The 102,512-nt window shown below is 40.5% G+C and overlaps 6 protein-coding genes across 7 annotated transcripts; 1 reads left to right on the top strand and 5 right to left on the bottom strand.

Annotated features, from left to right (window-relative positions):
* Positions 1–6,585: 6,585 nt before the first annotated feature.
* On the bottom strand, positions 6,586–8,375 carry LOC134877292 (uncharacterized). The gene is made up of 2 exons (XM_063902753.1): positions 8,275–8,375; positions 6,586–7,761 (listed from the first exon to the last, which is right to left on the bottom strand). Exon 2 carries the CDS (start codon positions 7,750–7,752, stop codon positions 6,994–6,996), a length of 759 nt encoding a protein of 252 aa, XP_063758823.1. The 5' UTR covers positions 7,753–7,761; positions 8,275–8,375; the 3' UTR covers positions 6,586–6,993.
* Positions 8,376–19,777: 11,402 nt separating this feature from the next.
* On the bottom strand, positions 19,778–28,725 carry LOC134877326 (saccharopine dehydrogenase-like oxidoreductase). The gene is made up of 12 exons (XM_063902794.1): positions 28,471–28,725; positions 27,844–27,956; positions 27,040–27,120; positions 26,721–26,850; positions 26,448–26,497; positions 25,891–26,021; positions 24,455–24,572; positions 23,279–23,398; positions 22,574–22,630; positions 21,596–21,707; positions 20,765–20,846; positions 19,778–20,646 (listed from the first exon to the last, which is right to left on the bottom strand). Exons 1-12 carry the CDS (start codon positions 28,700–28,702, stop codon positions 20,547–20,549), a joined length of 1,326 nt encoding a protein of 441 aa, XP_063758864.1. The 5' UTR covers positions 28,703–28,725; the 3' UTR covers positions 19,778–20,546.
* A 619-nt stretch (positions 28,726–29,344) lies between these two features.
* On the bottom strand, positions 29,345–49,330 carry cnstb (consortin, connexin sorting protein b). 2 transcript variants are annotated; one of them, XM_063902239.1, is made up of 12 exons: positions 49,100–49,330; positions 45,726–45,744; positions 45,240–45,422; positions 42,753–42,862; positions 40,965–40,995; positions 39,106–39,192; positions 38,857–38,968; positions 37,664–37,685; positions 37,505–37,574; positions 36,267–36,565; positions 31,069–31,213; positions 29,345–30,985 (listed from the first exon to the last, which is right to left on the bottom strand). In XM_063902239.1, exons 3-12 carry the CDS (start codon positions 45,325–45,327, stop codon positions 30,777–30,779), a joined length of 1,173 nt encoding a protein of 390 aa, XP_063758309.1. In that variant the 5' UTR covers positions 45,328–45,422; positions 45,726–45,744; positions 49,100–49,330; the 3' UTR covers positions 29,345–30,776. The 2 variants fall into 2 exon arrangements, with proteins under 2 accessions (XP_063758309.1, XP_063758310.1); XM_063902240.1 differs by lacking the exon at positions 45,726–45,744 and having other exon boundaries at positions 49,100–49,274.
* Positions 49,331–50,366: 1,036 nt separating this feature from the next.
* On the bottom strand, positions 50,367–82,104 carry LOC134877042 (kinesin-like protein KIF26B). Its single transcript, XM_063902394.1, has 15 exons — positions 81,897–82,104; positions 81,345–81,692; positions 78,164–78,634; positions 75,228–75,337; positions 74,960–75,131; positions 70,196–70,405; positions 69,707–69,800; positions 67,338–67,609; positions 66,426–66,603; positions 66,114–66,252; positions 65,705–65,864; positions 62,383–65,524; positions 60,758–60,927; positions 53,596–53,746; positions 50,367–52,582 (listed from the first exon to the last, which is right to left on the bottom strand). The coding sequence occupies exons 1-15, from the start codon at positions 81,942–81,944 to the stop codon at positions 52,368–52,370; spliced, it is 5,880 nt and encodes a 1,959-aa protein (XP_063758464.1). The 5' UTR covers positions 81,945–82,104; the 3' UTR covers positions 50,367–52,367.
* Positions 82,105–83,738: 1,634 nt separating this feature from the next.
* hnrnpub (heterogeneous nuclear ribonucleoprotein Ub) lies at positions 83,739–93,175 on the top strand. Its single transcript, XM_063901753.1, has 14 exons — positions 83,739–84,389; positions 85,777–85,891; positions 87,612–87,691; positions 87,834–87,973; positions 88,129–88,228; positions 88,742–88,854; positions 88,971–89,234; positions 89,347–89,466; positions 89,571–89,699; positions 89,786–89,954; positions 90,060–90,341; positions 90,434–90,702; positions 90,832–90,984; positions 91,278–93,175. The coding sequence occupies exons 1-14, from the start codon at positions 83,924–83,926 to the stop codon at positions 91,326–91,328; spliced, it is 2,451 nt and encodes an 816-aa protein (XP_063757823.1). The 5' UTR covers positions 83,739–83,923; the 3' UTR covers positions 91,329–93,175.
* A 4,499-nt stretch (positions 93,176–97,674) lies between these two features.
* On the bottom strand, positions 97,675–99,633 carry lft1 (lefty1). The gene is made up of 4 exons (XM_063902742.1): positions 99,369–99,633; positions 98,928–99,174; positions 98,573–98,812; positions 97,675–97,999 (listed from the first exon to the last, which is right to left on the bottom strand). The coding sequence occupies exons 1-4, from the start codon at positions 99,631–99,633 to the stop codon at positions 97,675–97,677; spliced, it is 1,077 nt and encodes a 358-aa protein (XP_063758812.1).
* Between the last annotated feature and the right edge of the window lie 2,879 nt (positions 99,634–102,512).

The raw sequence follows: 102,512 nt of genomic DNA, 5'->3' as shown, positions 1-102,512 counted from the left end.
AAGCCTTATAGCTTGATGAGTTTGGAAAATATACTGTAGATGATGATTCCTGGTCATTGCAAGTGATAATATATCTTAACACAGCTTATACAAATCATATAATGTGTTGTCTGTCATTGTAATGATCATGTCTTTTATTAACATGGAACACTGGACACTTCTCACCCCCCACGCCATCTTGGCTACGCAACGATCCACAATGTGCAGTAAACACTATATAAATAAAAGCATGTGGGTTTTTTCTTTTACTTTTTAAACATACCACTAAACTGCTGTCCTAAAGAAGACTCATTTGAATTAGTTAATTGTGCAATCTGCACAGATTTGCAAACCAAAAACGTTGCCTGCTAGCTAGCTAAGAAAAGCAATTGTCCTTTCCGTTGAAGGCACAGCAGCCGTCTTTATTTTTAGACAATGCTAATCTGGATAAAACTCATAAACTGAGCAAGTGTTCACAGTGTGCAACATTGCAGTGTACTGAAGGAAGTATCTAAATTGAGCCTGTGTTCCTCAAATCTTATATTCTGTTGACTGTCATTGCATTAATCATGTTTTTGGAAAAAATACCTGTGTTCCGCCTAGAAATGATGCCAGTTTTAGAGCGGTTAGGACAAAAACAACTAATATAAATGCACAAAAGAATAGCCTGAGTGGTGTTTTTCTTTAAGTGTTACCCTGGACCTTAGAGAAAGAGACTGTCAACTCACAGGAGCAATAAAGACAGACACAGCTAGGGTTTATTACTTTTAATCAATAACTACAAAATGTCCACCACTTCACACACTGACAGGACACAGAGAGGGAGTCTTTGATATTACATGCGTTGAGGACATCAATCTCACGGTCTAACCTATTGTGTCATTCAGGATTAGGTATTTAATCACCTTACTCTAACTACTCAACATTGGGGCGATTTGGTGTGCATAGCTCTAAAGTACAGAAGCAACAAAAAACCCTTATTATGTAACTTTTAGTTTCAGAGTATAGTTATTGTTGTTCAATATTGTCATTATTTTTACCATTAACAAACGACACAGGGAGAATAAACTTACAGATACAGTCTTCTTATAAAAGTAAGGTCTCTCAGAAATATGCGTCTTTGCTTTACGTTGCAAACGTTTATTTTTTTTCAGAGCATCCAAAACCTATGTTACAGTACACAACCAGTCCTCATCTTTCAGCACATAATCAACATCTTCATCACCTAACTGCATAATCATTTAGAAAACAGGTCATTTTTTGCAATACAACCCCAAATCCTCATTTGTTTTCATCTTTAACTCACTGTTTTGATCCCTTTTGCATTATTTTACAACGAGATGGTCACAGTTTGTAAATATATCGAGACAAAAAGAGTGGCAATATTGCAAACTGCCCCTCCTTAATTAAGATAACAGCACCTGCAAGGCCGTTAGCCTATGCCAGAGGAGGACAAAGAGGAAGGACACAACTGGCTAACTTGAAAACAAGCAGTACAAAAGCAGCTGTAAAGAGACCGATGGTCACGTGTGTGAAGAGGTCACAGGCCTGAGCGAAAGGTTACAAGCGTACACAAAATATTCTCTAACAGTTACGATAGGGCGTGTGTGTTAGCTGCCCACTGCTCCTAGTACTAGGATGGGTTAAATGCAGGGGACCAATTTCACTGTGTGTGCTCTGCTGTGTGCATGTATGTGACAAATAAAGAGGGTTTCATCCTCCGATTCTATTTTATCTATCTCACAAAGGTCATAACAGTTGCAAACCAAGTGTTAAACGTGTCATCAAAACAACACATTTAATTTATGAATCAATAGTGTTTATTCCTTTTTTGAGCATGGCTAGATTGCTAGAGGACACCTTCAAATTAAAAGTTTGGTGCGTTTACATATAAACTATAAAATCAGTACGTTCTTATTCTGGCAACATAAATGTGTGCAAATTTGGGTCAGATATTATCCGGGATATATTGGACACAGGCAAACAAAGAGAATACAACATGGAAGACAGAAGGACTGGAAGGAGAAAAGGATGGTGATCACACTTTTATGCAACCTATATAGTAAGTTCATACATCTCAAACTCTTATATCTCAAAGTTTATTTTATTCAAGACATTTTTGTTATATTCTGGAATTGTGAAAATAGAAGCATTGCAGTGTTTGGCAGGATTCTGAGGAATAAATGTGCCTTTTTTCTGTTAACTAAATTAACCAAGACAAAGCTCCCTCAGAGCCACAGTGGGCATTATAACACTGTTTGTTTAAGTTAAAGAGCACTAACCCTGACCAGTAAAATGAACGGGGTTCATGAAGTCGGTTGCACATCCCTTTAGGGCTGGGGGTCAGGAGCAACCTATCGGCCAGTCCTTCTGTCATCCATGTTTTATGGTCTTGTCTGTGCCCAACATATCTCAAAACAATACCTGAGTGAAATTTGGTGCACACATTTATGTTGCCAGAAGCACGTATTGATCATGATTCTGGCAATCTAGCCATGCCCACCAGAGGAATAAACACTGTTGAATGGCAGGAAAAAAGAATGATCTCTGACCCCACTGGAGGAAGTCAGATTGATGTATCACATGGAAGGCATCTAAAAATCAGAGTTTGACATTTATCTGCTCATATGCAAAGAACACTGGGCCAGTCCTAACTGTTTTCAGCTGCTAGGTGATATATTTGACCTAGAATGCTCTGACACGAGGAGAGAGACGCATGAATGTGCACATTGAGGATATGATATAATATAGATGTACATCATGGCTTGGGTCGCCCGTCCAAGTCCCGGTCAGATCAAAATACAGAATATGGAGTGGAGAGGTGCCAGCTCACCTCTTGGGCCCTGCTGAGGGCCACACAAACATAATTTAGCCTCTTTGGGATCAATAAAGGGGCCTCTTCATACAGAGGTACAGTTGAAAGAAGCTGGATCAGCACATTGATCTGCTGTCTAATGGCCTTCTAGAATAATCTGAAGTGATTCTACTTCCAGGTCAAGTATTGCTGCTTACTGACTTTGAAAACACTTGACTAAACACACCGCCTCTACCTCTCACTCATTAATGCTGCAATAATACTATTGCGTGTTTAATAACTGACAAACCTCAGAAGGATTGCATAATAGAATATTGTAGGTGAGAGCTTCAAGACTTCGCTAACAAGATGGCGACGTCATAGGAGGACCCGCCCCCGACATCGTCAGCCAATAGAAGAGTCCGGAGAACCCCATGTGACGACAAGCGGCCAACAGGATCCAGCCCACCGCTACCAACCAATGAGAGGACGAGAATGGAGCTCGTCTTATTTTGAAGTTGTTTATTGTATCACTGGAAAGGGATGGTTCTATAAAACATGTTGGTATTGTGAAATCGAGCTCTCTTGTGCCGGACCGCCAGAAAGTAACTACTGATGAGCGCCACTCATTCAGCGGTCTGTGGACGCGTGTACCGGGCCATTGAGCCACAGCTGTGAAACTTTTGTAAAACATACTGCTGCATCCTTTCATTAAATACACCTTTTAAAACTTATATGAGGGCTTCACTTGGTTTTCTTTTAAATCTATTCCTGGACTTCGAATAAAAGAACATTTCTTACATTACCTTGGAGGCGACGTTATCAGCCGCTAAGATCAGGACTTCGGTTTTGAAGGCATTGAGCTGTAAGAAGTTGCTAGACAGACATGCAGTTAGGGTGTTTATATTTTCAGGTTTGGCGGGTTTGAAAGAGAAATAAATCTGTATATCATCCGCATAGCAGTGATACGAGACACCCTCAAATTGGCTAATTAAGGGGCCTAAGGGGAGCATGTAAAGAGAAAAAAGAATGGGGGCTAAAACTGTACCTATCCATTGTCTATTGGCCCCTCCTTGCCGCAACCATTGCTATTCCTTCATGTGGGCCCTTCACATCTGGAAATGTTGCTGATTTGAATCATTTTGGAGAAGACAGAAAGGAACAGAGGTTGGACATACATGCTAGTGGGACACCAAACAAACAGCAGGTCAAACTAATGCTGTGGTTTCCAGAAAGTTACGAGCTGTAGTGGAAGATCATTTGTCTTACATACGTAGTTGATACCTGACACATCACAATACCAATAGACAATACCACACCAATAGATATTGCTATGGAGATATGCTTATAATTAATCAGCAAGATTAATAAACTGATGCTCTCGTGCCTCCTACTTTTTAAAAATCTTTGCCACCCCCCTACCAATTCAGGTCCCTTTCGTCAGTCGACTCCGAACTCTACTGTAGGAAAGGTGGGTTTGCACAGTGCACTTATTGATATCGGTGAATATGTTGGCCTCTCCTGTCCGACTCAACCAGTGTGTTGTTGAATGATTTGATGCATTTGTTCTAAGTATAATCATGTTGAATGGGGTCTTGTCTTCCATTAAAGTAATAATTCAGCTAAACTCAATGCTTTGCAAATATCTGAATCAAACATCCTTAGTAGAAACATAAAACCACATTAGCATGTTCTAATGCTATTTATCATTTTCACCATTTTTACTTGGTGCAGGTGAGTTATTTAGGGACTTGTTCGTTAAGTATGTATTTCCATGTTCTGCTACTCTATGCTGTTAAGATGTTGTAATATTGTATATTCTCATCCATTACAATCACTTTTAAGTTGTTGGATAAATATGGGTTTTAAATTGTCAGCATGACAGGAGGAGGGATAAATAATACAACTAAAAAATACATCACACTTTACATGAGGAGTTGTCTTTATTGAAAAGCAGGAACTATGCAGAATAAAATCATACAGAGCATTCACTTTTTATAATTTAGTAAACATGTTACAAAACCATGTTCATTTAATTGTCAGAGAGATAAACACTATAGCCTATATAGCATTTATACTTTTTTATATTAACAGTAATATTACTGTAAAGATTAATGACATTGACAGAACCAAAAATGTAAAGAAGTAAAGCCATCACCAAAATGATTTAACAACATTATTGGACGTTGCGTTCCATTTCAGTGAGATTTGAGAACTCCCACCCTTCACTGACAGACACACACAGGTACTCAGTGTGGCCACCGCCACAGTAAAACACATTATAGAACACTGTACATTTCTCATCAAGTGTTGATAACAAGATGTTCAAATCATTGTCTCATAGTTCATGAACTAGTTCTTTTTTTCTGATTCATTTCATTATTTTATTTCTAAGTATTCATTGTCACTACTTTCCTCTTCTTTGTTTATCAAAGATCCACTGGCAAACCAAAGCTGCTGTTACTGTGACAAGCACCATATTAGGTACATGTAAATTATATCATATCCTCAATGTCCACATTTATATGCACCTTCTTTTTCAGCACTTTCAACACTTTGTTTTTATTATACATAAATCAAAATGTTATGGTTTTTTGAAAAAATATTGAATGAGGAGAATGTAGTACCATGATGGCAATAACAACTGTAAAGATGCATAGTCTTTGTATTATGCTGCATGCATAGGGAACAGAGATGCTATGGCCTAATGCTGCAATCATTACCTCGTGAGCCATATTCCATAGAAAGTTAATGGTACTGAGTTCATGCTAAAATAACCACCAAAACCATGATGGTCCACGCCTCGTGTGTGTTAATGGGTGTGAATTACGGTAATCTGCCTAACACATAATATCTTGATGTTTTAAAGTGTTGGAAAAATGACTCTTTAAGTTAAAGTTTCAGTATTAAACTAAAATGTTTTGTTGTTGAAACGATGAATGACAGAAGTAAGGTAAATCAAGCATGACTCTTTTTCTTCTGGTTTTTATTTGAAAGTTTATCTTTATTCTCTGGCAGCTTTTCATCTACAGAAATATGAAATGGTTTTAAATGGAACGTTTTCAAATGAGTCTACAGGGCTGGATAATTCTCACTAAACTTTTCTGAAGTGACCCGAGATTTACATGTGAGCGTCAGACACGCATTTCCCAAAAAGCACGCTCAAATGATCTTTGGTAAAGGCAAAAAAGATTTATTAGACAAGAAAAGGGGGTTGATTTTCCCAAAAATAATATAAAGTCCTCAATCCAAATATGACTTCATCTGCTTCAGTTTAGAAAGAATTCATTCGACAATAATGTGACGTATGATGTGATTAGAAAACTGTAGGCTTTCTGCTATCTAACCTGAGACCAAACACTCTTTAGGACAGGAAAAAGATTTAGAGTGTGTGTGTGTGTGTGTGTGTGTGTGTGTGTGTGTGTGTGTGTGTGTGTGTCTGTGTGTGTCTGTGTGTGTGTGTGTGTGTGTGTGCGTGTGTGTGTGTTCAAGTTGTGCTGTTTTTTAACCACACCTAAAAGTCCTGCTAAGGAAGCTGTTATTTATTGTGTTTTCCTTAGATTTTTGCATGCGTGACTTTTACTTGTAGTGTTTTAACAATTTATTAACTGTACTTTTACTCAAAAGCTATGAATACCTCCTTTTTGTAACAGAGTATTTTAACACATCATTGCTACTTTTACCTAAATTATAGTGTTCTTATTTCAACTCTGTAAAATGTCTTTTTAAGCAGTCTGATCAATAAGGGCTCTGATTTGTCAGCACAACAACAAGAAATGGGATAACATGATGAAAAAACATGAAAATAGCACTTTCACATGCAGAGTTGTCTTTATTGAAAAGCAGTAAATATGCAGAAAGAAGTGATACTGAGCCTTAATATTCAATCATTCATTAACATTGTTCGTGACAAACAACCATTTGAAATTTGATTTATTTGAGAGTTTAACGTACATAGCATTGATACTTTCTAAAAGTATTAGAAACTCAGAGAGTAAAAGTAAAAGAGACAAAAAGCAGAAGGCATTACCAAAATGATTTAACAACATTGCTGAGCTTCCCATTTCAGCCGTGTACCATGATGAAGGCTTTCTCAGACTTTCACTGATGAACAGTCAGGTACTCAATGCCTGCTGTAGTGCCCTCGTTGAGATTTCTCTTGATAACGGTGACACCAGCCTTCTCATAATGTCCCAAAGCCTCTTTGTTGAGAAGCAGGGTCATGGCCTTAACAGGATTGGTGGATCCCTCTTTCTTGTACCACAGGTACACCTGGTTCCCTCGGCTGACTCGTTCAGGTTGACACTCACTTGCACAAAATTCTGCTGAAGGAGGGAAGTATACTGGCTGTCATTGATTGAGATTTGCAGATAATTGATTGCATCATCGGGGGAGTCGGTCTGACGGTACCAGATGAAGACAGGGGCTCCTCCTGAACCTTTGTTGGTATCTTCATCCACACGGATGTAGCCATCGTTAAAGAGCTGCATGTCTGATTCATAGGAATCAGTGGCAGTGACATCACAGATGTAGGTTTGCTTCTCTCTCTTCACAAAGGCATAGATCCAGTTCCCTCCTATCCCGCGGTTCAGATCACAGGCCAGTCTCTCCCAGTCTTGGCTGAACTTCTGGGCCTCACAGGGTGCTTGTTTAGTGACATTGATCTCCATTATGGGAGTATCATATGCCGTGGTCCCTTGGAGGTACCAAAGGTAGATGGGATCACCTGTTGTTCCAGTGTTGAGATCTTTAGGGATCTTTGTATACCCTGCCTTCTTCAACCCAACACTCATTTCGAAGTTGAATGTAACTTGAACTCTGGTGATGGATACTGGTCCATGTTTGTACCAAAGAAAGATGATGTTTCCTCCTGCTCCTTCGTTCAGACTGACATTGATTTTGTTGAAGCCTTTTGATTTGAGCCTTTGCTCCTCCGCTGCATCCAGGGACACATCAAGCTCTGAGATGTAGGTGGGCATTGTGGGTAGCTGCATTAAAGAAAGACACATCATGAGTAAACACAATTAGAGTAGCTGCACGTCTCTTCGTTTGTCAGGATTGTATTCTAGCTCAGTTGAAAAGCCAAACATCAAAATGCTGTTAAATGTGGATCGCCATTATGAAATACAAAATAAGGTAAAACAAAATGTGCATTCATGCTGCACAGAATTCTGAATATGGTTGATTCAAATGTTTCTGAAATGATAAATGTACCACAGCAAGAAAAGTTGTTTGATGCATTTGGTCATTGTGGTAAATTGCATTTAGAGAAGAAAATGATGCGCAAACAAATTAGGGCAAAAGGTTAGCTGCATGCCTCTGCCTTGTTAGATGAGCTCCAAATAATCAGAGATGAGATTTTAAATACACGTTAGCATATTCCCATCTAAAATCATTTGAAATGTAAACGTGAATGCATACTGCACACAATGATAACGATCAATTCATTTTTTTCTTAAATAGGTCCCCACCAAGAAAATAAGACCCTGTTGAACACTTACGTGTCTGCTGACAGTGAATGATAGGCAGGAAGAAGTCAACTGGTCTGCTGAAGTCTGCTGTACTCACCACAGGCCAGCGGCCCTTATATAGAGAGCAGATATGCTATGGATCATTGTGCAATCACTTCATAGGAGGAGTCATTTTCCAATGAAAATAATAAAACTAAAATGAGTGGCTTACTTGATGGACATGCCTACCTGAAAACGAGCCAAGAGGTGTTGTCACCTGAAAATTAGAACACAAACACACACACACACACACACACACACACACACACACACACACACACACACACACACACACACACACACACACACACACACACACACACACATCGTTGTTTCTAAAGAAACTCATTAAAGATGTTTCACAACTCCAGTGTACAATTTCATCATGTTCTTGTTTATATAGAATAATCAGTATAAGGCCTCTTTTAAAAGCCAAAAATACTGAAACCCACTCTTTATAATCGCTATAATATTTAAAGGAGAGATCTTTCTTTTTTTAAATGTGCAATTCAATTGAAAAGGTTTGGAAAGTTAACCTTAAACTGTCCTTATAATGTTGGGAGTCGTTTCAGTGGGCCTCAGGTAACATATCAACATGAGTTGTCTCTCTCCTCGTGTCAGAGCATTCTAGGTCAAATATAAACAGCTGAAAACAGTTAGGACTGGCCCAGTGTTCTTTGCATGTGAGCAGATAAATGTCAACCTCTGATTTTTAGATGCCATTCATGTGATACATCAATCTGACTTCCTCCAGTGGGGTCAGAGATCATTCTTTTTTCCTGCCATTCAACAGTGTTTATTCCTCTTGGGAGCATGGCTAGATTGCCAGAATCATGATCAATACGTGCTTCTGGCAACATAAATATGTGCACCAAATTTCACTCAGGTATTGTTTTGAGATATGTTGGGCACAGACAAGACCATAAAACATAGATGACAGAAGGACTGGAAGGAGAAATGAACTCTGAGACTCTGTCAGTTCATGAACTGCTCTTCTTTCTGGACTCATTTATGAACTTATTTTTAGTTGTTATAGTGTATGTTAGGGAATATTTTGTGTAAGCTTGTAAACCTTTAGCTCATTTGCATCTCTTCTCTCTGTCCTTTTCTGACCTGGCTCTATGGCCTTGCAGGTGCTGTTATCTTCATTAAGGAGGAGCAGCCTGGGATTTCAAAGCCTTGTTGTTCCCACAGTGGGTACAAGCTCAAGCTGACCTAAGATTGGCTTTATTGTTTAGGGACAGCTAGCGCCAGTTTATTTGGACACAGCTATGCTCTGGTGAACACCTTATTTGTGACCTAGATGACAGTTTAAGTCAAAGGTATTGTCTGAGCTTGTTGAGTTTGGCGTTTGAAGAATGGTGATTATACATTTGGAACTAGTTAAAACCTCTTCCTATCCCTGAGATCTTCAGAGTTAGTTTGGCAACCGCTGTGGCAACTCGTGTCTACAGTAAATGTCTTGTTAATTCTCCGGCCGTAACTCTGAATAAACCCAACAGTGTTTTGCAATCAAGTTCCTGCTCTCCAGTGTCTCTCTGAGTTTTGTCTCCATTGCTTCAGAAGTTTCCACCACAGTGTATATGATATATTATATCACATGCCTAATGTAATCATAAATGGATTTTTCTATTCAACACTTTGCTTGCACACAGTCTGCACAGTTTTTGTATTTTCAGGTTCTCAAAAGGTCTCGGGAAAGCCTAAAGTGAATTTTGCTCGATTTGGCACGAACATCAACTAAGTGTCTTTGATATCTTTGATAACATTTCCTTGGCATTTCTGTGGAAGTCAACAAAGCTGAACGAGTAAATACAAAGAAAATTAAACTGAATTCCTGCCAAAACAACCCCCTGAATGATGTGGCGGTTACACACACACACACACACACACACACACACACACACACACACACACACACACACACACACACACACACACACACACACACACACACACACACACACACATCGTAGTTTCTAAAGAAACTCATTAAAGATGTTTCACAACTCCAGTGTACAATTTCATCATGTTCTTGTTTATATAGAATAATCAGTATAGGGCCTCTTTTAAAAGCCCAAAATACTGAAACCCACTCTTTATAATCGCTATAATATTTAAGGGAGAGATCTTTCTTTTTTTAAATGTGAAATTCAATTGAAAATGTTTAGGAAAGTTAACCTTAAACTGTCCTTATAATGTTGGGAGTCGTTTCAGTGGGCCTCAGGTAACATATCAACATGAGTTGTCTCTCTCCTCGTGTCAGAGCATTCTAGGTCAAATATATCACCTAGCAGCTGAAAACAGTTAGGACTGGCCCAGTGTTCTTTGCATGTGAGCAGATAAATGTCAAACTCTGATTTTTAGATGCCAACCATGTGATACATCAATCTGACTTCCTCCAGTGGGGTCAGAGGTCATTCTTTTTTCCTGCCATTCAACAGTGTTTATTCCTCTTGGGAGCATGGCTAGATTGCCAGAATCATGATCAATACGTGCTTCTGGTAACATAAATATGTGCACCAAATTTCACTCAGGTATTGTTTTGAGATATGTTGGTCACAGACAAGACCATAAAACATAGATGACAGAAGGACTGGAAGGAGAAATGAACTCTGAGACTCTGTCAGTTCATGAACTGCTCTTCTTTCTGGACTCATTTATGAACTTATTTTTAGTTGTTATAGTGTATGTTAGGGAATATTTTGTGTAAGCTTGTAAACCTTTAGCTCATTTGCATCTCTTCTCTCTGTCCTTTTCTGACCTGGCTCTATGGCCTTTTGCAGGTGCTGTTATCTTCATTAAGGAGGAGCAGCCTGGGCTTTCGAAGCCTTGTTGTTCCCACAGTGGGTTCAAGCTCAAGCTGACCTAAGATTGGTTTTATTGTTTAGGGACAGCTAGCGCCAGTTTATTTGGACACAGATGCTCTGGTGAACACCTTATTTGTGACCTAGATGACAGTTTAAGTCAAACGTATTGTCTGAGCTTGTTTAGTCTGGCGTTTGAAGAATGGTGATTATCCATTTGGAACTAGTTAAAACCTCTTCCTATCCCTGAGATCTTCAGAGTTGGTCTTGCAACCGCTGTGGGAACTCGTGTTTACAGTAAATGTCTTGTCAATTCTCCGGCCGTAACTCTGAATAAACCCAACAGTGTTTTGCAATCAAGTTCCTGCTCTCCAGTGTCTCTCTGAGTTTCGTCTCCATTGCTTCAGAAGTTTCCACCACAGTGTATATGATATATTATATCACATGCCTAATGTAATCATAAATGGATTTTTCTTTTCAACACTTTGCTTGCACACAGTCTGCACAGTTTTTGTATTTTCAGGTTCTCAAAAGGTCACGGGAAAGCCTCAAGTGAATTTTGCTCGATTTGGCACGAACATCAACTAAGTGTCTTTGATATCTTTGATAACATCTCCTTGGCATTTCTGTGGAAGACAACAAAGCTGAACGAGTAAATACAAAGAAAATTAAACTGAATTCCTGCCAAAACACACACACACACACACACACACACACACACACACACACACACACACACACACACACACACACACACACACACACACACACACACACACACACCTCGTAGTTTCTAAAGAAACTCATTAAAGATGTTTCACAACTCCAGTGTACAATTTCATCATGTTCTTGTTTATATAGAATAATCAGTATAGGGCCTCTTTTAAAAGCCCAAAATACTGAAACCCACTCTTTATAATCGCTATAATATTTAAAGGAGAGATCTTTCTTTTTTTAAATGTGCAATTCAATTGAAAATGTTTAGGAAAGTTAACCTTAAACTGTCCTTATAATGTTGGGAGTCGTTTCAGTGGGCCTCAGGTAACATATCAACATGAGTTGTCTCTCTCCTCGTGTCAGAGCATTCTAGGTCAAATATATCACCTAGCAGCTGAAAACAGTTAGGACTGGCCCAGTGTTCTTTGCATGTGAGCAGATAAATGTCAAACTCAGATTTTTAGATGCCATCCATGTGATACATCAATCTGACTTCCTCCAGTGGGGTCAGAGATCATTCTTTTTTCCTGCCATTCAACAGTGTTTATTCCTCTTGTGAGCATGGCTAGATTGCCAGAATCATGATCAATACGTGCTTCTGGCAACATAAATGTGTGCACCAAATTTCACTCAGGTATTGTTTTGAGACATGTTGGGCACAGACAAGACCATAAAACATGGATGACAGAAGGACTGGAAGGAGAAAAGGATGGTGATCACAGAGCCTCTGCTTACTGCTGAAGGTACCAATAGTTTCTTTGACTATAAAAGAAAACCACTCTAATTTGTGAGAGAATACAGAGTCTGGAGTGACGTCTTTACACTAAAGGTACATTTCACCAATAGAAATCCTACAAAATGACCTTTTTAATAAACCACATCCTCCACCTTAAAATGACCATTTAAGTATGTTTTTCTGCAACCTATAAAGTTAGTTCATTAATCTCATCCTCTTATATCTCAGAGTTTATTTTATTCATACTCCGATTTGAAACAAGTAGATTACAAAGTGTTATGCTGCAATTGTGAAAATCTTAATCTTAACTTTGAGATATAAGAGTTTGAGATGTATGAACTTACTATATAGGTTGCATAAAAGTGTGATCACCATCCTTTTCTCCTTCCAGTCCTTCTGTCTTCCATGTTGTATTCTCTTTGTTTGTATTCAACATATCTCAGAACAAAACCTGTCTGAAATTTGGTGCACACATTTATGTTGGCAGAATAAGAACGTACTGATTTTATAGTTTATATAAAAACGCATCAAACTTTTAAATTGAATGTGTCCTCTAGCAATCTAGATGCTCAAAAAAGGAATAAACACTATTGATTCATAAATTAAATATGTTGTTTTGATGACAGTGTCATCATGACACGTTTCACACTTTACTTTGATAACTTCAAAAACTGAGATTCACTCCACTCAGTATAGTAGAGGTAGCGGCCCATGTACTGGGGCGAGGACCCGGGTTTGATTCTGGTTGATTTGCCACATGTTATTCCCTGTGTCTCCCAGTTTCACGTCTGCCTCTTCAATAAAGGCACTGGATGCCCAAGAAAATGTAGATCCTGGATGGCTGGAGTGCAGGAACACAGTCGAGGAAACACATTTTTAGACATGTTTGTACAACATCATCGTTGCCATGGAGATTGATTTGCTGAAGCAACACTAGAATTCAGCACATGGAACAGATCAGAAGATTTTACTCCACATTCATTCTATTTATCAGGACTATAAACAACAACAAGGCTGATACTGAATTAGGTTGTGATCATATGTCCATGGTGTTCACTCTTTGCACTTTATTATATTTCTCTGATGTAGCTTGTCCACCAGCAGAAGAATTCCTTCCCTGATCCACTTGAACCTTTTTTTTGTCTAGACCCAAGGTGATTTTATGTGATTCAAATAATGATGCAAACACACGATGCAATTGACCACGCTTCATCTCTCTTTGTCTCACAGCTATTTTTCAGGGTCGAGAAGAGAAATATACCACTGAATGCTGACAAATGGGAATACAGCACACCCTGAGCTTGAGACTGTCAAAGGCAAGCTCATGGCTCCTTACAGAGCCTCAGTAAATACCCCACTCTGATTCCCATGTTTCATTCTGACAGCGGTTGCTAACAAGAGTCTAAATGAGGCTAATGTCATCACACCAAAAAGTAGCCGCCTTTAGCTTAGCGGTGTGATGTGCAGCCATGTGAACGTGATGTAGTTTGTTTTTGTTGTTTTCCTTTAATGTTTTCTTTTGTTTGTTCCTCCTCCATCCTTTTGAAACACTTACAGCAACAGTTGATTAAGTCAAAAGCTTTTCTTGATTTCCAAAATAGATTTGGTAGATATGTCTGTTATCAATTGTATAATGTTCAAGGGAGTTATTTCAGTGTAAAACCAACATTCTTCATTTCTTTTAAGTTGAATTGTAAACCAAACACCATGAACATGAGTACTACGGTCATGTTAATGAAGCTAAATGGAATGTAAGAGTGCAGGCAGATCATTAGGTAGATCCAAAGGTAGAAGGGTTGAGAGTTGGGGAGGGGGGAGGGACATGACATGAATATCTGCACAGCCATAATGGATAGGAGGCGCAAAGAAGACGGATGGGACTGCTCTCCAAATGGAAACAGCAAAACTCTCTGAGTGAAAAACCAAACAGCCCAACAGCCTTTCATCACAAAGTGCTTAAGAGCCTTTTAATATGGACTTTTTTTAACACCCACTGTCTGAGTAAATATGTTACTTTGAGAGGGTGTATTTTTATAGGACTCCTGCCGAATAGCTGCCAGCTCTTGTTAAACTCAACATCCCGTTCACAGATCTGAGATGTCTGCGCTCTAACCCTCATGTGATCCTGACTTCAGAGTTGTATGCTGTACACCAGCGGTTCCCAAACTTTTTTTGCGGCGCACCCCCTTCTACGTCCCAACCGGGTTGATGCACCCCCCAAAAAAACTCAACAAAAGAAACCCCGCAACAAAGCTTTGTTTTATCGCCATATAAAGACTCATTTTTAATCATGCGCAAATAACCAGAACACGCATGACGATAACAACATCAACAAAGTTACCTTCCACTTTTAAGAGGATGAGTGACAGACACAGGCTCAGTAACAGAAAGCAATTTTGACATAAATGTTAATATTTTCAGCTGCGTAAAAGAAAAATTGCAGCAATATTAAATGACCGTGGAGCTAACATCAACATCATCATAACACAACGGTTATGGAAATTACAACGACAGTACATTGAATTAAATTGCAATTAAGTTACAAACGATCCACAACATTAAAGAGCATGGGCTCAGAAACAGATAAAATAAATGAAAAGGAGGATCAATTTGAAACTTTTCAAGTGCTACAATAAAATTACACACGATCCACAACATAAGTAACAAAGAGCATAGGCTCAGAAACATAAAATAGTCCTAAATTAAAAGAGGATAAAAGAGGATCCATCTGGAACTTTTCAAGCGCAGCGCAAAAGTCGCTCAGCGAGAGAGAGAGATAGAGAGAGGGAGGGGGGTGGGGGACGGGGAGGAGGATGTGTGAGTATTTCCAGTAGGCCTATATTTGTAGCAATAATATCAATACCGACAAATACTTACCCATATTAATGCGACGGGTGGGCTTGCATCTTGGCACAAAGCTCTCCGAAGTTTGGCACAATGGAAGACAGTTTAAGCCTCAAATCCTTCTCAACAGCATCCAGTCTTTGCCGATGTTTAGTTTAACTGCTGCCATAGCAGAGAAACCAGCCTCGCCGAGATAAGTTGTGGCGAAGGGCATCAAAACTCTCAAGGCTTGCTTTGCCAGGACTGTGTATGATGTCAGTGACTCTGTCCAAAAATCCACAAGTGGCTTTCGTTTGAACTGTAACTGCAGTGCTCCATCATATGACAGCTCGATCAGCTGCTCCTGCTCATGAAATGACAGCTGTGGGACGGGCCGGGAAACTTCAAATGGATTGCGAATCCAAGCGTGAGATGTGCCCATAGGTGGGAAGTGTTTCCGTAGCTGCTCGGCGAGTTGGTTGAAGTGTTCAATTATGAGACTTTTCACATGCTCACCCAGGTCCACGTCATTTTCCCCCAAGAACTCGCGAAGCGTAGGGAAACACAGGCGTGTGTTCCCACTCACACAACTCGCCCAGAACCGTAGCTTCTTTATCATGGCCTCAATCCTGTCTTGTGTGTTGAACACAGTTACACTGACTCCCTGCAGACTTAGATTGAGTTCATTCAGAGCCAGTGGCGGCTGGTGGAGTTTTCTCCAGGGGGGGCTATAACTCCAAAATGTATACATAAAAAAAAAAAAAAGCACGCATACATGTACTAAGGTATCAAACGAACTGGTATTTTCATAAATGAAAACAACAAAAACAACATTATAGATAGATAGATAGAAGTGCAAAGAGAAACAAGTGCGATATATAGAGTATGTACAGTATATGCAATTAAGAGTGATTATGTAAAGATAAGGGCAGTATAAAGAGGTGGGAATAATTGGCATAGTATAAGCAGATGTAGTATGAACAAATATACAGATGTGCTATATTACTATACAGAGGGCCAATATACATATATAATAAATATCTATATATCTATCTCTATATATCTCTATCTATCTCTAGATATATCTCTATATCTATATATTTAAATAATATATATCATATATAACATGGACAATACACATACTTTATGACAGAAGGCTGTGACGTCAGCCCCGCCGCCAAATCCAGCTGCATTCAGCTCGGGGCGCAGGAGAGGTGCGCCCCAACATCGTCCTATCTCTTGTATTGAAGAGGAGCTACTGCGCATGTACAACTTTTAACGAGAGTCTATTCGCCTTATTCACCTGGCGGCCATTTTGAAACTCGAACGAGGCTGAGGGGTACACAAACCCGGAAGTTTGACTCCGACGCATACGATCTATGGAAGATTCAGCAGCACCAGCAATGGAAACTCCAGTGTGGACCACCAACCTTTCTTGTTTGCCAGAATTAACAATTCAAAATGTGGAGCAGTGGGCCAGTACCGACTGCAACATCCCCCGGGCGGTGTTAATTAAAGGATACAGTAACTGGATCGAAGGTTTTATACACGACATTGAAGGTAAGAATGGACGCTAATTTACCTCAGTTTCTGCTAGCGTGTAGCAGCTAGGGGTAGTAAGCTTAGCTGTGATATGGAGTTGTTGACTGTACTATGTTTGATTTTATTTAAAACTTAACATGTATTTAATCGACACACCATGACTATCATCGAGATCCGTGGAAACATTACTGAAAATCATCAACAGAGAAATACTGTCACTACACAGTTAATACATGCATTACAAACTTGTAACTTAATTCATCTAAATACTACCTTGCAGTTCTAACAACACTCCTCCTCTCTGGTCTGGCAGAACTCCATGCAAACACAGTTGGCACAGCTCCCGGTTTTAACTTGGTGATGCCAGTCTTGCTTTTCACAAGGCAGTCTTGGAGGAAATGCTCCGAACACACTTTTGTGTATGTGTTTATCTGCATCAGTTAATAAAATGTAATCATACAAACATTTTAACATGTATAATTTCATTGATCAGACTCAATGTGACTCCTACATCCTCATCCTAGTTAGGAAAACTGATGTGATGTGTTTCCTAGGTTAGCTTGTGACTAGAAGCTAATACAAACAATACACTCAGAATATGCTTATACTAGTGAATTTGTGGTGGTAGATTTTAATAACATACTACTAATGTACTAGACTGTATATTTCAACAACCTGGCTCTCCGCCTTAATCTATCTACTAAAACTTGCGAGTTCAAGCTAGCAGTAGCCTGGCTAGCTGCTAGCGATACAAGCTAGTTATGGAGACGGCTCAGCCTCACAGCAGCAGACATATAAAACTCAATAAAACTTACCTTAAAATTACGACCAGGATCCCTTCTGATTTTTACTATCCATTGCCGACGTAGTCCATGATCGATGGGGAAACGGTGAAAAGTTTGTCCTCGGTTAGATTTTTTCCTTTTGATGATGTGCATTGGGGAACACAGCAGTGAGGCGCCATTGAAATCGCGTTGTGAGAACTCCCGGAAGTGGTAAGTGTACCCCTCAGGCTCGGTGGAACGTTCGAGGTGAATAAGGCGAATGGGCAAAGATTCCTGCGCCCCAGGGCGGAAATACGTCACCAATCAGACAATGTCAACGAACGAAACAACTTTACTCATCATTAACTATAAAATATTTATCTTGCACATCTAAAAAAATATATACATATATTTTGAAATATTTTTATTTTATTATTTCATTTTTATTTAATTTTTTTAATGTCTTATTCAAGGAAATGTGGTGAGAGGTGAGTGGTGGGGCGGCGCCCTATTGGCCAGCCGCCACTGTTCAGAGCTGAGAAGATGTCCGCTAGATAGGCGAGCCTCTTCAGAAAGTCTTCGTCATGCAGACTGGAGGCCAAATGAAACGGATTCTCCTCAAAAAACTACTGCAGTTCGTGCCGGAGTTCAAAGAGCCTTGTCAGCACTTTGCCGCGGGACAGCCAACGCACATCTGTGTGCAGCAGCAGTGATTTGTGTTCGCTGCCCATCTCATTACATAACACTGAATATTCTGGAATTTAGCGGGCGAGCTTTGATGAAGTTCACCAGTTTGACTGCGTCGTTCAGCACTGCAAGTAGATCAGCTGGCATGTTTTTGGCTGCGAGGGCCTCTCTGTGAACACTGCAGTGTAACCAGCTGATGGATGGACAGACTCTCCTAATATGAGCTATAAGCCCCGTGTGTTTCCCCGTCATTGATTTTGCCCCGTCTGTGCAAATTCCCACACAGCGCTCCCAGTCGATCCCATTGGTCCTCATAAAAACGTCAATTAAATTGAAGATTTCCTTTCCTGTTGTTCTGGTAGCAAGGGGCCGACAGAACAAAAAATCTTCTTGTAGGCCTACCTACCGTTCCCTCAAAAAGGTAACGGCTGTCTTCTTCTACGTTTCTATCAAAAACTAATAAATTATAGTTTTTTGATTTAAAATAAAAGGGATTACAAAGGAAATGTTTATTGTTCCTGTTTTTTTATTGTAGTCTATGGAAAAATCCCACTTAAAAAACAACACTGTGTGATATTTTTACACCAGACCACCATTACATTTTTCATCTCGCGCGACCTCCCCACACTTTGGGAATCCCTGCTGTACACAATTCTTTCCACTAAGGCAGCGCACTGTGTCTCCAATCTCAAAGGCACCAGATGACCTCTACTGTCATGTCCTGTAAATATCAGTCAGCAGTGGTAACACTGACACCTGGTGGCAGAAAGAGTGGCTGCAGTTTTCACAAACACAAAACATTAGAGAAGTTTGTTATTAACCAGACTAGGCATTCTATAACATGCAGGCCCAAAGCCATATTCAGATAATGTAAATGTAATTGATTTACATTTTGAATCCTATACCTGTAGTTGATCATTCACATCAGCAGGGCAAGAAGTCCTTCAAAAACCTTAATACTTTGTTTAGTTAAATCCATTCAAACTTTATGACAAATAAGTATTTGAACAATCAATGTTATATTTTGAAACCATTTTTTTTACGTAGCCCCTTATTAAGGTCATGTTGTCTTGATGTTGTTGAATTGACACCAACTTTTTTTCAAATGAAACTGATTTGTGAATGAGATTGATTTTACTTTTTTTGAGGTGATTACGGCTCAGTGGGTTAGTGCACTCATCTTCAGATCAGGGGAGCACCGATTCAATCCCACCGTGACACCCTCGCAGTCAGCGTGCCGCTGTGTCCTTGGACAAATAATTGCCAGTTGTCTGGTGATCAAAACATTAACCACTTTCAGCTGTGGATTTGGTGCCCTGGTAAGTATTTTCGCAGCAAGCCAATTACTGTTCGATTGAGTTAAAGAAGAGTGTGTGCTCTGATGGAATTGTAGGAATATAGAACTCTGAAACAGTGTGGCTCATTGATATGTTTTTAATTGGACAATAATGCAGCCGTGTCACAGAGGAATGAGACACATTGGGCTGTGAATACACAGAAAGTGCTTGTTAGCAGATACATGTATTGTTGGTACAGTATCACAATACAGCAGGCTCATCCTTAAACATCATATCCAGAGTGTTTAATACAGTTGACACACAACCGTAAGCTTGAAACACTTGGGAGTGCTAGCCAATAGAAGCATGACTCTTACATAGTGATGTTGTTATGATACAGGAGGAGTCCAATGGGAGAATTTTGGACTTTGCAGACCATTTACATCCACAAAGTTCAATTTCAGACTTGATCCGATCATTAAAGTAATATCATATCGTACACAGGAGAAGGGAAACCCCAAAAAGCCTAATATATCCTATTTAATCATATTTCTATAGTTTCTGCTCTGTTTTAAATTAGTGTTGAAAGTTAAGAATATTATTGATTGAATCAATACAGATTATTTTCATGAATGCATAGTCAACACGTTTGCCGTTTTAAGAGATGTTAGTGAGAGTTGAATGTTGGTAGAAGTTTGTCTTTGAACAAGACAATGATTCTCTTCCTGATGTTATTGCTCCGTTCCCAGCTTGGATCAACTCTCACTGTTTGCCAGTAGATGCAGGGTTCAGTGACACACATGGTTGAAAGTGGTTAAGTTGACACGTTGGAAAAGGGGCAACATCCCCAGTGGACATCAGTTAAAATATGATATAATGGAACTGGTAAGTGGCGTGAGCTGAACAGTTTTTACTCGTAGCTTTTGACTGAGAACTTGATGCTGTGATTTTGGAGGCGCTCGATCAGACTGGTTTTGTGGAAGGCAGCTCCTGGAGTGTACACCCCTCCTCTGTGAGAGAGAATGTGTGATTAAGTTAGAATGTAGGCAGGTTTACATAGATGATACAGGGTGTCACAAAATCTCTACTTTTTTTGACAGAGGGGACAAAAAAAGAGCACAGACTGACCTCCTGGGAAGAGAGTGCAATTCATTCAGCAGCGTTAGGGCTGCTTGCACAATAGCAGAAACTGTAGCGACATAACCAGGCTCTGTGAACAGAACAAACAGGTGGAGGTCAGAAAGTTTCATGAATCCCATTAAAGACCAAATCCAACAATGACTTAACGGCCAAGATTTGTATCTGAACTAAAGTCTGATATCTGTGAAATGATACGCTGTGAAATGAAAAGGATTATTTCAGAATTTTAAAACAGTTTCTCAGTCCATGTTAACTTGAAATCTTGGCTGAAATCTTTGCTTTATAGTTTGGCTGTTGTTTAACTCCAATTCTTCAAGACTTTTCACCCTTTTTTAAATTATTTGGAGGAATCCAAGAGAAACAAAGATTTCTTAAAGAACGTAAGGTAAGGATTTAAAATACAAACGGTAATTTTGTGGGTATAGTTTTCCTTTAATCAGACTGAATTGTAAGAATTGTTTCAGACAGAGGGTGAAAAGTAGTATGAGAAATGTTGTTTAATACAAACACGTCACAGTAGAGGCATAACATACAAATAAGAACCTGAAAAATGAGCATTAACAAACAAAAGTCATGTGATGATTCAGAGGTCTGGTACCCAAAATATGTACTAGATGTATTACAAGCCACAATCAAACATTGGTTTACATCACTTTAAATACATTATTTTTCACGTTGATTTGGCTTATTTTACAGCAACAATTGACAGTCATAGTATGAAAAGCACACGTCAGATTCATAAGGACTGGTATAACATCTGTGGCTCTATATTAAACAGAACAAGAGGTGTACTAAACATCAGCTGAGTGTACTTCTTACCTGCTCCTATAACCTGAGTGCAGATCTTTGTGTTTGGCCGGCCCTGCGTGGGATCTGTCCCCTCTGAGTACCCCTCCCCGAAGAAAGTCAAACTGAAACAGGTGTCTTCTATCTGAGAGAAGAGAATGAGGGAGGAACTGATCTTTAATGAAAGTCAAACACAATCCAAAATACTATGCTATTAAACAATAGATAATAAAAACTGTACGATAAACATCACTAGAGATGTAATGGTTGTTCGAAGTACAAAAAAAAGTGAGTCAACTTTAAATATATTATATTTAATAGCTGCTTCAACAAAGGAACAAAACAGTAACAAAGTAGTACACAGAAAGCTAGTGTATTTATTATATTAGAGTGCTTGTGTCATTTAAAGTGGCTCATCATAGTTCATCCAATTTATTTAATCTGCCCCAACTCTAAAATGAAATACCTTGAAAATGTGGTTTGATTCAAGCTTTTCTCTGTAATTTATTCTTAACTGGCATATTCAATAGCTTAGAAATGCAAAGTGATATGCCTTGAAAGTATTAACAATTGTGCAGTTCATATTGATTTAACCCAGAGATTATAATCCCATACAAAAGGAAATAGATAGAAATTAGTGTAAGGAGGTGGACTTTAGTTTGTTGTTTATTTTGTGTGTTTTACTAGTATTTGATTTAGTTTTTTAATTTGCTCCTATGTCTAGGATATAACAAGTAACAAGTTAAAATGTACAATACTGTTTGCTGAATGTACAAAAGAAAATATCTATCAAAAACTAAAATAACTGTTCATCTATTGGACCTCATAGTACAAACTAGCTGAAAGAAAATAGGTCTTTAGGGTGTCTAAATTACACACACTTCATCAAGCAAACTACGTAGGTTCCTTTTAAAAGGTTCGACAGCCATGTTGTACACTGTCCAAAGAAGTCGTTTATTATATCAGGCTACACAAAGCATACAAATATATTTAACTCATCGGGAGTGTTACCTGCTTCATGGTTGGACCAGACTTGGTGAACAAGCCAAAGGAGAAGAACGATGGAAACTTTAGGGAAAGACAAAAAAACAAAGTTGGTAAGGAACTAATACTATAAACATAACATCCCACAAACTGCCGCTATTTTCTACGTTGATCAGTTGCTGTTACGCAGTGCTGACACGATTGAAAGTGTATAATCCATGTTGATTTGAGACATTTCTACACTGCAAAGCATGAAGTAGTACCACAGCTGTTGTCTCACTCTGCTGATGCATTTAAAGGGGCCATTGTATGCTCATGTTCAGGTTTAATGATTGTATTTTGTGTCTTTCCATGCTTTAATGTTCCAAAAGCTCTTCATTTTTCTCATACTGCCTGTGCTGCAGCACCTCTTTTCACCCTCTGTCGGAAACCAGAGCCCAGTCTGCTCTGATCGGTTAGCTGGCCATCATGTACAATGAGCCAGAGCACTAGTCAATAGGAGCGCAAGTATTACTTATTGATGTTGATTGTGGAGTGTGTTGGAGCGAAACTCCCTCTGGAGGGAACACAGGGACTTAAGCTTTGGCAGACCGTTGACATGCACCAAAACCTATAGAACACACTTGTAGAGTTAAATGAACTCCCGTACTAAGGGACTGAAATCATCTGCTCTGAACAGCCAAGTTACAGAAAACAAACAAGCGTTTCTTGATTTAAAAAATGGTTAGCTACCGTGGTGAGGAGTTTCCTGCCCAGGCTGAATTTCACCATGAACCAGAACAGAAGGCCGCCGCAGAAGAGCTTGATCACTGAGAAGAGGCCACCGACCCCGACGTAGGCAGTGTACTGGACCTGAGGATGGAGAGAAGAGAGGGTGGTAAAAACAGGTAAAGGGTGACATTTTTTAATAAATTATAAGGAAGGGGAAGATGGAGTGGGGGAGGGTAAAATGAGAGATGGGGGGGGGGGGGGGAGTGGTATGTTTGACAGAAGGGGGAGGAATGGAGGATCATGTAAAAGCTGAGGGGCACAAGTGGAAGTTAAGGAGGGGGAGTTAAAAAACAAAACAATTGGTGCGAGGAAAAGGAAGATTAGATTTTTACGGAAAGGAAGAAGTGATTGATCAGATGATGGGCTAGGACACACGGAAGGGGTGGGACTGAAGGCTCTTTGTCTTCAGCATGGAACGGGGAATCGTTACAGTCTTTGACCCCATGTCACACTGACACTGTTTTTGTTTGTTTCATTTTATGGAAGACGTGAATAAATAAGCCAAAGAAGGGAAATCAATGCCTGAGTTTTATTTAGGATGGTTTGAACGTGTGAGTCAAGAAGCGGAGCCCTGGTTATGTGGCCCAGTATCAAAGACACCACAAAGAATGAGCCACGACCTCGTCAAAGACTCGGGACCGCTGGAATAACTGATGTTAAAAGAAGCACCGCTGACTGGAATCTCGGCTTGATATTTGTGAATGAAAGGAGGAAACTCGGCCGACGTGTACAACTTGTCATGTGAACGAGAATAGACTAATGAAATAGGCAACGTCTGAATAACCACTTCTGGACAGCAACCACTGAAAAGTGACAGCTACCTGAAAATGATACATTTCGGTTTGCTTACATTGGCTAACATTAGCTACCCGTGGCAACCCCAGGGTCTGAAAAGTGAAGCCAATGCAGGAGTGTGTGGTATGCATTCCTCTCTACCACTGAGAGAAATAATTATTGTGGCATTTAATGTGAAGGAAGATCAGCAGTGTACCAGAAAAAAAAAAAACGAGGAGGATTAAGATGTATGTACAAATAATATGCTTGGAATTCAAGACAAAACTCAACAAGTTAGCTTGAGCTACAAACATTACACTGATGTGAGACACCGTGTCAATTCCCATGTCAATAGAATCTTACTGGTGACTGGTGATCCTCCTCATAAAGGTGGCGCTGGGTTCTCCTGACGACTGAGGGGTCAGAACCCATAAATGGGATGGCATATTGCTCCATCTCCTTGCTGAAAAACACTAAACCCCTAGACACACACAAACAGACAAACCAAATGACAAAAAGAGAAAGCACAGTTGTCAACATTCACCATCTTCCTCTGCTTGCAGTATGAGCACAAGTGTATTCAAGCTCAATACATCTATTGATGGTCTACTCTATGCCTGCCGGGCCTTTCCTTCCAATACAATATACCCACGCTGAATGTGTCTGTCAGGCATGCAGAAAAATACAGTTGCTTAAAAGGGTCAGATCACTCATTTAACACACCTGCTCCCCATTCACACCTGAGACCTTGTAACACTAACAAGTCACCTGACACCAGGGAGGGAAAATGGCAAATTGGGTCAAATATGGCCATTTTCACTTAGGGGTATACTCACTTTTGTTGCCAGCAGTTTCGACATTAATGGCTGTGTGTTGAGTTATTTTGAGGGCACAGCAAATTTACACTGTTATTCAAGCTGTACACTGACTACTTTACATTGTATCAAAGTGTCATATCTTCAGCGTTGTCCCATGAAAAGATATAATAACATATTTACAAAAATATGAGGGGTGCACTCACTTTTGTGAGATACTGTATATCTAGAAGGCAGACATTTCTACCAACATCTCCAAAACTCGGCAACAAATATATACAATTTAAAGTAATAATGAATCCCATAACAGCTATGAGGACAAAAAGTTGACCTTTCACTTCATTGGTAGAGTATGTTTAATTGCCTTGAAATAACTTCTACGTATAGCATATGTTTTTTAAATTACATTTATGAAGTGATGACTGCATTTGCTCCAATGGTACTGTATTGTAAATATATTTTTAATACAATAATCTTGCACTTCAGAAAGAAGCTCGAAATGTAGGTCAAGGGTAAAAATGCTTTTATGCTAATTTTCAGGTTGATATCTATATGTAGTGCCCCTACTGTGACATGTCTCCATGCTTTAATGTTAAAAACGCTCTTTATTTTTCTCATACTGCCTGTGCTGCAGCACCTCTTTTCACCCTCTGTCTGAAACCAGAGCCCAGTCTGCTCTGATTGACTAACTGGGCCAGGCTTTGTCGTGATCAACTGTGAAGAGATGTCCCGCCCCTCAGACAATCACATACAAAGTGTTTGAGTGCTAGCCAATAGAAGTCATATAGACAGTCAAATGGAGATTCAGGCAGGGGGAGACGACAGGAACTCACAGGGATTTTAGCCTTTGCAGACCATTGAGACCACTAAACACACAAAACTTAGAGCTTCCCTGACTATTTGCTGCCAAGCTCTACATTCCAATAGCAATCATTTAAAGCAAAGTGTTTTAGCCAGACAGTCATTACTTAATAATAGCTTCACCTCTTTTTGACTTTGGCTCCCACCACAGGCAGTGGCTTTTGGCCAAACTTCTTCCTCAGCTGGCGGAGGGATCCGCTGTCTGCGAAACCGTGCACAGCCGACTGCCAAGTGGCATCGTGACCAGAGGAGCCCTGCAAGGGTCAAAAGGGAACAATAACTTATCTCACAGTGCAGAAAAAACAGGAATATTCCCCTCAATTACACCACAATGAACTCCATGTGTGTTGAATTACTTTAGTTAAACTCTGAATCTGCAGTAGATGTGCAAAAATGGCCAGGGTTTTGTTTTGGTTGTGCATATTTAGTCAGAGAAATAAAAAATGGCAGTAGAAAAACAGGTTACACTGCTGCTGTACAGTTATTACAGTTATTATGCTGTTTGTATTTTTATTGTCCTTTCAATTTCCCAAGAGCATCTGTTAAATGATCTTCCTGTTTCAAAGGGATAATAATTAGTCAATATTAGTGTTTGCTGGGAGTGAGGTCCTCTTCCACTGTTCACTCAGTACAGCTAAAGTAAAATGCAATGTTTTATATAACAAGTATTACTTTATTACCTCGGGCCCACTGGTTATATTCAGGAAGCCCTCCACAGCTGTCAATGTTCCTGAAATCAGCAACCAAAAAAAACAGCACATTGTTGAAGACCAACTTCTGTGTAAAGTATATTTTATTTGACCATATTCGGAAATGTTGAGAATGTAATCAAAGATTTATAAATCACAGCAGTGTAGGGTATAGTGTTTAGCACCCTGCACCTTGATATGTTAAAGGCTCTTAAAGATGTTTTATCTCCTTCACTGGGTATCTATTTTTCTTGTGTTGCCTACCTTTGAACTGTTTCTGTGTGTAGAGAATACCCAGGTCCGCAGGTATGGAGTCAAAGCCACAGCTGCCGATCACATACACTCCCTTGTCCAACGCTTTAGTGTGGTACTCTAGCTGCATACGCTCTAGGAACTGTAGAGGATGGACACCCACACATTCACATATAGACTTTTTAATTTATATAATAGTATACACGCAGGCACAGTGTAATCTAAACGTGATCTAGTCAGTCAACTTTAGAATCAATGAGCTAAAAAAATATATATACATCAAGGTCAATAAATAGGTAGAAAACATAGAACCAGATCATTATTTTCCTACCTGAGGCTCCCCACAGATGTCTATGTAGTGAGCTCCATTCTCTACGCAAGCTTTGACCACTGGTTCGCCAAAGAATCTGTACTGAAAACACAGAGAAAGAGAAATGATCAACATAACATTTTAGTTTCGCGGGTTTGAATCTAATTCCTGTCAAATGTCATCCAAAAGTAATGCCATTAAATAATCGGCAGCGATGAATGCCTGAAATAACAAAGCTGATTATGGGTTTTTCATTGATCCGACAGCAGGAACACTCACATTTTGCATTTGCTTTTATTTATGTAGGATTACAGGATTTTTGTTGTTTACCGAAAACAAGGAGATTCAATTATTTCACTTAACATGGTTTTTGGCTGACACCTTTATCCAAAATGAGTTACATACAGTAGATTTCAATACCGTAGATATGCCCACGGGGAAATTAGGGCTTAAATAAGTGCAGGGAGTGGGATTAAACCCATAAACCTCTGATTTGCAGATCAGCACACTAACCCTCTGTGCAAATAAATGTGTAATTGAGTGAACTAGAATTGTGTGTGTGAATATATATATGTAACTTGTTTTGTTTTTTATTTAAAATAAGTGCACTGTAGACAGAGTGAAGCAAACACACAAGGCAGAAAATAACAGTAATTTCAGTTCAATATTTTGGGTTTAGACAGTTAGTATTATTAAATTGTAGTATTTCATCAGATACAAAACATTTTCATATATTTATATATTTATATATAATTTCATCATTATATATCTGCCATCACCCTTCCTGCTTTTTAAATACTCTAAATCCCATATGAGTCTACTTACAGGTCCCACACAGTTGAGAATCACCTGGCCTTGTTGGCACATGATGGCCAGAGACTCCTCTATAGACACATCAGCGACAATGATTTCAATGTCTGTCCTCAGCTCGGGCATAGCTGTCAGAGGAAAAGAGAAGAGATCATCTTTCAGTAACTTGTACAGAGAAAACATGTTACACATAATCATTACCCAATTTATGGTACTGTATCTCTTCATGTCAGAATCGAACTCGCATTTTTGAATCGGGGTTAAGCAAAGCTGAACATATGATGTATCAATATAAAATACAATTGTTTCTAAATGCTTATTGCTGCACATTATCACATGAGGACAGGACGTGTCGTCAGATGCTTGTGACCTCTGAGCCACACTGCTCAATAACCTGATAAAAAGCCCGTGTCTGGAGCTAGAAAGCTGTTTTTGATGCTAAACAATAACTTCAATTTAGGAGTCAAGTTTAAAAGTGTTCATTTGTATATGCATGACGACAACAACTACGACTGCTGTCTCTGTCAGTGGAGTGAGTAAAGTGTCTTGCGGCAGAGAAACAGCCTGACATGCGATCGTTAAGAGCCTTGACAGCAAACACTTAGTGTCTCAAGTAGCTAAAGCACAGCCCGTCAAACATACCCAGCCTCCCCGCGGCTTGTGTCAACACTTCACCCAGTCGCTGTCTGCTTCTCCCGGCCACAGCCCACTTCAGACAGCTTCCATCGGGACTCTCTGCAGCACAACGGGCAACCTCCTCCACAACAAACTGTCCGGTGAACCCTGTGGCGCCGAAAATGATAATATGGTACGGTCTACTAGAAGTTACAGCAGCCGCCATTGTTGCGTTGTTTAATTTGAGAAGGTCCCGCATTGTCACGCGTGAACTCCGTCTGGACGCTGATTGGCTGAAGTTCTGATTTATCCTGACCGCAGTGCTTTATTTCGATTAATCCGCAAATGAATCCGCAGCATCAACAACGCTTTTAACTCTTCAACCTCTAGTGACAGTGGTATATGAACATTTCCTTTGTATTTGATACAACAGATTTAAAAAATATTATTTATTTGTGTTTACCCACTGGTATCTTGTTCCAAATGTATTTAATTTTTTACCATGGAGGCGACCATATCCAAAATCTAAGGCACTGTAATTCGACATGTCAAGCAGTAGCCTGTGAATTTGCATAAATATATTCCTAAATATAAGTATTGTGAATGTAAAATGTAATATGTAAAATGCACAGGTGACTCAGGATTAGCTAATTATTCCACAAGACACTTAAAGGAGGTTTCTGCCCCATACTGTCATCGCCATGTAGACTGCAGCCTGCAGTATGTTTTCTAGAACAATTGGTTGAGGATTCTGTGGTGTACATTGACATCTGGTGGTAAAGTTGAAGTATTACACTTAATAACCATCTATTAAAAGTGACACATTTCATTTCATATTTTCACCAACGAAGCCACAGCTTAAATTAGTGACAGGCATTGAAAACGAAGACACAACGGCAAATTAATTAGTGATTTTTTGTATTCCCTTGTTGAACACAACTGAGCATAAATATTGAAACATATATAGGTGGGCTGAATAATTCAACACCCACTGGGACAATAGGAAAGAAAGATACAACAAATTGGGAGTTGAGAAGAAGAGATAGAAATGTGTTGACACATCACTAGCCAACATGGCAGAAACATGCTGTGAAATTTTCTTTTTCCATTTCAATTAAATGTAGTCTTAACAGGCATATTTTTGTTGTTGTGAGGAAACACAACTTTGGTCCATAAAGCTCTGCTTTTAGACAAAATGATACAAAGACAGCATAACCATTATTGGGAGGATATTTCCCTCCCAATAAGGGCTGCAACCAATAATTGTATTCAATTGCAATTCATTTGTAGATTTTTTTTCCTCAATTAATCCATGAGATGTTTTGTCTGAAGACATTAGAAAATGAAAACAAAAAAAATAAAATAATAATACCTTTTTCCCAAATCCCACATTGACGTCCTCAATTAACATAAAACATATGCTGTTTTCTGTCATAGAGAGAAGTAAAGCAACCAGACAGAATTCATATTTAAAAAGCCAGAATCAAAGACATTTTGAACATTTCTCAAACATTTTAATAGACTATTAAAACTTGTTGGCTATTAATTTAATAGACAACAAATAATAGATCAATCTTTGTAGCGCCATTCCCAATGCAGATATATGAGAAGATTTAAACATTTGAAAAAGTAATAAGAGTTATAAACTTGAATTAAATAAATGTTTGCTTGTTTCTGACTGTGACCTGGTGTCTCACACACAATCCAATGTATCTTCTCGCCACATTGGGTTTACAAGATAAATATGTAGCCTTTATGCCAAGTGCAGGAGGACACTAGATATAATCATAAATCCACATTAAAACCAGGATTAGGGATATACACTAAAGGGTGAAAACATTGGGCTGTTCTCTGTGTATGTCAAAACATAAAAACCAGAACAAGAAATCTTCTTGAACAAAAGACAATGCTACATCAGCTACAAATGCAAAGGGGAACGCTTGAACAGACATAAAGAAGTTCTTATGTTAGAATATAAACATTTTTGTGATCCCCCTTGTATCTGTAAGGTTCAGTTTAGGATGACAGTTCCACACAAACAGCAGTAAGTAGGAGTTTTTGAACCCCCAAACAACATGCACGCCAGTGAACTGTTTAGTTGCTTTGAGCACCCGTTCGTTATATATAAATCTTAGGCTGATAGCTCAAATTCACAAGTCTTAGAGAGCCAAGAGACCCAAGCTCCAGTCACTGCAAGAGAGCCACTCTGGATGGCAGCATCAGATCAATGTCTGTAGATCCACGTTGAGGATTACAATTGCGTTCAGGAACTCCAACTTTGTATTTTGAACTTCATAGTACACATGTCTGAAACAGCAATTGTCTAAAGGAGTCTAAGTCCGGAGCGGCAGCCAGCGTCCGAGCCCTTCAAAGAACCTCCGCATGTTCATGATGTAGAAGTCCACGTTGTGAGTGAAGTCGGTGCAAATGTTGGAGTAAGTGTCTACTAGTGTGCAGTAAAGGGCGGTCCCACCTATGCTAATCACCACGGTGACCAGACACAATAGGAGCAGGATCAGGCAGGAATCTCCGCCTACCTCATCTGCAAGAAAGACGTGTAAAAATGTTGGACCTGCATCACGCACTTTATTAGAAATGTTTCATTACAGGTGAGTGAAGCTGTACCTTGCTCAATGCCGTCCTCTGGCTCACTGAAGCGGACTTTGCGTTTGGAGTTCTGTTTAGTAACTATTTCACTTTCGGGAGGTAATCCATCCAGTGATGCTCTCCTCCTCTTCAAGATGGACACTAGACCGTCTGGAGAGGAACTCTGAAGGAGACAGAAACAACAGAAATTACCATATTTTTTTGGTTTGTTTTTCTGTAGGATAACGTTAAAATTCCTGGCCAGATTTTCAACAAATTTGGCAGCATGGGCAGAGAAAGAATCCATAAAATGTTGTTGGATTGGTTTTGAGTAGGTCTGCGCCTCTTGTGATTTTCTGGTTTTAGGTTTGTTTCAGATGGATGGAATAACATTGTACTGGATAAGGTCATACTCATTGAAAATAAGCTGTTTAGCCAGATTAGTTGTTTTTTTTGTTGAGGAGGACAACCCAAAATGCGCACAGCCATAATGTCTCTAACAGACTATGGCAAGTGTGATGGATCAAGTGGAAAACGGATATTTTGGCATATTATTTAATCAGTTGTGTTAATTGTAGCTTATAAACCTCTACTTTTGCTGGGGAATTATACTGTCAACTTTCTGCTCATATCACTGACCCTGTTAGACCTAATTTATGTATTGCCCTTAATTGCATAAACTGTCTTTTACTGTACATGATTAGAAAACAAGCATGCAGGATTGTAAGAGTTTTCTGTTTAGAAACCATAACTGGTATTGCTTTACATATGTTGTAGTACAATGTCCACATTTATACAATAACTTGTCAGTATAAAAATAACACATTGCAATAATATGCAAACAATGTAGTCACTAAAGGTAGAATCTACTTTGAAAACATCAATTGAGTTGAGTAAAAAACTAAAAAAGTAGTTGCAAAAAACTTTCAAACTGCATTTTATGGATATGAACACAAAACATGCCTAGTGTTGTCTGGGAGTCATGTGACCTATGACAAATGGTCATGGAAAAAAATCAAATATGGCAATATATTTGACTAAATACCTCTTTAAAGACATTTTTTAAACAGTTGGCCATGGGTCACAAAATGTTTCCACAATGAGATTCTTGATAAATAAACATCAGTAATTTGAATATGATGATGAAATGATTAAAAATAATAGACAAAGACATAGAACAGTCTGGTAAGCTAAGCCATATAAAACACGGAAAGGAAATAAAATTTAAAAAAGCAGAATTTAAATGTAAAGTCTGACAACTTTTCTTGTATTTTCTTGGACCTGTTTTATCAGCTATTATTGAAAAGGGAACCTCCTGAAGTGGATACATTTCAATGCATGTCTAAAAAGCTAAGATATTTTTGAGTGTTTTTTTAAAGTTTGTATTTGTTTATTAAAGAAAAGCAAATCAATATTGTAAAAACAAAATCTTTGGCTGATATTTAAACTGCCCTTACACTGCACAGCCAACAGAGGTCAGTAACAAAAGTACTCATACCCACCCTAATGAGAACCTTTTGACCTGATCATAATCTCTGAACAAACCACCAAGCAGAATACACAGCCCGGTCTTATGCTGACTACTGGAGTGGAGTCATTTATCAAGCTGTCTGCCTCATCTGCTGCCATAATTTATAGGTCAATTACTTACTGAAGGTAGTGGGTCAATAATAACATGCCGGAAATGCCGTGGTCACCACTTTCAGTGAAGGAAGGCTGGAGATGTACATTGGAATATCATGTGGGACTTTTAAGAATGTGGTTTTCAAATGAGGTCTTTGTATGGTTGACATTGATATGATTTTATTTATAAAACATTCTGTAAGTCTGCAAGATTTCACATTCAGCTTGTAAGGACTTCTTGATTTTAAGGGGTGAACTTTATTTAAATATACAGCTGGCGTGTATCTCAGCATTGTACTCATTTCTGTGTAGAAAACTAAATTAAATTGTAACTTTTTGGTGAATATCCTTGAAATAAAATGTGTATGTTCTTACAGCATTCCCTCTATGTTAACAGCCTCGTCCTTTATTTTAAAAGTATGCAGTTAAAACAATCAAGGAGCTAAAAGAAAAAAGTGAATTAGTCAACAAAAAAAGTAGATTAAGTATGAATGATTGCTTAAAAAAACACTTAAGAGAATTAAATTAAAGGCTCCATGTTTGGTGTTTTACACAAAACGTCCTGCAGTTAATGTACAGTTCAACATTTGTCCTGCATTTTTGTTATCCTGCATTGAATTTAACATGAAATATCCATAAAATACATCACCTAACGTTAGACAAGGGGTTGTCAGTTTACTCAATGATCCTTTAAATAAAAGATCGGCAAACTGCTGCAACTGATGATCTCTCAGCTAGATGGTGTTCGACAGCAGCAAACAGAAGTAAAGTACCTGAAAGCTGCAAAGCACTATAAAACATGACTCATTCACATGTTTTGAAAATATTTCTAATGGTTTATGCTCTGGGCCTTCATTCTGTGCTGTTTAAGAGGATGGGCTGTCACATTATGGATGTAATACTGTATATGGAAGCTGCTGCCTGCTGCTCAGTTGTGTTCAGCAGCTCACTGTTGTGCCTGGCTGAGGACTGAATGAGCCAAAACACTGAATGACTTGTTTTTTAAGCTCAGCCCAATTGGCTAGTCGTTCATTTTAGTCAGAAAAGCCACCAGCTTTCTCAAGGTACAGGAGTAATAATATACCAGACTAATTGCTGTGATCTGGAGATAGTGGATTTTTGAGGAGATGTGGATATTTGAAGGTTGAAATTCATAAATGAACTGACATAGACCATATAAAAACACAGTATATTGTTGTTCGTTTTTATTCTGACCAAAGAATACCTTGTTAAAAAATGTAGCCATGATATGGACCAAGCCGAACACTTCATAGTTAAACTAATGAACGGGGGACAAACTATGCATCACTGTATACTGTACTGTATATCTGCAATAAACCACCATTGCCTTATTTGATGTCCTAATCAAACCTGTAGGGATGCCAAATTCTGTCAAAAAATAAATGCTATCCTTTTCAAGAAACTTAGTTATGCTATAATAACTTGCTCTGTGTTGCTATTAAGGCTAATTGGCATTCATTTATTCTAACACTGGGCACTGTTGTTAATTAATTTCTGAATTGGCTAACTCTGCTTTGGATAAAGTGACTGCAAAATGTTAACTTGTTTGCTAAAAAGCTAACTCCCAAACGATTGGGATGTGGGTCAACTATTTTAATTGTAAAATAGTCCCACCCATGCCCCACCCAATCTATCCCCTGCTGAATTACATAACAGCCTGCTCCAATCAATGGAAAGCCTTCAGCCAGCACTGCTTGTTTTGAATAGCTCATATTTCATCTCCACCTCTAGGAAGAACCAAGCCCCTTCAGCTCTGTGTTCGAGCCAGAACATGATGCTTAGGCCCAGGCCCCTGCTCAGTCATTTGGCAGGGTAAACATCCCAAGTGTCCAGCCACACCAATGAACATCGGTGGAGTTTTTTTTTTTATAAATATGTTGGCAATGATCTCACCAAGGGAACACAGAGATCAATAATGGGAGTGTCCCAAAAAAGACAAAGAGCTCAGAAAATAGTACTTATAGGAATACAGTTTGACTTTCTGCAGACAGATAGTATAATAGACATCAGAATCAGGAAAGAAAGGAAGGAAGGATAGATGCATGCAGGAGATACACATGGGTGGTAAGGAAAAAGGAAATGAGACAGAAAGGAAAGATGAGAAAGGCATGCAGGCTAGGAAAATAAGTTCACACCTCTCCTGGGTTAATAAAACACTGTCACTCCCAACTTGTCAAAAATGGCTTCTCGGTCAGTGGCCATACACTCTGCTTTGGCATCAGTTTTTAAAGGCATGGCTGACTCTAATTGCTGTATTTATTATGAGAAAAGTAAAGGTGAAAGTCAGGTGACATATACAAAAAAACACTGAAGGCCTCTGTTTGTGTCCCAAACCCAAACACAACATTGACTTATATTTAGTTACGTAACATACTCACGTATATTTTCAAGATATGTAATTTACGACACAGACTTAGTTACTTTTTTAATTTAAGTTATGTGAAAAACATACTTATTTGAATCCAAACAATGATTTTGTTCCCTCAACCTAATCAAGTTGTAAGTTGTAATACCTAACCTACTTCATGAATTTCACATACTTCAATCACATCACCTAGCTAACGTTGCTGACTTAGCTAACTGACTTAGATAACATACGTAACACAACATGACTTAACTTGTATCAAGTGTTAAATCAGATCAACCTACACGTTAAACAAATTAGGCTAGTGATACCCCTTTACACAAGGGATACCCATTACGTAAATCGGTTTCAAACGCTAAACAAGTCATTTTTAGGGGTTTCCGACCAATCCTCCATATTGTATTAATCAGAATCAGAAACAGGTTTATTGCCAAGTTGTCATGGCCTCTACCTCTGCCCAGCCTGCACCCTCTCCCACTCCCCACTCTGTGTCTGTGTGTGTGTGTGTGTGTGTGTGTGTGTCTGATTGCAGGAGTGAAGACAGGTATGCAGGAGCCAGGCAGCCAGCTGCAAGCAGTCCAATCTCCTTTGCCAAAAAGCTCCGGCCCTCACTCCGCCACAGTGCCAGATCTTAGACTCTGTTCACACAGTTAGTCGTTTCTCTAGCTTCTTGTATATTTAATACTTACCTGTCGATCCTGTGTACTTACTCGATTTCTCCTGTTCCTGCAGTTCCGGCCTACCTCCTGCGTCCTGTCTCCAGAACCTCCTCCTTGCCTTGGACTCATTTCACTTCCTCCTTGCTCCCTCCTGGACTCAGCCCTCAGCCTTCCTGCCTGGTCAGTCATCCACCCCTGCCTCCACTGCTCCCTGGCTACCCACTGCCCCTACCCCCAGCAGTTCTAGTTCTTTATTAAAACAATATTATTTACCAACCTTTGCCTCCTGTCTCTGCACCTGTGTTCCTAGCTGACCATAACACAAGTAGGTTAACACATACCTGGAAGTTGCCTTGCGTACAAGGGGCATACATAAACATAATTAAGGAAGATAAAAAAAGAATTGGGAGTTGATTCATGACTGCGCCTCTTCAATTAATCTAAAATCTTTTATTGAGTTCTGTGACAATCTGCTTTATTGAAGCAAAATGCACCCACTCTAGTAAAATGTATCAGATTTAAAGGTAGACAAATAAAGTAAGACATGTATGCTAAAAATGTATTCCTACCCCCTCTGTGTGAGACAGCTTGGCCAGGTCCTTGTCTGAAGCCTGGGGGACTCCGGATGGCCACTCCACCTTCACCTCCTCCTCTGGCGTCTCCTCACACGGCTCCTCTTCCTCTTCTACTTCCTGTCCTTCCTCATATGTCTCTTCTTCTTCTTCTTCTTCTTCTTCTTCTTCTTCTTCTCTTTCCTCCTCCTCCTCCCCTTCTTCTTGATTTCCTGTCTGTATTGAAGAAAGCTCTGTTTCTGAGTTCAAGCTAAACTCTTGTTCTTCATGCTGGTGTGTTTTTTCCGGCTTGTCCACTGGCATGTTGGAGAAAGAAAGAAGATTCATTATTGATTGGATTGTTATCACTGTGGAATATTAAGTACCATACCATGTGAAAAATTAATGGTGTATTGATAGAGGTCCTGTGTGGCTTAGTGTGTCCATGCGTCAAAACTTGCCAGGATTTACTTTATTTGATTATAAAGACTGGAATTGGATTAATGCAAATTAATTGCACCAATATTGCATTTTCCTGAGAAACTGTTTTATTAATGTGCAAAACTGTTAAGCTCTTAATTTTTAAAAGACAGCTATTTTATGCTAAGTTGAAAACTCAGCTTTTACAAAAAAAATTCAAGAAAATCATGTTTCAGTGTTGAGGTTAATAAGGGGAAATGGAAATTTAGGCTTGTGACTTGTGAACTCTTATTTGCTTTATGAGGCAACACAAATAGCCCTGTTTAGCATCAGTATGTTACTATTTTCATTGTGAACATATTAGCATGCTAACAAAGTAATATGATTAACATCATACTTGTTTTACCAGTTTAGCATGAGTTTGATAGCATCATCATTGTGAGTAATTAGCATCCTCACAGAGCAAAATGGTGAACCTGGTACATACTGAAACTTTTAGGCATCAGTATGTTAGAATTTCATTGTTAGCATGCTAGCATGCTAACAAAGTGATATACCGAAGATAATACTCATTGTTCCTGTTTAGTAGAAGTATGTAACATTGTGAGTATGTTACAATAATAACATGGTAAGATGGTGAACTGAATATTCTACCAGTTTAGCACACGTCTGTTTGCATCGTCATTGTGAATAGGTACTCACAAAGTAAGATGGGGAAAAGGGTTGAAGCATCAGTATGTAAGCATTATCATGATATGTTAGTATTGCTGTTAGCATTGAAATAAAAGCAAAGGCTGGCATAATTTGGTACTGTTTAAACAGATAAACATGTTTACCTTTATCATGGCAGGGTTGTAGAGTCTCATTCTTGCTTTCGATGTTTTTCAGTGTGGCATTCAGCGTGTTCTGTTGAATCAAACAATGTTGAATGTTTATTAGGATGTGTTTTAAACTGAAAAAGAGCAATATATATATTGAAGGTTTAAATGTCTTACCTCTTCTACACAGGTGGATGGTCTGCATGATGCCACAGAGCATCACAGAGGAACACAGATAGACACAGAGGGAAGCCAAGTCAGGGGAAGACCAGTCATACAGCAGGAGAAATAGAAAAGACAGCCAAAAGAAGAAGAGAGAGGCCAGACAAGGCCTCTCTGGTGTTACTTAATGTAATAGAAAATCGAATATATTCTGCAAGTCTTTTTCATCAATAGGTGGCATAGATTCTCACATCAAATCTACCTGCATAAAATGGCTGTGGGCTACAACAACATACCCGGAGAGTCACTGGATAGGTGGAACACAACAAAGTCTGGAATGCAGACTGCAGTATTTGTCTGTGTCTTTAGATATTCATTATCCTGCAGTTTTTTCTGCCCTGTCAGAAATATAGATTGATCCAAATGATTCCCAAGTGGGTCTGTATTCTCAGTGTGTCTTCATGTATTATAGATGTGTTGGATTCATCTAAGTGTCCACATATGAGATGAAGGTTGAGTTCAATTACAGTAAGGCAAAATGACCACTAAAAGGTTTCTGTTAGACAGCGATAAAGGTAATGGGAGGAATCTTGTTAAGTGTTTATAGTGGGAGTTTGTGCTGTCTGTGTTTGTACTTAGGTGTTGCAGAATGACATGGAAGAGAGCATCGCAAAGAGTCCCTCGACAAAATTCAATGGGTTTTTCCATTGGATTTCAAAATATTGCAGCATATTAGATATTTGCCTATTTTTGAAGTGTAAGGGCAATCGGTAGTTGAAAATAGCTAGCATTATGCTATAAACAAAGTACATCGGGGTCACATGGTTCCGCATCCCTACTGCTAAGCTAAAGGCGGAGTCGTGATGGCGTTTAGCAGTCTAATTTAGTGGGGTATTTAATGACGTATTTTATGTCGTAGAACAAACTGAAAATCTCTATAGCTTGTGTCTTGTGATAACCACAGATCTTAATTCAGGCATCTAAAAACAGAGAACTTTCAAAAAACCATTGAACTTTAGACGAGGGAACCCGAAGTGGTAATATTTTAACACATTTCTAGGTTTTAGGACTCATTTCACCACTCTTCTGTGTCTTGTGTCTGATCACAAGATAAAAAGGCAGTCTATGAGTCCAAGTGTACTCCTATTTAAAGGTTTGCTTAAAATTTCCAACATTTCCTCTGATATATGTTATGTGTTGTGGTATACCGATGATGTGTCCTGCAGATCTGGCTCAGGGTCTCGATGTGTTTCTGATTGATGCCGTCCGTCTCCTCGGGCAAACAGCTTTCGTCGCTCTTCTTTTCTTTCCACTGGCTCTCTGGGAAAACATGTATGCGCACAAAATAAAAGTACATTACCCACTATTTCTTTCTTTCTTTATATTACACAGCCTTACAATTAGGCTTTCACTATGGATAATATTTGATAGTGGACGGAAACAAAAGCATGCAGTACCCCAGTTCTCCTGCAGGGCGGCAAGGTTGGAGAGCAGACGTTCATGGTAGATTTTCTCCAGCTGCAGGAACTGGATGGCCCACTGGTCTGGTTACAACATTAGATAAAGAAACCAACTGAGATCAATCTTAACCTCTCAAAGAAACTACAATTTAAAACTTAGGCTTTTTGTTACTGTTTTACCACAAACAACCAGTTTTATATTTGTATATGTATAGAGGTTAATCAAAAGCCATTGCTTCCGGCACTTTTACCCTTCACAAGGACTGTTTATTTGCATACAACCAAAGCAACATAATAATGGTCCCAATACCAAAATGTTGTTGTATTGCCTACAGATTCCACATTTTAATACAGATTTATCTTTGTAAAATGTACAAAATCCATAATATAGTGCACATTACATAAAGAATACAACAAAACAAATTCATATTTTCCTTTGGGAGGATGAGGACTCATTATGGTACCCACATCATGGAGCTTCTAATTACAAATAACAAAAATCAATACGTAACTAAAGGGCAGCAAATTAGTGGGAACAGGGCCTGAAGAGATCAAAAGGTGAGAAAGATCCTCATAATGAAAGGGTCAATTAGGATAACAGCATCGGCTAAATATGTCACAACACTTGACAGATAGTGTTAAGGAAAGAAGAGGAAATTACCCATTAGATAAGATAAATGTGAGTATGTATGAGTCCATGTTATGATCTTGCATAATGAAAATAATATTGCATATTTGTTTAATTATTTGAAAAGCAAAAAAAACAATGCCTTGATTTCTGCACAGATAATAATCATGAAAAAAAATCATTACACATTCGGCATATTTATTTTTCTCTCTGCCTCTCTTTCTCTGTCCCATCACACATAAACACACAATGTCCTCGTCGCAGCAACACAAGCCAACAGCTGTTGCCAGACTAACAGCACAAACAGAGTCAGAGGAAACTACTCCTGAAAGCCCTCAGGGCGCACAGCCAAATGGGGAACACCCAGTAACTGAGAGACAAATGAATAGAAAACCACAGCCACTACAAAGGCCCTCAGAGAGCGCAGACCTCCACCAAAGGTCCCTTTTCCCGTGTTTGGAAATTGTGATTTGGACTTTAGTGTGTTCTCTGATTTAAATGGTAATTGCTCGGAGTGTTTCCAGGACTTTCAGTGAAAGTAAAGGAAACAAATCAGGTGAGACATGAAATGTTTACAAAAACGTTAACATACTTTCTGGGGGGTTTTTCCGACTTTAGTGGATGTTCACATGAATTTTCACTCGTTTTATCCAATAATAAGAGTTGTGAGTAGCCAACCCTGATTTCTTCAATGTATTGGGTTGTTTTTTGGCCGATGCTCTACCTTTACAGTCTTTGCGCTTCACCCATCCACCAAGTTTCATGAATATATGGAAAAGTGTTTTTCTGTGATCCTATGGTCAAAACCTTCATCTCCTTGATCAGTAAGACAATGATCAAAAAGACAAACAGCAAAGCAAACACGAGAAAAATGATAAAAGCGTTTCACATTCTGATTTAATTTAGATTTTTTCATATAATTGCCCATTGTCGCTTTGAACATCTGTGTATTATTACATGTGTTCCGATAGGGTCATGTAATGGCCTGCACCAGACCAACACAGGGCTCTTTAAAGAAATTACAACTTTTAAACCCAAAAATCTGCTCTACATGACAACCCTCACCAAAGGTAAACCCCCTCTCATCCATGAGATTAAAGCGCTCTCAGGTCTCTTTTGGAATATGCCAGTCTGGCTCAGCCAGGGCTCAGCTGTAAAATACTAGTAACTGGTCACAATGCATTAAAAAAATGAGGTCTCTGGTGAAGTCACATTTTTGAAAGGATACAGTCCTCTTTGAGTGAAAACGCCTCTGCAATCTGAAAAAAAAAGATAGTTGAATAAACAGGAGGTACAATACTTTGATCCATAAAAGTCTGCACATACAGTTAACATAATTGTTACTCTGTCAAACAAGTCATGTGACAGCGCTTTAGTGTGACACATTAACCCATGAAGAATCAAAGCACACATAACCCAAAACCACAATGCTGTTCACTGAAAACTGTGTCTTGAAGTCTAGGTAGACTGTTCTACCAAATGTTTATGTTTGACATGTATCAAATCCCTTCAACGTTGATGATCACATGACAGGGTCATACCAAGAGGCAGAGCAATGGAGACACCTTGTGAGACATGAGGTCACATGCATCTAATTATGGTGAGGATTACTGTGTCTCTGGGAGCTTTTTCCCCATTGATTTTATACCTTTCTCTGCATAACCAGTCGACTAAATGACTAAGAAAATCCAGATGTGGAGAACTTGCTCCTCTTCAATCGTTCTTATATAATAACCAATTATACAAATATTGACATGCCATTAATCAGATTTCTGGATTTTCTAGCCTTAATAATTGCTTGGGTTGAGTTCTGAATGGAAAAGTAATACAGCTGTCTGACAGCAAGGTAAAGAGTTCAAATGATTTTAAAAACAGCGTGCATTTTTTAGTTGGGATAAAATACTGTTGTCTGCTACCTCATCCACAGCAGTACAGTGCTCTGCTTCCATGATGTAACTCATGTCTTTTTCTCCAATTTTAGACCAAAGCAGAGCAGTGCCTTTCAGATGGTTTCCTTTTTAAATTCCAATCTCCAAGATATTAAATGTAGGCCACTCATCATATATGCATCAAGTGGATTCTTTGAGAACTTGGAATGAGAAAATGTTTGGCTGAAAATATCAATTATCAAAATGATTGCCAAATAACTTTCTGTTCCATTGAGTGTTATTTCAGCGTTTATACACACTACAGTAACACATCAAGTAGCTCCTTTTTCAAAATACACTGAACTGCGGCTCACTTTCTTTTGTTGTGTACAGCCTTTGTTCCATTATCACTAGAGTTGGCAGTGCTCTCATTGTGTGTTGTGACTGCAAAGTATTGCACGGCAACATGAAATCCCTTTTTTTTTACTGTGATTCTTTGCACTCAAGAGACTGAACCAAACTAAATTCATCACACTAATTAGCATGTCTGTTTGTACAACATAAGTGTGGTCTGAAGCGCAACAGGGAGAATATTAGACACAAAAATAAAACAGGCTTCCCAGTTTACATCCCTGCACCTGCATTATAGAGCTGTTATAAAAATATTTGTTCTGCTTCAGCAACCGCTCCTGTTTTCTCCTTGAGCAATGCATTTTCAGGGAAAGTTTTTGCTTTTCAGATGGCTTACCTTTTAAAAGAATGAACCAAATTATCTCGGTGCATTTGAATGCTGGTGAAATCTAACAAACAAGTAACACCAGCTGAGGGATTCATTATATTTGTCCGAGCTAACTGAGAAAACAGAGACTTTTTAATGAGGTCACAAAGGAGGACGGGCACATACACACACACACACACACACACACACACACACACACACACACACACACACACACACACACACACACACACACACACACACACACACACACACACACACACACACACACACACACACACAAACATGTATATGCACTCACACTCAAAAGCCATTGTGTCTAACTGACTAAATTTAGACACACACACACTCCCTCTGGATTTGAGAGAAAAGAATCATTCCGCATTGTCTTGAACATCTACACACACACCTGGTGCAAGGAGTGTGGCAGCAGTGTGTAGTCGCTGTTTTCTCTGAGGGACTGCAGGGAGGCCAGCAGCTCTGGGCTGAGGCCCGGCAGTTCATCTCTGGAGAGACTTCCTAGAAACACACAACACAAACAAATGCTTTGGTTACGTCCAACAGCCTTGAAATTTTGATTACAGTATATTTGCTGAAGAGTTTCTGCACTGCATTTCTCAATGGATTATGTAATCAATGAGTGATAGAAATGGGGTATTAAAGTACTGTTTACATTATTACTTGAAGGGACACGTGTTCATATGTTGTTAACAACACGGCTAAAGCTAGCAGCCTGTCTATTGTTTTCACCGTATAATTTGCCGGCTCTAGTGTGCTTCCACATTGCTGTATTAAGTGTTGTGACATCCAGTTAAAGCATAATTGCTATCACTTTGCATTGCGTCGCCAGCTTTATTAACCTTGAATTTCCAAATTAAGCAGTTTTTCAGGTGAGAAACAGATGACTTTGAATACCAATATGACCAATATGTAAATTAGGAGAGCCACGCATTTTGCAATAGCTAGCTAGTTAGCTAACATTTGTTAGCTTATTAGATGGGTAGCTAAGGTAACACCTGGTTCTTTTGTACATTTTATAAGTAGACACTGGCCTTCTACGCTTCCTTTTTCAACAGGGCTCTTTTTACCTGGTGTGTTAACATACGTAGCTAACAACATAGCTAACCCTACACCGGTGTTACATCATACACCGATCCCGCTAACTGGGGATTGCTATTATAGCTATATTGTTGAGTTATAAGCTATTAGAAAGTTAACGTAAGAGCTGCCACGGTGAAATACTTCTGGCAAGCAGTGATATGTTAAGGGCTTTTATAAGGTATAAAGAGCAAGTGTACTTTAATGCACTGCTGTTGACAGTGAGGAGGAGCAATAAAGAGTCTGCAGTATGGAGTAAACAAATAGATGCATTTAGTTTCATAATACGATTCTAGTACATTCTATTATTTTTCAAACTTGATGTAAAAGACTCAAATTTAGGATATCTTGGTATCTCAAATCATGGGGCATGTGCGTGTTTATGTGTGTCTCATGGCAGCCCCAGAAGACGAAGAAGATGCTAAATCTTCCTGACTAACAGGCTGTAACCTCAGCAGGTTGCCATCAGTGACAGCCCGTCAGCCTCTCACCTGCAGACAATAAGGCGCTATTAAGTGCAGCTGTATGGTGCAACTCTTATGCAACATAGCCCCATCTGTATAATACAAATGCAAATAACGAATATTGTTGGCCGTGGCTTCTTTAAAGCTTAGTATCAACCTGATCATCTTAAGCTCTGTGTTTCCGTTGCTTGTGGGAAACCATAGTCCACAGAAGGATGATAAGCTTTGAGACTCTGAGATGCATATAATCTGCAGTGCTCAGCAGAATAACGTGTGTCATTACACGGCCTCGTTGAAAACTTGTTTCTGATTGGGCAATTTGGACTTGCAGCGTTCTGCAGTTTTTCCATAGCAGACGCTCTGATAAAAGGACCATGTGTCGAAATATGTCCGGTCGATTTATATCAGTCTTGGCCAAAAAGAAAAACACAGTTGTTTACTATTTCTCCATCAGAAAACACAATAGAATATAAAGAAAATAATAATAAAAAGAAAAAAGAAAAAAAAGAAAACAGCACAAAAGAAGAAAAGATGGAGAGCTGGACCAGAGAAATCCATAGAAGAACAGAGACAAGAAATCAAAACTAAAGGGAACGACTGAAGAAGACAGAAAGAAAGTAATCACTCCAGAGAACAGCAGAAGAAGACAGACAGGAAGTAAAGACTATAGGGAACAACAGAAGAAGACAGAAAGGAGATAAACACTAAAGGGAACGGCAGAAGAAGACAGGCAGGAAGTAAAGACTAAACGGAACAGCAGAAGAAGACAGAAAGGAAGTAAATGATAAAGGGAACAGCAAAAGAGGACTTAAAGAAGTAAACAAGAAGGGAACACTGGTAAATGGAAAAGAAAATTTGAACAAACTTGGACAGTTACAGTAAATCCACAGTAAAGAGAGTAATCAGTGCTGCCGTCATTAATATATGCTATATGCTATTGCCGCAGTTCCAGCGATTGCGTACATCAAACAGCCAACTTTTTCTTAGTGACAGCAAAACAATCATGTTTAAATCATTACATTTTCTCAAATTGCTGATGAATTTAGAAAGTAGCTGTGCACTAAGCGGAATAATATGCAGTGAGCGGCTTCTGATTCCTGCTCAACTACAGGTTTAGCAGGTATCACCATGGAGGGGTGTATTATCCCTCGAGTAACGTACTAATGTGTCTCTGTGCTGTCTTTCTAGGGCGGTCAAAGACACACAAAACTTTATATTAATTAATTTGTTTATTTATACTGGGGAAAAAGCAACAATTCCTAATGTGCACAAACTTAAAAATACCACAGCAGTCATTCATTGCATCACAAGCAGATAGAGAAAAGGGATTTTACCTGTGGCACTGTTGAGGCTCACCACTTCCTCTTTTAGCGTTGTCCCAGTGTCCGGACCTTTTGGCGGGAGAGCATTCTTATTACCCATCACCTCCGTCACTGCAGCGATTTTATCCTCCAAGTCAAAGCTTCTTCCAAAGGCCTCCAGTGGGCCGTGTCTGGGTCTGTAGATTCAGGCCCTCACTAAAAAAACATTTATAGTTTCCGACTTTATTAGTGTGCTTCCTTTCGTAGAGATAAGAAAGTCAAAGGGCGTCTCAAGCCTCAAGAATTAAGTTTCAGCAGGTTTGGTCTGTTATCACTCGTGACAGAGCATGTGATTTAATTCTCTATCCCCTCTCCTGGGTGGTCAAGAAAAGAAATGTCCACCATCATCTATCAAGGCTGGGCAGCGGAGGATGATGCTCTCAGATATCCAGACCTTCCATAGTCCTCTGTATGGTACATAGTGCTTTCCTCTTTTCGTTTACATGCAATGCAGCCTACCTTTTTTGTTCACAGCAAGCTGTCAAAAAAAAAGAGGTATATATTTAGAAAGAGAAAATATCAAGCATAAACAGAGAAAGAAGAGCGTTGAATGCAAAAAGAAGCATCATTTCTGGTGTAATGGCAGTTATGTCATTGACTGAAAGGGTCGCCTTTGTGTAAAAACCATAACTGCCCATTGAGGCATGGAAGAGTGCTCCCTGCTGATAACTCCTGGGTTGAAAATAACATCATAGTAGTCTGTGGAGTAGAATAATTAGCAATGAGTATGTAACAGTGCACACAGACAGCACACTGTGCAACCTACTATCAATAATCTATTATTAAACTTGTTTAGCAGGCAAGAGAGGGTCCACATTTGTCAGTGTTATTCAACTGGAAAGGGAATATGTTGTTATTTGGAGTCTGGGCAACAAGGGGTATTGTTGTGTTTATTACTTATTCATTTGTTCAGGCATTTGTGAATGTTATTTATGTTAATATCCGAAAAATGAGCACTTCTAACAGATGCCTCCTGTAACCAACAAGACCAACGCTAGCACCTGTGTGAGGCTGTTCAAGCAGGGATTTGAGCTAAATGCTAACGCTAGTTAATATGCTTACAATGACAATTCTGAAAAGCTCATCATGTTTAAATGTGTCACATTCACTCACACCTCCATGTGGTTTCAATGTATCCGCTGTCTATCTGTCAATAAAAAAATGGTCAGGTGGGGGAGTTTTTAGTCTGTGATAACATGTATTTCAGCAAGTCTGTTTTACAAACTGGAAGTGAGTTTAAAAGAATACAACTCTTAGCAGGCAATAAAGGACTTACTAAGAGATGCAATTAGTTGCATAATGTAATGTAGGATTTCGGAAAATCTACGTTTTAGTGGTGTGTTAACGTGCTAACATATGATACCAGATAAAGATAAGAACGAGGGTCTTAAGTTAGTTACTTGTCTTCTCTGCATGTTGTAGAAATCTTATACGTACATCTCCCTAATTTCAGCTGCTAATGAATATATATGTATAGATGGATATGTTTTTTTGATCCCAAATGAAACATTATTTTCATTTTTATTTAGCTTAAGGCTTTGCTGTGGACAGTAGCACAAGTGTACGCAATGCAATTAGCAGGTTGTGTGAGTAACAATACTGTAAACTGTAAAGTAACAATAGAACCATGAAGAAAGTTCCAAAATATAAGAGGGTTCTTGTCAATCAGACACAGACACTGTTGAAAAAAAACACAATGACAAATTTAAGTGTCACGAAGGTTGAAAAATCTAAACACACAGGGAGCTGCAAGGCGCCATTTTGCTAAAACCCCAAGACAAGTTATTTATTTCATGCAGTTGAGTCCTAAATATTTGAAGGTAAAAGTATCAGTTATCAGGCCTTTAGCTGATGCGTCTATCCGGATGTACAATTACTGACAAGGGAAGGATTTAGTTTCTTGCCTAGGGGCAGTTCACAAGGGTTTTCCTGTAACAGTTGACAAAAGGTTGACAATATCAGGGTCAATGACCTTTTACAGGGCATTCACTCTAACCATTAACTAGTTCTGTCACTGTAAATATTATCAAGGGATCTAAAAAAACAGTATTATCAATGCCTTTACTGTGTTTTTTATTCATTTGAGTAGTATTATGTAGTATATAGTATGTACTCTTGAACTATGAGTTCACAGACTGTTCGCTGTACGCTGCAGGTAAACACATGCATGTGTCTTTCTTAGCCTCCCAAATGGAAGCCAATTCACAAATCTGTGCCATACTGGTGCAATTCTATACGTAATCTTTTTTACAAGCTTGCTAAAAAATATGGCTTCCTCCTTCAATTGGTGAAATTGAATAGACGATGGCTGACATGATGTGGATAAATATATTTACGCTTTGTTAAACTTAGATTTTCAGCATGAGTGGTCTAAAGGCATGGAAGCCGTGTGATACTGTGTTCACGCAGCCTGTTAGCAGTCATGTGAACGTTGTGAATTCTTCAAACATGGAATGTGACACAAAGTACAAACGCTGGGAGCAGAGACTGACTCATAGAATGCGTAGAATAAAATTAAGAATAATGCATGGGAGGCCTAAGATTGGAAATAAAGATAAATTGTATTGAAAATGTAAATACTTTTCCTTTCCCCCATAGACTTAGTGTTCTATGCCTATAACAACAATCCTTTTGCTTTTCTCACCCTATTTAAAAAACAACAACACATTACTGCTGATCATTTTCCAAAGCATTGACATCTATTTAATGGCTTTTTCCTAGTGTACAGGCCATTCATCACCATTCCTTTTTAACAAGCAATTTCAAAAGACTTGCCTATAAGAGACAGACATTAGGCCTACGCTAAGTTCTTTCTTGCAGTTATGTGATAATATTTAATTCCGAGCAGCCATTGGATAGTTAGCATAGCTGAGCATATAGACTTAAAACATTGGGAAACAGCTAGTTTTGTAACAGTAATAATCCAGAACTTGGACAAAACCACAACTTGTCCTTTCCAGTATATATGCTAAGCTAACTAGCTGCTAGCTTCAGTCCTATTAGCATTGTATCACTCTTTGTAGGCCTATAATACTTGTTCTAAAATGACTATTCCTTATATGCTTCCATCATAATTCGTTTCATTCTTTAATATATGTTTTGATAAAATCTACACCTCCATAACCACATAACATTGAATGTCAAAACTAAAAGCAGACAGTGATTCACCATGAGGTAGGAGGTAGAAAAACAAAACAATGATATGGTAATTCAATGTAGGGTACATATTTTCATTTTTCCTACCATGAAAATGCTATTTTATTACAACCATTACTGTCTCCACTGTAGCTGCCCATCATAAGAGGGCATTCAACTGTGAAAACTAAAATACAAGTTACAACTGCTGTGAAACACACTGAGCTGGTTGTTGCTGACAGTGACTCTCCAGCTGACTGCCGTGTGGTTTCAATTCTCTCCGTCTGTCAGGGAGTTACACAAATTGTCGCACAAGTGGGTGTCGGAGTTGCGTGCATGCGTGTGCACGTGTCTGCAAAGTGGGCAAAGTGAACATGTGCATCGAGGGCGCGCATTCAGCTTCCGTGCACTATGCAACCACCCGCTTTACATTTAACCTATATAAATGTTCACTGTCATTGATGTTGAACATAAACATTAACGGTATTGTTAAAATAAAAACACCATAGCATGTTTAAGTCGAGTTTATTGATCTTGTTATTTTCTGCGACATCCATTTTAAACGCGTTATTATAGTTCCCTCTGCTACGATAAACTATCCAAACCTCTGTATAACATATTTTACATATGTTGACATCTCATAATGATACGGAAAACAGCACGGGGCATGCAGCAGCAGGATGGAGGGATGCACTCACCGCTGGATGATGTCTCACAGTTTGTATCCGAACATGAACGCCCTGAATCAGCGTCGTGTCCCTGTCTGCTGGACCCACGTACAGCTCACTGTGTCATCTGTCTCTCTCCGACTCTCTCATGCTTCTTGTTTACTGCCCAATCCGGGGATTTTTCAGCTTCCCCCTGGTTGCAATGTATACCAACATGTCATGTTTCTCTATTTATTTCAGCATGTGGCGGAGGCTGCCATCTCCTGGCAGATGTGTCGCACTGGCTCCTGAATGTGTTCTTATGTAACGGCAGATGATGCGGTCATATGATGAGAAACCGTGCACCGGATTACGAAGAGTGCAGATGTGCATCGTTTTTGCGTTATATTATTACTTTTGCAAAAATAGAAGAGACATGTGAAGTGATAACATGTTTTTTTGCAAATCAATGAAGCATGCTCGATGGCCCCATTTAGGCTTTATTTTTGTATACTGAAATTGGAGGGGAAAACAAATTGTGCAGTCTTAAAAAGAATAGTGTACATTGTACTTGTAGAATTTAATCCCATTTCCTCTTTTCTAAATCTGCACACACACACACACACACACACAACTTTATATGATGCTAAACAATGAGGAAGTGGAGCATAAGAGAGTAGGGGAAATGAATCCTACATGATAAAATAAGGTTGAAGTGTCTCGAACAAAATCCATATATCGAGTCAAAGGCTTTTAGCTGTGCTTTAGCAAAGAATATCTTAAATCGTAGGCTACTCCATTAAAAAAAAAAAAAAAGTTTAAATGTCGATGGCAAAGTCAATATTTTAAGATTAAAGTCCAAACTTCAATATAATTGCTAACGCTGCTAGTTTATTATTGGCATTGTAAAATTGTACTTCAAATTTATTTACCAAAATCTTGAATTACATTTCAACTATATTATCACCATTTTGACTTTACTCTGGAAATTGAACATTTAAAGAGAATATGTTATGCTCATTTTCAGGTTCATGTTTGTGTTTTGCAGGGGAGTGTGTGGGAGAAAAACTCCTTCTGGTGGTAACATTTAGGAAGGATTTTAGCCTTTGCACAAAAAACTATTTAACACACTCGAGGAAAGGGAAGACCGCAAAAAGCATAAAAGAAGTAAATTCACTTTTATTTCATCCCCATGGGGGAATTCAGGCAGGGCCTCTTTATACGGATGCACTTTCTTGCCCCTTTTGCTTGGCCTTAAAACTATAGTAACACAAATACACACACATAAACACAATATTGGAGAGATTTATTGCACTATTTTAATCTGTGAAGACATATTAAAGAAGAAGAATGAAACAATGTGCCCCAGGCACAGAGATACCAGATTTAAGTCCCCCATATTGATCCCACGAATAAGTGCAATTTCCAACCCTGTATGTGATCTAACACTCACTGACCAATAAATGAATTATCACAACAACGAAAAAGAGGAAGCACAAGCAGGAACTGGAAACAGTTTAATAAAAAAAAAAAAATGCAGGTTGTCTACAAACACAGAGAGCTGTCATCTATTCAAAGTGACGTAAAACATGCTGGATAGTAGGTTTCACAAAACAGCGTGTGTGTGTCTTCCCTGTACGGTAAAAGTCATCGATCTTGGATGGGAGCCCATTGTCCGTTGATTACTTTGCATCAGTTCGTCCTCTCCTGTTGGCCCAATGACTTCACAGCGCTCTTCAGACACGATGACGTTATTCCTTTAATGTGATTACCCCTCCATTAGTCCGGTAGCAGAATCCACATATTTTATTCAGCCTCCAATCATTTCCTAATGTGTTCTACCAGCTAGTTTATTGATCAAAAGCCACTCAACCCTCAAAGACACTGAAAAATTCACAATGGTGTTACTATTGGCAAAAGCTTTTTTCATAATTACAGACTCGGTCACTTTTTCCACAGCTTGCAGAAAAACTGCATTGCTTCCTGCTTAAGAACCAACCTTAAATGAATACAAACATACATTAACAAATTGTATTCAGCAGCAAAATCTATATACACAATGGCCAAACTTCCTCTTAAACGAACACATATGAAAGAGCACTCTTAAGGCAGAATAATAGGTCCATTAGTCTGAGACTGCTTCAAGTTACAACCACATTTTGATCACAAGATGGTGAGTAATTTCAACATTTAAGAAACTACAAGGAATTATATTACGGTAAAGTTAATGTAGTGACATGTTTTCTCAGTTTACACAAATATTTAACTGATGCATGTTAAAAAAAACTCACATACGAAGCAAATCTAATAACAATTGCTTCAAAGGAGTGAAATTAGGCTATTAACAAATTGCCAAACAAGCTACACAAATGCTAATTGGAAAACCCTGCACAAGTATATGTAATGGGTATATCCGATATCAAGTTTTTTGTCAAGCTTTAAGGACTCAATGATGCTGAGGCTCTACACCTTTAATGTTTTATGATCTGAATACTCAGTAGATTCTTTGCCAGGAAAGTAAACGTCACAATGATTGCCCTTTAGCTACACCAACATGCATTTAGCATTAATGCTGTTGAGTAGAACTGTTTGCTTTAAAGGAATATTGAATCAACAAAAAGGACGATCTGAGCATCATTTACCCTTTTTCCGTACTTTTTTAATACACTTTATACTTGCACGCACAAGTATTGTAAACTGTTTATGCAGGAGTGTATCAAATAGTAAAGTTTTAGAGTAAATGCATGTGATTTGGAAGTAGTGAGGATACTACTGGAAGAATTGGATTTGATAACACTGCATGATTTGTGTGATGGTTTGTAAATGGATGTTCTGATATAGCTTTTCTGTTGGAAAACGCCACCATTTTCTTTAGTTAATCAGAGTTTTACCCTTGAAAGTATGTGCAAAACCGTTTTTTTTTTCCTGAATTCAAGGTAAAAAGAGTTAAGATATTGATATACAATGGGTCATTTTGTGGGTATATTCCTGCACAAATATACCGCACAATGCAAAAAAATATTTCAAAGACAATAGTGTGATTGATGACGGGTATCAGAAGAAGAATCAAATTTAAGGATCTAACATTTTGTAGATTTCCTAAAAGGAGTCAGAAAGAGTAGTTACAAAATGCATTTGCACTGGCTCTGACCTTTGACCACCCGTGAAGGCAGCTCAGATATTATTAAGGGACCAGAGGTGTGCGTTAAGTTAAAGTTTCTGGCAGATTTTGAATGTAACACATTTCAGCGATAGGAAGTCAGTTGTATAGAACATAAGAGTCTTGAGGTAAAGAGATGGGTGTTTCCCCCTTCTATCCTCACTGAGTTTCTGATTTGATTCCCTTTAAGGCTCTCTGCTCTGGCGCTTTTCGTCGTCGCTTCTTATGTCGTCTCCTGGTGCCGGCATCAAAGCATGTGACCATCATGACGTTGGCCTTGCAGAGGTTGAGTCTGTCCTCTAGGCGGGCTGTCACCACCTTGAGGGCCTCCAGGTGCTCCAGGGAGTCCACCTCGAAGGTCTGCCACAGGTCCACTGGAGAAGAGCAGTGAGGTAAGATAATTACTGTATGAGGTTTGGTATCGAGAATGTATGTAACTGCACCATTGAATAAGTAATTGAAACGTTGAATTTAATTCAATGTATTATGTCAACAAATTACACTTAATTGTATTAACTTAATTGAAAGCAATAATATTAAGTTGAACCTATTTGAACTTAATGGACTTGATGGAATTTACTGCTTTCAACTGATACCAGAGCAATAGAGAGGTGCAGTGATGAAGTATTTTTGTCAGCTGTCCCGGAAGTAAGTATTGCAAGGGGTCTTTTTTCATTGCATTTCAGAACATTGCAAAAAATATAAGGTATAAATGGACCACATGGCATGACATTCAGTAACGTAATTTAGTCGCTTGTTAGCAACTGCTAAATACTGTATGTATTGGCAGAATTCTGCCCCCTGTGGAAATGCCATCTTACAGCTTCATTATTTGTGTTTTTACTGAAAGGGAGAGTTCATTCCAATCAAACGTACTAGTAGTAATAATAGTAGTGCTATTTAACAACCTTTTTGGAGTGAGTTGAATGTTGGTGAAATCTGCTTTAGAGAGGTCTGCCTTTTCTCAATAATATGATTATATATAATGGAACTCCAGGTGCTTTGCTTTTAGTGTTCAAAGTGTCAAAACATGTATATGATGCATTAATCATTTCAGTATTTTTTCCAGTGAATTTATAAATGATATAAGTGATTTGCGTTACTCCACTGTAGGTGCTGCTGCTTTATTATACATGCTGATAAATGGTTTATTCCCTATCTTTGGTTTTAGAATTAATAAACTATTTAAATATGCTACCATGGGATATGCCATAATTGATTGATGATGGAGCAAATAAAAAGTTAATCAACATTTTAATGATTTGCAACCCTAATTTATATAGATTTGTATAATTCTCTTCCTCAGCTAAGCTTTTGAGTTATTGTGATGTAAACAAATGTTTTGCATACTTTACTGTATATTTCAATACAGATTAATATCACTGACATTCTTGGTTCCACTTTGCAGGCTCCAGCATGAGGTTGTGTTTGGCCCCCTCCAGCTCTCTCCTCAGGGTGTTGTATTTGGCTCGCACCTCGGAGATCCTCTGCTGACGGTGCTCCAAAAACTTCAGCTTGGCACTGAAGCATGCATTCCCCTGAAAACACAAACACATTTTACAAACTGTATTCATGTTCATATTGCCTATAACATATTGGGAAAAGCTTGCATTTTGCTATACTGTTGGGAGTGTTTGGTTGACTCCTCCAGGCACAAACACATGCAGTATTTTCGTGGTTAAATAAATAACAGCACCCCCCACTCCCTCGCTGCACACACTCATAAACACCATGTTAGTGCAGGATGGATTCCCCCAGGTGTTGTGGTCACAGCAGTCTGCTGTGTTTTTCCTCCTCCTGGGTTTGCCACTCCCCCTGCCGGTCTCACTTCACACCTGGCCGTCATCTGCAATCATGCTCACCTGGTCGTCATCTCCAATCAACTCCCCTTCATAAACCCTTGGATTCCCTGCTGTCGGTGCCAGATCGTACTTCGCTCTACAGTGGTAATGATACGTACCCGGCTCCAGTTTACCTTGTTACCTTGTTACCTTGTTACCTTGTTACCTTGTTACCTCGCTACCGAACTCTCGTCTCTTGTTGCCTTTGACCACAACCTAACTCTGTTTCCCTCTGCCTGCAGTTATCCGGATCACGCACTCCAGCTCGCCTGCCTCACCCTCCCCCCGGTTTCCGCGTCCTCTACCTGCTCCTCCACCTCACTCAATAAACCCCCTTGCATCAATTCAACACCGTCTCTTGTCTGCTCTTGGGTTCAGAATCGTTATCCTAACAGAACGATCTGGCCAAGATGGACCCAGCGGACATGGACAGCATCCGCGGAGCTCTCGCCGCCCAAGGCACTCAGGTTGCTGAGCACAGCCAAGCCCTCCGGGAAGCTATGGAAGCCTTTAGGAATCTCGCTACCCGAGTCACTCAGATGGGTGCGCAATTGGACTTACTAGCCCCCCTTACCACAGCGCCTCCACCGTCAGCTTCACCTCCGCCGGCCCCCACTCTCCCGACACACCTGCCACGAGCTCGTGAGCCTCTCATTCCTGCGCCTGAGCGCTACGCTGGGGACATGGGTATGTGCAGAGCCTTTTTGATCCAGTGTTCACTAGTTTTCAGTCAGCAGCCCCTCACCTATCCCACTGAAAAGGCTAAGATCGCCTACATTATGGGGTCACTTAAGGGTAACGCATTAGAGTGGGCTTCAGCATTATGGGACAGTGATTCCCCAGTCAACGATAATTTTGAGCTTTTTGTAGCCGAAATGAGGAAGGTTTTTGATCATCCAGTAGAGGGAGGGGACGCCGCCAAGCGGCTTATTTCCCTTCGTCAGAGCTCCCGCAGTGTAGCTGAGTTCTCCGTCGAGTTCCGGACCCATGCAGCCAGGTCGGGCTGGAACGACAGGTCACTATGTGGGCTTTTTCTTTCCGCTCTCAGCGAGTCAATTAAGGATGAGCTGGCTACTAGGGAGGAGTCTAACACTCTCGATGAACTGATCTCCCTTTCCATCCGGCTGGATAATCGTCTACGCGAGCGGCGTAGGGAGAGGACAGGCAGTTCCGTACCCCCGGCACTCGCTGCTTCCTATTCTCCTCACTTCCCGAGAGCTGCTCTCTCTGCCCCCGTGACACATGCAGTCACTGAAGAGGAGCCCATGCAGCTGGGGCGCACTCGTCTTACCCAAGCGGAGCGGCTTCATCGGATCAAGACCGGAGTGTGTCTGTACTGTGCGCTGCCCGGGCATCTCATCTCCACCTGTCCGTCACGACCAAAAGACAGGGCTCGGCAGTGAGACTCGGGGCCCTGCTGAGCCACGCCCCCTCCGTCCCCGTTCCTCACTATGCACGCTCACCGCTGGATGCCACTCTGCTGTCCCTCGGTCATCCCTTTCCGGTATCGGCCCTTGTGGATTCGGGAGCGGATGAGAACTTCATCGACGCCGGCTTCGCGTCTCAGGTTGGCATTCAGTTGGAACAATTACCCTCTCCATTAAACGCTAATGCCTTAGATGGCCGCCACCTGGCCCTTGTTACTCACTGTACTAAGCCCCTGGAGTTAATTGTTTCTGGTAATCACCACGAGATGCTTCAGTTTCACGTCATCCGGTCTCCCCTTATTCCCCTGGTTCTGGGCCACCCCTGGCTCAAGCGGCACAATCCCCAATTTGACTGGTCTTCTGGCAAGGTGGTGAGTTGGAGCACTTTTTGTCACTCCACCTGCTTACAGTCTGCCCTGTTTCCAACAGAGGGAGGTGTCCCCTTGCCCCAGGAAACCCCCGACCTCTCCTTGGTCCCCCCCATCTATCATGACCTGGGAGAGGTGTTTAGTAAGTGTCGTGCACTCACCCTGCCTCCCCATCGCCCCTATGACTGTGCCATTGATCTCCTCCCCGGCGCCCCTTTGCCCAGTAGTCGCCTGTATAACTTGTCCCGTCCTGAGAGGGAGGCCATGGAGAAGTATATTAAGGATTCTCTTTCGGCTGGCCTCATGAGACCCTCCTCTTCTCCTGTTGGTGCAGGATTTTTTTTTGTTGCCAAGAAGGACAAGTCTCTTCGTCCATGTATTGATTTCAGGGGACTCAATAACATTACAGTCAAAAACAAGTATGCCTTGCCCCTCATCAGTTCCGCATTTGAGCCGCTGCAGGGTGCTACAGTCTTCTCCAAGTTGGATCTACGCAATGCCTACCACCTGGTGCGTATCCGGGAGGGCGATGAGTGGAAGACTGCTTTTAACACCCCCCTCGGCCACTTTGAGTACCTGGTCATGCCTTTCGGCCTCACTAACGCCCCTGCCGTGTTCCAGAACCTGGTAAACGATGTCCTCCGGGATTTTCTCAACCGCTCAGTTTTTGTCTATTTAGACGACATCCTTATTTTCTCTCGCAACCAGGAGGAACACTTCCAGCATGTCAGGCAAGTTCTTCAGCGGCTGTTGGAGAACAAATTATATGTGAAGGCCGAGAAGTGTGAGTTCAGTGTCACCTCTGTATCCTTCCTTGGGTTCATCATTGAGAGCGGGCAAGTGAGGACCTGTCCCGAGAAGGTCAGTGCAGTGACAGACTGGCCCATTCCCGATTCCCGCAAGAAACTGCAGCAGTTCCTGGGATTTGCCAATTTCTACCGGAGGTTCATCCGTGATTACAGTAGGGTTGCAGCACCTCTCACCCGTCTCACCTCTCCTGCCCGCCCATTTGCCTGGACGCCTGAGGCGGAGACTGCCTTCTCTGGTCTTAAAAGACTTTTCTCGTCTGCCCCCATTCTTATCCAACCTGACCCCTCCAGGCAGTTCATCGTGGAGGTCGATGCGTCTGACACGGGGGTGGGGGCGGTCCTGTCCCAGCGCTCAGCTTCTGATGAGAAGATTCACCCCTGCGCCTTTTTCTCTCGCCGGCTGGTACCTGCTGAACGTAACTATGATGTTGGTAACCGCGAGCTGCTGGCTGTGAAACTGGCATTGGAGGAATGGCGGCACTGGCTTGAGGGGGCAGAACAGCCGTTCGTGGTTTGGACCGACCACAAGAATTTGTCATACATCCAGACAGCTAAGCGCTTGAATTCCCGCCAAGCCCGGTGGTCCCTGTTTTTTGGGCGGTTTAATTTCTCCCTCACCTACCGTCCCGGATCCCGTAACGTCAAACCTGACGCCCTCTCCCGTCAGTTTAACACTATGAACACACCGGCCTCCCCTGACACTATCCTCTCTCCTTCCTGCCTCAAGGTTGCTGCTGTCACCTGGGAGATAGAGTCCCTCATCCGGAAGGCCCAAGTCACCGAACCAGATCCGGGCAACGGCCCTCCTAACCGTTTCTTTGTCCCCAGTTCGGTTCGCTCTCAAGTTCTGGTGTGGGGCCACACATCGCGCTTTGCCTGTCACCCTGGCGTGGGCCGCACCCTGTCCCTCCTGAAGAGGCACTTTTGGTGGCCAGCGATGGACGCTGACACCCGGGCATTCGTGCTTGCCTGCACGGTGTGTGCTCGGGCCAAGTCCTCCCATCAACCTCCTGCTGGTCTGTTACGCCCTCTCCCTGTTCCTGGTCGGCCCTGGTCCCACATTGGCCTGGATTTTGTGACTGGTCTTCCCCCCTCTAAGGGCCACACTGTAATACTCACCGTTGTGGACAGATTTTCGAAGGCGGTTCACTTCATTGCGCTTCCTAAGCTCCCCACTGCCACAGAGACTGCCCAGCTGCTTGTGCAGCATGTCGTTCGCCTCCACGGGATTCCCGCTGACCTCGTCTCCGACCGTGGTCCCCAGTTCGTTTCCCAAGTGTGGAAGGCCTTCTGCCGAGCGCTGGGGGCCTCTGTCAGCCTGTCATCAGGGTACCAGCCGCAGACTAATGGGCAGGCTGAGAGAGCCAATCAGGACCTCGGAACCGCGCTGCGTTGTGTGGCTGCGCGCAACCCCTCGGCTTGGAGTGACCATCTCTCTTGGATCGAGTATGCCCACAATTCCATGTCCTGTGCTGCCACCGGCATGTCCCCGTTCGAATGCTCCCTGGGATACCAGCCACCCTTGTTTCCTGCTCAGGAGGATTACATCTCCGTCCCCTCGGTCCAGCACCATCTCCGCCGTTGTCGCAGGACGTGGAGGGACGCACGCACCGCTCTGCTGCGCTCCGCAGAGCAGAACCGGCGCATTGCTGATCGCCACCGGGCTCCCGCTCCTGCCTATCGGGTGGGTCAACAGGTGTGGTTGTCCTCTAGGGATCTCCCCTTACGAACTGGCTCCAAGAAGTTAACCCCTCGTTTTGTTGGCCCTTTCCCTATTATTTCCGTCATCAATCCCTCAGCGGTCACACTCAAGCTGCCTCCAGCCATGCACGTCCACCCCACCTTCCATGTCTCTCGTTTAAAGCCAGTCTCCACCAGTCCCCTCTCCCCCCCGGACGTTCCCCCCCCACCTCCCCGTTTGACTGACAACCACCCAGATTACACCGTCCGGCAGTTGCTGGACATTCGTCGTCGGGGCAGGGGGTATCAGTACCTCGTGGATTGGGAGGGTTATGGGCCAGAGGAAAGGAGCTGGGTTTCGCGGGGCCTCATCCTCGACCCCTCCCTCATCCGGGATTTTCATCGGGCTCACCCAGAGAGGCCTAGGCCGCCTGGAGGCGTCCATTGAGGGGAGGGTACTGTTGTGGTCACAGCAGTCTGCTGTGTTTTTCCTCCTCCTGGGTTTGCCACTCCCCCTGTCGGTCTCACTTCACACCTGGCCGTCATCTGCAATCATGCTCACCTGGTCGTCATCTCCAATCAACTCCCCTTCATAAACCCTTGGATTCCCTGCTGTCGGTGCCAGATCGTACTTCGCTCTACAGTGGTAATGATACGTACCCGGCTCCAGTTTACCTTGTTACCTTGTTACCTTGTTACCTTGTTACCTTGTTACCTCGCTACCGAACTCTCGTCTCTTGTTGCCTTTGACCACAACCTAACTCTGTTTCCCTCTGCCTGCAGTTATCCGGATCACGCACTCCAGCTCGCCTGCCTCACCCTCCCCCCGGTTTCCGCGTCCTCTACCTGCTCCTCCACCTCACTCAATAAACCCCCTTGCATCAATTCAACACCGTCTCTTGTCTGCTCTTGGGTTCAGAATCGTTATCCTAACACCAGGGGGTAAGACAGCATTGTAAGCTTTTAAATAAAATGTCTCTGTGGTTATACTAACCTTATTACATGTAAATGGCCTTTTCAAAGGTCAGTACGTTCAGGCTTAAATGGGGAACAAAAAAAACCTTCTAAATATGACTCATGGACCACTGAAGTACTACACCACCATTGCTTTTATATATAAGCAGGGTTAATTTCCTTAATGTTTCCCCCCAATAATTCCTTTCGAAAAAAACTATCAAATAATGATATGTTATTTAACTATTTGTTTAAAATCATTTTTTTTCTACCAGTGTGCCTCTTTGTTCTTTGATGCGGCATTGACCCATTTCCCCCCATGTGGTCATTAAAATTGTATCAAATGTGCCGTCCTTGAGATGGTGGAGGCGGGGAATATAGTCCCGTGAGGCCAGACCTCTCGTCATGGGGACATTACGTCACCGCATGAACCACATTTTGTCTTCAAGCACAATTCAACTCCAAATGGGAGGTTGAACCTGATATCAAACCTTAGCTTAGCCAGGGTCTTGCTATAGGTATAAGTTGTATGTTGCTATTTTTCAGCAACATACAATTAATACCTATTTGACCCTGCACAACCCTAACCCTAACCTTAACCCTAACCCTGGTAGCCCATTTATGATTTTTGAAACTAAGAAATGCACCACACTGTTGCACTGTAAAACACACAGAACATGCAACCCTTCTATAGCTCTGTAAGGCAATATTAAATGGCTATCAAATTCTGGTCTCTGATTCATAACAATAATTGTTCAATATAGCAGCTGCATTTTAACAGCTAGGGTTTCCCCTTATTTATAAAGGGCATATTCTGCTAATTTGCAGGTTCATATTTGTATTTTGTTCCTCTACGGTGACATGTTTCCATGATTTAATGTTCAAAAAGGTCTTGTGATTGGTCAACCGTTTAGAGATGTCCCGCCCCGTAGCCTATCCCTCACAATGTGTTGGAGCACTAGCCAATAGAAGCGTGAGTGTTACACAGTGATGTCAGTATTATACAGAAGTAAACAAAGGAGTCCAATGGAGGTGTTTCAGGCAGGGGGTGAGTGTGTGGGAGAGAAACTCCCTCAGGGAACACAGGAAGTTGAACCTTTGTAGACCATTTACATGCACAAAAATCTATATAACACACTACAGGAAAGGAAAAAACCCCAAACGCATAACAGGGCTTTGTTAATCGGAATCCCTGTAAAATCCTTATACATTTCAAATATGTTTAGCGTTAAACATGTGTAGCTCTTTAAATAATAGTTCAGAAGTACTAAATATACAGGCTATATAACTAAAACTCAGGGTGTACCACTACGTTGATTCCTTTGCATCAGGACCAGCTGCCAGAAGATGTATGGTGGACATTTCTTCTACCACTGTTTGTATTCCATTTGGGGCACCAAAAGAGGTTAATAAAGGTCATATTTTACAAAATGTCCTTTAACCTCCTGAAAATCAAAATGAACCCAGCACCTGTTTGTCAGCACCTGCTCTGTTCTGCATCCTCTGCACATTGTCGATCTCATAGACCTTGATCTCGTAGGCTTCTGGGATTCCCCGAGCCACCAAGCCAGAATGCAGACTGCTAGCCGAGCGTCTCAGGGGCAGAGGTGCATCATGGGAAACGTGACGCTGATGAGTACCTAGGTGAGGTAGAGTGAGATGCTGTATCTCAACCTGTTTTCCTTTCTACTGCACTTAAACAGTAAAACCATTACGTTATTCTAAATGAAATTAAAAAAATACCTAATCAAAGTATTTTTTTAGGTAGGATGTTGGTTTAAACGACTTCAGGTTGTCCAACAGTAAATACAAAATTTGGCCTGGGATTTATACTTTCAATAGATGTACAGCATGTTCATTTAAATTCAGCAACACAGACTAAGATTGCTGCACATATACTATTTATGAGGCAGGACGTTAGTACTGTCAACTATCATTCCACTCTAAAAGCATCACACAACACAGTAACAGTAGATGTGTAATGATAAATGAAGGCTGCTGTCCCTAAATGGCCTTCAATACACTGGCGATGTGCCTGAGGGCAAATGCAGCTTGCCAGTGGCCCTACATTATAAAAAAAAAATCAAAGCAGGAGATATTATTTCTGTTAGTGCTTTGATATTGTTTCAGTTGCAAGTAAAAGAAAAGATCATTTATGATTTGTGTCATTGGGATCCTAACACATTAACAATGTGTGTTACTCAAATTATATGGAAACAGCTTTTATCCCAGTGAAGATGAGTTAATTACCTGAGGAAATTAAGCACAGTCCAAAATTGATAACCCGATAGGCAGTAAAATATGTTTAAGAAACTTAATATCATATGCTCGAATGATATTAAACATTTTTCAGTGTATAATTACAATAATATTAGTATAAACACATACCTTTATGATTTACTGTACCAGACAAACCCTCTTCCTTTTTCTGCACTTACTACTAGTAAGTGCCGTCGCTGGCTTCATATATTAATGATGTGACCTCCTACATGATTTGGCTCTTAATGACTGCATTCTACAGATGTCTGTCATCTCCAATTAATATCACATTAATATGTTATGTGGTATTCTAAAAAACAAGTTAATGTGGAATGAACATTTATGAAAATAGTGGCTATTGGTTTGAAAAGTGTACACTACATCATGTTTGGTGGACAAATGGTAAGGTGGGTTTATGCAATAACCTTTACTGAACTAAATTAAGATATCCATAAGATCCATAAAAGTTTTTAGTATTGCATTTAATTGAATGGGTTTGAATGTGCCAATGCAGCATTGGGACATTGCAATTTTCAAACATCAATACAATGCAACATCAATAAACAATTGACAGGTAGTAAAAGAAAACATACATTCAAATATCTACAGTCAGTTATCTACCTTTACTGAAATAAATAGAAATAAGTGGTTGCATTAAGAACGTGATAATATAAAATTCTATCTAAAATGGTCATTCTGAGACCGCTCATGCAAAATTACAATACAAGACCAACAACATATAACGAGACTCGACACTTGGATGAAGTTCTGATCTATCCAGAAGAGAAAGTCATCCTGTTCAGTTCATTTAAGGCCATCTATTCCAGATGTTTTACCTGTGTTGCCTCTCCTCCGAGATGCTCGGCTGCTTCGAGCCACACTGAGGAGTGAGCTGCTCCGGTCGCTGGCGGAATCTTTGTTTGACATGGTGTTGCCTGTGACTTCACTGTCCCTCAGCATGCTGCCATATCCACTGCTCACCATACTGTTCCTGTTAGAGAAGTTCAGGGATGTCTTCCCCATAGCTGGTGGTAAATCTCCACTCAACACACTGGTGGTGTCGCTCGCGTGCCCACTCAGGTGATCTGGCGTGCGGGGAGCAGTCACCTGGCTGTATGGCGAAGGAAGTGCGGTCATGTGGTCCAGTCCCCCTAAAGTGGGGCTTGGAGCCCTTCCTTTGAGGAAGTCTGAGATCCGGCCATTGACGTATCCCTGGATTGCCGATTTTGTCGATGAGCATGTGGAGCTCTGGCTTGGAGTGCGACTGAGTGAGTGAAAAGACATTGGAGGGGAAGAGGAGAAAAAGGAGGAAGACCGCTCAAAACTAACAGTTTTACTCTCTGGAGAAAGACTTGCGCTGCGGTTGATGGACGCCTGCAGGCCTTTATGCGGGAGACTGAGGTTTTTGGTGCTAGGGGCGGACAGTCGACGGACTTTTGGGCTGGACATCTTCAGTTTCCCCACAGCAGAGAGTTTGGAATGGGTATGCCTTGCAGATTGAGATACAGGCTTTTCAGAATGAAAGAAATGATGACCCTGGTCTGTCCGAGGATTCTTCCTGGGGCTCCTGCTAGCCCTTGGTAGAGTACAATCTCCCTCATTATTTCCTTTATAACCTCCCATTCGAGTCCCTTCAACACTTCCCTTGGAGCTCCCCTTAGAGCTTATGGAGCTGTTACGACTAGCTCTTTCCAGAGTTGGGAAGTCTCTTGGGATTCTTTCAAGGGAATTAGTCCTTGTGGCCAGCTGCTCCAGTTTGGCACTAAACAACCTGCTACTGTCTTCAGTGGGGGACTTTGGCCTCCCACCCATGTTATCATGTTTCATTTTAAGATTTGAGGTCTCAAATAAAGATTCAACACTCTTTGTGGGAAATCTACTTGCATGTTGTTTGTGCTCTGCTCCATATTTCCGAGGAGAGCAGAAATAAGTGCTGTGGTTTGCTGGGGAGTGCTGTCTGCCCTGCCTCCTCTCCAGAGTTACTCCTGGGCTACAAGGGGTGGATGATGTCACCCCCCTTGGGTTTCTGTGGTTGTCTGCCATGTGAAAACCATAGTAACTGTCCTGGTGGGCATTTTGCCAGCCTCTAGGCAAACTACCTGTTTTAAAGGTGGCAGAGTTGGTCTCCTGGCAACCAGGTGAAATACCAATCCTCTTTTGGGCATTCCCAACACGACTGGAACCATTTTCTCCTCCCTCTGAGCCCTTTGCAGTGTTAGTGGAGTAAACATGCTCCCTGCCTCTGGTGGAGTAAACATGCTCCCTGTCTCTGGGGTGTTTTTTGTCTGAATGCTTTGGCCTCTTTTCACACATTTTGTTTTCTGCCATTTCATCGCAGAAAGCTGAATCTTCCAAGCACATTAGGTCAAAAGGACTTTCGATAAAATGTAAGTCACATACTTTGTCGGACTTTTTGGCATGTGTATCAGAAGCAAAAGCCCCACTGCTCTTTTCAAGAGCCTTCACATCTTCTCGACTTTTGTCATTTTGTCCTCTGAGGTCCGAATGTTGCTTGTCTCCTGTAAATTGTGGACTTTCTTTTTGTCTTGCACCGTGCAATTCACAATCTATGTCTTTATCAATCAGCATGGGATTTATAAAGGAAGGTAAGACCCTCTTATCCTTTATGAATTGATACTGGGGCATCTCAGTGCTAGTCTCTGCAGGTACAGATTGAGCTCCAAAGCTTTTGTTTGTATTAGAGCAACCTGTAGGTAAAGTTTCTTCACTGATATTGCTGATTATCCTGATTGGTTGAGAGCTTTGCTCATGTGATTGGGCAGTTTCTCTGAAACAAATAATGTTTCCACCTGTTCTCCCTCTGTCCAATGTTCCACTGATGGTCACCTCCTCCACCATAGAGAAGACAAGTTCATCTTGACCTTTTAGGTCCAGTGGCTGTTGAACAGTTACTGTGATGGTGGCCTTCATTTCCTTAACGTCTTCTGCAGGGCGTTTAGGTAAGGCATCGCCAATTTTAACACTTGTTGCCAAGGAGTGTGAAGAAGAGCAGGACGAGGAAGGAGATATGGGAGAGCTTTTGCCAATTGGTGATGTCCTTTTGCCTGACTTGAAATAATCAGAAGCTTTAGGGCTCTCCTCTATACTTGCAATGGAACTGCCCACCATTCCCTGAGCATCCTTATTTAAGTTCTGACAAGAGCACTTATCATTTGACTTTCCAATTTTAGGCAGCTCAGATCGACAGGTCATGTTAAGACTGAGAGTTTGATTCAGCAGTTCCTCGCTGGAACTGGTTCCACTGCACTCTTCACAGTCATACAGGCCTGAATCCTCTCTTTGGAAACTGTCTCCTGGGAAAGCACCATCTGTTTGCTTTTCTCCAGCAGAGGTCTGACAGCAGGCAAACCCCTGATTCATCAATGTCTGTGCTGCCACTGATGATTTGGTGTCTGTCTGTTTCCCTGTTTCTTTCTGGGGTTGTGATTTAGCTGTGACATTGTTGGCAGAGGGGCCTTTCGATGAAGTCTTTAGCAAATCCATTGCTGCCTCACGTCCATCAATACAGCCCAGGCGCTCTTGAAGTTCAGCAAATGTGTCACATTTGAAACAGTCCCCTACTGGCTTCTTCAAATCAATATTCCCTTGAACACTTTCCTCGTTCTTCTTCTCTCCTTGCAGCTGAGGAATTCTCAGAAGCTCCTGGAGCAGAGCAGTGAACTCTGGGTCATCCATGTCAGCCTTGTTAGGATGCAAAGAGGGTATGATAGGCACAAACTCAGGTTGTGCCAATCTTAAGGGTGCTTTGGAATGGACCAGGCCTTCTGAGTCTATTTGGATGACTGTGTCACAGGACTGGTCACTACTGGAGAGCTCATCCAGTTCACCTCGCAAACGGAAATGAGGGGAATCGACATCTACCTCTTCGGTGGAATGGAATGCCCGCAAGGACAAAGACGTGGTGCCTCTCTTTTCTTTAGTCAAACTCCTCCCGCTAGGTGAACAAGAAGTGGACTGCTGTTGGAGAAAGATGGATTGTGGAGTTAGTTCGAGAACTTGATTTTGTAAAACATACATCTATAAACAAAGCATTGGCATGCACTTGGAACTTCTGTCTCTTCCTTTACAAATGAGCTCCAACAGTCTGAGCCACAAAAAGCTGGTGAAATGGTCAACCTTACAGAAAATGCACAGTACCTTCGTTCTCTTTTGCATCTTGCGGATGCGAGAAGCCAGCTGGATTGTGGACAGGGTCTCTTGAAGGTGTGACAGTGAATCATCCACCTGAGCGATCACTGTGGTGTGGCAATTTACACGACCCAATGCCTCTTGAAGGAGCATAGTCAACTTACTGGCCCTATGCAGAAACAGTGTGAAACATGTACAGATGTTATGGATGCATCTAAAAAGCAGCGAAATATTTTACTGTTCTAACTCTGATATAGTTTTTATTATAGCACTAGGTTTAAGCCAGTACAAATGGGTTTTACAGGCAAAAAGCTGATTAACCAAGTGAGAAGACCAACAGCAAAAATTCACTTCAGCAATAAAGTTCTACACCAGTTTCTACCTACATGATACAGCAATAATTATTTGGAGTTCTTACTTGCTGGGATTGGTTTTATGTCCACTCAGTAGAGACAAGACAATAGGGCCAAGTTCAGAATAGGGAGGTTTATTCTTGCTCATGCCCCTTATGCCACTACACACATCTATCATGGTCAACTTAGTGGGGCCACGAGAACCTGAATATGGTAAGCAAAGAGTTAGAGAAGAGAGATTATTGAAAAAGCTTCAAACATGAATTATGAGATATGTATTAACTACATTAAATGCAGTCTTTACTGTTAAAAATAATAGCAGGGAAACACAAAATTCACCACCAGTTGCCCCTAGTAAATAAATAATTCATAACAACCTTTGCCAATGGTACTGCTTTCTGTACGTGGGGGCTGGACGTGGAGAGTGAAGAACATTATGGAGCTGTGGGACAGGTACGTTATGAAGTCATTGTGGCGACGTGCTGCAATGGCAGCATCCAGCAGGGAAGCAGCCCGCTCTGCAGTGGGGGCCTTCACCCGGTTGTGGTTACGTAGCTGGAGAGAGAGGAGAGGATAAAGTCTTCTCATAAAATACTTCAAACAGAAATTCTACCTTTTTCTTAGTATTCAATGAAAAATTGGAAAGAAATGCCCACCTACAATAGAGGTGATGGCGTGACAGTGTTTTTTTAATGCTATCTAATAGGCTCAACTCAAAGCAAATATAATTTTTTCTCACGTGCAGTGTAGACGATTGCCCAAATTGACTACCTAGATCATCATTAACAATAATCCTATCATATCTAGTTGTGAAAGTGTATAATCTACTTAGAGGAATCCTCTCTACAGTATCAGTAATATAACTAACACCTCCTACTTATAAGACAATAAAATTCCTCTATTAATATGGGCTCATTTTCTTGTTCACATCTGTTGAAACAACTGTGAAATAACACTTGTTTGTGCGTGAAATATTGAGCCTTAGAACCATTACCAGTAAAGCAGAGCCTAAAAAAAGGCAGCATCAAAAAATAGGGCCTCGGCTCACTGGTTTACAGATTTGGGATAGACTTTCAATTGTTTCCAAAGATTGCTTTCAGACAGTACATTATCATACCAATAACAATAACTTATTTTTTTAACTATATTTTTGTTTTAAGGTTGAGTACACCAATGATTTAGGTCAAAGGACCCCTTTGTGGTTGTGTAACAGACAGCAACAGACAGAGACAAAGCAGAAGAAGCAGCCCTTTTAACAAGCTCCATATTTCTTATTAAAGAAATTCTACCTGGATTCCATAGACAGGGTCCTCTTGGAGTTTCACATGGGCTTTTGGGCTGTTCTGGACACTGCCTTGTGAGGGAACAACCTCCCCTAGCAGATCCCTCAGTGTGTCCTCCTCTCCACAGCAGAGCTCAATAGCAGACACTGATACCGTCAGGTCGGTCCAGGTCTTCTCCCTACGCCGCTCGATGGCAGTGTAGAGCCAGGAGATGGCACAGGGAACAACCCCAAGCTTCTGGATGCTCTCACCATTCCCCACCATGCTGGACCAGGAGCCTGAGGCAGACAGGAGAGCAAACACACTGTATGATTGCATGCTATATACAGACAAACAACCACATCATATGGTCTAGAGGGAAATATATGTTATTTTGATTATATCCATATAAAATATTGAAAAGATTTCCTTGAAATGTTGTATAGATAAAAATAGTCATGTATACATAGTTTTAAAAACTGTGAACTTTCCTTCTAAAAACATCAACTGGTCAAAATGTCTTTTTTGGAAATTATTTGGTTTATGACTCAATACCGCAAACTGCCCAACCAGTGACTTAAGATAAGATCAGATGTGCCTTTATTAAGCCCCGTGGGGAAATTTAGAGTGTTTGTGCAGCAACAGAGAAGAGGAAAAACAGTGCAGGTTCACACAGGGATATGAAACACAAATTGAAAATTAAAATTCTAAAAAAATATATATACAGATTAGTAACAAAAGTATAGTTAAAAATATACACATGTACAGTATGTGTGCAGAAAGAGAGTGCATGTCAAAGTTATTGTGCAAAAGTGCAGGCTTTATGTGCAGTTACAATCCTGCTGTACTGTGCTAATTAGCCAATAGCATGTGAAGATGGAGAAAATGGGTAACACACCTGCTGAATATTAGCATGTTAGCATTGTCACTTTAAGCTTGTTAGCTGCTCATGGTGATGTTAACATCTTAGCTAAATTTAGCTAAATCACCTCTGTGCCAGTTTCAGGTCTTCAAAGATTAATATTAACTAACAATTTTCAGGTTGAATTGTATGTCACTGGCTTTAACCCGGTGAACTCATCAAAAACAAAAGAAGAGGCTGGCAGTACGTTTCACAGCTGCAGCCTGCAGGTCTTCAAAAGTTGTAATGACAAGGACAAAAGTGCATGAAAATTAGGTATTAGAACATAATACCCAGACAATGAATACTTTCTAGATAGGTACATGGTTACAAATATTAGAAATATGGATGCACTTGCACAGTAGTCCACATATGTACAGTCCCAAGCAAATGCATGATTAACTTCTAGTGAAAATGCTCTAACTCACAAATAAAGAGACACACTAAGTAAGCTCTCAAAATATGCACTAATAAATATAAAACACATTTACAGAAACACACCCAAAAACACTTTCAGATTTGATTCAGAATGATGCCATACTCTATCTCCAATTGCACTTTTGCCCCACATTAGCCTTGAGTTATGAGCCTGTATGAACATCTCTTGTCTTATTCAAACTCTAATTGAATAAGGATAAGAGAATTGGTTTTTCCAATTAAAGTCCAAGCTGCCTGCCGATATTCAGAGAGAATACTATTGTGTGGAGGAGATTGATATCCCCTTGGCTGAGGGCCACATGTAGTTTGTATTGGCCAAGTAATTCAATCAGATTTACGGAGAGTGGCGTCATGTGAAAAAGAAGCTCCAAGGAGAACCTGTCCTTGTGTATATATGTGTGTGTGTGTGTGTGTGTGTGTGTGTGTGTGTGTGTGTGTGTGTGTGTGTGTGTGTGTGTGTGTGTGTGTGTGTGTGTGTGTGTGTGTGTGTGTGTGTGTGTGTGTGTGTGTGTGTGTGTGTGTGTTTGTGCTATGCTTGCCACAAATCTATTAAACCCCTTCACCGACGCTAAGTGCAGGGTTCCATCTCTCTAATAGCAATGTATTACAGTACATTCAGTTTACAGTCCCCACTGAGCTCAGCGCTTCAGCAAAACAAAATTAAATATTTGTGTCTTTTTGAGGAGTAAAATGTCTATAAGGCAAAACGGGAAGCTTTCGAAAAAGCACGTGTTGTTGTATAATTGATGAATAGGCTTTTATTTACGATAGAACAGGTGAAAAGATAAATGACTACAGTTTTCCGTCACTAGTGTAGAACATCCTCTAGAGCTACAGCTAAGACCAAGGAAGCTGGACAGTGGAATCAAGATTGATACGAGGACAGAAAGAGTTAACGGACACAGGGAGTTTAAGTGATAAGGAAGGAGTGAATGATAGCAGTATTGGGATGGAGAAGATGGAGGAGGGGAAGTACAGCCCCTTAGAACAGATAAAAGCGTCCCACTCTCATCATAGGATTTTAACCCATGGCCTCTCACAGCGACCGATTACTCACCCACATCAGCACATCCCAAACCCAGAACACATCCATCGCTGCCGCTGAGCACACAGCGGATGACATCAGCCAAGGCGCCCGCACAGACCTCGGCCTAGTAACAGAAAACAAAGAACCGCAAGCATCTTATGATTCATTTATGCACTGAAATAGAACATCCAATGAAATAAAATAACTAAGATGCATACTGATTCTGTAGATTCCCTTGGGCTCAAATACTGTATACTGTTAGAAAGGCTTGGAGAAGGTTGAATTTAATTGATGGACTGTGTAATTGTGGTGGCTATCCAGGCCCTATCAGTTTTCAGGTCATTAGACAAAGAGAGCAAACCAACCGTGGTGCAGTGTACAGAGGAGAAAATGTACAAGGAAAACACAGAATTTAGCAGACAAATGGTAAACTATCACATTATTGGTCAATATAAATCAATATTTTGAAGCCTAAATAGAAAGCATATTTTAATTAGTAATAAGGATGAGGTAACCAACCTGGCTTGACTCTTGAGGATATGCAGCCTCAAAGTTGAAGGTTTTCAGAAGATTGTTGCAATCCCTGCCTAGTGTCATCGAAGCGTGTAGCTGGCTTTTGCTCACTGGTTCCATTATGGTGACTCTTTTTTTGGACGGGTCAATCCAGAGAACAGGTGGTCGGCCTTGGCTCTCTGACAGCGTTGGGCTCACCCTCAGCATGACTTTGACCTGTACACCACAGGAGATCGAAGCATGTTGAACATTACAGTAAACAACGGCTGAATATCTAAATATCTAAATGTGTTGCTCTACCACTTTGGTACAGTCGGAATATATCAACAATTATTTGATGGATTGATATGAAATTTGGGTTACAAATGTAAACTTGCTTACACACTTAACTCACATGTTGAATATGGTTATACTTGCTAAACAGCAGAGAATACATTTCATTATTGTGAGCATGTTAGCCTGCTCATATTAGCATTTATCTTAACTTTGCCTAAGAATAGTTTCACAGAGCTGCTAGCTTGGTGGTGTTTTCCTTTTCATAATGTGGGTTAACCATCTTGATATGGAGGTCATAATAAGGGGACCTGCCCATTGATCCCTAAAGGGCCCGGTAATCTTAAACATCAATAGTTTGAAAAAAAATGTATCATCTGACCTGGAATCCATTTGTCCAGCAGCGCATTACCCCAAAAATACATACTTTCTGTGCACCATGGCTTATTATTAGCCTTGGCAGAATGATAGCAACACAAAGTCATGACACACCCTACTTAGCTTCTGATTTCTGCTTTCTTAGGTTTAGACATGAGCAAGAGGAGTGGCTCGGGTTAGGATACAATCTTGATCAGGGTTAGGGTCAGGGTTCGGGTTAGCCAATAATAATTAGCCACGTGCTATTGTTTGTTGCATGCAGAGCATGTGTTTTGGCTTTTAGCCCAAAGGAACATTTCGGCATATTGAGATGATATAACAATAGCATTACACCAGAATAATAGTATTATATGAAGATTAATTAGTTGACATGGACCAGTCGAACTCAGATAATGCTTTCTTGTTACTAGCCCACTACTACCAAACTAGTGCACTCAGCTATTTCTGAGTTAGCTAGGGAGCATACAGGCTGAAAGATTAAATGTTTTTTACAAAGGGTTGAGTGAACACAACTTCAAGTGTGAGTCTGTGTTCTGATCCTGCATAGCAACATATATGTAAGGGATTTTAGAAAACAGGATGGTTCAGCTAAGATTGTGAATGTTACTTTTTACTTGCGAATGAAACCAGCAGCAAACTTATTAAAAAATTATGAGTTTCAAAACAGAAAGGTTGCAAAATATCTTCATATTAAATTCATTGTGTTTTGGTCATCATGGACTTTTTGCATCTTAAAATCCAGAGAACACGGTATAGTGTGCTACAAATATTAAAGATATCTGTCCAAATCAGGGGTTTTAACTACACCTAAATCCAAAGTACACTGTGAGAGAGGGATTTAACGTCATATTTCAGCTCTGAGCTACTGATGGTCTGCCGTGGGAGGCCAAAGATAATATTGTATGCAGCGTAGGTTGCAATAAACTTCAATTGGAACAGGGAAGCCTTGGCAGAACAAAGTTGTACATGTCAGAAAGGATTAGCTTTAAGCATTGAGGAGGTAAATTAACAATGGGGTATTTTACTGTTGTGAATGTTTCCAACTGAAATCACTTCAATGAAATATGTTCCATTTGACAAATCTGAAAATCCGTCCGTTTGCTTCATATCAATCAACTGATGTGTATTGATGGATTTTTTAAGGCTGCAGTAGACAGCCAGTTGATCCAGTTATTGCAGCAGCCATACATGCACTTACAGCTGCATGGCTATGCATACCTCCTGCTATATTTCCTCATGTCATGACATTAATTCCTTAATGCAGTTCTCTACAGGAAGCCTTCAGATAAAGATGCTATAAGGTATTAAATTAAATTAGGTCCTGACTTTGACAGTCATTTAACAGGGCTCATAGGCTGTATTCTGCTGGAAGACAAGCCTCAGATTAACCTCACAAAACACAATAGGCTCCGTTAAGGTTTCTAAACCAATTACAAGATTATTCTTAATCAGGGTCCAGGTCTACAAGACTGCGAATCGCCTTGTAATCCAGTCAAATGTAGTTTTCTTGAAATTGTCCAGGACTGCATAGCACCACCATAACATCATACATCATTGAATGATTGATTCCATCTGCCATACGATAAGTTCCCAGTGTCTGTAAAGGTTTTTCCACTTTCCCAATCATACTTTTAATACCTTATGCAAAAAGTGGCTCCCTAACCCTGTTGAACATGTGTCAAACACTATTTATGAGGGTTAAATTATTCAAGACACCCGTTTAAAAGCGGAGAAAATCATCCTCCGCTCTCACACACATATTTATTCTTGTACGCAGAGGCATACTGTACAGGGCTAAGTGATTATGCAGGTGTGGCTGGCGGTTGGTCTATCCGAGCCCTTATCTGTAACTCTAGACTAAACCCAACAGTCCATCAATCTGAGACAAAGGGAGGCAGCCATATTGATCTCCCCAGTTTCTCCCAGAGGAGGTGAGTGGAGGGAGGGGGAGAACAAGATGGAGACATTAGCACCGCATTACAGTGTATCATAAAGAACGCCTGATATAGGATCTCCTCCAAATGGACTGCCTTCTCTTTACTCTGCAGCTAGGCTGGTTAAAACACTTCCAGGGTGGTGGCGGTGTGCATTCATGATATTATATACTTTCTGAGATATACCACCAATCCCGACCTATTCCATGTATTACACATTGCAATATAATATACAAAGCATCCAAGGTAGCATAGCATTTTCATTCAGTCGCTGCCATTGTTTACTCACATGTCAACGTGTTCTGATTCCTAACATAGTTAAGAAAGCTTATTTTTGATTTTCAAACTTATACCAACGCAATCAAGTGCGGCTGTACAAGCCACCGCAGTGCAGAACTTCTTTAGGCATCAAAACTGCTTTTAGGGTTAGAAAAATATTGGGAATTGGGTAGCCTACGTTTGCGTAACTTACGTAAGTTTTCTGCTTTGTAATTGCACTGTTGAGGATCTAAGTTTTTCATAACATAACATAATTACACCGTGGTTGTGTAAAGGTTATGACAAAGCTTTTAATCTTTTAAAATGTTGAATCCTTTCCGTAGCTTTACGTATGCTAAGTATAATTAAATTACATAATGCTACGAGAAAAAGTAAACATTGGCTTTTGGTCAATAATCAAATTGTTGCCTGCTGAATAAAGGTGAAAGAATAATGTATTTTGTCTACCTTGGAAGCTGTTCTTCCTTAAGGAGATGTGAGGTACACACAAATGTATTATGTGGGTTAAAAAAAAAGTATTATAATTTGTATGAACAGCCTGTACACTTTGCATAATTTCTATTTCCATTATGACTATATGGAATATACTGTATGTGTGAACTGTAATTTAAAAATGTTATGGGCGGAAGGAGCTATAGAGGGCTACAGGAACAAGTCCCTGAACGGACCAAGAATGGAGTGTGGACTGGTACCAGTTCAGTGCCCCTGAGCAAGGCCTTGGACCCCTACATCCCAAATTCTCTGCCCACTGCTCCTTAAACTATGATGGGTTAAATGTGAGGCATTAATTTTACTATCTGTGTGGTGCTGTGTACTCATGTAATGATTGAACATAGATTCAATTCAGCTTCATAGTGTACAGAAAAATGCATGTCATATCATTTAATGGCAGAAAACAGGTTGAGTGCTGCTTCCATTATTGAGCATGCGGTGTGTTTTTTTCCTTACATTTGTCCTGCGTTGATGTACATGATGTGCTGCAAAGAGCCACACAGAGTACAATTGTGTTGAACTTTGAACAAAAGCTGCACTTATCTTTATAAAAGCCGCTAATGGCCGTAGCTTGCTCGTGCAGGAATTAAAGCTGGAGGGTGAATGGTTAAGGTGGGTTTCTGGAGATAACTAGCAAATCATAATTTAGAATTTAGACCAAACTAGGTGAAATATCAGCTTTCAGTATAAACAGCTGGGTTTGATATTACGTTAACATTTTAGCCTGTATTGACTTCACATGAACAAATGGGTAATGTTAAAAGGTATAGCTTATCAATTTGGGGGAAAAGCTTATTCGCTTTCTGGCTGATAGAAAGAGGAGAACGTCGATACCACCCTCATGTCCGTACACTAAATATACTCTAGAGACTGATCATTTTAACTTGGCATAAAGACTGGAAGCAGGAGGCACTAGCTAACCTTTATCCATCTAAAGTTCACATTAGAATTCACCGACCAAAACGACTATTTATCTTTTTTACTAATATAACATTTTGTGTTTTTAACCCATATATAATATAAACCAAGATGTAAAAGTTATAGTTTTACATGTAACATGCTGTTACCCCCTGCAGTTTTGATGCTAAGCTAATGACTTGCTCGCTGTAGCGTCATACTTAGCATACAAACATGAGTTGAATCAATCACCTCTCAGCAAGAACATGGACAATGTTGTTGAAAAGTTAGCATTGCAAATCATGACTTGTAAATCTAACTGAAAACCATTCTGGCATTCCACCAAAAAGGTTTTGTTTAACTTCAAATTTGGTTCCACAATTATTCCTTCTTCCTTTTTTTATTTATCAGGGCGGTTCTGAATAATAGTTGGTGTGATAACCAAATGTGGTTCAGTGAAAAATTTACCAAATCAGCATTTAGTGTGAATATACTGGAATTTGAAGCCGCAAGGTACCTTGCCAACACTGGGTGAGTCTTTGGTTCTAGTGGCAGCTTGGAGCAGGCAGGAGGGGACGGGCGGAGGGTTTTTCTGGATTATCTCCCTGAAGCAGGTGGAAAAATGAGCAGGAGCTTGATCAGAAGCCTGGCCTTTTTTCCTCGTTGTCAGATTGAGCTTCTCAGCAGCCCTGCAGGGAAGAAGGGAGGTGGCATGTCATATCATTGAAACTGATGGAGTACAAACACGTTGCAGATAATAAAAAAAAATCTGTTTGAATATTTACCTGGCTAAAAGGGACATAGCAGCAGTGTTGGCGATGGTCACCACTCTGGATATCTTTGAGTTTGTCTGTATAGTCCCGCCGCCACAGCCCAGTGTAGCATCATCTGCAGCCTGCTGCGGGAGAAAGCTCATTATAAAAAACAAAATCTGTAATTGCACCCACCCCAAAAGGGGCTATTATCTAGGGAATTACTCCGGGGACAGTTGTTAGGCGAGTCTTAATAGGGCATGGCTGAGTATGGGTTAAACACACACCATTAGTCATAGTACAGCTCCAGCTAGCTGCATGTAGAGTGTGAGGAATAGTGTGTGATGGCTGTAGTGACTGCTGGCAGGGTTTAAAGCATGACTCAGAGTTGAAGAGGAGCAGGAAACAAACTGTCACTGCCTCTGACACACACACACACACACACAAACACACACACACCCTCATTCAGGCAGCTTGATGTAAAGCGAGTCCAACACTTACACAGCTGTAGCTCCGAGGCGTGTGTTTTGCACTCATTCATAGTGGTGCCATGTATATGCAACATAACCTATGCCCCAACTCATATACCGCTCTCAAGCTCCACGTCTCATCAGTGTCTCAGCCTTTTTTAGGGCAATATAACAATGTCAACTCGGTTTCTTCCTTTAATAATGTCCGACCATAACTGCCAATTAGTGCCATGGAAGAACTGAAGGAGTTTGGAGGGAGACTGGGAGGGGAATAAAGACAGACTAAGTTAATATAAGCAGCCATATGTAATGTAAATAATGTATACATACGCCCCCGCCCCTTCCATGTCTCCTTGTTGACTCTTTCTTCTGTCATAGTCTTTTTTTATCTCTTTCTCTCTTCTCTGATTTCTCTCTGTAGTCTTCTCCTCCGCCCTGAACTCCATCACCCTCTCTTCTATCTTTTTTCCTGCTTCCCATCTTGAACAGTCCATTTCCGTCTCTTCTCATGCAATGCAATTTTGCTCAGCCCTGCTTCTTGTCTCCTCTCTCCTTAGACCTCTTCTTACTTTCATCTCAGCCACATTAACCTGTATTGATCTGCTCTCACAGTGAACCTGCCTGGCTAAATTCTCTTGCTAAGCAAAGAACTGTTTCGTTTGAGTAAGATGTTTCATTGTTATTATCAAATGTCATCCGACAACTCGATTATGAACAACGGTCTAATTACAGTAGTGCTCTCAGGGCTTACTCAGTCCAATTGACCATTTGCAAAACCCTGCAGCTTTATTTACTGTTGCTATGCCTGTAATGCTTTCCGTTCCTGCACTACCTATAAAGACAGTTTTACTGTATCAATTGAAAGTATTTTGATAATAATAGGTGCTTCATTTCAGACAGAAGTAGACAAAAGCTGTAGATTTGGCCAACAGAAAGCAGATTTATCAGTTAGTTAATAAAGCTAATGCCAACTCGATGCGCCTTCTGCCGAGGAACACACCAAATTCAATTTATGGTTCATGTAGAGCACATTCTGTTAGGATATTTTTTTATTTTAGAGTTTATTCCAAACAACGCATTTTCCGATAAGGATATGGCAATGTTCTTTTTGCGTTTCAGGAGTACTTTTTTGGACAAGCTTTGAGCCTTGTACACAATCTCGAGATGCATGCCCAAAAGAAAAGCCCACATTCCTGGTTGGAAGGACAAACACACTTACCGAAGATTTGGATATAAACAGGTTTTTCAATATGCAATATTACGCAATGCTGTTGGAAAGAGGTCCACTAAGGGTATGAAATCCTGTTTGACTGCTGTATGCAAACAGGAATAAAAGTGAAATATTCAATGTCATTACTCATGTAACGGCTTAAAAGAATACTGTCTCTTTTGTGGAGCAGAATGTTGAATATTATGTGAATGTAAACAAGTTTTTCACACTCATTTTAAAAAGAAACTCATGTTCAAAGGTACTTTAATATGTAGTGATGTACAATATACTTTAATACTAAAATAATTAGGGTAAAGTTTAAAGGTTCTCAACAGTAGATAATCCACGTAGACAGAAAAAAAGTTAAATAATTACACTGTAGAGTCAACGGTATCCAGCCGTAATGTTTTCGAAGGAATATAAGGAAAATATGTAAACTGGAACTCATCATTTTTCAATTCAGAGGCTAAGCTTTTGGTATATTATCAACGTAACAAAATCAAAAAGGTTAAAGATAAGGACTGTTGTGTTTGCGTAACATCACGTGCAAGGCAGTTCATTCTTATTGGACTGAATAGGCGCCATCTTTGAGTCTGGTGTGCAGTTCTTATAAAACATTCATGGTGGATTTGCACACAGCCCAATGCACAACACCTCATTACGTGCATGCTGCAGCTACGGTTTATAAAATATGATTGGACAATTGCTATTCCTGGAAGGGGTTAGTAATGTTCAACAGCGATTTTTATGAATCAACCAGGTCAGATGATATCTTCAATTGGTACTTCAAAGGTTTGATAGATTTATATTAACCTTTTGTCAGTTTGGATCAGGAGTAAAAACCCACCGAAATCTAACTACCTACATCATACAAAACTTCTGAAACACCCTCACTCACCTTGTACAGGTCTACAACCTTTCCATGTGGGACATGGGGGAGGGTGGGCTCAATCTGGATGTTGCTTCCATCACAGTAATGTATATTTCACCATTCAGCTGCCCGTTAAATATGACCATCCCCCTATTGATCACAAGTGCTTTTGACTTGCCGGCTTTTATGACAAGGGTAAATCATGACCCAATTCCATTCCATTAGCAAAAGTACTTTTAAACAACGTCCTCAGCCATGGGATCTAAATAGGCTCTGATTGGACACTATGAATCATTGCTTTCCTGACACGTGCACCCGTAAAGAAGTACTTTATCCATATAGCTCATTAAAAGGGCAATGCACACTAAGGGAAGTGTTATGTGTGATTTAGTGGTAAAGAAGGCTTTTAAAGGGGTACCTTATGATGAGAGTACATGGTGACACCATCAGCGCTGGACGCAGATTTAGAGGCAACCAGCTGCTGCTGCTCCTCCACCCAGCGGCCCATTTCGTGGTTGGGCAGCTTGGGCCCCCTCCGTCTGAGCGTTTGAGGGGTCCTCTGAGGCGTCCTCGGGCTCCTTGGGCTGTGGGGGCTGTGTGTGCGGCTGTGTGGTTGATGCACAGAGTCCCTCGGAGCTCTGTCTCCATGCTTTGTTGTATCACTTAGTCCCAGCAGTGTGCCTGTGCTAAAGCTGGGTTCAAAGGGAGGCTTAGCCAATGAATTGCCCCGGTTCAGAGCCAAGTGGACCGCCTCTTGTTTGAGCTGGTTCAGGTTCACACCGCAGGACCCACACTCACCCTGCTCCCTCTCTCTACCCCTGGACTCATTTGAAGAACGACTCTGGACGTGAAGATTTTCGTGAAGAAATGCCGACAGGTCACTGGAGTCCTGCAAAATAACCAAAAATTAGCTGAAATATTTAACATTTACTTGAGGTGTTTGAAGTAGTAACTTAAGGTAGCCTTTAATTGTGTTGCAACAAAATAGACCAACCTAATGGGATAATGGATTCAGCTCACGCTTCTGCTGAGCACATAATAACCAAGGCTAATTTGCTTTATCTGATTTCTGGCTTGAGGATTACATGAATGATTATTCGGCGAGTGGAGATAGAGTCATGGTAAGGAACTATAAGCAATCAAAGCACTCAGCAAAGTAATCAAGGAGTGAGTTTCATTGATAAAAACTGCTTCTGTCATCTTTAAAAGGGCATTGGAAAATAATGTATGTTTATATTTTAAATGTAATGCAACTTTAGACATGGTTAACATTTAACCATGGAGCATTTATTTAATGTTTTTTTATATTAACGGGTACTGAGAAGAATTGTGTGATGATAACATTATGAGACTGTGTAACTTTAACATACAGTTGTTTTCTATATGGAAGATCATATATAAATGTGATTGTCATCCATCCAACACGATGCCATTGATCGATAGTCTACCAAAGGATTGTACAAGCAAATAAAGTCTCTAAAACTTCAGACGTATTAAAAGGTGAGGGATTTATTTTATATCAGGGGTTATAAATCCCTGTATGTCCTGATAACCATATAGAGAAGCAATCGCCGGCAATGACAGTCTTCTCTGGGATCCCTCCAACAATGCTCATTAAGTATGTATGAAAAGAAGAAAAGCAAAATGTGAATCTGAGATGTTAAAAGTGCATGTTAAAATACACAGATTTTTTTTTAAAATGTTTTTATTATATTATATATATTTGTATATTATATTTCAATTTTAGGTTTGAGTGTGTTGAATGTTCCAAATAAAATGATGTCATATTTATGAATAAGGCTGTTTACACTAGTAGCCAGATGGGCGACTGTACTTTCCATCTTAGCCAGATAGCGAGCCCATCCAAAACGATGACATTACAGAGCCTGAATGCTTTTGGAAAATCATACTCCGATCAATAAACCTGCAAAGAGCTGGGCTGGCTTATCAGATTTCTTCTGGCCATGTCTTTAGCCACAAGATACCATCTTCTCTGCCACCCCCCTCCTTCTGTGTTATGCTCTGGCCTTGGGTCTCTCGCTAAAACATGACGCTAGCTGTGCCCCATCCCACTTAGGAGGACAAAAATAAATAGTCCTCCCTCAATGGAGTGGACTGTGGAGAGGACACAGGGATGTCGAGATTAAATATTCATGGCCATTTGGAGGCACTCACGCAGGAATGGCACTGGTTTACTTTCTCGATTGGAGTGTGTTTGATGGATGTTAGTGGTGACAAATGTGCAGATGGATGTATGGGTGCATTCCTCAGAGGCAGGACTGACTTGACGACATCATTTACATTAAAACACCTTTTAACTGACTTAAAGAGACCCTATTATGCAATTTTGGGATTTACCCTTTCCTGTAGTGTGGTATATAGCTTTTTGTGCATGTAAACGGTCTACAAAGGCTTAAATCTCAAAGTTACCTCCAGAGGGAGTTTCTCTCTAACACACTACCCCCCTGCCTCAAACCCTTCCATTGTACTCCTTTGTTTACTTCACTGACAAAATGACATCACTATGTAACACCTACGTTTCTATTGGCTACATAGGCTACATGCAATGTACGTGTAGCCTATCAGTTTGCGCAGTGTACAATCTACGTGATAGGCTAAGGGACGGGACAGCTCTAAGAGGTTGACCAATCACAACAGAGCCTGCCGGCAAACCAATCAGAGCACTGGGCTCTGGTTTCAGACAGAGGTTGAAAAGAGGTGCTGTACCACAGCAGTATGAGAAAATAAAGAGGTTTTTGAACATTAAAGCATGGAGACATGTCCCAGTAGAAGAACAACATACAAAATATGAACCTGAAAATGAACGTTAAAGGGCCCCTTATAAGGTTAAAGGACCACAGAAATATGTTAAAGATGCAGCTCTATGAAAATGAAACTCTGGATTATTTCATTATAGGGTTTTTTTTTTTCTTCTCAAGTAATACAAGAAACTGATGATTAAGGCCCCAATGTACATTTTTCATATTGTCCATTTTGTCCAAACAATACTAAATCCTTAAAATTTGCAATTCACTGTTACAGCACACATGAAAACCAGCAAATGTTTTTTTCAGAAATGTATTTCATTCTTTATGGATCAAAATGACACTGATAATTGACGAATTAAGAAGAACAAAATATTATTTATATAAGTTTTTTTTTATCTGAATCGTAGACAAGGTAAAATTAACATTTACACATATAAAATTATATTATATTCTTTGTTACTATATTATGTTATCTGATAAATACACTGTTAACTGTATAAGGGTGAACTTTATTTTAAGTATGGGGCGGTTAAAATAAATATAGAATCTTGAATCCTTTATTTTAGTTCAATAAATATAACCTTATCCTTACATCATTGCATTAAAAAATATCAAGGGAAATCGTTTCATTTTTATTTTCAAACATGACCCTGGACTACCACCTGCTGATAACTCCTTCCACGGGATTAGATTATTTTTAAAAAAACTTTAAAACCATTTAAACATATATTTCTTCCCTTATCAAGATATCAACCTTAAAGTGCATACTGATCTTAAGTGCATTTCTGCTCCACCACATCCCTGAGCAGCTCCATCATCGTGGTTACTGACCTTGCAGGAGAAGTGATGGTGCACAGCCAGGCTTAGCGCTTGCTTCTTCAGAGCAACGAGGGTGGCCGAGCACTTCTCACAGCAGGCAACTTTCCTATCGGACCTCCCAAAGCCGGGATACGCGGACATAGTGCCTCTGCATAGAGTCCCACTCGCAGAGGACATGGTACTCCTGATGCGGTCTCCAAAGCTTCCAGGCAGGGACTTGTAAGACGGGACAGCGTCTGATCTCTGGCACATATTCCGGTCTGCTCTGGACTCCCCAGCCCCCTCTGGAGGAGGACGCTCCTTGGGTTTAATATTTACAGGAAAGCAGTCGGGCTCAACGTGATGCTCCACTTCTGAGCTCTGAGAAATAAATTACCATAAGAAGGATGTGTGGGCTTTGGCAGAGGGGAATTACAAGTCAATCGATGGGTGGACAACTGTAACCACACCCAAATGTTATTTATTGCAGCCAAACATTAATATTCTTATATAAAACTCTATGAAGACCATGCAATGTTTTCAAATTCTTAATAATAATTTCCACAATGACTAAATTCGACTTACCCAGTGTGCTCCAGGAAATCTCTCTCCTCTTCCATTCAGGGATGACATGACAACTTGTTAATATTTAAAAAGATATCCGAACAAAGGAAGAGTGCACTTTTACATGGTTTTTCCGAAGATCCGTGGATAAAAAGCAAAAGTATTTCACTCATGGTAGGTTTGTATAAAAAAAAATATGATAAAGTAAGGTCAGGAGATGCTGTGTGTCTCAGAGGAGAGAGGACAGTGACAGAGGAGGAGTGAGCGCACTGAAGAACACTTCATGATTTCACTTGGATATTTATTATAACATCCTCAGGGAGGCAGTAAAGAGCAACACTCATGCAGGAACTAGCTGTTGCACAGTTTGTTTATGGAATTACCTCCATTTCAAAATATGAATCCCTTGTAATCTCTCTAATGCAGTAATTTATGTCATAATATTTGGAACACTCACTTGATTACTAACTGATTGCATGGACATGATGAGCCATGCAATCAGTTAGTAATCAATTACATAGTATAGATGTTTATATTTTACGGTAAATAAAATATTGTTAAATATGTTAAAAATATTGATTTAATGTATATATTTATTTTGTATATTTGTGTATGCGCAATGCCTTGCAAACATGCTGCCGTAAAAAAAACTTTTCTAATCCCAATTTGGGATTGGAAAAGTTGTATTTTACATTGTGATGTCAATAAATCCATTGTCATATGCCCCATGAAGCAGTAGAGGAATTTATGAATTATGAGCCAAATAAGAGGGCAAGTGTAATTGAACTATGCAAAACAATAAATACATGATATTCATATTGTAGAATTAAGGTAGAAGCAGAACAACAATTATATTAAAGTGGTATCTCCAGCAATCAAGTATTGCCCTCCCATAAAGCTAAGGGACTTGGAGGAGACATAATAATCTCACTTTAAAATCCCTAATTTAGATTTTAACACATGAGCATAACATTAACAGACTTGACATAGCGCAAAAGCCAGACAAAACATAACTGTTTTCATTAAATGAGTAAAACAGTGAAGTATACCAGTAGGTGATGTAGTATGATTTTTCTTTTTTTAGTTAACAAAAGGGTGACGAAATATCAAACAAGCTTTATAGTGTCTTATCGCAGAGGGGAAGGTTTTTTCTGCTGATGCATAAACAAATTCCATATTGATTAAATAATATATCAAATGTGTTATTTATTCTTATTTTGGTGTTTCTGTTGTACAGAGAGTCCTTATTTGTGTTGTGCACATACGACACAAATAAATCCATGTAGGCCCATTTAGAAACAATTTATATTCAAAATGATACAGATAAATTGTTAGTCTCTTCCTTTACTTTATTGGTTTAGTAGTAGATGATTTATTGTATCTACATATAATTGTACAATACGTTTTGATGTGAAAAAACGTTGTAAATTGTGAGATTTACTCAATTAAAAATATTTTATTTATCGTTTATATTTATATTTTCCCTTCAAAGACATTACTTTAAGGAAGAGTTTTTACAAAACATCTATTCAAGCCCACTTCATACAAGGACTTGGGTTCCAGGTATCTTATATTATAGGCAACAGTACCAGGCTATTGTTTATTGTAATACTGTCCTATTATCTAGCTTTAGAAACACGTAGCCTGCGTATTTTAAACTCCTATTGCTATATGCAGTTGATTATGCCAAGTTATGTACATACTTTTAGTAATAGTGCAAAAAAAAGTAATATCCTGAGTGTTTGCCCCACTTTCTTCCCCACATCAAGGCTTTTTAAGGGATGGTTTTATCATTTGGCAAACGACAGATGGTCGGCGGGCTATATAACCACCAGGCCGCGCTGCTTTCTGGGTAATTACGGTAAGGGAAGTCATCCGCCTCCCCCACACCCAGCCGCTCAGCTCTTTTGCTGGTTAAAGCTTGGTCGGACAGCGCGGTGCCATTTGGCGCAGTATTGAGCTTCATCTTTCGACAAAAGGCGTCCAATTATTTATTCATTGTTGCATTTGTGAATTTTATTTAATATATTTGCCTCTAACTATTCACAATGAGCTCAATTAACGTCAAAAAGCTGAAAGTGAACGAGCTGAAGGACGAGCTGAAAAAGCGTAATCTTTCGGACAAGGGTCTGAAGGCCGAGCTGATGGACCGCCTGCAGGTCGCACTGGACGAGGAGGCCCTCGGCGGAGATTCCCCGTTGGACCCAGAAGCTGTGGCGGCCGAGGGTTCAGGCCAGGCTGCCGACCATGAGGGCATGGGAGAGGAAGAAGAAGGCGAGGGCCCAATAGAAGAAAGCATGGAGGCCAATGAAGAGGAGGAGGAGGAGGAGGAGGAGGAAGAAGAGCCGGAAAATGGAGGCAACGATAATCCCGTTGCTGAGGACGAAGAGATGGGTGAGGGGGAAGAAGACGGAGACGAAGACGACGAGATGGATCCCATGCTCAAGGGTGATGTGGACGACATGGAGAAAATAGACACAGAGGATGGTGAGCCCGCGGACCAGGCTGCAGAGGGTGAGTCGGCCGGGTTGGTTTGAAAATGTGTCTGGCTGGATGGACTGTGGCTGGGTGTCGAGTTTTGCTATAGCGTTAATGCTACCGCGGTAGAGAGCCGACTGGGGACAATTACATATAAAGTCGTTGCCATACAACAGAGCGTCCGCGTTAGCTAAATAGCATAAACCCACCAAACTAGCCAGCGTTAGCATCAAACTGAAACCGTTAGCATGAAAAGCTAATCTGACGTTAGCATCGGTCACCACCTTGGTAAGCTAAGGTTCACTATTTTGTAACGGTAAGATTCGATAATCCGTCCACTAAGGTTAATTTAAGCTTATTTATAATAGTCCAGTGTTGGTAGAAGCATTAATTTCGGGTATTAAGTAGAAACAATATGTTCTTTTAACCTAGCTTAGTGCGGCTTTTCGTTTTGCTTGGTTAGCTTGTTAGCTCGCCAGCTAACATCAGTTTCTTTGTGTCTGTCGTGCAGTGCTAACTAGCGGATCAGCCGGTTAGCTAGTTCAGAGGTTCCCATCATTATGGTTGTCTACGAATGGGGTGGTACAGTGGAGGTGCGCCGATACGATCACTTGTATAACCTATTTTAAAATGACGTAACGGTAAAGCAGTATATTTAAAAGTTTGACTACTGCAGTGATTGTAGGGTGTCTTCCTCCGACTCTTAACTAGTCAGAAGACAATTGGGCAGGTCCAACCAAAAGCAGTTCTCCTAGGGAATAAACAGAGGAGTGTGGCCTGCAGTTTAAAGTCTTACTGTACCAGCCTTCCGTAGAGCGGAGAACACCTGAACTGTCTAACCCAGAGCTGTGCAGAAGATTGGTTAGGCACGTGGTTAGTTTGTCGGTGGTTCGAATAGAAAGTGTGGTCTTGTTGAATGAACATAGACAATCCAAGTTTATGTGATTAGCCACATAGGTTATGTAGGGCAAGATATGGGGGGAGGGGGTCAACCCAGGGCTAAGTAGGTATTCTCATTTCCTTGCATGATGCATTTGTCCCAGACAGCAGTAGACTTGACCTCTTTTAATGAAATAGCTGGCTCCTACTGAGAAACACATATTCTAAGCCTTTTATTGTCGGCTTAATGTCCCTTTACTTTGCAGAGATTTGTTTTCCAGCCCCAGCAAACACTATTCACAATGTTCATATGGACCAGCCTACATTGTAATTCCTATCTCTGGTCATTAGAGCTGTTACAATTTCTGATTGTGTTTTTATTTAAGTGTAATCATGAGGTGTTGCCTCTTCTTTATTTAATATTGATGATTATGGTCGACACTGTAACTAATGAACGGGCTTTGTGGGCCAGAACCCCACTGCCAGTCCGACCTCTCTCACAAAAAGGAGCACCTCATTCTATATCTTTGTTCTATTTTCAAAGGGGATGCGGACAAAGACACGAATGCTGATCAGAAGAATAAGAAGGGTGTTAAGAGACGCCGGGAGGAACATGGAAGGGGCTACTTTGAATTTATTGAAGAGAACAAATACAGCTGGTAAGGATGGGACAGAGCAAAAATGGCCTTCAGCATCCCTGAAGCGCCATCTATAGCTTTGTTGAACTGTATTGGCTTTAAGTGCCAATGCACATATGCCTAGCATGAGGAAAACCCTCATTTTCAAGTATTATATTTATTAATAACCTTACTTTCACATGTGTTGAGGGTCATCCCTGACTACTTTAAGAGCCTTACCTTTTACAGTGCCCACTCACATGTGTGACTGCATTCTGTAGCAGAAGTGCAAAAATCAAGTCTCTCTGAATTTCCACATTTGTTCCTCATGCCACTTATTGTTTTGGAAAGCCCATTGTGTGCTGAAGGTAAATCAAAGCTGCTCAAAGAGAACCCAGAGTAAAGTAGCAGATGTGCACTTGGGAATGGAGGGAGGGTGGAGAGGATTAGCTCAGAGGCGTGGGAGGAGGGGTCCACTGCTGCAGGGTAGCCACAAGGATGTAGCAAATTCCCAAAACGTCCACGGAGGAGCTCACTATTGACCGTCCATCGTCTTTCCCTCGCAATGCTATTTAATTTATTTCGTTTTTGTTTTTTATTTCACTGGTTGTATGACGTCAAAATGCTATTTCTGTCCCATGTATCATGTCTTGTGTGTATGTTTTCATGGTGTGGATGTCTGTGTGTTTGCAATGCTTGTTTCTATCCCTCGCGCAGGTGACATCATGCATGGTATGCATGGGTACCGATGAGTGGATGTGTGCATACATGTACCGACTTCTTGGTCAGTGTTTTTGTTTTCATTGCGCTGTTGACACAATGAGGATAAACCGGTTAGAAATCAATTTTAATACATTTTTTGCCTGAATAGATAAATGTTCCACCAGATTTGATAAAATATCATAGTTTTGCTGCCTTTTTCTGGTACCCACCCCCTGTTCTCTGACAACATACATTTTTTAGTGTCCATTAAGACTAGTGAACATTCAGCCACATTTCCCCCAACAATTGTTATGGTTTTAAATCTACCCTATTGGAAGCCATTGGGTCTATAGAGCAGCAGCCATTGTTTGAGCAAATAGCTGACCTCACTGACCATATGCCCCCACCAACCCCCTCAACATCCATGACAGTTGTCTCTGGAGATGTCTTCCTACTAGAAAACGACTTCACTGGATTTTCTTAAGCCTCAGCGAAATGTGTATTTTCAAGTTTCTTAAACTTCCCTTGAGATATTTTGGTACCTATTCTCACACTACAGAGTTGGTAAGTTGCTGTAGCTCTTGTGATGCTTTTAAAAACCAAACATGGTAGCAACTCATAATTGCTAAACAGTGACTTGGTCTGGACCTTTTTTAATCGAGAATACCACTTTACTGTTTCCAATTCCACTGGCTATCATCAATCCTTGAGATCATAAAATCCTATCTGAAAGTCTTATTTTATTATCACCTTCACCAATGGATAGCCTTGCATGCCAGGGCTAGCAGGAATGCTTTCTCTCTGTAAGTCTCTCGTTTTAGATTTCGCTGGATACGGGAAGGTAAGTGTTGTCTGGCCCATAACACAGCTGACAATCCCCTGACAAAAATGTGGAGGCTTGCGTGCCCCATTTTCCTTCTCTATTTTGTATTTATTTTCCCCTAGTCTGTCTTTCCTCCTCAAATATTTTTCAGCAAGTGGTATCCATGGCATCTATATGTTCCATGTAGCTGCACTGACATGTAAATCCTCTAATTGACTGGTTGGCATCTCCTTTCAGGGCTTCATTCAAATCCCCTGTGCCACCCCTGGAGGAAGAAGATGAGGAGTTTGATGACACCAAAGTCTGCCTGGATACCTGTGAGTGATTTTTAAATGTGGAGAATAACAATATCAAGGAAATCTGAAGCCAATTTTATGACTTCAAACACCTGTCCAAGAAGACCAGAACTACTGGGGAACATTTGTGTTAATATTGACTGTCCTTTTTGTTGTGTTCCAGACAACTGCGACCTGCACTTTAAGGTGTCGCGGGACCGCTACAGCGCCTCATCTCTCACAATGGAGAGTTTTGCTTACCTCTGGTCCGGAGGCAAGGCCACCTACGGCATGAACAAAGGCAAAGCCTGCTTTGAGATGAAGGTACAGTTACAAAACTGTGTTTACAATTGACCCTTCCCTGCCATGTGCATCATTACATCTCTGAATGATTTGAAGCTTATGTAGAACGTTAAACAATGCTTACAAATATGTGCGAAAAGTATCCTGATACAACTGTGTTTTCTTCATGTCAACAGGTTGCAGAAAAAATCCCCGTGAAGCACATTTCCAGCAAGAACATGGAGATTCATGATGTGCAGGTCGGCTGGTCCCTGTCTACTGGCACCCTACTCCTTGGTAAGTTTTTCATCGGACAGTTCCAATTTAACTGTGGCAATGTTCCATCCAATTTTCTACTTGGTCTCATCACACGTGTTGTAGAGCTAATTGTTATGTCTATAGTGATCTGGCAATCATAGTACATCATTGATTTGATTCACAAAATGGTGACCAAGCCAAAGCAGCCATTTTGCATAACTCATTCATGCAGAATAAGGAAGAGGTCAATATTGAACAGTATCTTGTTAGACTTCATAGTGCATTTCATTCATTGCAAGACAAATTTCAGGAATTCTTGCAGGTCATCTGTATAAGATGAGACTTAGAAGCAGGAGGCTAATGTGATCCTGCATGAAATGGCAGTCTGTCCTGATAGCTCCCTCTGGTGGTTCACAAGCAGCGTGCCATGATGATGTAAAATGGCTCTGGATGATATAGTGGTCTCTGGGCTATGTCCAACATCGATGAATCAGAGTTTGAGCATCTGAAAGAGGATTTGTCCAACAGTTGTATTCTTCCTTTAATTTACAGGTGAGGAGGAACATTCTTATGCATACTCTGGGAAAGCCAAGAAGACAACCAACTGTGTGACAGAGGACTTTGGAGAAACCTACGAGGAGAATGACGTCATCTGCTGCCTCATTGTAAGACATTGAAGCTGTTGCTAAAAACTGAAAGAAACCAAGCAAGAGCAAAAATGATAATTATAAAAAAATGTCACACATTTTTATATTCATCCATTTTTGCCTTCTTTCTTTAGGACTTTGAGGGAGACGAGGTGGTGCTGTCCTTCTCTAAGAATGGCGGGGAGCCAGTTGTAGCTTTCCAGGTCAACAAGGACTCTCTGGGCGGCCAGGCCCTCTTCCCCCACGTCATCTGCCACAACTGTGCTGTAGAGTTCAACTTCGGCCAGATGGAGACTCCGTACTTCCCCCAGCCCCAGGGCTACACCTTCCTGCAGCAGATCCCTGTGGAGGACCGTGTCCGGGGGCTCAAGGGCCCACAAACCAAAGCTGACTGCGAGGTAAGCATAGGACAGAGTAGAAAATGACATGTGTCATACACTGAGCTTTTTTAAAACTACAATATTTAGCAGAGTTTGATTTTTAATTGTTCTTTCCCTTAATGTCATGTAGATCATAGTGATGGTCGGCCTGCCAGGCTCAGGGAAGACCACATGGGTGAAGAACCACGTCCAGGAGAACCCTGGGAAATACTACATCCTGGGCAGTGACACAATTGTGGACAAGATGATGGTCAGTACTGATAACAGCTGCTATATTCAATAACTCCGGGAATACTGTGTCTTGCTCTGTATCTCCTTCTGCTTTAGCTCTAATTAACCCGTCATCTTTTACAGATCAACAGTCTGAAACGCCAGTCAAAGGACATCACCAAGCTGAGCGCCATTTCCCAGAGGGCACCACTATTCCTTGGAAAGTTCATTGAGATTGCTGCCCGCAAGAAGAGAAACTACATCCTGGATCATGTAAGTGGCTTGTTTCCAATATATAGATAATACAGATGAGTGCTTTTTTATTTCACAGTACAATTGATCCTCTTTCTCTCCCCCAGACTAACCTGTCTGCCCCGGGCCAGAAGAGGAAGATGTGCTTGTTCGCGGGCTTCCAGCGCAAGGCTGTGGTGGTCTGCCCATCTGACGAGGACTACAAGGAGAGGGTCCAGAAGAAGGTGGAGAGCGACGGCAAAGAAGTGCCCGAGCACGCTCTCTTCAAAATGAAAGGTATAGAAGAAGTGTCAGCCGTAAAGAATAGTAGGAGTAAGTCTTTGTTTTATTTTGTGAGATTCCGGTGTCATCGTGTTCTGGTTTATTTTCCTTCAATTCCAGGCTTCTACTCGCTGCCGGGGGAGGGGGAGAGCTTCAATGACGTTGTCTTCGCCGAGCTTCAGAAGGAGGAGGCCGGCAAGCTGCTGGAGCAGTACAAAGAGGAGAGCAAGACCGCTCTGCCCGCTGAGAAGAAACCCAACCAGGGAAGCACAACTCCCAAAAGAGGGGGTGGTCTGCGTGGAGGCGGGCGGGGGGGCAAGAACCAGTTTGGCCGTGGCAGTGGACCCGGACAGAGAGGCGGCAATCGCGGAGGCTTCCAGAACAGAGGCAACTTCAGAGGAGGTAAACAGACCTTTTGGGATGTTATAATGCCATTATTTTTGCTAAAAATATCATCGTATTCAGGCTAACATTTTAAAAAATGTTTGATGTAGCTCCCGGCCCCCGTGGAGGCTTCAACCGCCCACCTCGCGGATTCCTGCCTCCCCCCGCCTTCAGAGGAGGCTTCCATAACCGTGGAAACTTCAACCGTGGCGGTGGACCCATTCCTAGCCTGGGCGGATCCCCTCGTGGCGGACCAATGAGAAACATGGGACCCAGAGGCGGACCCATGAACCGAGGTGGCCCAATGAACAGGGGCAACATGAGCAGAGGAGGTGGCGCCAACATGCACCGTGGAGGAGCCCGGGGACCTCACAACCAGGTGGGTTTGATAACGAATCATACTTCCTGATATCATCTGGTTTTTTTTACAGTAATTCTGTAAAATGTCCTTAAATTTATAGTAGCATTTGTACATGGGCTTCATTTTCCTGTCACTCTACTCCTACAGTTCCAGCAGAGAGGAGGAGGTAACCGAGGCAACTATGGCAACTTTGGAAACAAGAATGGCAACTTTGGTGGCAACAGGAACGGCGGCAACTTTGGTGGCAACAGGAACGGCATGGACAAGGCCCAGGCCTTCAACCAGAGCTGGCAGCAAGGGGTCAGTATTTAGAGCAGAGGAAAAATCATTCACAAGACTTCTAACACTGTCAGAATTCCACACAAAAGCAGATGAGGCCCACATTTGAATAGTTGTATGTGAATTTTAAAAAAAAAGGTCCTTAAGGTTCTTAATTCCTCAGTGAGGAAATACTGAATGACTGTATCCATATTTTTGAATTGGTAAGAAAATGGATAATCTGTTAGCATGTGTATCATTTTTTTGTTGTGATTATACATATGATGAGTGTACGTTCCCATAATAAACGGTCTTCTCTTGTGTGTCCTGTGCAGTTCTGGAACCAGAAGCCATGGAGCCAGCAGTACCAGCCTGGATATTACTAAGATATTTGTAATGGACTGGTGGCCCACACTAAGATCCACCGCTAGCCACGGAACATCCCTCCACCCCTGCTTTTTTCAGATGTTCTTGTTCTGGAACCCACTTTTTAATAACTTAAAAAAAAAAAAAAAAACACCCGCCTGAAAAAGATTTACCACGATATGGAGCAACAACATTCCACATCAGGGCGGAGACTGTCATCCTGAGTGTAATTGAAGCTTTATATATATCTACCAACACATGTACAACGTGGGTTTCCTCAAATCATCCGTTTTCTTTCTTTCGTTGTACATTTCCTTTTTTCACCACTTTTAAATGACATGCTTTTAAAGAAATGTGTTTGTTATATCAGGAACCAGAAACATTTCGCTAGCCCGGCAGATGTTGAGATATTTTTTTTTTGTTCAGGGTTGTGCGTTTTATCTGTGCTGTGATTTTTATTTTGCTTTTTTATTACAAATTGTAAATATTATTTTTTTTTTTGGCGTAGTTTGTATGAGAAGTTTAACGATTGAAAGGAACCTTGGCTTGTTAGCGAGAAGCATGGTAGCTGCATATATTGTGAGTCCACTGTCAATCAGTTAAACTGAAGCAACGGATGAATTGTCTTTTGTTCCCAGTATCAAACCTGTAACCCAAACTCCATAGATCTACAATAAACAACTCGTTGGCTTTTTTACATTCTTCCTGGCTTATGACTTTTGATTCAGTTCAAAGGTGTGTAAAAGACCTTTGAGTGGGCGGTGTCCTAGTTTGCTACTTCAAACAGGAAGGACAAGCCTCCAATTTACGCCTCATTAGCAAAGTATTCCCTTCAAGTGTGTCTTTGATACCATGTAGCTATTCTAATGTACATTGCTTTGACAAAGTGTTTTTGGCCAAGTCATTTCAAGGATCTAAGTAAGCCATTTTGTACTACATTTCTCCTTTTTTAAATTTGTTTTAAAGTATTTATTCCTAGAAAATGGAGCCCTTGATTCTCAGGTTTATCAAAGGTTCCTTTAGTGCAGTAGACTTCTGAAAAACAGTAAGCACTGATCAACTAATTCCAAATCAAAACCACAATTTATGATTCAAATGCCACTATTGAACATGTTTCTGATAGTTCAGCACAAATGATTGAGTGAAAAGCAGGCAGGGTTACTCATTTTCACCAGCAAACCTAAAGGGCTGCACCATATTACAACACCACCCTGATGAAGACGTTTTTCAACTTAAAGGCATTATTTTTGAATTTCACGGTTCATCTAAGTCACTGTGTGGCTCCCGCAATAATGGCAGCTCCTCATCCAACAGCTCATAAAATGCCCCGGCACATTTTCTCTGGCAGAGGAGGCCCTGCTTGTTCCAACATCAGAACTGAAAAACACCCTGTAAGAAAACCTGATCTGTGCTTCTAATTTGTACCTCCCCGTGTTATTAACAAACGTGTAAATACATCACTATCTCAACCATGCACGAATGTTCATTAATGGGCTACGAGTAATAACTGTATTGTGATAAAGAAAGTGTTAGTTTGCCTAAATAACTGCTGTGTGATGAATTGTCTGCTATATTTAAATGTGAGGAGAGTTTGTGCTCCTTTTATTCTACTTGATACATAAAACCTAGCAGAATGCAAGCTTTGAGTTTACAGTATAACACGACAGACACTATATTTTTATCGCTTTATGTTGCAGGTTGTATATCGGGTCTTTTATTATTAAACCCACAATGCAAAAGCTTTGGGACATTTTTCAGATTTGTTGTCTTTTCTATCTTACAGTTTTTTGATATTTGTGTTAAAAGAATTTGGGACTGTTTTTTATTTTAATTTGTCTCAACTCTATTAAAGTTTAAGAAGCTGGTATATGATTGTGTGCGTTATTACACTCACCTGGAACTCACTCCCCAAACACATCTGTGACTGTCCCAATATCACCACATTTAAATCAGAAATCAAAACTCCCCTTTTCAGAAACTGCTTTTAATCTGTAATTAATGTTATGTTTTATATAGTAAGTTTTACAAGTGCTTTATGATATTTTATTTGTAAAGTGTCTTTGAGTTACCTTAAAAGCGCTCTATAAATAAAATGCATTATTATTAGCTAATAATCAGAATCGCTAAAGTAACTAAATGTGGCAAAGTAGTGATGTATAAAATACAATACAGGCTTTTAAAATGTGATAGAGTAGAAGTATAAAGAAGCATACAATGAAAGTACTCTAAAATTGTACTTAACTACAATAAATGTACTTCCTTACATTCCACCACTTAGTTTATGCACCTTTTGTAGAAACTACCGCCTTAAATATGTATGAAATGCTCAATCTGGTCCATTTGATGATTTTGACTCAGTCACTTGTTTTTCTTAAGCAATTACTGTTAAGCTTTGGCTTTATGCTCAGGTAAAAACATCTCTCAGATGCAGGTTTCTTGCAGTTACCAAATTTTCCTAGACGATTTCTTATTTTTTACTGCATTCATTTTTGAGACTTTAGCCATACTAGCCACGGCTAAAGGAAGGGCAATATTTGTGCAGCCACTACTTTGGTATGGACAAAAATATCACAACAGCTACTAGATGGATTACCATGAGATTTGGACATTGTCCCTAGAGAATGAATCCCAATGCCTTCTGCGATCATGAGGATGAAGTGTGTTGTTCAGCTTAAAATATCTTGACAACTTTGGTATGGCTTGATAATAAAATACTGTAGCAACAGATTTTCTAGAGCACTGGGGGTAGGTACTGCAGGCCAGATTTGGCTTGCCGTTTGACCGAATGCTTTAATTTCTATGGAATTAAAAGAAGTATTTTATAAATTGCTCTTTATTCAAATTGTATTTGGTTTGTCATTGAATACCTGCTTAACCAATGACATTGTGCTTGGTACTAATTAGCAAATGTTTGCATGCTAACATGCTAAACTAAGAGGGCAAACATGGTTAACATTACACCTAAAAAACATCAAGGCTGATGTTAGCATTTAAGCTAAAAGTTGTTTGTAGGTACAGCCTCACAGACCTGCTAGACTGTCTGTCCATTCTTGTTTCAGAGTGACTGTCTTTGTCACTGTACCCCGTAAAAGCATGCTCTTTCATGGCAGGGCCTGCCGTCAAACATAATTTACCTACATTTGATTGATTTTGCTCACTTATAACTTAATTCATGAAGCATATACCTCTAGTGAGTGTATGTTTTTCTGTATGTGGCCACCCCTGATCTAGATAGTTCTGGTGTGGGTCGCAAAGAGATGGCTGAACTTTAAGGGGCATACCTTCCCCTGTTTTTTCGGACTGTAGTCATTTTACAGCCATCTCTTCCCCCATTCTCGTTGAGTATTTTACAAAGAGCGAAACAGCGCCCCTCTAGATGTTATGGTGAAACAGTATATTGTACTTGTAAACTAATGTCATAGTCGAGAAGAGGACAGCAGAAATTGGCATCCCTTGGTGAAATAAAATTAAGGGATTGACCAATTAGATGAGGCTACCGTCATGCCCCTTCCAGAGCAATATAGCTATCTATATAGCAGAGCTATATAGATAGCTATATTGCTCTAGCCCATTTCAACCTGTGATTAGTCAGGGCCATGCCAAGGGAAGTCACCCACCCTTTGGCTTGACACTCAAATCGCATCAACATCTTACTGTCATCACCGCCGTTAGCAAGTACCAACATTAGCAAGTGCAGTTATGGTGGAGATTTAGAGTATTTAGTAACACATAATTTTACGAAACTTTCGCTACAGGCAAAGTGTACGACAGGCCAATGCCCAAACTAGAGCAGTGTGTACAGAGAGGAATAAGGGAGGGATTCGGACGTTCAATGTCAATTATGTCCGCACGGAGAGGCTAACTGGAAGCCTAAACTTTAGCTGCAGGTGTTCCTCAGTCTGAAGAAGATGTTTTATTCCAATTGTTTACACACAGATAATCAGCACCGTGGATAGCACCCATATAGGGCCCGATCACCTGAATAGATGAGATTGTTTATCTTTTTTCAATACTTTTTTATTTTTGGACTAAGGATTGAGCTAATTACAGAGTTTACAAATGTGTGTAAAATGATACCGGGTGCTGTAATAACTCATCTGGTTATGTCATTTTAAAAAAAGGACCTAGATTATCGGCTTTCTCAAAAATGTCCACACGCCCTGCTACTGGTGTCTAGCTAGCTTCAGTAGCAGGCTGATTAGATAGATGCTTTGTTCATACGGTTGACATGCTTAGTTTGGTAGAAAGAAAGTAGTTCCTTCATAAAAATACTTTAAACATGGTCTGTGGGGATTATCTTGAGTAACTGGGTCATGGTTTATGTAAAGACCTATTGTATTTTTTGCCGCCATTTTTCAGTGCCATTTAGCTCCATTATATTGGAGACAAGGATTTATCTTTATGGCTGATATCCTAGCACTGGATAACTTGCACCCAAACAAACAAGATTAATAAATAGCACGTAAGGTGCGATTTTTTTCAGCGCAAGATGTGAACATTAAAACATCCTCCACAACTGAGCTGTAATGTTAGCTAGCGGAGTAGAAAGACGCTTTCCCATGTGCGGTGATACAGTTGACAGGTGTATTTCAGTAGAGAAAAAGCCCTTCTTTCATAAAGCTACTTATTTTTTTGTACCTGGATCATAATTTATTTAAAGAGACATTGCCACTGTTCCACTGAGTTGCTGTCGATGGCCAACGGTGTATGAATGTGTATGAATGTTAGCTACCTTAGAGCAAGTGATACTGCTCTGCATGAATGAGGTGTGAATGGGTGAAGGGCTCGTAGTATGCAGAGCTCTTTGAGGGGTTGAAAGACCAGATTACATAAATTGGAGTTAATTTATCATTTACCATAGAGTATTTAAAAGGTATTCTTGGCACTTTGAGCACAACAAGCCAAGTGCCGTCTAGCGCCATTGTATAATACAAGGCTTAATCTGTACGGTCAATATCTAAAAACTCAACAACTTGCTCCAAAACAAACTAGATTGATTATTATATTCCCACAAATTGTAAAAAAAAAAAGAAAAAAAGAAAATCATCTACAACTGAGCTGTAACATTAGCTAGCTGAGTAGTGTATGCTCTCTTCTGCAAGGTGACAGAGTTGATGGGCCTTGTTTGGTAGAAAGTAACAAGTTCCTTCATAAAACTATTTCCATCATGGTCTGTGGATTATTTTGAGTAACTTGGTTATAATTTCGAGTTGTTGCTTAAGCACCACAAGCTAACTGCCATATGTTTCCATTGTATTGAGGAGAAGGCTTTATCTTTATGGTTGATATCTCAAAACTCAATGACTCACACCCAAACAAACTAAATTGTAAATAGCACTGCAGGTTAGATTAGGTTTTTTTTGTGTGTTGTTGGTCGGTGTTAAAAAGTATGTTCGATCTACTTTGAGTTCATGTTGCACGAACTTTCAAAGGGGATGGATAATTTTGGTAAGAGCAGTAGTAAGAGTGACGGCCATTCTCCACAGCACCACCTGTGTCTCTTCTAGGCTTCCTGGTGTTGCTTGAGGTGCATGTTGGGGAATCCACTTCCCTCCCAGACAGACATCTGCTTGTCTTTGGTAGGGCCACATGTTTATCTCCATTAGCAGCATATTAGTGAATGACAAGACCCCCCACTCAGACGGCAAACAGTGTGTTAGGTATTGGCCCTGATTAGCAACGTTTGGCCCGGTCTAAGTCTGATGTAAACATACCACTGGCGAATGCAAATTGACTTCATGTTTCTCTGTATGTGGCCGTGTACCTCCTTCCCACGGCAAATAAAGCATTACAAGTGGGTTTGTCAACAACAGTGTGCCCTCAGTGAAGCAAATGTTATAAGTCATTAGGCAAATTATTTGCTCTGCTCTACAATTTCCTATAAGTGTAAATGAAGAGGTGGCAGGGGCAGGCTGTATGTAACTGCATGTGAATGTGTTCATGAATGTGAATGGGCCCAGACAGCCGACAGCAGGGAAGAGGAGGAAGAGCGGAATGTGAAACAAAATATTTTATTTTTCCAAACATAAAATCATCCATATTATGTACAGCTTGAAAATATAACACATCAGACAGAATTGGAGGGATTGCTGCCAGATTCCACACAGATTCTCATACAAATTTGAATAAAAAAGATATAAAAATGTACAAAATATATAAAAGTGCTTGTGGAAAGGGGGGTTTTAAATGGCAGCGGGACTTCCTGTTGTGTGTGAAACTCCCATTTAATGTCCATTTAAATAGAAAGTACTCGACGTGTTGTTAGAAACTATTAAATACATCAACACCCTGATGATAAAAACACTATAATATTCCTATTCCCAGCAGTCTGGGATTATAGGAGAACTACAGCAGTTTTCCATGACATCATGCTACGGAGACATTGTCCATGGCACAGGCACACTTCTCCACAATCATGTTGGGGAATTCGGCCACCTCTATCTCAGTGTAGTCGCCCTTCTTCACCAGGTACATGATGGGTAACGGGGCGCTCTCTGACGCAGTGCACCGCCTCTCCCCGTAGCCATAATTGCGTTTGGGTTGCTTGCAGCCCCCGGTGCACCTGAAGGCTTGGTAACCCGCAGGCTCGATGATCCAGTACTGCGTCCAGGTGAGGGCGCGGAAGTTGATGAAGTACTGTTCCCTGCAGCAGGTGTCTTTGTTTTGGTTCATGTCGCAGTCGCCACGAGATCTGAGGGAGAAAAGATGACTAAAGTTAGATAACAAGTCCCAAGTGTTCTTTTTACAGGAGGCCCTGCATTTCTTAGCTATACCCCTGCTGCCTGCTACCAATTGATTATCCTTTTCCTTGTTGTTCATTCATAATATGCGGTAAAACACAAATATAATTACATGGGCTTTTTGGTCTTTACTTGGTTTTTAGCAGCCAGTAAACTATTGAGTGCAATTCTGCTATTTTAAATGATTATTTAGCTAGGTTTTCACATGCAAGGAGTTTTCTCAGAGTGATTACATAAACATATTATATATATATATATATATATATATATATATATATATATATATAAATAACAAAACATAAAACAATAAAAGATAGGAACAAGTGTGTACAAATATTTACAATATATCTGAAAAAATCTCATAGTTGCTACATTTCTCATGACCCTGAGAATGAGTAAATTGACGCCCCTTTGCCACACCACAACAAATCCACTAATGCAAATGGTGACAGGTAAAGATGGAGGATATGGGCTAATTGTCACACTGACACAATATCCTGTATATCAAAAGCTCGCGCCCTCACCCGTATTCTTCGAGGTTCAGTGTGTAGAGGATGAGCTCAGGCTTCCCCAAGGTGTTGTCCGTCTGCTCCTGGGTGGTAAAGCGCACACTCTTGGCCATCTCTGCCGCGTAGCTGCCAGGTCTCTCGCCCTCGATCCACACCTCCAGGTACATAGGTGTTTTCTGCTGCGTCTTGGACCAATAGTGCACCGCCTGCGTCACATCAAAGCTCTTCCAGCCAGTCTCGTGAATAGGTATCAACCTGTGAAATGGAAAGATAAGGGCGATTAATTAAATGATGCAATCGAATTATTATTAAGATAACCCACTGAGACACTGATTGCTCTACGCGTCACAGTGAAAAAATGATACCTTACCGTGAGTCTACCAGCGACGTCCTGTTGGATCCGTTGGGCAGCACCTCCACCCAGTAGATGCTGACCCGGGCGTTGTTGACGGGCCGGTGGCTCTTCCTCTCCACCGCGAAGCGTTTGTGGTAGGAAGCCCTCTGGTAGAGCTTCAGTTCCGCCATGGTCACCTCGCTGTTATCCGGAATCCTCGCCTCCATGTCGAACACCATGCTTTGCCGAGTGGTGTCAGAATACACAAACTCTCCGGAAATATCTAAAACAAAAAGCATTATAAGCGTTAAAGTTCCACTCAAGTTCTTTTAAATCGATGTTTGGTAAAGGGAGCTTGGTGCGTAAAAGAAGTGCTGCTCACAATTACGCACGGAAATACATGTGTAACTATTGTCAAAGCTTTTTTGTAAAATTCAAACAACATGTGAAGTATTTTCAAATGGTAAAACTTCTTACCTGCATTTCCAGGGATTCCCCTCAAGATGCCAGCCAGGCTGGGCAGAGATCTGCGTCTCCTGCTGTGGTGCATCTTCAGCATAGACGTGTACTTATTTTTGATATGCGCCGGAATAACCAGATTCTCCAAATCCCTTTTATGGATTTTAGGAACTTCATCCAAGTCAAGCTTCTGCAGAAGCGCGTCCTTCATATCCTGGTGCGTAAAAGCCTTGGAGAGCCCGAAGATAGCGGTGCAAAGAACACAAGCGCGGAGGAAATCCATGAGTGAAAACGTTCTTCAGTGTGATAAACAGCAGCAGCACAGTAGCACAAGTCACCCAGAGTCCGACAGTGTCCCTCTGACACTCCTGTGGCCCCTTATATCGGACCGGCCCTCCCAGTCGTTCGCACTTTGTCAAAGGGGGCAGGGACCCTTATCAGAACAAAGGTGTGACAGTACAGCCCCATCCTAAACAGGATATCTAAGTGGCCATACTTCAAACAGCAACAATTAGACTCGAGTGCCATCCGTATAGCGGAGGTGTAATTTCACCATAGTTCCACTAAAACTGGATGCTTGATGTCGGTGGTCTGTGTTGCATTTGATGTCATTGGGGATGTACAATCTGCTCTTAATGCTGCAAATATAAATTTCGATTAAATACGATTGTGGAAAATCACAGACAAATAATAAATTGTTATAAACTATACTATTTTTATTATATTTTTAAAAGCAAAATGTGTCACAACGTTTTAATTATTATAATAAAAATGCACTTGCAGGATGTATTGACAAGAAAACTAACATAAATGCATTCATTTGGCATGGATATGTTAAGTTTAAGCAATTTATTAAATATGTGGCAACACAACCAGTACTCGAGAAGCACACAACAGCAAGGAATTCTATAAATAAAAATAAAAAAACATAATCCTCCAATAAAACAGCCCAACACCTTACTCTCGGAACATTCAAATAATAACAAAAAATCAATAAAAGACAAAAAAAAATACAATAACTAAGAAATAAACATAACAAACTGACACTAAAGGAATTGTAAAATCTGTAAAATGTTCATACTTCTGTAATAAATTCTTAATGTGGTGACATTACAGACAATTTCTGGAAATAAGTCAAAAATAATGGCCATCTTTTATAAAATGAGACTGTCAAATGAGTTTAGCTTTAGGAATATTTAAGAATGTATTACTAATAATGTCCAACAGTGTTGTGCAATAAAATGTAGGAATATTATTGAACGTCAACACAAAATATAACTGAGGATTAAAACCTTACACATGTAAAATAACCAAAGGGACTTTTATGGTTTGGTGTCCAATGAGTCAAACTAAATTCTTTTTACGTTTAATATTTCCAGTTTTAAAATGCTTGTCCGCTCTGAAGTGTTCCAGGCTGCTACACATGCGTCCCAGACAGACATCTCTTGACCCTGTGAACCTGTGATGCCCCCTCCTCAGAAGCACCCTTGTCTACACACACCCCACTCTTGTCGTGTACATTCCTCTGGACGATGTCAGTCTGGCAACAGTCTGTCACACAGCGGCATTATTTCTGTCTGGGTGGCTGAGATGCAGTTTTGTCCAGCAAAAGATGGACTAAGATCTAAAATAACACAGCAGGCCATCCGGTGTGTTCATCATGGCACAAGTGTATAACAAGGGGGTCGAGGACGAAGTGGTGCAGAGCTCAGAAGGAGGGGAGGGGGACGAGAGGATTAGATGTTTATTCCGAGCCCTGTCACCCATTCTTGGCCCTCTCCAGCAGATTAAAATTATTAGCCAAACAGACAGTTAATCCAGGGGCTGGGGGGCCAGCTCGGATGTGGATTGGGGTAGGCTCTTCACAGGTTGGTGATTATCTGATTCCATTGCGAGGATTTGCCTTGCCTTTTTTGTCACACAAACATTAGAAGAGGGCTGCTCTCACTGGCTGCCAGAGCTGCTGCCTGCGGTTGTGTATTGGCCTGTGTTTGCTCAGAGATGTCAGACAGACTGAAGGAGCACACAGGAAGAGCAAATGACAGATGACTGCCAGACCCGCTCTCTGCAGCCAGCTCCTGCCTGCAGCTTACACACAAGACAAATTACTAATTAGTGCAGCTGATACCGCGTGATGCAATCCATGCAGGAAACACTCACAGGATGCATTAGTTCACATAAAAAATAATAATAAACCAATTGCATGTGTGAAATGCAACTATTGCATATGTCTAATAACATGTTCACAGAGTTTTAATACACAGTTATTATCGCTATGGTGTTGCATTTATTTTAATTAATGAATTGCATATTTGTCAGGATTTTCTCTTTCGCGTATGCAAGTTCTGCTACTTTTTGCAAGATTTAATACATAAATGAAGGATGATTTGCAATTGTGCATATGGAGTATAATTATTTGTTATTAAGTGATAATGATGTTTTTTAATCGATCATTTTTCTTTTTATTGCAGAATTTGTGGCAAGAATGATTGTATGCATTTTCTGCAACTTTTTGCAATATTTAATAAATACATATAATGTACAACATCAATGTGCAATTGTGCATATGTAGTGATATAATTTCTCTTGGATATTATAGTATTTTTTATTATAAAGAAATAGTATATTATGTCAGAGTTAGTCTTAAAGCCTAATCATGAAAATCATGAACACAAAAAAAACGTAACAAAACAAAACAACAATTACATACTGTGTCTTGTGAAATCCATTGTGGATCAATTATTCCATTAGTAAATAATGCCTCAGTTCCACACTGTAAAATTAAAAAAAGGCAACACATATTTACATTTATTTTCTTTATGATCTAAATGCATTTTATAGGAGTTTAAATGGGAAAGTAAGCTCCACAACACATATTAAAACATATCTGCAGCCTTCTAGATGACCTGATGTCAGTATGCTCAGTGCAGACATGTAAATCCCTGCATCCATTGTCCAGTCCAGCCAAAGTGCCTGACTGTCCCCAATAGGAAACCTATGAGTCCTCTCTGCCTCACATTACAAGCCCTAATTCGGGAAATTAAGATGCCCTTTGTGTGATATTTCTCAGTCTTTCTTCCTTCCCATGCCAATCAAAGACAAGTTGCCCAGTTCAAAGCTCCATCTGATGCTCTGAGGTGCAATTTCTTTTCAATCAAAGGC

This window comes from Eleginops maclovinus, chromosome 15 (genome assembly GCF_036324505.1).
Source record: "Eleginops maclovinus isolate JMC-PN-2008 ecotype Puerto Natales chromosome 15, JC_Emac_rtc_rv5, whole genome shotgun sequence".
NCBI classification, from domain to species: Eukaryota; Metazoa; Chordata; class Actinopteri; order Perciformes; family Eleginopidae; genus Eleginops; species Eleginops maclovinus.
This window is presented reverse-complemented; position numbering and strand designations above follow the sequence as displayed.

What these genes read in the sequence shown, in the direction of transcription:
- LOC134877292 (XM_063902753.1), bottom strand. Translation starts at nt 7,752, where the DNA reads ATGCCCACCTACATCTCAGAGCTTGATGTGTCCCTGGATGCAGCGGAG.
- LOC134877326 (XM_063902794.1), bottom strand. Translation starts at nt 28,702, where the DNA reads ATGCGGGACCTTCTCAAATTAAACAACGCAACAATGGCGGCTGCTGTA. An exon ending in ACATCTGTGGGGAGCCTCAG is followed by an intron (nt 26,851 to 27,039) that starts GTAGGAAAATAA and finishes CATCCTCTACAG; the next exon opens with TTCCTAGAGCGTATGCAGCT. An exon ending in GCAGGAAACTCCTCACCACG is followed by an intron (nt 22,631 to 23,278) that starts GTAGCTAACCAT and finishes CTTTCCCTAAAG; the next exon opens with TTTCCATCGTTCTTCTCCTT.
- cnstb (XM_063902239.1), bottom strand. Translation starts at nt 45,327, where the DNA reads ATGGGTAATAAGAATGCTCTCCCGCCAAAAGGTCCGGACACTGGGACA. An exon ending in GAGCCTCAACAGTGCCACAG is followed by an intron (nt 42,863 to 45,239) that starts GTAAAATCCCTT and finishes GTGTGTTTCTAG; the next exon opens with GAAGTCTCTCCAGAGATGAA. An exon ending in ATCTGCAGGACACATCATCG is followed by an intron (nt 37,686 to 38,856) that starts GTATACCACAAC and finishes GGCATCATGCAG; the next exon opens with ACCATCCACCTGTGTAGAAG.
- LOC134877042 (XM_063902394.1), bottom strand. Translation starts at nt 81,944, where the DNA reads ATGTCATCCCTGAATGGAAGAGGAGAGAGATTTCCTGGAGCACACTGG. An exon ending in ACCATCACTTCTCCTGCAAG is followed by an intron (nt 78,635 to 81,344) that starts GTCAGTAACCAC and finishes GTTATTTTGCAG; the next exon opens with GACTCCAGTGACCTGTCGGC. An exon ending in CCATGTACTCTCATCATAAG is followed by an intron (nt 75,338 to 78,163) that starts GTACCCCTTTAA and finishes CTCCCGCAGCAG; the next exon opens with GCTGCAGATGATGCTACACT.
- hnrnpub (XM_063901753.1), top strand. Translation starts at nt 83,924, where the DNA reads ATGAGCTCAATTAACGTCAAAAAGCTGAAAGTGAACGAGCTGAAGGAC. An exon ending in CAAAGTCTGCCTGGATACCT is followed by an intron (nt 87,692 to 87,833) that starts GTGAGTGATTTT and finishes GTTGTGTTCCAG; the next exon opens with ACAACTGCGACCTGCACTTT. An exon ending in CGCTCTCTTCAAAATGAAAG is followed by an intron (nt 89,955 to 90,059) that starts GTATAGAAGAAG and finishes CTTCAATTCCAG; the next exon opens with GCTTCTACTCGCTGCCGGGG.
- lft1 (XM_063902742.1), bottom strand. Translation starts at nt 99,633, where the DNA reads ATGGATTTCCTCCGCGCTTGTGTTCTTTGCACCGCTATCTTCGGGCTC. An exon ending in ACGTCGCTGGTAGACTCACG is followed by an intron (nt 98,813 to 98,927) that starts GTAAGGTATCAT and finishes TCCATTTCACAG; the next exon opens with GTTGATACCTATTCACGAGA. An exon ending in CTGAACCTCGAAGAATACGG is followed by an intron (nt 98,000 to 98,572) that starts GTGAGGGCGCGA and finishes TTTCTCCCTCAG; the next exon opens with ATCTCGTGGCGACTGCGACA.